This window comes from Nomascus leucogenys, chromosome 2, assembly GCF_006542625.1.
Source record: "Nomascus leucogenys isolate Asia chromosome 2, Asia_NLE_v1, whole genome shotgun sequence".
NCBI classification, from domain to species: domain Eukaryota; kingdom Metazoa; phylum Chordata; class Mammalia; order Primates; family Hylobatidae; genus Nomascus; species Nomascus leucogenys.
The window spans coordinates 20,875,925-20,997,820 of NC_044382.1; the positions used below are offsets into that span (position 1 = coordinate 20,875,925).

At 40.8% G+C, this 121,896-nt stretch overlaps 1 protein-coding gene and 1 non-coding gene across 5 annotated transcripts; one reads left to right on the plus strand and one right to left on the minus strand.

The window, feature by feature from the left end:
• Positions 1-46,729: 46,729 nt before the first annotated feature.
• Positions 46,730-120,123, plus strand: CLINT1 (clathrin interactor 1). 4 transcript variants are annotated; one of them, XM_030825808.1, is made up of 12 exons: positions 46,730-46,975; positions 88,255-88,359; positions 88,974-89,070; positions 91,500-91,608; positions 92,567-92,731; positions 95,981-96,158; positions 99,992-100,238; positions 102,379-102,448; positions 111,407-111,481; positions 114,387-114,679; positions 116,837-117,062; positions 118,424-120,123. In XM_030825808.1, exons 1-12 carry the CDS (start codon positions 46,935-46,937, stop codon positions 118,768-118,770), a joined length of 1,953 nt encoding a protein of 650 aa, XP_030681668.1. In that variant the 5' UTR covers positions 46,730-46,934; the 3' UTR covers positions 118,771-120,123. The 4 variants fall into 4 exon arrangements, with proteins under 4 accessions (XP_030681668.1, XP_003268633.1, XP_003268632.1 ...); XM_003268585.4 differs by having other exon boundaries at positions 46,742-46,975; positions 116,858-117,062; XM_003268584.4 differs by having other exon boundaries at positions 46,742-46,975; positions 116,912-117,062.
• On the minus strand, positions 96,588-96,694 carry LOC115831788. The gene has a single exon (XR_004027286.1). It is a non-coding gene; the product is annotated as a U6 spliceosomal RNA (small nuclear RNA).
• Positions 120,124-121,896: the final 1,773 nt, after the last annotated feature.

The following is a 121,896-nucleotide window of genomic DNA, read 5'->3' on the forward strand; positions in this document are numbered from 1 at the left end:
AGAGAAAAGACCAACCCTATAGCAAAATAGATGAGAGATATGAACACAGGTCATAAAAAGGAGAAATGTGAATGACTTTTAAACACATGAAAAAATCAATCTTGCTCATAAGGAGAGAAATGTGGTGTAAAGCCACGATACGATACCATTTCTCATCTACTGGATGGGCAAAAAAATCCAAAAGATTGACAACGTGTTCTGTGATGGTATTCTGAAAGAGATCTTTTCATTTGTCGATGGCAGGAAGGCAAAAGGGTACAATTCTTATAGAAGAGAATTGGGAAGATTTATAAAAGTTTCCTTTGCGGCTGGGCACGGTGGTTCACACCTGTAACCCAGCACTTTGGGAGGGCAGGGTGGCAGATCAATTGTGACCAGGAGTTTGAGACCATCTTGGCCAACATGATGAAACCCCATCTCTACTAAAAATACAAAAATTAGCTGGACACGGTAAAACCCCATCTCTACTAAAAATAAAATAATTAGCTGGGCATGGTGGCACACGCCTGTATTCCCAGCTACTCAGGAGGCTGAGGCACAAGAATCTTGAACCTGGGAGAGACTCTAGCCTGGAGGACAGAGTGAGACTCTGTCTCAAAAAAAAAAAAAAAAGTTTTTTCCTTTGCATTTTCTTTTTGACCCAGAAACTCGAGTGTCTGTCCCAAAAATACACTTACAGAAATATGAAAAGCTGCACATATACTATGCCAAGTATAAGCTGACATTAATAAGAATAGCAAACGACTGGAAACTGAATAAATTTGGCTGAATAAATAATAGTACCTGCCTGCAATGGAGTTGTAAAAATGCTGTGAAGTGATATCTAAGGTATAATAATGAATGAGAAAGCAAAGCAGAGAAAAATATTTTAGTAAGCTACTGTTTAGATGCATATGCACTTGGCCGGGCATGGTGGCTCATGCCCGTAATCCCAGCACTTTGAAAGGCCCAGGTGGGCAGATCACCTGAGGTCAAGAGTTCAAGACTAGCCTGGCCAGCATGGTGAAACCCCATCTCTACTAAAAATACAAAAATTAGCTGAGCATGGTGGCATACGTCTGTAATCCCAGTTACTTCGGAGGCTGAGACAGGAGAATCGCTTGAATCCGGAAGGCGGAAGTTGCAGTGAGCCAAGATCACACCATTGCATTCCAGCCTGGGCAACAAGAGTGAAACTCTGTCTCAAAAAAAAAAAAAAAAAAGACATGTATGCAGATATGTATGCACTTGTATGTATATTACATGAACCTACACACACATATGTATAATATGCTTATGTATATTTGAAACAGAGTTTTACTCATTGAGGAAGGGGGAATGGGTAGAGGGGATAAGGTGAGAAACTAGTCTTCTTAATATAACTTATTTCATAGATTTGACTTTCAACCATATTGTTTAAGTGATTAGCTAATAAAAATAGAAGTACTCCCTTTTATTTAACAAAACTATTAGTTTACAAAAACTAACAGTACTTTGAAAGGAATTATTTTACATGGATTTAGTAGTCTGACTACATATCCCCAGTGGAATATCTCGAAGGAAAGAAAGAACTACAAAAATAATCTTAAACTATTTTCAGCAATTATATTGTTAGTAATAATTTTGCTATTATTATTCTGAAGCTAAATACCACAATCTGGGTATTAGCAGTGCTCATTTCTCATTGTAGGATATGTTATGCTCATTGTAGAATAAAGCAAGTACGTCATTTTTGTTTGTTTTCTGGGGTTTAAAAAATTTTTTTTGTTCTGTCGTCTAGGCTGGAGTTCAATGGCTTGATCATAGCTCACTGCAACCTCCACCTCTCAGGCTCAAATGATTTTCCCATCTCAGCCACCCAAGTAGCTGCCACTACAGGTGTGCAACACCATGCCCAGCTAATTTTTGTATTTTTTGTAGAGATGGAGTCTTGTCATGTTGCCCAGGCTGGTCTCGAACTCCTGAGCTCAAGCGATCCTCCCCGTTTAGGCTCCCAAATTGCTGAGATTACAGGTATGAGCCACTGTGCCCAGCCATAAGCCATTGTTAATGTTAAGAACCAAAATTTTCAGAATAAGAGAAAAAAATACAAATAAAAAATCAAAGAATTAATACCCTGTAATGATAAATTTTGAACTATTACAAACTCTTGCCTTTCCTCTTAAAAATAAAAAGTATTTCCAAGCTCTGTCAATGAAAAAGTCCTAGAAGTAATACTGAACCCAATAGAAATGAGCACTGCTAATACCCAGATTGTGGTATTTAGATACCACAATCATTTCTCCTTAGAGAAATGATTGACTCGGCCAGGTGTGGTGGCTCACGTCTGTAATTCCAACACTTTGGGAGGCTGAGGTGGGTGGATCACCCGAGGTCAGTAGTTTGAGATCAGCTTGGCCAACATGGTGAAACTCCCACTAAAAATACAAAAATTAAGGCTGGGTGCAGTGGCTCACGCCTGTAATCCCAGCACTTTGGGAGGCCGAGGCAGGAGGATTACCTGAGGTCAGGAGTTCGAGACCAGCCTGGGCAACATGGTGAAACCCCGTCTCTACTAAAAATGCAAAACTTAGCTAGGTGTGGTGGCGGGTGCCTGTAATTCCAGCTACTTGGGAGACGAGGCAGGAGAATTGCTTGAACCTGGGAGGCAGAAGTTGCAGTGAGCAGAGGTTGCAGTGAGCCAAGATGGTGCCACTGCACTCCAGCCTGGGCAACAAAGTGAGATTCCATCTCAAAAAACAAAAACAAAAATTAGCCAGGTGTGGTGATGTGCACCTGTAGTCCCAGCTACTCAGGAGGCTGAGGCAGGAGAATCCCTTGAACCCAGGAGGCGGAGATTGCAGTGAGCCGAGATTGCACCATTGCACCATTGCACTCCAGCCTACAGGAAAGAGCAAGAATCTGTCACAAGAAAAAAAAAAAAGAAATGATTGACTAATGTTGGGGCCTGCCCAAAATGAAGATGAGCCTGGATATCATGTTGTAATAAAAAGCAAGGAAGCCACATATATGTATGTGTATATATATATATATGTATGTATATATATACATACATATATATATATATACACATATATATATAGATACACATATATATATATATATATATTTTTTTTGAGACAGAGTTTCACTCTTGTTGCCCAGGCTGGAGTGCAATGGTGAGATCTTGGCTCACTGAAACCTCCACCTCCCAGATTCAAGTGATTCTCCCGCCTCAGCCTCCTAAGTAGCTGGGATTACAGGCATGTGCCACCAAGCCCAGCTAATTTTGTATTTTTACTAGAGAAGGGGTTTCTCCATGTTGGTCAGGCTGGTCTCGAACTCCCGACCTCAGGTGATCCGCCCGCCTCAGCCTCCCAAAATGCTGGGATTACAGGCGTGAGCCACCCGCCCGGCCTAAGGAAGCAATATTAAAGAAGACTGTGTTTTATCAGAAGGACTCAGCAGCTATGGTGAAAAAGCTCCCAAGGCCAAAACTGGGATAATGTGAATATCCAAAAGAACAATAACTAATTGATTGAAACAGGTCAAAAGTATTAAATGTCATGAGTTCATTAAAAAAAAAAAAAAACTACTCACTTTTGAAAGATACTTGGGAACCACTCATTATTTTGAATACCTGTAAATAAAGAGACGGAATCAAGTATTTATCCTTGTTCTCAGAATTTCTAAATAATTGATGAGGGAAAAAAAATCATCTTTAGAAAAGAATTCCAGTTAAAAGAAATGAAAAGGAATGATAGAGCATGACCGGCCGGGCATAGTGGCTGATGCCAGCAGTCCCAGCACTTTGGGAGGCTGAAGCAGGCCAATCTCTTGAGCCCAGGAGTTTGAGACCAGCCTGGCCAACATGGCAAAACCTCATCTCTATCAAAAATACAAAAAATTAGCCAGGCACCATGGCATGTGCCTGTAGTCCCAGCTACTCTAGAGGCTTAGGTGAGAGAATCGCTTGAGCCCAGAAGGCGGAGGTTGCAGTGAGCCGAGATCACGCCACTGCACTCCAGCTGGGTGACAGAGTGAGACCCTGTCTCAAAAAATGTAAATAATAATAATAATAATAATAGAATTAGAACCTGACTACTTTTGCAAACTCCAAATGAGATAATGGATCTAGGAAACAATGATCAATGGCAGCTAATATTACCATAGAAAGAGACATCCCACACTATGTGCCTCCTAATGGGGATTCCATCACCACCTGTACTAGTTTCTAGGGCTGCTGTAACACAGTGCCACAGACTGGGTGGCTTAAACAACAGAAATTCATTTTCTCCAGTTCTGGAGGCTAAAAGTCCAAGATGAAGGCATTGCCAGGGTGGATTTCTTCTGAGGCCTCTGCCCTTGGTTTACAGATGGTCATCTTCTCTCTGTGTCTTCATGTGGCCTTCCCTTTGTAACTGTCTGTGTCCAGATTTCCTCTTCTGAAAAGGACACCAGTCATATGGGAGTAGGGCCTATCCTAATGACTACATTTTAATCAAATTACCTCTTTAAAAACCTTATCTTCAAATACAGTCACAGTCCAAGGTACTGGGGGATAGAACCTCAACATATGAATTTTGCAGGGGTACAATTCGGCCCATAACACCATCCACAAAATAGTCTTGTCAAAAACTAGAATGTGAGGCCAGGTGCAGTGGATCATGCCTGTAATCCCAAGACTTTGGGAGGCCGAGGTGGGCAGATCATGAGGTCAGGAGTTCGAGACAAGCCTGGCCAACATGGCGAAATCCTGTCTCTACTAAAAATACAAAAGTTAGCCAGGTGTGGTGGTGGGTACCTGTAATACCAGCTACTTAGGAGGCTGAGGCAGGAGAATCACTTGAACCCAGGAGGTGGAGGTTGCAATGAGCCAAGATCGTGCCATTGCACTCCAGCCTGGAGGAAAAGAGCAAGCCTCCGTCTCAAAAAAAAAATAAAATAAGAAACTAGAATGTGAGGCCGGGCACGGTGGCTCATGCCTGTAATCCTAGCACTTTGGGAGGCTGAGGTGGGCAGATCGCCTGAGGTCAGGAGTTCAAGACCAGTATAGCCAACATGGTGAAACCCTGTCTCTACTAAAAATACAAAAATTAGCCAGGCATAATGGCGGGCACTGGTATTCCAGCTGCTCGGGAGACTGAGGTGGGAGAATCACTTGAACTGGGGAGGTGGAGGTTGCAGTGAGCCAAGATTGCACCACAGCACTCTAGCCTGGATAACAGAATGAGACTCCGTCAAAACAAACAAACAAACAAAACCAAGAATGTGAATCAAATCAAGTATTCAGAACTAAATACCAGTTTACAGAGAATATAGAGGGGGGAAAAACATGTTAAACAACACAAAGGGAATGCAATCAGCAAAATTCAGAATTTGGAAAACTCTTGCTAACAATTGACCTTTTTCTATAAAAAGTAAATTGCAAGGACAAAAAAAAAAAGGGCCAGGCATGGTGGCTCACGCCTGTAATCCCAGCACTTTGGGAGGCTGAGGCAGGTGGATCACTTGAGGCCAGGAATTCTACACCAGCCTGGCCAACATGGTGAAACCCTATCTCTACTAAAAATACAAAAATTAGCTGGACTTGGTCATGCATGCCTGTAATCCCAGCTACTCTGGAGGCTGAGACAAGAAAATCACTTGAACCCAGGAGGTGGAGGTTGCGGTGAGCCAAGATGGCACCACTGCACTCCAGCCTAGGTGATGAGGTGAAACTGTAACAACAACAACAGAAAAAGATAGAAAGAAAAAAGAAAAGAAAAGAGAGATCAGAGGGTGCCCGTAGATCACCAGAGACTTAAGAACTATATAAACCAAATGCTAGATGTGGGCCTTGTATGAATCCCAGTTAAAACAAATACCTTTTTTTTTTTTTTTTTTTGACAGAGTTTCACTCTTGTTGCCCAGGCTGGAGTGCAATGGCACGATCTCAGCTGACCACAACCTCCTCCTCCCAGGTTCAAGCGATTCTCCTGCCTCAGCCTCCCAAGTAGCTGGGATTACAGGCATGCGCCACTACGCCCAGCTAAGTGTTTTTTTGTTTTGTTTTGTTTTGTTTTGTTTTGAGACGGAGTTTTGCTCTTGTTGCCCAGGCTGGAGTGCAATGGTGCGATCTCGGCTCACTGCAACCTCTGCCTCCCGGGTTCAAGCGATTCTCCTGCCTCAGGCTCCCAAGTAGCTGGGATTACAGGCAAGCGCCACCATGCCCGGATAATTCTTTTTTTGTATTTTTAGTAGAGATGGGGTTTCTCCATATTGGTCAGGCTGGTCTCAAACTCCCGACCTCAGGTGATCCACCTGCCTCAGCCTCCCAAAGTGCTAGGATTACAGGCATGAGCAACTGCACTCGGCAACACAAGTACTTTTTGAAAAGATACACTCTGAGGCAATTGAGAAATCTGAGCATTAACTGATTCTGGATTGTTTTACAATACTAAGGAATTATTGTTATTTTTAGATTGATAATGGCATTGCAGTTATGTTTTTTAAACCAGTCGTCATCTTTTAGAGATATACATTGACATATTTACGTGGATGATTCGATGTCAGGAATATATTTCAAAGTAATCCAGTAGGGAAGGAGACAGAGGGAGTATAGGTGAAATAAAAGCAGCAATGAGTTAGTGGTTACGTCTGGGTGATGGGTACCTCAGGGTCTGTTATACCATTCTCTCTACTTTTATGTTTATGTAAAGTTTTCCATAATAAAATGTTTATAAATGAATTAATGAATAAATGAACAGACAGATAAATGAGTGATTATGTCATGCATCCCTTTGGGCAAAGGCAAAACCACCGAGATGAAAATAGGGAAGACTAATGTACTAAAGGAGCAAAATTAGCAATAAGGCATGGCTAAGAAGTAATAGAAGTTACCCTTTGTAGAGAACCAGCAAGGTTCTCTAGGGCGGGCCCTAGGCAACATTATCCGTCTATATATATAGTTAAAAATCTCTATTGCATTTCATTTTTATAACATTCCTGGAGCAGGGGAAAAATGGGTCATCCACATTTTACATATAGGGAATCTAAGACTCAGATGCCTAAAACCACAAGCTGATGAGGACCTGAGATAGACCAGCACCCAGGATTTTGGTCTATAACATGTATGTCCTTTCGTTTACCCCTTTCTGCCCAAAAATGAATGAAATAATGGCAGATCCTTGAGTCAAGAGAGAGCTTCAATCTGGAAAAAACCCTTTAGTTTTCTTTCTTTGTTTTAGGAGCTTACTTTGTCTTGTCTTCTATTAGTGCTTTATTTATTTATTTATTTATTTGAGACGGGGTCTCATTTTATCACCCAGATTGGAGTGTAGTAGTCTGATCTCCACTCACTGCAACCTCTGCCTCCCAGGCTCAAGAGATCCTCCCACCTCAGCCTCCCAACGAGTAGCTGGGTCCACAGGTGTGAGCCTCTCGACTCACTGCAACCTCCACCTCCCAGATTCAAGTGATTCTCGTGCCTCAGCCTCCCGAATAGCTGGGATAATAGGCATGCACCACTGCAACTGGCTAACCTTTTTGGGTATAATTTGTAGAAACCAGGTTTCGCCATATTGCCCAGACTCGTCTTGAACTCCTGAGTTCAAGCTATCTGCCCACCTCAACCTCCCAAAGTCCTGGGATTACAGGTGTGAGCCTCGCTGGTGCTCTTTATTTTTGAAAGACAAAAAACAAAAACAAAAAACTAACAAACAAAAAAACCCCACTTAAGAATGACCCTCATCCAACAGAAGTGCTTATAATCACATTTATTCTGCAGGTTTGTTTTTATAGCAATGAATACCAAACCTTCTCTATCCTCATGATGACAAATTTTGAGTTATGACACTGACATGAAAATGTGAAGGAAGCACAGAGCGGGAAAATATGTGTGCATCCTTATCTTCCGCTGTGAGTTTCTAGATGCTTCTCTACGTAAAATGAAACTACTCAGACATGATTCACATGCACATGGTATCTCAAATAGAATATCAATCATTTTCATTTGGAGAGTATGCTTTGGTTCTGTTTTTTATTTTCACTATGCTCTTTTTAATAATACAGGGAAGTAGCTCCATTTTAGAAAGATTTCCATCAAAACAGATAAAAATGAAAGGTTCAGCTCAGGAAACTCAAGCTCAGCTCTCCTGCAATATTCTACAACCAGGCATTACTCAAACTACTAGAATGTCAGCATTTCTATCCCTCCAGATTTTTACCTTCCTCATGAATATTAGGAAAAGAGTTTGCCCCTTCCAGAATCATCTTGACACTGCCCCTTCAAGGTGCTTATTCTCTGGCCACTCCTCCCTCTGCAAAGGTGGTATGGACGGGTCTGAGGAGTGGGGCCTCTGATTTCCCTTTATCAATCTGTGTGGAGGGGTACAAAAGAGTTTCGGCCAGAAGCAGTGGCTCATGCCTATAATCCCAGCACTTTGGGAGGTCGAGGTGGGTGGCATGCACATGTAGTCCCAGCTACTTAGGAGGCTGAGGTGGGAGGATCCCTTAAGCCCAGGAGTTCTAGGCTGTGGTGAGCTGTGACTGTACCCCTGAAATCCAGCCTGGGCAACAGAGTGAGACCCTGTCTCAAAAAAAAAAAAAAAAAAAAAGATCTGGCATCTCATTCTTGAAAAGACTATAAAGTTCCCTTTAAAGTTATTTCCAAACTGGGTGCAGTGGCTCATGCCTGTAATCCCAACACTTTGGGAGGCTGAGAAGGCAAATCACTTGAGGTCAGGAGTTCAAGACCAGCCTGGCTAATATGATGAAACCCCGTCTCTACTAAAAATATGAAAATAGCTGGGCATGGTGGCGCAAACCTGTAACCCCAGCTACACCAGAGGCTGAGACAGGAGAATTGCTTGAACCCAGGAGGCGGAGGTTGCAGTGAGCCGAGATTGCGCCACTGCACTCCAGCCTGGGTGACAGAGTGAGACTCCATCTCAAAAATAGTAGTAATAATAATAAATTAAAAATAAATAAATGAATAAAAAATAAAGTTATTTCCAAAAGAGGTTATATACAAAGACAGAAAGACTGACAGAACTGGAAGATGTTGATGTTTAGCTTTAAGGCTGTATCTAATCCCTGAGCTACAGTGTTCAGAGTATGCAATTTGTACACTGTGTAAATACCCTGCAAATAGCACAGTTTTATTTATTTCTTGTATCTTTTTGTGTTGCAAAGTATTAATTTGCTATATGTATGTTTTTTTTTTTTTGAGACAGAGTCTTGCTCTGTCACCAGGCTGGAGTGCAGTGGCATGATGTTGGCTCACTGCAACCTCTGCCTCCTGGGTTCAAGCGATTCTCCTGCCTCAGCCTCCTGAGTAGCTGGGACTACAGGCACGCGCCACCATGCCCAGATAATTTTTGTATTTTTAGTAGAGACGGGGTTTCACCATGTTGGCCAGTATGGTATCGATCTCTTGACCTCGTGATCCGCCCACCTCGGCCTTCCAAAGTGTTAGGATTACAGGCGTGAGCCACTGAGCCTGGCCTACGTAAATGTTTTTAAAGCATACCGCAATATTTTGAAGTCTTATTTTGTAATTTCCTTATTTTTTCTTACAAGTAGCCTCAAAAAATGGAAGTGGCCCTGGCTTCTCTCAATATCTGAAAGGCCTTGAGGAAGATACCTGAAGATAGCTCAATATCTGAAATACCTTCCTGAAGAGGAAGAATAGGAGAAGGTGTTGTGGTTAACAGCTGCAACAACACTTAGCACACGCTGAGCACTTTTCTGTGCCAGGCACTGGTAAGTGTCCTAACTTAACTCACATTTATTAGCACATTTAACATGCAGTAATTCATTAAATCCTCAAGACAATCCTGTTTAGGCAGGAGAATAGGGTCTGGAGGCAGGGCACCTAAGGCCTATTCGAGCTGAATTCCTAGAACTGAATCAGAAGGAAAACGCCACCTTTCTAGTCTCAAGTAACAAAAGGATCAGAGTCTACTCCTTTTGCACTGCCTTGCAGATGAAAAATTGAAAGTACCTCTGACTGGTCCCCTCCTGCAACCAATCAGACTGGTTGCAGGCCTAGTCTTCATTTGCTTAGGGGTGTAACTTTGTAACTTCAATTCAGCCTCTGATTGGTCACCTTCCACAAACAATCAGACTGCTCACAGGCCAGTACTTCATTTACATTGGTGTAAACCAAGTAACCAGTGGGAAACCTCTAGAGGGTATTTAAACCCCAGAAAATTCTGTAACCAGTGTTCTTGAGCTGCTTGCTCATTCCCACTCAGTGGAGTGTACTTTCATTTCAATAAATCTGTGTTTCCATTGCTTCATTCTTTCATTGTTTTGTTTGTGCATTTTGTTCAATTCTTTGTTCAAAATGCCAAGAACCTGGATGACGACTTGTAGTCAAGACCCTCCACTGGTAACACTATGAAGAAGGTATTATCTCCAATTTACAGATAAGGAAACTGGAAACTGAGGCACAGCTAGTAAGTAGCTGTGTATCACATTTTACTGAGAGGTTGTTGAAGGAAGCTAAGGGGAATTGCAGACTGTGGGGAAATACTTTAAAACTATATAGAAAGTATAACTTTACAGGGAAAGCACCTAAAAGTTTAAACCTTTCATAAAGGGAGTTTCCTTTTGGGAGCCCTAAGATCTTAACCTTATTTCTTGATCCTTATAGTCTTTTATTTATTTTTTCTTTTCTTTTCTTTTTTTTTTTTTTGAGACGGAGTTTCACTTTTGTTGCCTAGGCTGGAGTGCAATGGCGTGATCTCGGCTCACTGCAACCTCCTCCTCCTAGGTTCAAGCGATTCTCCTGCCTCAGCCTCCCGAGTAGCTAGGATTAGAGGCACGCGCCACCCATGCCCAGCTAATTTTATATTTTTAGTAGAGACAGGGTTTCTTCATGTTGGTCAGGCTGGTCTCCAACTCTCGACCTCAAGTGATTCACCCACCTTGGCCTCCCAAAGGGCTGGGATTACAGGCAGGAGCCACTGCGCCCAGCAATCCTCATATTCTTATATGAGAGCACTGCCTTCCCCTCTGCAAAATTCCACCCTTCTTCACAAGGGATTTTCTTGCCCCAGGCCAGCCCTCTTCCTCCACCAGGTGAAATGTGTTCCCCACAGGGGAAAAATATCCAAGTGTGAGTTAGTCTAGAATAACACTGAGAAAATTGGCAGGGGGAATTGTTGGTACTCCAGGTGTCTGCTCATCTTTGGTGTCTCTCTAACATGGTAGGTGACAGTTAAAGATCTTTATTCTATCATGGCCTGTCAATATTTGTTGGGTCATATTTGCATCTCCCAAATATTAACATTGATTGTCAGAGGCAGTTTCGTCTTAACCAACCCACAAGGATGTCAAGAAAGGTCCTTAAATACTTCATAATTTGCAAATGTATCTTCTTCAACAATGGAGTAGGTGCTATGGACTACTATGGTTAGTTTATTTGATTCATTGTCCTCTTCCCCTCAAATTAGGATTCCCTTGGGCAGACCATCTTCCTCCCCATGACTGCCTGGGATGGGAGGAGAGGTGGTCTTCCAGCTCCACCACAATGTGAATAAGGTCATCTGAGATTTTGTTTTTTTTTAACATACTTTCTCTACATTGTAACTGACCAATAAAAGAAAGACTATGGTTAATATTCTTCCTGGTCACGTTCTATCCCAGCACCAAAACTATTTATAGAGGGTTCCCTGAGGGCCTGGTTGTTATTAAACCCTGTATAAATACTTTCTTTGAGCCAAGTATCAGGCTCTGGTCCTTACCCAGGTAAGAAGTGGAAAATCTCATGTTAATGTTTTATTGTGGTAAACATTACTTGGGGCTAGCCCCAGTGAAAGGAATCAATCTGGCATTATAAACAATTCAAAGGCAATTTTTAGAATGAAAGCAAGCAATTGTCTATGAATCCTTTACAATGCCCAGAATAACAAGTTAAGTGTTCCAAACCACTTTTACACCTACTACATTGCTTCAATCTCACAATAACCCAGAAAGGTCATTAGACTTGGCATCATTACCTACATTAAATAGACCAGGAAATTGAGACTGGGAGAGTTTCAGTGATTACACAAGGTTACCCAGCTAATTAATCACACAGCAAAGCTTGCTTGTGACATCTTAGTCCAACTCTTGCCAAACCATTGATGTTTGCCTTCTTTATATCTGTAAAGCATTTTACAATTATTCCTTCTAATGCATAGTTCTATTGACAACTTTTTAAATTCCTTTAATCCCCACAACCACCCTATAGGCAAGTATTATTATTATTGTTTTTTTTTGTTTTTTTTTTTTTGAGAGGGAGTCTTGCTCTTGTTGCCCAGGCTGGAGTGCAATGTCACGATCTCGGCTCACTGCAACCTCTGCCTCCCGGGTTCAAGCGATTCTCCTGTCTCAGCCTCCCAAGTAGCTGAGATTACAGGTGCATGCCACCATGCCCGGCTAATTTTTGTATTTTTAGTAGAGACAGGGTTTTATCATATTGGTCAGGCTGGTCTTGAACTCCCGACCTCAGGTGATCCTCCCACCTCGGCCTCCCAAAGTGCTGGGATTACAGGTGTGAGCCACTGTGCCCAGCCAAGTATTCTTATTATCCCCATGTTATAAATTAGGAATGTTTACAAAGTTATGTACCCACACACCCTTATCTAATCACACTTGGAGTGCCCTTCTGGCATCTTAGGGTGTTCATTGTTGCATTAATCAAGATTACAAATTTGAGATCCTGGAATGATCTCTGAAACAAATGTGCTCGAAGGGAAAGGAGCAAAGGTTCTTGATATAAACCAGGAGCCAGCAAAAATTCTAGTCATTATTAATATTAGGAATAACTCCTGAGAGTTAACATCAATTAATTTTTAACCAAGTACCAAAATAATTCATTGGAAAAAGAATAGTCTACTCAACAAATGGTGCAGGAACAACTAGTTATCTACATGCAAAAGAATGGAGTTGGGTCCCTACTTCATAGCATATACAAATATTAGTTCAAAATGGATCAAAGAACTGAATATAAGAACCAAAACTACAAAACTCTTAAAAGAAATGTAGGGCTGGGCACAGTGGTTCACGCCTGTAATCCTAGTGTGTCCGGAATTGGTGGGTTCTTGGTCTCACTGACTTCAAGAATGAAGCCGCAGACCCTAGCAGTGAGTGTTACAGATCTTATGGCAGCGCATCTGGAGTTGTTCATTCCTCCTGGTGGGTTCATGGTCTCGCTAGCCTCAGGAGTGAAGCTGCAGACCTTCACAGTGAGTGTTACAGCTCATAAAGGCAGTGCGGACCCAAAGAGTGAGCAGCAGCGATATTTATTGCAAAGAGCAAAAGAACAAAGCTTCCACAGAGTGAAAGGGGACCCTGGTGGGTTGCCGCTGCTGGCTTGGGCAGGCTGCTTTTATTCCCTTATCTGGCCCCACTCACGTCCTGCTGATTGGTCTGTTTTACAGAGAGCTGATTGGTCCATTTTGACAGGGTGCTTATTGGTGCATTTACAATCCCTGAGCTAGACACAGAGTGCTGATTGGTGCATTTACAATCCTCCAGCTAGACATAAATATTCTCCAAGACCCCACCTGACTCAGGAGCCCAGCTGGCTTCACCTAGTGGATCCCGTGCTGGGGCCGCAGGCAGAGCTGCCTGCCAGTCCCGTGCCACGCGCCTGCACAACTCAGCCCATGGGCAGTCGATGGGACCGGGCACCTCGGAGCAGGGGGCAGCACCCTTCGGGGAGGCTCAGGCCATGCAGGAGCCCACCGTGGGGGAGCTCAGACATGGCAGGCCGCAGGTCCCGAGTCCTTCCCCACAAGGAGGTGGCTGAGGCCCAGTGAGAATTCGAGTGTGGCGCGGGCAGGCCGGCAGTGCTGGGGGACCTGGCACCCCCTCCACAGCTGCTGGCCTGGTTGCTAAGCCCCTCACTGCCTAGGGCCAGCTGGCCACTCCGAGTGTGGGGCCTGCCGAGCCCATGCCCACCTGGAACTTTTGCTGGCCTGCAAGCTCCACGTGCAGCCCCGGTTCCTGCCCGCGCCTCTCCCTCCACACCTCCCCACAAGCAGAGGGAGATGCCCCCGGCCTTGGCCAGCCCAGAGAGGGGCTGCCACAGTGCAGTGGTGGGCTGAAGGGCTCCTCGAGCATGGCCAAAGTGGATGCTGAGGCCAAGGAGGCGCCTGAGAGCAAGCGAAGACTGCTAACATGTTGTCTCCTCTCAATCACCCCTCTAAACAGGACACCCCAACTACTGTTGGGAATTTGGCTGATGACCACTCTAGCTACTTCCTGCTAGATAGGGGCAAAGAAGGGGCCCTGCAGTTGTAGTGTCCTCAAGAGGGGAACTCTTTAGGCCAGTGGAAGGGCCAGCGGATCGGTCCAGGGGTCATTGGTAGAAGTTGTTAGTTGAACTCATTTGAGGTTCCATTTGTAAGACCATCTGTAGCTTGATGGCCTCAATTCTACAGGAAACAAATTTAACAAGGAGATTAAAAATACAGGGTCCAAAGGTGAGTAACAGCAAGATGGCTGCCACGGGACCTAGAAAGGGGAGAAGCCATGTTGCCCAACTCCAGAGGTTGGTATAAGAATTTGAAAGGCGTTGTCTGATTTCAGAAGCCTTTTCCTGTAAATGCTGAGCAGCATCTTGCACTATCCCTGACTGGTTAGCGTAAAAACAACACTCTTCCCCTAAGAAGGTACAGAGTCCTCCTTTCTCAGCAGTGAGAAGGTCTAGGCCTTTGTTGTTTTGGAGAGTCACTGCTGCCAAAGAGTCTATTTGGGATTGTAGAGCAAGGATAGATTTTGTTACTTCTTGAAAACTGTCTGAAAAATCATTTGAGAGTGTGTGGTAGTAGGATAATGAAGTAGATAAACTGGCTATTCCAGTTCCTGTAACAGTAGCCATTCCCACCCCTATACGTAGGGGTATTAGTTGTATGGCTCTGTGTTGACGGACTTGAGCTTTGAGGGGTACTGATAAGGTCTGATTTCCTGGGGCAATGTTAATGTTGGTACTTAGAAATACTAAGATACAGGTACCTGTCCAGTTAGTGGGGAGGCAGATATAGGTCAATGTTCCACATAAGAAGAATATGCCTTGGCTGGGTAGACAGAAATTTACCCTGGCTTTTAAAGGAATAGGGTATACTGTTTTTTTCTTTACTACTTCCATCGCTCTTTCATTCTCTTTGACTTCTTCTTTGTCTTTTCCTCTCTTTCTGACTCTCTCTTTGACTTTCTGTGTCTGTCTCTCTCTCTGACTCCATCTTTGTCTCTCTCTTTCTGACTCCCTCTTTGTCTGCCTCTTCCTCTCTTTCTCCTTCTTTCTTTGGCTTTTTGTCTCTCTGTTCCTGTCTCTCTGTCTCTTACTCTCTGTCTCCTTCTTTGACATCCTGTCTCTTTCTCTCTTTCCTTTCTGCTGCCTCTGCCAGCTGCTTATGCTGCTGTTCTCCCATCTCCTTCCCATTTTGATGGCTTTGGCAGTGTAAGGCTGCCACCTCCTTGGGTTTTTGCATTGCATGCAATAACTCCATAATTTCCTTGTATTTAATGGGGGTTCTCCCAGAGGTTAGGAACTCCCTTTCTTTCCATATTGCAGCATGGGCATGTAGGATTAGATAAGCATACTTGCTATCTGTATATGCATTTATTCTTTTTCCCTTTCCCAGTTCTAAGGCTCGGGTAAGTGCCACTAGTTCTGCTAACTGGGCGCTGGTCCCTGGGGGAAGAGGCTTACTTTCAAGTATGGTTACATCACTAACTATGGCATAACCTGCCCTTTGTATCCCATTCACCACAAATGAGCTTTCATTGGTATATAGGTTAAGGTCGGGATTAGCGAAGGGGAGTTCTAAGAGATCATCTTGGCAGCATAAGTCTGGACTATAATTTGTTGGCAGTCATGCTCGATTGGTTCCCCATCTTCTGGGAGAAAAGTGGCAGGGTTGAAGGCCACACACGTACATATTTGAAGCACTGGTCCCTCAAGGAGTAGTGCCTGGTATCTAAGTAGGTGGTTGTCTGATAGCCATAAACTTCCTTTGGCACCTAGTATGCCATTTACATCATGAGTAGTCCAGACAGTGACTTCCTTTCCCTGTATTATCTTGATAGCCTGTGACACTAAGACAGCCACCACCACAACTACCCATAAACAGTGAGGCCAGCCTTTTGCTACTACATCACTTTCCTTACTTAGATATGCCACTGGTTGTGGGGTTGTCCCACGAGTCTGAGTAAGGACTCCAAGAGCTATCCCTGCTCTCTCTGTGATGTATAAAGAAAAGTTTTCTCCTGTGGGAAGGCTTAAATCTGGAACTAGTATTAGGGCCTGCTTTAAGGTTTTGAAGGCTGTTTCTGCCCCTGGTTCCCATTCTACTAGATGAGTATTTGCCCTCTGGGTTTCCTTGATTAGAGTATAAAGGTGCCTGGCTATCTCACTGTATCCAGGGATCCATAATCAGCAAAAGCCAGTGATTCCAAGGAACCCCCACAACTGTGTTAATGTCTTAGGGCAAGAACAAGCCAGTATAGGCTGTATTTGTTCCTTGCTGAGAGCCCTGGTCACTCTGGCTATGATTAGGCCTAGATATTTGACCTGCTGTGGGCAAAGCTGGGCCTTTGACCTAGACACCTTGTACCCTTGATTAGTGAGAAAGTTCAAGAGATCTAGAGTACCCTGCTGGTACGAGGCTTCTGAACTGGTAGCCAAAAGTAAATCATCCACATACTGAAGGACCGGAGTGCCTGGACTTGAGAAGTGGCCTAGATCTTGGGCCAGTGCCTGACCAAACAGGTGAGGGCTATCCCTAAACCTTGGGGCAAGACCGTCCAAGTAAGTTGGGAGGTGTTATCTGTGGGATCCTCAAAGGCAAATAGAAACTGGGAGTCAGAGTGCATGGGGAATATAGAAGAAGGCATCCTTGAGGTCTGGAACTGTGAACCATTCTTCTTCCTCTGGTATTTGAGAGAGCAGGGTATAGGGGTTGGGTACAACTGGATATAGAGAAATTACTGCCTCACTGATGAGTCTAAGATCTTGCACTAGTCTCCACTGACTGTTCGGTTTTTGTACTCCTAGAATTGGGGTGTTGCAGGGACTGCTGCATTTCCTTACTAAGCCTTGAGCTTTTAAATGTTTAACAATATCCTGTAATCCTTTATGAGCTTCAGGTCTTAAGGGATATTGCCTTTGATAAGGAAAAGTGGTGGGATCTTTTAGCCTGATTTGGACTGGGTGGCATTTTTTGCCCTTTCAAATTGTCCTTCCAATGCCCAGACTTCAGGGTTGATTCCCTCTTCAAGTAGGGGACAACAAATGAGTATTGTTCCCCACATTCATGTAGATAATAGCTCCAGCCTTGGCTAATATATCTCTCCCTAATAAGGGTGTGGGACTTTCAGGCATAACAAGTAACGCGTGTGAAAAGAGCAAAGTCTCCCAATTACAACTGAGGAGGTGGGAGAAATGCCTGGTTATAGGCTGTCCCAGGATTCCTCAGATGGTAACGGACCCTGAGGACAGTCATCCAGGACAGGAGATTAATACTGAGAAAGCCACACCAGTGTCAAGGAGGAAGTCAATTTCCTGGCCTTCAATGGTTAAACGTACCTGGGGCTCACTGAGGGTGATGACATGAGCTGGCACTTGCCCAGGCACCCTCAATCCTGTTGTTGGATCATCTGGTTGGGGGCTTCTGACCCAGAGAACCTTTGTCCTCTAGGGCAGTGCACCTTCCAGTGATTGCCTTGGCATAGTGGACATGGATGAAAGGGCAGCTTGTTTCTCATTGGATGATCTTTTTTTAAGTGTCCTTGCAAACCACACTGGTAACAAGCCCTACGGGGTGATTGGCCTGCTCCATTTTCTGTCCCCTCTGAACCACCAAGGTTTGTTTTTCTATGGGCCATGACTAAGGCTGTGGCCTTTCTCTGATCTCACTTTTCCTTTTGGGCCTGTTCCTCTTGGTCCCTATTATAGAACACTGAGGTTGTCAGGTTTAATAATGCCTCCAAATTTTGTTCAGGGCCCAGGGCTTGCTTTTGGAGATTTCTCCTGATATCTGTGACTGATTGGGTAATAAACTTGTCTTTTAGAATCAATTGACCCTTGAGTGATTCAGGTGACTGGGGAGTATGTTTTCTTAAGACCTCCCATAGCCGCTCAAGGAAGGCAGAAGGATTTTCTTCCTTTCTCTGAGTTATGGTGGACATCATTGAATAATTCATGGGCTTTTCCCTAATTCTCCTTAGTCCTTCTAGAACACAGGTCAAAAGATGTTTATGACTCCAGTCCCCGTGATCTGAGTCAAGGTCCCAGTGGGGATCCATACTGGGGATGGCTTGCTGACTGGTACGGAATTTATCCCTTTCTTCAGCTGTCATTCTATCATTTACTTGACTAAGACACCAGGTATCTCCAAACTCTTGGGCTGCAGCTAAAGCTGCATTCTTTTCATTAAAGGCCAGGGTTTGATCTACCAGTAGCATGACATCTGTCTAAGCAAGGTAAAAGGTTTGCCCTAGACCCTGTAGGACGTCTATGTACCTATCAGGATCATCTGAAAACTTCCCCAGGTCTGCCTTGATCTTCTTTAAATCAGAGAGGGAGAAGGGGACATGTACCCAGGTTGGGCCAAATTCCTTTTCCCCAACAACTTGAAGGGGACATAACCAAAAGCCTGGGGGTTTTTGTGGTCCTTTGGAGATTTCTTTGCTTATTTCTTTCTGGGCAGGAGGGATTAGAGGAGGATTATCATTAGTACGAAGGGGGGCTATAGGAAGGCTAGGATAAGGGGGTAAGCTGAGAGGTCCTCCTGTGGGATGTAAATTGCAAGCTTTGCGTAGTTGTGTATTCTCCCTCAATGAAAAGAAATCTTGGACATAAGGTATTTCACTCCATTTGCCTTCCCTCTTACAGAAAAGGTCAAGCTGCAGGATATTATTGTAATTTGTATTTCCCTCAGGTGGCCATTTTTCCCCATCAGAGAGAATATCGAGGCCAGGCCATAGTGCAGAAAAAAAATGAGCTGCCTCTTTTTCAGGGTTTGCAGGTCAAATTGGTCCCAATGGCTTAGGATGCATTTCAAGGGTGAGCCTGTTGATGCCTGAGTGTTTCCCATCTGAAAGACAAAAACCACCTGTGGTTTTGTTTTGTTTTGTTTCTCCCCCTTCCCAAGAACCCACAATGGTCCCTGGCCCCTGCTGATCGGAATAGTTGCACTCACTGACACAGCAGCAGAAACACTAGTTTTCCTCCCAGACCACAAGGAGGACTGAGGAAGGTTGGATTTAGTGGCCCTTACCGACGCATTCACGAAAACCTGCACCCTTGCCTGTCTTCCTAGACCACAAAGAGGACCAAGAAAAATCAGATTTAGTGGCCCTTACTGACACATTCTTGAAAACCTGTTAGAGTCCTAAGCATTCTCCTGTTAGTATTGGGAACTTACCTGTGTCCTATAAAGATGTTATGCCCCAAAAATGAAGTGGAGAGCCATACCCTGAGGGAGGGAAGGGATCTCCAGAGTTGGAAGAGTGATGCCTTTTGCCCTCAATTATAGGAATAGGAAGGATACAATTTCTGAGGCTCCCCATATCCTAGCTTCAGGAATAGCTTTTGTTAGGCCTGCTTGTCTGAGGAGGGGTCCTAAAATTCCAGATATTACCCCCTACAATGGGGCTTTGGGCAAAAATTATGTCTTTCTTATTGGTGAGCCCAGGTGCCTAAAGAAGGTAACAGAGTCCTGGAGTTTATATTAGAAATCATTCTTAGAGGAGAAACTAGAAAAGCACCAGAGACAGGGAGCGATTTTTAGAAGTGGGACTAGCCTCGGAGAAGAGAGGTGAGAGGAAGTTTGTCTGGCAGGCATTAGGACCCAGAGGGCAAGGATCAGGATAGATAGGATAGACGGGCGAGTCTCACTTGGGCGACATGCCTTTGAGAGTTCCACTCATGGCCGCAGGGTCAACCAGCTTGTTGTCAGGACCCCGGAGCTGAATGGCTTTCCTCTCTGTTGACCCTCAGCTCAGCCCAGAAGTACAGAAAAAGCGGAAGCTGGTTCCAGGCAAACGAACGCTCCCAACTCTGAAGAGTCGGGGGTTTTTAGAGAGAGCCCTTTCGCAGAAAGCCTGACACTCGTGTCTTTAGTCCAGCAGCCACACTAGTTGCTTTTAACTGGCCAACAGGTGCCTGGCATTTAGTCCCTGAATTCTAAGGAAAAATAGGACAGAATAGCAAGTGAAAGGGGTCCGATGCTACTCACTGCTTGGCGATAGGCGACAGTCTCACTCCTTAGCCATAGGCAATGCTCTCACCGCTTGGCGATAGGTGATAGCCCCATCTGGGTCACCAAAATGTGTCTGGAATTGGTGGATTCTTGGTCTTACTGACTTCAAGAATGAAGCCGCGGGCCCTGGCGATGAGTGTTACAGCTCTTAAGGTGGCACATCTGGAGTGGTTCATTCCTCCTGTCCGGAGTTGTTCATTCCTCCCAGTGGGTTCATGGTCTCACTGGCCTCAGGAGTGAAGCTGCAGACCTTCGCGGTGAGTGCTACAGCTCATAAAGGCAGTGCAGACCCAAAGAGTGAGCAGCAGCCAGATTTATTGCAAAGAGCAAAAGAACAAAGCTTCCACAGTATGGAAAGGGACCCGGGTGGGTTGCCACTGCTGGCTCGGGCAGCCTGCTTTTATTCCCTTATCTGGCCCAACCAACATCCTGTTGATTGTTCCATTTTACAGAGAGCTGATTGGTCCATTTTACAGAGAGCTGATTGGTCCGTCTTGATAGGGTGCTGATTGGTGCATTTACAATCCCTGAGCTAGACATAGATCACTGATTGGTGCATTTACAGACCTTTAGCTAGGCAAAGAGTGCTGATTGGTGCGTTTACAAACCTTGAGCTAGACACAGAGCACTGATTGGTGCATTTACAAACCTTGAGCTAGACACAGAGTGCTGATTGGTGCATTTACAATCCTCCAGCTAGACATAAAAGTTCTCCAAGACCCCACCTGACTCAGGAGCCCAGCTGGCTTCACCTAGTGGATCCCACACCGGGGCCGCGGGTGGAGCTACCCGCCAGTCCTATGCCATGCATCTGCACTCCCCAGCCCTTGGGCAGTCGATGGGATTGGGTGCCATGGAGCGGGGGCTGCACCTGTTGGGGAGGCTCAGGCTGCATGAGAGCCCATTGCAGGGGGGTCTCAGGCATGGCGGGCTGCAGGTCGCAAGCCCTGCCCAGCAGAGAGGTGGCTGAGGCCCAGTGAGAATTCGAGCATGGCACAGGTGGGCCGGCAGTGCTGGGGGACCTGGTGCCCCCTCACAGCTGCTGGCCCAGGTGCTAAGCCCCTCACTGCCTGGGGCCAGCCGGCCTCTCTGAGTATGGGGCCCACTGAGCACACGCCCACCTGGAACATGCGCTGGCCCGCGAGCACACCCACACCTCTTCCTCCACACCTCCCCGCAAGCAGAGGGAGCTGGCTCCAGCCTTGGCCAGCCCAGAGAGGGGCTCCCACAGTGCAGTGGTGGGCTGAAGGGCTCCTCAAGCATGGCCAGAGTGGACGCCAAGGCCGAGGAGGCACTGAGAGTGAGCAAAGGCTGCTAACACGTTGTTACCTCTCACTAGCACTTTGAGAGACCAAGGCAGACAGATTGCCTGAGCTCAGGAGTTCGAGACCAGCCTGGGAAACACGGTGAAACCCTGTCTCTACTAAAACACACAGAAAAATAGCCAGGTGTGGCGGTGTGTGTGTGTAATTCCAGCTACTCGGGAGGCTGAGGCAGGAAAATTGCTTAAACCTGGGAGGTGGAGGTTGCAGTGTGCAGAGATTGCACCACTGCACTCCAGCCTGGGTGACAAAGCAAGACTGTGTCTCCAAAAAAAAAAAAAACAAAAAAAAAAACAAATGTAGGGGTAAATCTTCAGGACCTCAGATTAGGCCATAGTTTTATTCATTCATTCATTCATTCATTCATTCATTTACATAGAGATGGGAACAGGCACTGTGGCTCGTGCCTGTAATCCTAGCACTTTGGGAGTCCAAGGCAGGCGGATTACCTGAGCTCAGGAGTTCGAGACCAGCCTCGCTAAAGTAGTGAAATGCCATCTTTACTAAAAATACAAAAATTTGCTGGGTGTGGTGGTGTGCATCTGTAGTTCCAGCTACTTGGGAAGCTGAGGCAGAAGAATTGCTTGAACTCGAGAGGCGGAGGTTGCAGCTAGCTGATATCTCATCACTGCACTCCAGCCTGGGCAAAAGAGCAGGACTCTGTCTCATAAATAAATAAATAAATAAATAAATAAATAAGGCAGAGCATGCAATGGCTCATGCCTGTAATCCCTACACTTTGGGAGGCAGAGATGGGCGGATCACTTGAGATTGGGAGTTCAAGACCAACCTGACCAACATGGAGAAACCCCGTCTCTACTAAAAATATACAATTAGCTGGGCGTGGTGGCAGACGCCTGTAATCCTAGCTACTCGGGAGGCTGAGGCAGGAGAATCACTCGAACCTGGGAGGCAGAGATTGTGGTGAGCTGAGATCACACCATTGCACTCCAGCCTAGGCAACAAAAGCAAAAAAAACAACAACAAAAAAATGTACAAATGGCAAATAAGCATATAACAAGATATTCAACATCACTAACCATCAGGGAAACATAAATCAAAACAACAATGAGATACTACTTCATACCCACCAATAAAAAAGACAGATGATAGTAAGTTCTCTTTTCTCTTTTTCTTTTTTTTTTTAACCTCACGATGCAACAGTAGATAATACGTTGTAACCAGGATGTGGAGAAATTAAAACCCTCATACATTGCTGGGAAGAATGTAAAATGGTAATGCCACTTTGTAAATCAGTCTGGCAGCTACTCAAAAACTTAAATATAGACTCCAGAGGCTGAGGTAGGAGGATTGCTTGAACCCAGAAGTTCAAGGCCAGCCTGGACAACATAGCAAACGCTTGTCTCTAAAAAACAAACAAGCAAAAAGACAGAGTTACCATGTGACCTATCAGTTCCATTTGTAGGTATATACTCAACAGAATTGAAAACATTTCTGCAGAAAAATTTGTACACAAGTGTTCAGAGCAGCATTATTCATAGTAGCCAAAAAGTAGAACCAAAAAATATATCAATGGCTGCATGGGCTGGGCGTGGTGGCTCGTGCCTATAATCCCAGCACTTTGGAGGCTGAAGCAAGAGGATTGCTTGAGGTCAGGAGTTCAAGACCAGCTTAGGCAACATAGCCAGAATATTTTTTAGAGACTTTGTTTCTAAAACAAAAATTTTTTAATTAGCCAGGTGTGGTGGTGGTGTTGGCCTGTAGTCCTAGGAGTACTGGGAAGTTGAGGTGGGAGGATCGCTTGAGTCCAGGATTTTGAAGCTGCAAATGAGCTATGATTGCCCCACTGCACTCCAGCCTGGGTGACAGAGCTAGACCCTGTCTCTAAAAAAAATTTTTTAATGAAATAAAATAAAAACTGATGCATGGGACTGGGCACAGTGGTTCATGCCTATAATCCCAACACTTTGGGAGGTCAAGGTGGGTGGATCACTTGAGATCTGGAGTTTGAGACCAGGCTGGGCAACATGGTAAAACCCTATCTCTACTAAAAATACCAAAAAAAAAAAAAAAAAAAATTAACTGGGCACAATGGCAGAGGTCTGTAGTCCCAGCTACTTGGGAGGCTGAGGCAGGAGAATTGCTTGAACCCAGGAGGTAGAGGCTGCAGTGAGCCGAGACTGCACCACTGCACTGCAGCCTGCGTGATGGAGTGAGACTCCATCTCAAAAAAAAAAAAAAAAAAAGATTCATGGGCTGGGCACGGTGGCTCACGCCTGTAATCCCAGCACTTTGGGAGGCCGAGGTGGGTGGATCACGAGGTCAGGAGATCGAGACCATCCTGGCTAACACGGTGAAACCCCATCTCTACTAAAAATACAAAGAATTAGCCAGGCGCAGTGGCAGGCGCCTGTAGTCCCAGCTGCTGAGGAGGCTAAGGCAGGAGAATGGTGTGAACCCGGGAGGCGGAGCTTGCAGTGAGCCAAGATGGCGCCACTGCACTCCAGCCTGGGCGACAAAGGGAGACTCCATCTCAAAAAAAAAAAAAAAAAAAAGATTCACGGATTAAACAAAGTATGGATATCATACAATGCAATAATAATCATACATAAAAGAGAAATGAAGCACTGATATACGCTACAGCATGGATGAATTTTGGAAACATCACTTTTAGTGAAAGAAGCCAGACACAAAATACTACATATTGTATAATTCCGTTTATATAAACTGTCCAGAATAGGCAAATCTATAGACATAGAAAGTATACTAATGGTTGCTAGGTGTTGGGGGGAAAGAGGGAAGGGAGGTAACTGCTAATGGATACTGGTTTTGAAGGGATGGTCATGAGGATTGCTTGAGGTCAGGAGTCCAAGACCAGCCTAGTCAACATTTTCTGGGTGTGGTGCTGTGCATCTGTTCTGAAATTAGATAATGAAATGGTTTCATACCTTGTGAACATACTAAAAAAATCACTGAATTGTCATAAGAGTGAATTTTATCATATGTGAATTATATTTCATTTTTATAAAAGTAACTTCTGGCTTCCCACAGGTGCTACATTAAGGAAAACAAATCACTAATTCAGGGCACCTAAGCTCATCACCAGGGACCCAAGTAAGGAAATAACAATGCTCAGCAAATCATCAGGGAGACCAGATTGGTTCTTGAAACTCTAGAAGCATTCTAATAGCATCCATGCCAATCTCTAGTGAGTATGCATTTATACTTTATACAATGACTAGCCCCAAAGTGACACTGTGGCTGAAATCTAGCTTCAGGACCAACCGACTCTCTTCCTCACTAATCTTCCTACTTTAGTCTTTCAGGCATTTCCTCTGTAGCATCAGAAAGAAGAAAGGTCGAGTTTATGATTCATTCACAGATAAGTGTACTTAATTCTGCATATTTTACTACTTTACTGAGCACTTGGGAAGTGCTAGACATTTGCTAGACACTAGGGAATCAGCTGTAATCAGGATGGCCATGCCTTTGCCTTCAAGGAGCTTATATTCTTATATGAAAGACAGATAAAAACTATAGTAGGCTGGGCATGGTGGCTCATGCCTGTAATCCCAGCACTTTGGGAGGTTGAGGCAGGTGGGTCGTTTGAGTCCAGGAGTTCAAGACCAGCCTAGGCAACATGGCAAAACCCAGTCTCTACAAAAAAATACAGAAAATTAGCCAGGCATGGTGGCGCGTGCCTGTAGCCCCAGTTCCTCAGGAGGTTGAGGTGGGAGGATCACTTAACCCTGGGAGTTGAAGGTTGCATAAGGCCCAGCCAGGTATTTGTTTTTCAAAGTCATTAGGTTTTGGGGTGGTCTCTTTCACAATAGATAACTGAAACAGGAAGTAATGGCTTCACAAGTGCCTCCACATCCTTGATAATACCCTTAACCCTAACCCCGCCTACATAAATAGTTCCTTCCCATCATTCTGTTTAATAAAACCCTTTTGAGTTCTGTTTTCTGCTGTGGCCCTGCTCAATATAAGCAAATTAATAAATTCATTAAATAATCACAGATATTTGTTGGTACCATGATGAAAATACATAGGCTACTGTGACAGGGAATGACAGAGAAAACCAACCTCAGGCAGAGTAGCTAGGGAAGACCTTTCTGACTCACTCTGCTTGAGCCAGTTTACATCTACAGCAAAGAGGCGGCTGGAAACACAGTGCTAGAGTGGGCAAGGTGGTGGCAATCTCACTGGAGGAACCCGCTTCTGATGTAAGTCACTCTTTTTCTTTCTGATGTCTCTGCCATTGGCCACTGAACTAGGGTCTGCGACTGCTTTCGGATCTCTGGGTGTATTATTCATTTCATTATTTCTATTAGGCAAAGTATTTGAAGCAGAAGAAAAACAAACAATGGGAATGACTCCTTCCCTGGATGCCTGCCTTCCATCTCCCAATACACCTAAAAGAGCAGTTTTGACAGGTCTGAGCCATATTGACCAAGAAGAAATAGAACTGAAAAACAGGAGAGATGTTAAAAGGCATTTCTACAGAAGGTATAAAAACACAGGTTTGCCTCAACTATAAACACTTTGAAATCAAAGCAACTTATTTTTATCAATCCAATTGGCAAGCATTCCAAAGAGTGATGGCATCCAGTGCTCGTGAGGATGTGACAAAACAGACTGTTCGATGTGTTGCTTGGTGAGAGTCAGAACTGCCCTATAACTTCTTCGATATTCAGTCTGCCAATATCCAATTAAATAAACACAAATCCTCCTCTATTTAGAATAGATTGAGAATCTATTCTAAATACCATATGTAAAGATAAATGTAGAACCATCCCTTTTTGTTTTTGAGATGGAGTCTCATTCTGTCGCCCAGGCTGGAGTGCGGTGGCGCGATCTCGGCTCACTGCAACCTCCACCTCCCAGGTTCAAGCAATTCTCCTTCCTGTCTCCCGAAGTAGCTGGGATTACAGGCATGTGGCACCACACTCAGATAATTTTTGTATTTTTAGTAGAGACGGGGTTTCACCATGTTGCCCAGGCTGGTCTTGAACTCCTGACCTCAGGCAATCCACCCATCTCGGCCTCCCAAAGTGCTGGGATTACAGGCGTGAGCCATTGTGACTGGCCAAGAAATATTTATTTTACTGCAACATTATTTACCATAGCAAAGCCAAAAATAGAAATAATCTGACTTGGCCAGGCAAGGGGACACATACCTGTAATCCCAGCACTTTGGGAGGCCTAGGTGGGCAGATCACTTGAGCCCAGAAATTCGAGACCAACATAGCAAGACTCCATCTCTATTTTTTTTATTTTTGATAAATAAATACATGATCTAAGGCCGGGCACAGTCACTCACACCTGTAATCCCAGCACTTTGGGAGGCCGAGGCATGTGGATCACTTGAGGTCAGGAGTTTGAGACCAGCTTGGCCAACATGGTGAAACCCCGTCTCCACGAAAAATACAAAAGTTAGCTGGGTGAGGTGGTGCACGCCTGTAGTCCCAGCTACTCGGGAGGCTGAGGCAGGAGAATCGCCTGAACTGTGGAGGCAGAGGTTGCAGTGAGCCTAGATTGTACCACTGCAATCCAGCCCAGCGACAGAGCGAGACTCTGTCTCAAAAAAGAAATAAAAATAAAAATAAATAAATAAATAAATACATGATCTGACTATCCATCAATAGGAAAATGGTTCAATAAATTATGGTACATTCATATTAAGGTATTCCACCATTATTGAGATATGAGAAAAAGAATGAGTTACATCTATATTTATCAAACTGGAGGCATATCCATGATAAACTACTGAGTATTTTTTAAAGCAAGCACTTTAGCATGATCCCAAAACAAAATTTACATTTGCGCATGTATTATTGTTTATATCTGTCTGGGCATGGATGGAGTGTGAAAAAAAATACTGAGATTTTAACAAAATTACCATATTAAATTTTTCTTTATACAGCTTTGGATTGTTTTGCTTGTTAAAATGAATGTATATTACTTTTATTTATTTGTTTATTTTTGAGACAGGCTTCCACTGTGTTGTTCAGGCTGGTCTCAAACTCCCAGGCTCAAGAAATCCTCCTGCCTCAGCCCCCCGAATAGCTAAGACTGTGGGCTCATGCCACTATACCTGGCTCTACTTTGACTTTTTTTTTTTTTTTTTTGAGATGAAATCTCAGTCTGTCACCCAGGCTGGAATGCAGTGGCATGATCTCAGCTCACTGCAACCTCCATCTCCCAGGTTCAAATGATTCTCCTGCCTTAGCCTCCCAAGTAGCTGGGACTACAGGTGCATGCCACCATGCCCGGCTAATTTTTTGTATTTTTAGTAGAGAAAGGGTTTCACCATGTTGACTAGGCTGGTCTTGAACTCCTGATCTCAGGTGATCCGCCCACCTAGGCCTCCCCAAGTGCTGGGATTACAGGCGAGAGCCACTGCACCCAGCCTACTTTTAATTCTCTTGTTCTCACTGCTCCATCTACCTCAGGAAAATGTGGTAATTTTTTTTTTTTTTTTTTTTTTTTTACCTTGGATTAGTTTTTCCTGTTCTAGAATTGTACATAACCAGAGCCATAACTTTTTGTGTCCGGCTTCTTTTGCTCACTTTTTTTTTTTGAGATGGAGTGTGGCTCTTGTTGCCCAGGCTGGAGTGCACTGGCTCGATCTCAGCTCATTGCTACCTCCACCTCCCGGATTCAAGTGATTCTCCTGCCTCAGCCTCCCAAGTAGCTGGGATTACAGGCGCCTGCCACCACACCTGGCTAATTTTTGGTTTTAGTTTGTTTGTTTGTTTTTTGTTGTTGTTGTCATTTTGAGACAGAGTCTTGCTCTGTCACCAAGGCTGGAGTGCAGTGGCGCAATCTCAGCTCACTGCAACCTCTGCCTCCCAGGTTCAAGCAATTCTCATGCCTCAGCCTCCTGAGTAGCTGGCGTTCCAGGTGCGCGTGCCACAATGCCCAGCTAATTTTTGTATTTTTGCAGAGACGGGGTTTCACCAGGTTGACCAGGCTGGTCTCATGCTCCTGACCTCAAGTGATCCACCCACCTCAGCCCCCAAAGTGCTAGGACTACACAGCCACCATGCTCAGCTTCTTTGCTCACTTTTGTCTGTGAGATTCATCCAGGTTGTTGTATGTATCAGTCATTCATTCCTTTTTGTTGGTGAGTCATAGTCTATTCCAATAATATTCCACAATTTGCTTATCCATACCCTGTTGAAAAACATTTGGGTCATTTCTAGTTTTTGGCTATTGTGAAAAAAGCTGCTATGGAACATTCTTACGTGAGAATTTTGATATAGCTTTTTATTTCTCTTGGATAAATACCTACGGGTTGAATTGCTGCATCAAAGGGTAGATAGATGAGGACATATGACCATATTTTACTTTTGTAATTAAAAAAACTAATAAAAACATTTCAAAGAAAAAATTTGAAGAAATGGAATAAATCTGTATTAAAAATGATACTACTACTACTTGCTATCTTACTGTCCACTCCCTCCCCTCCCCATAGGTGTTTGAATCTGTCAGATGTTGGATTTCAATCAGTGACCCACCGCTTTTCAGGATGAATCATCAAAAACGGGGAAATTCTAATAAACCTTCCCAAGAGGAACTAGGTTTGAATACCACCCACCAGAGGCCATAAGATGCAAGTGATCATCCTGGAGAACTGCCAGCACACAGGAAAATCAGTTTCCATGGGCAGACACCACTTGCAAACAAAGCAAAGTGAAAGTCATGACACTTGTATTCTCTAATAACAGGGTGTCACCAGAATAGATACGTAGCATTAAAAAGAAGAAAAGAGTATGTTCTGAAATTAGTCAAATTAACACAGCAAAGAATGAGAATATCAAGAAGTAACCTCACTGCAGGGAGGGCTTGTAAACGAATTATGAACCAAACCTTGGTGACTTCCAAATCTAAACAGAAAGTCTAAAGTGCCACAAAAATTCGGTCAATACCCTGAAGACTGATTGTCAGGAAGGATTGGCTAGAATATAAATATGATGTAAAAGAAGAATGTACAGAAGTCCCCTCTTATTCACAGTTTTGCTTTCCACACTTTCAGTTACCCACGCTCAACTGCACTCTGAAAATATTAAATGGGAAATTCCAGAAAGAAAGAATACTACATTTTAAATTGCTCAATGTTCTGAGCAGCCGTTCTGAGTAGCATGATGAAATCTCATGCCATCCAGCTCCGTCTCACCTGGAATGTGAATCCTTCCTTTGGACAGTGGATCCACTCTACCACTGCCCATTAGTCATGGAGAGTTTCTGCTCCTGACATCCAACCATGGATATTGTCATGGCTGGATGATCCAGGATCATCTGAAACAGATGCTTCTCCTTATGATGAATCATCAGAAGGTCAATACTAGCCTAATACTACACCACAAGGCCTATGACATTCACCTAACTTCATTTCATCAAGTAGGCATTGTATTATCTCACATCATCACAAGGAGGGTGAGTATGGTACAACAGGATCTTTTTCTTAATTTTTTTTTTTTTTTTTAGAGACAAGGTCTCGGTATGTTTCCCAGACTGGTCTCAACCTCCTGGGCTCAAGTAATCCTGGGCATTGTCCTCCTAAAGTGCTGGGATTACAGACATGAGCCACCATACCCAGCCAACAATAGGATATTTTGGCAGACAGAGAGAAAGAGAGACTACATTTACATAACTTTTATTACAGTATATTGTTATAATTGTTCTCTTTTATTATTTAAACTTTTTGAGACAGGGTCTCATTCTGTCACCCAGGCTAAAGTGCAGTGGCACAGTCTTGGCTCACTGTAACCTCTGCCTTCCAGTCTTAATCTATTCTCCCACCTCAGCCTCCCAAGTAGCTGGGACTACAGGAATGTGCCACCATGCCAGGCTAATGTTTTTGTATTTTTTTGTAGAGACGGGGTTTCACCACATTGCCCAGGCTGGTCTCAAACTCCTGGGCTCAAGCCATCTTCCTGCCTCGACCTTCCCAAGTGCTGGGATTACAGGCATGAGCCTCCACATACAGCCAATTGTTCTATTTATTATTATTGTTGTCAATCTCTTACTGCATGTATTAGTCCATTTTCTTTTTTCTTTTTTGAGATGGAATTTTGCTCTTGTTGCCCAGGCTGGAGTGCAATGGCGCGATCTCGGCTCACCACAACCTCCACTTCCCAGGTTCAAGCGATTCTCCTGCCTCAGCCTCCCAAGTAGTTGGGATTACAGGCATGTGCCACCATGCCCATCTAATTTTGTATTTTTAGTAGAGACAGGGTTTCTCCATGTTGATCAGGCTGGTCTCGAACTCCCTACTGCAGGTGATCTGCCCGCCTCAGCCTCCCAAAGTGCTGGGATTACAGGCGTGAGCTACTGTGCCCAGCCAAGTCCATTTTCATACTATGAAGAAGTGCCCGAGACTGGGTATTTATAAAGAAAAAGACATGTTTTTCGAGACAGAGTCTTGCTTTGTCACCCAGGCTGGAGTACAGTGGCATGATCTTGGCTCACCACAACCTCCGCCTCCCAGGTTCAAGGTATTCTCATGCCTCAGCCTCCCAAGCAGCTGGGCTTATGGGTACCCACCACAACACCTGGATATTTTTTGTATTTTTAGTAGAGATGGGGTTTCACCATGTTGGTCAGGCTGGTCTTGAGCTCCTGATCTCAAGTGATCTGTCCACCTCAGCCTCCCAAGGTGCTGGGATTACAGGTGTGAGCCACTGTGCCTGGCCTGAAAAAGAGGTTTAATGGACTTACAGTTCCACATGGCTGAGAGGCCTCACAATCATGGTGGAAGGCAAAGGAGGAGCAAAGGCATGTCTTACATGGCAGCAGGCAAGGGAGTGTGTGCAGGGGAACTGCCCTTTATAAAACCATCAGATCTCCTGAAACTTATTCACTATCACAAGAACAGCATGGGAAAAACCCACCCCCATGATTCAATTACCTCCCACTGGGTCCCTCTGACAACACATGGGGATTGTGGGAGCTACAATTCAAGAAGAGATTTGGGTAGGGACATAGCCAAACCATATCACTGTGTTTAATTTATAAATTAAACTTTATCATAGGTATGTATGTATAGGAAAAAACATAGTATATAGAGGGTTTGGTACTATCTGCAGTTTCAGGCATCTCTTGGAATATATCCTCTCAGGATGGAGGGAATACTGTACTGCCACACTGTCAATGACAAATTTTAGTGGTAACTGCTAAGCCTACGGCCACCACCACCCCTTTTTCTGGGAACTGGCCTTGAGTCCCAATCCACAAGGGGTCACAGTATCAGGTATAGACAACTGGTAAATCAAGTTTGAATTCCAAGTGCCATGGGGAGCCAAGGAAGTATTTTGTGCAGATAGTAATGTGCTCGAATTTGTGATTCAAAAGGCTTTTGGAGTCCAGGTGCGGTGGCTCACGCCTGTAATCCCAGCACTTTGGGAGGCTGAGGTGGGGAGATCACTTGAGGTCACGAGTTCGAGACTGGCCTGGCCAACATGGCGAAACCCCATTTCTACTAAAAATACAAAAATTAGCCAGGCGTGGTTGTGGGTGCCTGTAATCCCAGCTACTTGGGAGGCTGAGACAGGAGAACTGCTTGAACCCGGGAGGCGGAGGTTTCAGTGAGCCAATTGCATGGCTGCACTCCAGCCTGGGCAACAAAGTGAGACTCTGTCTCAAAAAATAAAATAAAATAAACGATTTTTGGAGAGACAAATACAGGTATTTGCAATAGTTCAGATATCTAGAAAGATGATTGTGGTTGACACTGGCAGCAAAGGAGAAAAGTAAGCCCTAGAGACCCCACCCTGCCAATATTTAGAAGCTGGGAGAGAAAAAATGAAAGTTTTTCAAGGAGCCTGAAATACAAGAAGAACCAGAAGATTCTGGGGCCATGAAAGCTAAAAAAGGAGGTTTGAGAAGGAAGAAGTGATCAACTGTAGCTTAGGAAGTAATGAAGAGGAGCCTGTTTGTGAAGAGGGCAGCCTTCTGTTACAGGGAGCAGAGAAATGGGGATATAGCTGGGAGAAGATAAAGGGACACGGAAGTGACTATAGCATGTCTGTAGCTTCCTGTTGCACCTAAAATAATCTAAGAAGGCTGTGTCCTTAACTTGACATACAATTCCCTCCATGTTGTGACCCCTTATGTTAGTCAGCGTCCCAGCAGGAAACACTGGCATTCTCAGGAGTGTAGCCACAGACCCCGTAGTGAGGAGACAGTTTACTGCAGTGCCAGCAGGGTGAGGAAGGCAACAGCATTTGGGGAAGCATTCAGGAGTTCGCATCACAGTGAAGACATTGCCACCCAAAGCCTGAAGACAGAAGGGAAGGAAGCTCAGAAGGGGAGCTGCCTGACACCAGCAGTGGCCACAGAGGGCCCAATGCCAGAAGCATGTGACAAAGCAGGTGTGCAGGGGAAGAAGTACCATGACTTCTCTTTCTTCCATCTTTGGATCCCCTCACAAAATTGGCAGAAGCCTCTGGAAGCCAGAAGCCATGAGAATGCAGGTCATGGAGCTCTTAGAGGTCAGAAGGGCATGGGGCAGGACAGAAGATAGAGAATGGATTGCACAAATAACCAGCAGGTCCACGCGCACCTCCCAGGCTCATCTCTGCCCATCTCCCCACCCCCAGCCTCAGGGGCCTTCTTTCAGGTTCCAGAACATACCAAGCTACATCCTCCCCAAGGCCTTGGTGCAGGCTGGTTTGTCTATCTGGAACATTCTTTACCTCATCAACTCAAAATTATCCTTCCACTCTCATCTTAAATGTCACTTTCTCAGATGGGCCTTTCCTGGGCCACGCCCCTCCCCAATCTAGATAAAATATCACTGTTATAGTCTCTCATAGTACCTTGTTCTTTTCTTCCATGGCATTCATCATGGTTTGCGGTGATAGATTTAGCATGGCATTATTTGTTTGATATCCATCTCCTCTATTAGACTGTAAACTCCATGAGAACAGGAATTATGTCTGTTTTTCACAGTACAATTCTTAGCAATGGGCAAGTGCCCAAACATATATATTTATTGAAATACTTAATGAACCTGCTCTAATACTCTCTCCCACATTGCTGAGATCTCCGGATACAAACAGTTTAGCAGTAATGGATCTTTCTTAGTCCCTGTTACACTCCAGGTGCTATGCTAGAAATTTATGTTGTCTCATTCACTCCTCACAACAATCCAATGAGACAGGGACTCTTATTGGCCCCATTTTTCCAGTGAGGGAGCTGAGACCTGAAAGGTTAAGTTATTTGGCCAAGGTCACACAGCTCTGTGGTAGAGCCTGGGTTTGAATCAAAGTCCTGCTGACACCAAAGCTAGTGTTCTGAACTCCTCCCCACACACTGCACTGCCTCCTTAAATATCTTGCTGTGGTTTGGGTTGGCTTATATGTCTATCTTCCATATTAGACTATGTGGGGACCCACGTGGCCCCCCAGAGTTGATATAAAGATTATTTTAAGCTGAAGACATTTGAGATTCAACAGATGCAGAAAGAAGCCTTCTTGGAGCTTCTCTTGTCTGACTCAAGGCAGAAACTCTATGCACATTGCACATATACACATATACACATATAAACGAATTCTTCCTTGCTAATTGGTTGTTTGTCTGAGTAGTGAAGACTGCCATAAATTCCTTTTCTGGGGCAGCTTCTACCTCTATGAGGCAGACCAAGAGTAAATCTACCAGAAAGCCCTTCTCTGGGAAGTTTCATGGCCCTAAAGGAGACAGAAAGACTATTCATATCTATATAGAAAAACATGGCCGGACGTGGCGGTTCATGCCTATAATCCCAGCACTTTGAGAGGCTGAGGCAGGAGGATTGCTTGAGCCCAGGAGTTCAAGACCAGCCTGGGCAACATAGTGAGAGCTGAGCATAGTGAGAACTCATCTCTACAAATATATATATATATATATATATTTCCCTCTACATATGTATTTTATATATATATATATGTCTCTACAAAAAAATATATACTTGTGCTTAAAGAAAAACATGATCACAAACTTTCTTATCTCCCATTTGTTCCCCAAAAAAAACTTTTTGTCTTCCCTGGGGAAACCTACTTGTTCTTCCCATAGGAATCTTTTCTCCCTGCTCCTCTTCCCCTACTAAATTAGGTATCTAAGCTTCACATTCTAACCACCCCTTTGAGTTACTCGAGTTACTTATCACTTAGCACTCCCTCTTGTATGCACATTGTACACATAAACAAATTCTTTCCTGGTAATCTGTTGTTTGTCAGTTAAATTCACAGGCCCCGTATACAAACGTCAGAAGGTAGAGAAAAGTTTTTCCTCCCTGCAACTATAAGTTCCTTGAGTAACAAGTGTTAGTTACCTCTTTAACCCCCATGAACATTGCAAGTGCTCAATAAATGTTAAATATTGACTCTTTCCCACCAACAGAGTATGGCTATGCTGACTGACCTCCCCACCCTGTTAGGTAACATGGGGTACCTTAAAATGGCGCCGTACCTTAAGATGGGGCCGGTTCCGGGTTCTTCTCCCCTCCTTGACTGGGCACTGTCTGAACCCGCCAAAGGAGGGCCAATCAGAAAGAAACATCTTTCGCCTTCCCTTGGGCCCGCCCCAGCCCAATCCACGTAGGCCCAAGGGATATAAAACCCAGCACACCAGCAGCCCTCTCTCTCTTCTCTTCCTTCTCCTTGCATGGTGCCGCTCGATACCTCCAATAAAGATCTCTTGACAGCGACCGGTGTAGTTTGGTCTCCGCCCGGCCCCTTTCATTGGTGCCGTGACTCGGGTCAGGACTCCCCACCCCCCTCGGTGGGACCCCGATCCCTTTCGGGCTCAGTCCAGACCCCAGCCGGTCTTCACTCATTCTCCTGTTCGCCAAGCTGTTCGCCCAACACCGGCCTCATCTTGGTAAGTCTTTCCCTCCGGGGTCTACCTCTCTAGGCAGGCAAGAGACCCCACGAAGCGCCTCGCCTCAAGCCCCTAAGGCCACGGTAGACCCCAAATAGCAAAACTGGCCCACATATCCCCTAGACAACCAAAGCAAGTGGCCCACTTATGGGTCTCTCGATCCTAACATTCTCCAGGATCTCTACAATTATTGCAAGCAAACAGGAAAATGGGTAGAGATCCCATATACCCATGGCTTCTTTCTCCTACGGGATAGACCTAACCTTTGTCTCCCTCGCAAACTGCAGCAGCTCCTTGCCGCTCTTAAAGCGCCAACCTCTCCCTCTGCCCCTGACTTCGACCCAGCCGACGAACCCCCCCATACCACCACCCTCCGTCGCACCCTCCGGCCGCCACCCAACCGGAAGTCGCCCAGCATCCCACTGCCCCCCCCATGCCCTCAACCGCCTATCCCATCAGCCCCGGCCTTCAGACCCCCAACACTTGCTCAAAGTCACCCCTCCCCTCCTTGTCCCCCTTAGAGAGGTGGCAGGAGCTGAAGGTATTGTCCGAGTCCACGTCCCCTTTTCTATGGCTGACTTATCACAAATAGAAAAACGCCTAGGCTCCTACACTTCCAATTCTGCTTTATATATCAAAGAATTCCAGTACCTCATCCAAGCTTATAGCCTTACCTTCCATGACATCTATATGATTCTCTCTAACACCCTCCTCCCCGAGGAGTGTAGGCGAGTCTAGGAACAAGCTCGAACTTATGCAGATGAGGTTCATCAAACAACCCCAGCCCTACTGCTGGGAGCACAGGCAGTACCTGAGCATGAACTCAATTGGGATTATAACACCCAAAATGGAGTATCAGCCCGAGACCATTTCGCTACTTGCATCATAGCCAGTCTATGGAGGGCAGCTCAAAAGGCAGTTAACTTTGAAAAACTTCATGAAGTCATACAGGATAAAAATGAAAACCCGTCCGCTTTTCTAGACCGCCTTACACAGGCACTCCAACAATACACCAACATAGATCCCAAAACCCCAGACGGTAGGCAACTCCTCATGTCCCATTTCTTTGCACAAAGTTTTCCCGACATCAGACAAAAACTAAAGAAGTTAGACAGAGGCCCCTTCACCCTTCAACCCGAGATCCTGGCAACGGCATTCAGAGTTTACCACAACTGGGATGAGAAGGCCAGGAGACAAAAGTGCCAAATGCTGGCACAAGTGCTCCAAGCCTCTCCCCAGTCCACCTCAGGCAGCAAATCAACATCTGTCAATCCACAACGGCAGCCCCCTGGGCCCTGTTTTAAATGTGGTAAAGAAGGACATTGGGTTTGAGAATGTCCAAATCCCAGGCCCCCAGTTGGCCCTGCCCAAAGTGCCACCAGCCTGGTCACTGGGCTGTGGACTCTCCCGGTCCCTGAAGGGGGCCGAGCCGGCCCTCAGCCCAACTCCAGACCTTCTAGGAATAGCCATTGAGGACTGACGGGGCCTTGGGACTCCTCCCCCGACACATGTCATCACTTCACAGAAGCCCAGGGTCTCTTTAACAGTGGATGGACGTCCCATCACCTTTACCTCCATCACCTTCAACCCAATCACCCTCCCGCAATCCACCTCACTCCTTGCCTTGGTGGCGAGTTCCATAGATTCGCTCCCAGCCAGCGTCCTTAAAAACCCACACCACTTTCCCAGCCAACCCCAATATCCTCTCCCCGTCTCCAGCCTGAAAGGATTACAACCAATTTTTTTAGACCTCTTAAGAAAAGGGTTCCTCAGGCCAACCCATTCTCCATTTAACACCCCTAAAAAACCCAATGGTATGTTCCGCCTCGTCCAAGACCTCAGCTCTTACCCTCTATTCCTCCTAGTACCACACAATTCTCAGTCATAGATCTTAAAGATGCCTTTTTCACCATTCCCCTCTCAACTCAGTCACAAGACCTGTTCGCCTTCACTTGGACTAACCCAGACACTAAACAGTCACAACAGCTCAAGTGGACAGTGCTTCCCCAAGGGTTCAGAGATAGCCCCCATATCTTTGGTCAAACTCTTGCCTCAGACCTACAAAAATCACACTTTCCCCAGTCCACCCTCCTACAATACGTTCACAAACTGACACCACCTCTCTTCTCAACCTCCTTGCTGACCAAGGCTACCGAGTATCCCCCCAAAAGGTCCAGCTATCCCTCACTCAAGTCACCTATCTAGGAGTCCTCCTTGCCCATGACTCAAAGGCCATCACCCTAGACCGAAAGTGCTTCATTAGAAGTCTTCCCATCCCAAAAACCAAACAAGAGATACTCTCCTTCTTAGGACTAGCAGGCTACTTTAGAACTTGGATCCCCAACTACTCTTTATTAGCAAAGCCCCTATATGATCTCTCCCGAGGTACCCCATCGGAGCCTGTAGAGGCCACAGTCAAGCAGCCCTTCCTGTCACTCCAACAGGCACTACTCAAAGCCCCAGCCCTACATCTTCCAGACTTAAACTTTCATTCTATATGTACATGAGCACAATGGCTTGGCTCTTGGAGTCCTAGGTCAGATGCATGGACCCACCTTTGCGGCAGTTGCATACCTATCCAAACAATTCTGAGAGTGAACTTGGCCCACAGGGAACTGAGTTTTCTCCTTTCCCTCCTCACTCGTCCAGCCTGGGTTTCCTCCCTTCTCTCGCTCAAAAAATCCTGGTACCAGGTAACCCATGACCCTCGGCCTTACAGAGGCCCGACAGTTCTTTCGTGTCGGTGACGACAGGCTCGAAGGTTCTGACTCGAAACGCGGCCATCGGCTAATAGGGGACGCCCTGTTCAGCCATCCCCGTATACATATACCCCTTCTTCTCTCACTATGGGAGGCTCTGCATTCCTGCCAGCCGACTAGACCCCACCGTGCGAGGGTGGGCCCCCTGCCTTCGGGCCCTGGCTGCAGCCTATCTACTACTTCAAGAGTCAAAGAAATTAACATTTAGGGCAGCTGTTGTCATTACCTCCCCCCATCAACTCAAGGAACTCTTGACCTATAAAAGTCTACAAACCCTTCCCCCTTGCCGCGTACTGTCTCTCCTAGTTTCCTTCCTGCACAATTCTGCTGTAACTTTCCAAACATGTTCACCCCTCAATCCCACCACCCTCCTGCCTGTCTCTCCTTAAACATGAACCCACAAACCCCTCTAAAGCCAGGCACGCCCATACCCTGCAACCCTCTCAAAGTTCGCATTTCTAAAATGCCCTCCCTTCCTACTATTCCTAAGGCATAAGCTGCCGCCCTCATGCCTGCTCCGAGCCCGCTCTTCTGGCTCTCCACCTCTTACATCTTCTTCTACGGACCCTCCTCCGCCAACAGGCCCCCTTCACAACCCTACTATCTGTTCACCCTCAAAGAAACCTACAACGCTAACCGGAGGTCACACACCAATGTCATCAGTTACACCCGATGCTCCATCGACGCATCCTCAGTAAACCTTCCCCTCCTTAAACTCACCGTAATAAATAGCGGTTAGGACCCTTATTTCCACATGTTCCACTTTGCCATTTGCTTTCCACACCAACAATCCCACAGCGCCTGTAAAGCTGAATGGCCCCAAAACTATGGGTGTCCCTGAACCAGCTGTGTTATGAATTAAATCACCAAAAAAAACCAGACAGACCCCATTCATATATTATGTCACCAAAACAATGCATCATTTCAAGCAATTCCGACCCAGCCAACGCAATCTGGGGCCAGGCAGCCACAGGGAGAATATACCCAAGCAACACCTGGTCTTATCCAGCACAAACTATAACCATCACCCGTACCCTAAAAACTGACTCCCAACAGGCTCTAGCCGAAATTAGCACAACACCTCTCAGGTCCCTACTTCCGATTGTTTCTTATGTGCAAACATCAACAAACCCCCTCTTGCTGTGGTTCCACTATCTAGCTCCATAAACACAAGCAACTCCTCCCCCCCCACCACTGGCTTTGTAATCTCCCATGTCCCCCTCCCTGCCAACCTCAGCGTCCCTATTCCTACCTGTAACAACACCAGCTACCACCCCCCATCGCCCCACAATGTAACATGCAAACAAACTGTCACCCCCCCCCCCAACTTTCCAGCTCCAGACGGCCTTTTAACGGCTATTAATTCCTCTATCCCTGGCCCCTGCATACCCACCACACTAGTCCCTCAACTCACATTGCTCTCCTTCTCTGAAGGCCTTCAAGCCTATCAGTTTGATCACCCTAAACCCAAATCTCCTGAGGACCGTCGGAAAAAAAGAGCAATCTTCCTACCTATCATGCTTGGCATCTCTCTAACAACCTCTCTCATAGGTACAGGACTAGGAGCCACCTCTTTAGGATACAGCGTATCCCAATTTTCAGATTTCCAAACCCAGATGCAGACGGCCATTGAGGAAACGGCTCAGACTCTAGCCGCCCTCCAACGACAAATCACATCTCTAGCTGGTGTCACCCTTCAAAACCGCCGCGCCATCGACCTACTCACAGCCGAAAAAGGCGGTATTTGCATCTTCTTACAAGGGAACTGTTGTTATTACATTAATGAGTCCCAAGTAATCGAAACTAGCATTAAAACCTACATCAGATAAAACGTAAACTAATGAATGCTGGCACTACTCCCTCCCTTTGGGAAACGCTCAAAACCCCCCCTTAGCTTGGCTCCTTCCCTTTTTAGGCCCCCTAATGGGTATCCTCGCTTTCTGTGCACTACTCCCCTGCCTCATTAAGTTTCTCTTCCATATCTAACCAAACATTTAACCAGCTTCTCCTCAGAAACTACCAACTTTTAGCCACCAGCGAGGACAGGACAGATTCCACAGACGGGCTCACAACCTGCTAACCCAAGCCAGTCATGACAACCGCCAACCGATTCCACAAATTTCTCAACGATCTCCACACCGACAGCTGGCTCATTGCCAACCCATCCCTGCCCCTCAACTGGCTCACGGCACTGGAGGATCTATACCTACAAGGAACATTACCCCATGCACAACCCTGACAGTTCTCCCTGTGCCCCCTCCCCACAGCGCCCCCACTCAGCAGGAAGCAGCCAGATGAACCACGATGCCCATTTTCCCCCATTTAAGAAAACAAAAAGAGAGAATGTTAGGTAACATGGGGTACCTTAAAATGGCGCCGTACCTTAAGATGGGGCCGGTTCCGGTTTCTTCTCCCCTCCTTGACCGGGCCCTGTCTGAACCTGCCAAAGGAGGGCCAATCAGAAAGAAGCATCTCTCACCTTCCCTTGGGCCCGCCCCTAGCCCAATCCACGTAGGCCCAAGGGATATAAAACCCAGCACACCAGCAGCCCTCTCTCTCTTCTCTTCCTTCTCCTTGCATGGTGCCGCTTGATACCTCCAATAAAGATCTCTTGACTGCGACCGGTGTAGTTTGGTCTCCGCCCGGCCCCTTTCACACCCCACCCAAGTCTTTAGCCACACACATTCTGTTTACTAAAGAGCAGTGGTCTGTGCATCCGTCTCTTTTGAGCTCCATTTTAGTAAGCTCTTTCTCTACAGCACAGTTATTTTCTTACTTATATATTTTTTAAATATTGTTTTTTCTTTTTTCTTTTATTTTTATTTTTTATTTTTGATTTGAGACACAGTCTCGCTGTGTTGCCCAGGCTGGAGTGCAGTGGCGTGATCTCAGCTCACTGCAACCTCCGCCTCCCCGGTTCTCGCCATTCTCCTACCTCAGTGTCCTGAGGTAGCTGGGACTACAGGCACCCGCCACCATGCCTGGATAATTTTTTTATATTTTTAGTAGAGACGGGGTTTTACCGTGTTAGCCAGGATGGTCTCGATCTCCTGACCTCGTGATCCACCTGCCTCGGCCTCCCAAAGTGCTGGGATTACGTGTGTGAACCACCGCGCCCGGGCCTAGAGCACAATTCTTTTGATGAACTGATAGAGTTCAGGTTCTGTTGGAGCTTCAGTATGAACTCTGGACACGTAAGAGCTTTCTGACCTTGTCCAGAAGGACCCTGCCTCAAAAACCAGCCAGCCCATCCTTTCTGACATCTACCCCACTCACCCCTGACTCTGACTTGACCATGCAGGATAAATTTCCACAGTCACAAGTGGCCTCGTTGCTTCACTGATGGCACTTTCCTGTGAGTGGCATTTTCAGAGGCCTAGACTCTAGGAACAGTACATCCACTCCAGGCTCACTTGTTTCGGGAGACAGAAGACAGAGCATCCCAGGAGGCAGGGAAATGATTCTAAGAGCATTTCTGCCTCTATCTCTCCTCCTGCTGGAGCTTGCCCATTCTCACAGAAGGAATGCAAGTATGTTAGCCCTTTAGAGCACCTATCAAGCTTTCTGAATAGGCCCACCTGAGCTCCACTGACAGCCCTGAAAGGGGATTGAATGTCAGCCAAGAAGAGCCCAACTGTTGGCAGAACAGGAAGGAAGGCATGCCCCACCATCAGTCTACCTGCTGCAGAATGCCAGCAGCGCCACAGCAGCCTCAGACCACTTAACTCCTTCCCTCTGCATTGCTTCCTTTTCTTTTATGCTGTTCCCTATTACAGTTTTTTTCTTTTGTTCTTTCTCTTTTTCTTTTCTTTTTTTTTTTTTTTTGAGACAGAGTCTTACTCTGTTGCTTAGGCTGGAGTGCAACGGCACAATCTCGCCTCACTGCAACCTCCACCTCCCGGGTTCAAGTGATTCTCGTGCCGCAGTCTCCCCAGTAGCTGGGACTACAGGCATGCGCCACCATGCCCCGCTAATTTTTATATTTTTAGTAGAGACAGGGTTTCACCATGTTGCTCAGGCTGGTCTCGAACTCTTGACCTCAGGCGATCTACCCGCCTCAGCCTCCCAAAGTGCTGGAATTACAGGTGTGAGGCACCGCACCGGGCCTCCCCTATGATAGTCTCTGTTTTGCTCTTCCCAACCCAGCTACTTTTGTGGAATTCCAAGAGCTGGGAAGGACCTGTGTCATCTAGCCCAGGGCATCACAAACCCCAGCAAAATCACTTAGAAGGTTTTTTCAAAGTACAAGTCCCAGACCCCATCTTACATTTAACAGTTGTAAACAACTCTTGCTTTTGTCTGCCAGGGCATGATTCTCTTCAGAGTTCCTTCAGAGAATTCTTTCTTCTTTCCCCACTCCATGTGGTTCTACTAGGGCTACAAATTCTGTAAGGCAGGCCTCTCTAGAGGTGATAGGACCCAAGATAGGCACATGGTCCAAACTGGGCCAATCAGAGTTATCTTTTGAGGTGTCAGAGTCAGTGGATGAAAGACCAAAGTGCCTCTTCTCTCTTGGATGCCTAATAGAAAATGTGGTTACAGCTGGGTGCGGTGGCTTATGCCTGTAATCCCAGCACTTTGGGAGGCCGAGGCAGGTGGACCATCTGAGGTCAGGAGTTCAAGACCAGCCTGGCCAACATGGTGAAACCCTGTCTCTACTAAAAATACAAAAAAAAAATTGGCCAGGAGCAGTGGCTCACACCTGTAATCCCAGCACTTTGGGAGGCCAAGGTGGGCGGATCACCTGAGGTCAGGAGTTCGAGAACAGCCTGACCAACATGGTGAAACACTGTCTCTACTAAAGATACAAAAAACTAGCTGGGCTTGGTGGCAGACGCCTGTAATCCCAGCTACTCGGGAGGCTGAGACAGGAGAATCACTTGAACCCAAGAGGCAGAGGTTGCAGTGAGCCGAGATTGCACCACTTCACTCCAGCCTGGGTGACAGAGCGAGACTCCATCTCAAAAAAAAAAAAAAGAAACCAATATTCTGACCTCTGGAGATGAGCAGTCAGGTGTGATGAAAAACAAGACTCGTGAGTCCAAATACTGAAACCAAGGTGCAAATGTTCACCTGCTGTGTCAGTTTGGGTACTACAGGAAACAGAAGCCAAGATGGAATTAGAAGTATAAGATATATTAGGGGAAATGACTATGAAGGAAAAAGGGAAGCGAGAGCAAGAGCAGGTGGGGAGGGTCTGAGACCACAAGGAAGTTCTGACACCTGTCAAGGAAGAGAAGGAAGGAAGGAAGATTGGGTAGGAAGAGCGTCTGATTGCAGCAAGGCTTTCAGGAAATCTGGGCCAAGTCAATGGGAATCCCAGGTCAATGATTGCCCAGTGAAGGAGTCCGGCACTGGGCAGAAATGGCCTGGCTCCAGCACACCTTTCTCAGTCATTGCTGGGAATAGCCCTACAGAGAGTATGCCCTTGGCATAAATGATCCCAGAGGAAGACAGCAGGAAGCTGTCAGTCAACCACACTCCTTGCAACTGGTTCTCTTGAAAGTAGGTCTGGATGGTGCTTTTCCATGGCTGCCATACCCATGTACCATGAATTAAACTCCGCCAAGGAAACTCTAGGGAGGTGACCACATGAGATAAGCAGTCAGTGTCCATTGTCTACACTGCTTCTCACAACACACATCATTAACATAACTGAGTATATATGTGCATATATATATTTTTTGAGATGAGTTTCATATGTGATCTCAGCTCACTGCAACCTCCACCTCCCGGGTTCAAGTGATTCTCCTGCCTCAGCCCCCTGAGTAGCTGGGATTACAGGCATGCACCCCCATGCCCAGCTAATTTTGTATTTTTAGTAGAGACAGGGTTTCTTCATGTTGGTCAGGCTGGTCTCAAACTCCCGACCTCAGGTGATCCACCCACCTTGGCCTCCCAAAGTGCTGGGATTACAGGCGTGAGCCACCACATCCGGCCTTTTTTTTTTTTTTTTTTCCTTCAAAACATGTGTTGCTTTGGCCTTATTAAAAGTGTCTGCTCATTTAGTAAAAAATATATGTTTTCCTGAAGAGGAGTGGGTGGAGCATTTTCTCATTTATTTTTCTACCATGAACATATTTGAATTACCACAAAGAAGTTACTATGGAAACTGCTCTCGAACTTGCAAGATAAAAGGTAAAAATGGAACACTTTGTTGACATGCAAATAGTCTCTGGAGATCACTTTTTAACAAAGTCTCCTGGTCTGATTTTTCTGAGTACTTTAAAGGGTCTCTTGAATTAGAAGTGGACAGGCAGATTTTTTGGCGTTCCATTCCAGATGACTCCAGCTGACTGTGCAAATGTCACAGGTGACAACTCTAGGATGGGTCTAGACATACGCAAGCTTGGTTTTGGAATGAGGAAAGAGGCTGACAGTGCCCTGCTGTGAACACCCAAACAGGCCCAGGGGAGGGAAGGTGGTTGTTTTTGGGCCAGGCCCGTTCTGCAGGTGTACTCTGGACTCACTTGTTTGAAAGTTAACTTGCTGAGCTCTTATTTATGCAAAGTAGTTTCTCTTTCTTATCTCCTCTGGCCACATTCCATCTCTGGGATCTTGAGCTGGATAGTCTTTTCAACAAAAAAACACAAACTTCTTATTTGAAAGCCCTATTCCTCTACCCATCTCTGCTCATCTTTACCTGTCTCTCCCCACCCACCTCTCCAACTCACTTCCTATCAGGCCAAGTACTCCTACCATTACAAAGCTTTGAGATAACTTTGGATTTCTGCTTGTTGTACTTTTCTGCCTGTCAGTTCCTTCAACCTTGCTTCTTTCTCTTGGGGCCTCAATCCTAAAGCCTTACTGAAACTTTTTTCAAAGCTGCTTTCGGTAATTAAGTGAATACAACTTGGAGAGGGTTTCCTGTAGTCTCAGCTACTTGAGAGACTGAGGTGGGAGGATTGCTTGAGCCCAGGAGTTTCAGATCAGCTGGGGCAACAGAGTGAGACCTCCAACTCAAAGAAAAAAAAAAAAAAAAAAGAGGTGGTTTCACTTGAGGGACCCAGGTCAGAGGTTGTTTATTTGGGATTATTGTTACCTAGCTTCATGACTAGCAGCTATCAATTTCACTTCTTTGTGAATTGGAGTCTTTATGTGATCCTTTGAAGGGATCCTCCCATTTCAGCCTCCCAAGTAGCTGGCCTCACAGGTGTGTGCCCCAACGCCTGGCTATTTTTTTTTTTTTTTTGTAAAGATGAGGGGGAGGGTCTCACTTTGTTGCCCAGGCTGGTCTCAAACTCCTGGGCTCAAGTGATCCTCCTGCCTTGGCCTCCCAGCCTCCCAAAATGCTGGGATAACAGGCGTGAGCCACTGCCTGGCCTGTAATGAGCTATTGTAGAACCTAAGATTGGCCTTTTAAGACGTCTTTTCCGGCTTTTGCAGTTTCTGAAAAATGGATGGCCCCACCCAGACCAGCCACTCCTCTGCTGGCCCTCCATCCAGAAGCCGATTCAGCAAAGGAGAACCATTTTCCACACTCCTCTGATTGCATCCCTAACAAATCAGCAGCACCCATGCCCTAAACCTCTGCCCACCAAACTATCTTTGAAAAACTCTAGCTTCCAAATGTTCAGGAAGATTGATTTGAGTAATAACTCTGTCTCTCAAGTGGCGTGGCCAGCCTCATGTCAAACTCTTCACTGCAACGACTTGGTCGCAGTGAACTGACTTTATCTGTAAAGTGAGCAGAAAGAACCCGCTAAACAATTACACTATATGCCATTATCTTAAATGTTTCCTTGATTACTGTATGTTTCTTCCAATTACCTTTAAATTCCAAGAGAGCTGGGTCTTTAACTGTATTCCCCACTTCTGGAACATACAAGATGCTCAATAAATATTTGTAGGATGAAAAGAACTGTAAAATTTCAGCAGATGGATCAAATGAAACTTAAGATTGCTTGTAGCTTTAACGTGAGCATTGATAAAAATGAGTAAGTAGAGAAGGAAGCGATGACAACCATTGCAACAAAGCAATGGAAGCAATGTGCATATTTATCCTTAAAAAACACAAACCTGTCATATATATGTGTATGTGTGCGTGTATATATAATGTTGGCTTTTTAGTTTCCCGTGGAGTGTGAACCGAGTTTCTGAGGTTTATAGTAAAGCATTTAACGAGGATTTCAGGTAGTTGTCTAAATATAAAACATTGTATCATAGAATTAGAGCGGAAGAGGATTTAGAATACAAGTTCTTCAATTTTACAGGGGTGGAAACTAAGGCCTAGAGATCTAAGTGGACTTGGGCATTGGGAAATAAATACAGCGATGTGTCTGTCGATGAGGAATACATATGCCAATCATACTTCTGTATAATCATTACTAATAACAGCAATACTGCCTTACATTTGAAAAGTGTTTGAGTGTGACTAGATCCTGCACCAGTGGTTCTGAAACTTGAGCGTGATCAGAATCACCTAGAGGATTTGTAAAAGCACAGATCGCTGGGCCCCACCTCCAAAATTTCTGGCTCGGTAGGTATGGTGCCGGGGACTGGGAAAGCTTAAGAGAAACCAACCCAACTCCTCTCAGCTCTCGCAACTGAACCGGCCCCGCTCGACACTCAGGGAAAACTACAAGTCCCGGCGTGCACCGCGCGCAGCGGCGGACAGTCGGGCACTTCCGCTCCACGCAGCGCCTCTGCTGCCGCGTCTCGACGTGTCACCGGCGGCGTCGCTGCTGTGGCAAAGGAAGCTGCTGACTGGGGGAGTTCGAGGCGGCGGGCGGCGGTGACCCCGGCCTGGAACTGCCCCGGTACGGAAGTGTTCCGGGGTCCGTGGGGAGCAGGAGAGGGAGGCGGCGGCCCGTCCCCCGCGGGGCACGATGTTGAACATGTGGAAGGTGCGCGAGCTGGTGGACAAAGCGTGAGTATCGGGGGGCAGTTGTGGCCGAGGCCCACGTGGGGGAGGGGGTAAGGGGAGACGGAGCTGGCCTTGGGCTAGGGGTTGCCCACGTCACGCCCCCCGGCTCTGCCAGCCCCATCATGGCGGCGGCCCGCTCCTTCCCGGCCCCGGGCCTCATCCCCGCTGGCGAGGCTGGGGAGGGACCCTCCCTCGTTTTAAAAAACATCCTCTTGGCCACCCTTCTCTCCTTTCCAGGCCTTCCTATCCCTTCCCCTATTCCAACCCCTGGGTGCCGACGCTTTGGTCATAAGGGGCGGGTTGTTTGGCGCTGGGTCACTGCCCTGGCCGGAGGACTGTCTTGCTCTCAGGCTGTGGGCTTTGCCTCCTGGGGAGCAGGGAAGGTTTGGGGGTTGGGGGCACAATGCACTGGTTCCCTGTGTCCCTCACGGTGTAGTACGGAGAGACCTTAGACCTGGTTGGGGTGTGTCTTTTACCTTCCTTGCCTCCTCTTAATTCCTAATGAACCTGAAGTGTTGGAGTGGGTGGTAGTAGTGTAACAAGTGGCTATTGTGGTCAGCCTGAAGTTACTCAAGAAGAGACTCATCCTTTGCTTTTCTAACACTAGTGAAAGTAGATCACTATATAACTTCTTGCGATTTTTCTTCTGTTTCTTTTTCCACTACACATCATTTTTGGTGTGCTACTTGTTCCATTCGATTAAATTAAGAGGTCATTAAGAAATTTCCTCTTAAGAAAAAAACAACCCTGGTTTATATCCTGTTGATCTGCTTTTAAAAGCAGGTAAAACGACCAGTACGTAGTTGATTTCCTTTAAGACTGAAATAACTTTAGTCTCTTACTTGCACAAGGAAAACCTTAACTTTTAAAATGAGTATATCAGATATAACAGTGGTTAAGTAAGGTCTTCTAGGCCAGCAGGAAATAAAGTTTAAGAATTTAAGCAGTCCTCTTCCTTTGGGTTTTAATGATTATGCAATAAGTGTGGTGAGAAAAACAGTTGATTTGTGCCACCTACCTAACCTAAAATCAGGAAGTATAGATAGCAAACTGTTTTCTTGACACCAGGAAACAAAGTAATTTCCAGTGCCTTGTCTGATACATCAGATGGAACTTAGAGCTTGACCATATTTTTATGTTTTCTATGCTACCAAGAAGGCAACAGAGTGCCTAAGGAGCACAGGTTTCAGAACCTGCAAAGCTGGGTTCAAGCTTTGTAACCTTGGGGAAGTTACTTATCCTCACAGTGCCCTAGTTTTCTCTGGTGCAAAATGAAAATGCAACGACACCTACCTTAGAATGTTGTTGTGAGGCTTGTGGGTTAAGGGATTGTATTGCATATAAAGCCCTTAACATAATATGTTTAGTGTACTTTTGAAACTAGCAAATGTTTTGCATTTAGAGTGAAATAAACCTCTTCAGCTTCAAGTTTGCAAAGTGATTTGCTTTAATAATTTTCCTTTATAACAACTCATTTGGCTATTAAGGCTTCGGCTATTTATTTTGGACTATTTAGCTATTTATATTTTTTTTTATTTTTAGCTATTTATATATTCTTTGCTTTTGCTTACTGTAGATGAAATAAACTCATAGTTCTTTTCCAGATCTAGGTTCATTGGCATTTTTTTAGTATATTGTGTAAAGATTAGGATATCAACTTAAATAGTTTCTTAAAGGCCAAAAGAAGACTAAAAGCTACCTTTTTTTTTTTTTTTTTTTTTTTTGACGGGGTCTTATTCTTTTGTGTGATCATAACTCACTGCACCCTCCAACTCCTGGGCCCAGGTGATCCTCCCGCTTCAGCCTCCCAAGTGGCCAGGACTACAGGCGTGCACCACCGTGCCTGGCACTGCCTCTTTATTTCTAAGTCAGAGGTCAGCAGAATAAAACCATTAAGAAACACCTTGTTCTCTTAGAGGACTAAATTTGTGGTACTCAAAAATTTGAAGGGGCTGTACATTGTTCATAAGACAGAAATCGAGGCAATATTCCTACTATTGTTGTACCTTTCATATGTGCTTAATCATACTTGTTACTAATCTTCACGTGCTTTAGGTTAAATTTGCCATGTAAGTAGTTATCTAAAGGAAAAGCTATTGTTGAAAAATATTATCTATCTTTTTACTACCCAATTTAGGATGTAGACTTGAACCAAATTATTCAAGAACATAGAAGAATGTTGTCACCAAAGACTTTTTAAGGCTTTTGTGGGTGTCTGACACATATTAAGATTAGAACATGAGGTTAATTTACTGATGAGTACTCGGGATTTTAATTTTCATCTTTCACTGGCAAGAAGAGAAGAAATTCTTCCCCCCAAATGTAAGCATCGTACAGAACCGTGGATCTGTTAGACTGTGCACCTTATAATGCCATAATAGACGTGCAGCATATCCATAGAATGGCTGGTCTGATTATCAGAGGTATAAAATGATGAAGGAACTTGGAAATGAAGAAACAGTGACGTGATTAAGGGCTATTCAGATAGATGGATCAATAGAATGAGGGCTTATATGAGAGAAAGGTTAGGGGGTTTAACTATCTGGTTCATATAATGGCATTACCTTTTTAATTAGCTGTATGTATGATTTGAGGCAGAATCACATGAATCTCCAGACTTTGGGTTCCTTATCTGTAAAATGAGGGGACCTGGCTAGAGTAAGACTTTTTCCACCTTTGATGGCTATTGGAGAAATGCGTTTCCATCAAGGAAAAATAGTTGGAACTAGTTTCTACAATAGCAGACAAATTTTGGAGCCATTATCCTCTGTAGACAATTTAGGCTGAAAAGGGAAATTTTCTTAGAAATGGTAATCAATAAATGTTATACTTAAATATTTTATGCAATAAGACCATGACTCAGGAAGACTAGGACTTTTAGTGTATATTGATACCCAGTGAGGTTTTACTTCAGAAAAAGAAATGTACTCTTTGAAAAATGTGTTTCCTGTAGCCACTCTTAGATTCAGTATGGTAGCGGCTCTTAAGTATAATGATGTATTTCTTTTTTTTTTTTTTTTTTTTTTTTTTTTTGAGATGGGGTTTCGCTTTTGTTCCCGGGGCTGAAGTGCAGTGGCGAGATCTCGGCTCACTGCAACCTCCACCTCGGGGGTTCAAGTGATTCTCCTGCCTCAGCCTCCCTAGCAGCTGGTATTACAGGTGCCTGCCACCACACCCGGCTAATCTGTGTATTTTTAGTAGAGACGGGGTTTCGCCATGTTGGCCAGGCTGGTCTCGAACTCCTGACCTCAGGTGATCCACTCATCTCAGCCACTCAAAGTGATAATGATGTATTTCAAACACTGGCTTTTGAGACCTCGAAGACTTTTTCTGGAAGTGGGGGTATATTTTCCACAATCGCTGCACCTCCTGGTGGCGGTAGAGGGATTTGTTTTTGCAGAACATTGTGGAACTGAGGGAAGCAGATAAAGCCATAGGCCTGCCAGAGCTTGGAATGCCAGTATCTTCCCACTCATCAAGTTGCATAAAAGGCGATGTGGCAGGAAAGGATAAGTGGCACCATTCCCACCAACTAGGAGCACTAGCTTAACCGTTGTCATCCTATGACCTATCTTTACTTGTGGTGTAATAAAATTGGACATGTTTATATTTTGTCATCCTATACATGGTAAAATTGAAAGTTGCTGCAGTTCTATTTTCTCTCCAGATTTGAGGAATGTAATGAAGGTGACATGGTAGTGGTAGATCAAAACTGCTACTTATTTGTTCAAGCTCAGTGAATCCTTCTCTTTCTTCGCAAGGAGTAATATTAGTGGTAAATCTATTTCATCACTGGCCTGCCCCCCGCTTTTTTTTTTCGGAGGCAGTCTCACTCTATCCCTCAGGCTGAAGTGCAGTGGCGTGATTTTGGCCCACTGCAATCTCCACCTCCCGGGTTCAAATGATTCTCCTGCCTCAGCCTCCTGAGTAGCTGGGATTACAGGCATATACTTTCATGCCTGGCTAATTTTTGTATTTTTAATAGAGATGAGGTTTTGCCATGTTGGCCAGGCTGGTCTCAAACTTGTGACCTCAGGTGATCCACCCATCTCGGCCTCCCAAAGTGCTGGGATTACAGGCATGAGCCACCTTGCCCAGCCTCAGTGGCCCTTTTTATGATAGTGATTCAAATAGCTCTGGCTAAGATCCTAAGGCAACAGCTATGGGTAGTCCATTTTAAGTTATTCTCCTAAGCATAGCTTGCATTTTCCCTCATAAGTTGATTTTTATTGATGTATATTTGCTTGGTTTTAGTTCCTAAATGTTTAGATAATGTAATAGAGCTGTAGAAACTGTTGTTCTAGTCTCCTGATTCCAGAGGGAGAAACTTTTGCTTTTAGAAAGAATAGTACAGTCATTTATTTTAACAGGCAATACATTTGTTATTTATTGGATTAGTAGTCTAGTTTCTTTTTATTTTTTATTTTTGAGACAGGGTCACACTCAGTTGTCCAGGCTGGAGTACAGTGACGCAAACATGCACACTGCAGCTGACCACAGCTGCGCCTCCATGCTTGGCTAATTTAAAAAAATTTTTTTGTAGAGAAGGGTTCTTGCTATGTTGCCCAGGCTGGTCTTGAACTCCTGGGCTCAGGCAGTCTGCCTGCCTCAGCATCCTGAAGCGCAGGGATTACAGGCGGGAGCCATTGCGCCTGGTCTAGTACTCTATTTTCTGAACTTGAAACATACAATACCTGCCTTCAAGAACCTTGCCACTACAAATATGCTACAACTTGAATGGATTATTTTTCTTTTCTTTTCTTTCAGTCTTCAGATATCATCCCCTTTATTTTCTTTATCTTACCTGTAAATGTCTGTTCAGTTTGCTTCTTGGAATTTGAAAGCAGAGATAGTAAGATAGTTGTCAGCTTTCTAGTCTTCCCATGTCAACTTTTCTTTGAACCAATTATAAGTAATTGTTATTGCTGAAACAATGAATTAATTATTCTCCTCCTTTTCTAGTAACTGGACACAAATAGATATTAGGAATTTAATTCCAAAGAAAGATGAGTTTGGTTTATCTCTGCTAGCATTTCTTAGGGGTAATTTTCTGTAGTTTAATCTATTTAGTACTACTGTCAGGGTGCTTTTAAAAAGCACTTAACTGCCTCTTATGTTTTCTTGCACACTTTAGTATTAGTTTACAAGCAGTTTTTCTTTTTTTTCCTTTTTTTTTCTTTTTTTTTTTTTTTTTTTGAGACAGTCTCGCCCTTGTTGCCCAGGCTGGAGTGCGATGGTGCGATATCGGCTCACTGCAACCTCTGCCTCCTGGGTTCAAGCAATTCTCTTGCCTCAGCCTTCTGAGTAGCTGGGATTACAGGCACGTGCCACCATGCCCAGCTAATTTTTGTAATTTTAGTAGAGACGAGATTTCGTCATGTTTGCCAGGCTGGTCTTGAACTCTTGTCCTCAGGTGATCTGCCTGCCTCATCCTCCCAAAGTGCTGGGATTACAGGTGTGAGCCACCGTGCCCGGCCTACAAGGCAGTTTTTCATCTGTTTACTGATATGTCCATTGGAAGTACGTAGCCTTTTTTATTTTGAGTGCCATTTGCTAGTACTCCAAGGTTTCACAATATGGCTCCACGGTTGAATCTTTTTCTGGACTTTTTTTTTTTTTACTTGAGATGGAGTCTTGCTCTGTCGCCCAGGCTGGAGTGCCATGGTGTGATCTCAACTCACTGCGACTGGCCTCTGCCTCCCGGGTTCCAGCAATTCTCCTGCCTTAGCCTCCCGAGTAGCTGGGATTACAGGCATGCGCCACCACGCCCAGCTAATTTTTGTAGAGACGTGGTTTCATCGTGTTGGCCAGGCTGATCTCGAACTCCTGACTTCATGTGATCCGCCTGCCTTGGCCTCCCAAAGGGCTAGGATTACAGGCATGAGCCATCGCCTCTGGCCTTTTGTATTCTTATATTATTTTCCTACTTGTTTCCAATGTTTGTTTTAGTGAAGATCACTTCACAGATTCAAAGTACATTTTTAGTACTTTTGAAGGTTCTTATATACAGTTAACATTTTAGTCTCAGCTACCTTTGGTGACAACATATTTTACTGTTTACTCTTCTGTGTTTTTCAGGTTAACACTTCATGTGAGCTTTCCTTGTTTAGCTTAATTATGTGTGTTTGTCCATCTATGTATTTTTATAAAAATTTGCTAGTCAAATATGCTTTGCCACTATTCTTAGGTGCCTCCAGATGGTGTTTAATAAATCTAGGAATAGCTAGTGGTTCAGAGGTGAGAACTGGATTGAGATCTTAGGTCTACTACTAGAAACGGTGATCTTATGTGTTAGAATGGTATCTTTATTTTTCTGTAAAATGGAGATGATATTTTATAGGATTATGAGGATTAAATGTGAAACAGTATAGTACTTGACATACAGTAAACTCTTGAAACATCTATTACTATTATTACTGTTACACACAAAACAGTATAACACTAGAAAAATCAAAGGAATACAGTGTTTGTGAAAATAAAGATATCATTGTCAGACTAGGTTATTTATAAGTATGTAGGAACTGTATCTTCATCCATGAAATCATTATTTTCAGTGAGTACTCTCTCTTAAGACTCAGTTTAGCCTACATATAGGACAGCTCATTTAAATACCTCTGTTGTTTGTGCCTTGTATTATTTTTGCTAAATCATAAATGGCTTCTATTTGAATATTGCAAAGCATGTTGCAGAAGTACCCTTTCAAAAGACATGTTGAGGAATAAAGTCTTTGGAAAGACATATTGCGAGTTCCATCTGCCAATTCTTAATATTTTGTTCAGCTTGTTTTGTGTATTCTCAAAATTTTAAAGTAACTGCTAATGTAAAACATTTCTAAAACATAAAAAGATTTATAAATGCAAATTGAAGCAGACAATTTATTCTTAAGAGACTGAACAATATCAAGAAAAAGAATCCTCTAAAATATGTGATACCAAATTCATGGTGTTTGACAATGGACGAACAGTATATACAAGGAAAGCACACTGGAGAAAGGGCTTTCTGGTTATTCAGTCCCTCTTCCAAATTGGCAAGAAATTATTTGGCTTACCAGGGCTCTTTTGCCTGAAAATTAAGTACAGGTAAAGAAACATAATATATTCCTATGTTTGAGCCAATTTATAGCTATTTATTACTTGTGGATAGATTTAGCTAACGAATTATTAAATGTGAGTGATTTTGTTAATGTGCAACAGTGCACATGAATGATTTGTACTTCATTTAAGAAGAGTCTAGTTAGCCAATTTTAGAATATTTCATTTCTGGTTTTTTTTTTTTTTTTTTTTTTGAGACAGGGTCTTGCTCTGTCACCCAGGCTGGAGTGTAATGGTGCCATCTTGGCTTCAGCCTCCCAGGTTTAAGCGATCCTCCCAAGTAGCTTAAGCGATCCTCCCAAGTAGCTGGGATGACAGACACATGTCACAACGCCCAGCTAATTTTTGTATTTTTGGTAGAAATGGAGTTTTGCCGCATTTCCCAGTCTGGTCTTGAACTCCTGAGCTCAAGCAATCTACCCACCGTGGCCTCCCAAAATGCTGGAATTGCAGGTGTGAGCCACTGTGCCTGGCCTAGAATATTTGTTTTGACATGAATTTTATTTAGCTTCTCAATTCTTAGGACAGTATTTAAGTTCTAGATAACTTTAATATAAATAATCTTTTATAATTTTGCAAACACCATTATGTGGTAAACGTACATGCATGCTTTTTCAACAACTATTGAATGAAATGTTTCATTCAAGAGTTCTCATTCAAATAGCCTATATTTTTATAGTAGAAAAAAGACATGCATTGAACATTCAATTTTGGGTTTTTTGTTTGTTTGTTTGTTTGCCATTTGTTTTCATGCATTTTTAGTAAATCATTAAAGAACAGTGCAAGGCCAGGTGCTGTGGCTCACACCTGTAATCCCAACACTTTGGAAGGCCGAGAAGGGAAGATCTCTTGAGCCCAGGAGTTCAAGACTAGCCTGGGCAACACAGGCTTTGTCTCTACAAAAAATTAGCTGGACATGGTGGTGCATGCCTATAGTCCCAGCTACATGGGAGGCTGAAATGGGAGGATCACTTGAACCCAGGAGTTGAAAGCTGCAGTGAGCTGTGATTGTGCCACTGCACTCTAGCCTGGGCAACAGAGTGAAACTTTGTCTCTAAAAAAAATTTTTTTAATATTAAAAAAAAACAATGCAAATAGGCATACTGAGCCTTTTTCTATTAATTTTTCTCATACTAATTTTTCATTTGTCACTTTTTAAAGTGACTTAGGTTCTACGGTTGAAACTACATGTCTTAATTTGTAGTTAAACTCCCATGGTTAAATAATACTTTTGTTTGTTTGTTTGTTTTTGAGACAGGGTCTCACTTGTACCCAGGCTGGAGTGCAGTGGCACGCACGATCTTGACTCACTGCAGCCTTGACCTCCTGAGCTCAATCCATCCTCCCACCTTAGTCCCCCAAGTAAGTGGGACTACAGGTGCTTACCACCATGCCCGGCTAATTTTTTGTAGAGATAGGGTTTTGCTATGCTCCCCAGGCTGGGCTCAAACTCCTGAGCTCAGGCAATCCGCCTGCCTCAAGCCTCCCAAAGTGCTAGGATTATAGGCGTGAGCCACTGCACCCAGCCAGTAATATCCTTAGTTTGATGTATTTGGCTTATAAGTTCGGTACTGAATGGGACTTTGAAGGATGTCCTATTTCTCACGAAGCATGTAAAGTGTTTAGCCCTATCATCTGCTGTCCAGTCAGCAGCGAGAGGGATTCTTTAAAAATACTAAGTCAAATGGGTTCAGAACTCTCCAGTGGCTTCTCATCTCATTTCTTACTGGCCTGTACGGATCTGGCTCTTTGCTGCCCTCCTCTGATCTCTTCTCCCACCACTGTCCCTCGCTTTCTCTGTTCTGTTCGGTGGACCTCCTATATTACACAGTATGCACTCACACTCATCACTATTTTTTTCTGTGCTTGCCTTCCTCTGTTACACATATTCATCTGCTGCCTTGATATGCAAGTTCCTTGAGGGCAGGAACTTCATTTTGTCTACTGCTGTATTACTAACTCTTAGAACAATTATGACACATAGTAGGCACTCAAATATTTTTGAATGAATACATTAAATTTAGTAAGTTGATATTTATTACAGAGGATATCCTTTAAATCCAGATATTTCTAATAATAAAAGCTAATAGTTATCGAGCATTTGCCATGTGCCAAGAACAAAGGTGACAACATTGTTATGTTCAATTTTCTGATGAGGAAATTGGGCACAGAATGCTAAGAGTGTGCCACAGATAACACATCTAGAAGATAGTCTAGATTTAAATCTAGATGATATACTTTCAGAATATATATTTAGCAGTTTATGCTAATCTTTTACAAGACATCATGTAAACAAAAAAATTGTTATACCGGCATACCTCAGAGATATTATGGGTTTAGTTCCAAACCACTGCAATAAAGTGAATATTGGAATAAAGCAAGTCATACAAATTTTTAGTTTCCCAGTTCATATAGAAGTTATGTTTCCACTATGTGGTAGTCTATTAAATGCACAATGGTATTATATTTTAAAAAGTACATACCTTAATTTAAAAATATTTTATTGCTAAAAAATACAGCCATCTGAGCTTTCAGCAGATAATTGTCATTCTGCTGGTGGAAAATCTTGCCTCCATGTTGATGGCTGCTGACTTATCGGGGTTGTGGCATTGCTGAAGTTTGGGGTGGCTATGGCAATTTCTTAAAATAACAATGAAGTTTTCTGCATCATAGATTCTTCCTTTCACAGATGATTTCTCTGTAGCATGCAATGCTGCTTGATAGCATTTTACCTAAAGTAGAGCTTCTTTTATAATTGGAGTCAGGCTGGGCGCGGTGGCTCACACTTGTAAACCCAGCACTTTGGGAGGCCAAGGTGGGCAAATCACTTGAGGTCAGGAGTTCGAGACCAGCCTGGCCAACATGGCAAAAATCCTGTCTCTACTAAAAATACAAAAATGAAGGCAGGCGCAGTCGCTCACGCCTGTAATCCCAGCACTTTGGGAGGCTGAGGTGGGTGGATCACTTGAAGTTAGGAGTTTGAGACCAACCTGGCCAACGTGGTGAAACCCTGTCTCTACTAAAAATACAAAAATTAGCTGGGCGTCGTGGTGGGCGCCTGTGATCCCTGCTACTCAGGAGGTTGAGGCAGGAGAATCACTTGAACCCCGGAGGCAGAGGTTGCAGTGAGCCAAGATTGCATCACTGCACTCCAGCCTGGGCAACAGAGCGAGACTGCATCTCAAAAACAAAATTAGCCGGCATTCTGGCACACCCCTGTAGTCCCAGCTACTTGGGAGGTTGAGGCACGAGAATCACTTGAACCCAGGAGGCAGAGGTTGCAGTGAGCCGAAATAGCGCCACTGCACTCCATCCTGGGGAGCAGAGTGAGACTCCATCTAAAAAAAAAAAATTGGAGTCAGTCCTCTTAAAACTGTGCTACTGCTTTATCAGCTAAGTTGCCCACTCCAGCCTGGGCAACAGAGCGAGACTGCCTCTCAATTAAAAAAAAAAAAAATTCTTAGGCCGGATGCAGTGGCTCATGCCTGTAATCCCAGCGCTTTGTGAGGGAGAGGTGGGTGGATTGCTTGAGCCTAGGGGTTCAAGACCAGTCTGGCCAATGTGGTGAAACCCCATCTCTACTAAAGATACAAAAATTAGCCAGGGGTAGTGGCGGGCCCCTGTAGTCCCAGCTACCCGGTAGGCTGAGGCAGAATTGCTTGAATTTGGAAAGTGGAGGTTTCAGTGAGCTAAGATCGTGCCACTCCAGCCTGGGTGACAGAGCGAGACTCCATCTCAAAAAAAAAATATTTTTTTTGGCCAGGTGCAGTGGCTCACACCTGTATCCCAGTACTTTGGGAGTTCAAGGCACATGGATCACTTGAGCCCAGGAGTCGAAGACCAACCTGGGCAATATGGTGAAACCCCATCTCTGGTAAAAATACAAAAATTAGCCAGGTGTGGTCTCAAGTACCTGTAGTCTCAGCTACTCAAGAGGCTGAGGTAGGAGGATTACTTGAGCTCAGGAGCTCAAGGCTGCAGTGAACAGTGATGGTGCCACTGTACTCCGGCCTGGGCGATGGAGGGAGACAGCGTCTCAAGAAAAACAAAAAAAATCTTTGTTGTCATTTTAACAATGTTCTTCACTGGCAGTAGAGTCCGTCTGAAGAAACCACTTATTTTGCTCATCCAGAAGAAGCAACTCATCATTCAAGCTTTATCATGAGATTGCAGCAATTCAGTCACATCTTCAGGCTCCACTTCTAATTCTAGTTTTCTTGCTGTTTTCACCACATCTGCAGTGACTTCTGTCACTGAAGTCTTGAACCCCTCAAAGTGATCCGTGAGGTTTGGAATCAACTTCCAGATTCCTGTAAATGTTGATATTTTGACCATGAATCACAATTTTTTTTGAGACGGAGTCTTGCTCTGTCGCCCAGGCTGGAGTGTAGTGGCCCGATCTCGGCTCACTGCAAGCTCTGCCTCCTGGGTTCACGCCATTCTCCTGCCTCAGCCTCCCAAGTAGCTGGGACTACAGGCGCCCACCACCACACCCGGCTAATTTTTAATTTTTAAGTTTTCTGTAGAGACGAGGTCTTGCTATGTTGCTGAGACTAGCCTTGAACTCCTGAGCTTAAGCAGTCCTCCTGCCTTGGCCTCCCAAAGTGCTAGGATTACAGGTGTGAACTGTGCCCAGCCACTAATGTTCTTAATGGCAAAACTAGTATGGTGAATTCCAGAAGGTTTTCAATTTACTTTTCCCAGGTCCATCAGAGGAATCACTAGCTAGGGAGTTACAGCCTTATGGAATGTATTTTCTTAAATAATAAGACTTGAAAGTCAGAATGACTTCTTGATCCATGGGCTACAAAATGAACATCGTGTTAGCAGACGTGAAAACACTCATCTCTTGTACGTCTCCATCAGAGCTCCTTGGTGACTCCTTGTCCATGTGAAATAATATTTTGAAAAGAATATTTTCTTCTGAGCAGTAGATCTCAACAATGGGCTTAAAATAATCAGTAAACTATGCTGTAAACAGATGCGCCATCATTCAGGCTTTGTTGTTCCATTTCTATAGCACAAGCATAGTAGATTTAGCATAATTCTTAAGGGCCCCAGGATTTTCATAATGTCCAGTGAGCATGGGCTCACAGCTGCGTTAGCCCATAACAAGAGATTCAGCCTGTCCTTTGAAACTTTGAAGCCAGGCACTGACCTCTCTAGCTATGAAAGTCCTAGATGGCATCTTCCACTGGAAGACCGTTTCATCTCCATTGAAAATCTGTTTAGTGTAACCACCTTCATTAGATGATCTTAGCTAGACCTTCTGGATAACTTGCCGTAGCTTCTACATCAGCACTTGCTGTTTCACCTTAAATTTTTCTCTTATGGAGGCGGCTTCTTTTCTTGAACCTCATAAACCTCTGCTAGCTTCAGCTTCTCTTTTGCAGCTTCCTCACCTCTCTCAGCCGTCATAGAACTGTATAGAGTTAGGGCCTTGCTCTGGATTAGGCTTTGGCTTAAGCGAATGTTGTGGCTAGTTTGATACTCTATTCAAACCACTCAGACTTTCTCCATATCAGCAGTGAAGCTCTGTTTCACTTACCATTCTTGTGTTCACTAGAGTAGCACTTTAAATTTCCTTCAAGAACATTTCCTTTGCATTTACAACCTAACTTTTTGGAACAAGAGGCATAGCTTTTAGCCTGTCTCAGCTTTCAACATACCTTCCTAAGCTTAATCATTTCCAGCTTTTGATTGAAAGTAGGAGATGTGCAGCTTTTCCTTTCACTTGAACACTTAGAGGTCATTGTAGGGTTATTAATTGACCTAACATCAATATTGTGTCTAAGGGAATAGAGATGCCAGAGGAGAGGGAGAGCGGCAGGAATGGGCAGTCAGTGGAGCAGTCAGGACACATTCAACATATTATCAGTTAGCAGCACGGTTCATGCTATCCCCAAACAATTACAGTAGTAACATCAAAGATCACTGATCACAGACTGCTATAACAGAAAGAATAATGAAAAAGTTGGAAATATTCTAAGAATTACTAAAATGCGGCCGGGCGTGGTGACTCACGCCTGTAATCCCAGCACTTTGGGAGGCCGAGGCGGGCAGATCACGAGGTCAGGAGATTGAGACCATCCTGGCTAACACGGTGAAACCCCATCTCTACTAAAAATACAAAAAAAAAAAAATTAGCCAGGCGTGGTGGTGGGCGCCTGTGGTCCCAGCTACTTGGGAGGCTGAGGCAGGAGAATGGCGTGAACCTGGGAGGCAGAGCTTGCAGTGAGCCAAGATTGTGCCACTGCACTCCAGCCTGGGCGACAGAGTAAGACTCCATCTCAAAAAAAAAAAAAAATTACTAAAATGCTTAATGCAAGGTTGCCACAAACCTTAAATAGGCGTGAAGCACAGTAAAGCAAAGCACAGTAAAATTAGGTATGTCCATATTTCACTATCAGAAAGGTGAATTAGTAGTATATACCTCACACAAATTAAAAATTACTTGGGAAAAATTTATAGTACTTAATTTTTATTTTTTTTTTATTATTATTATTTTGAGATGGAGGCTTACTCTGCCGCCCAAGCTGGAGTGCAGTGGCACGATCTCGGCTCACTGCAACCTCCAACTCCCAGGTTCAAGTGATTCTCATGCCTCAGCCTCCCAAGTAGCTGGGATTACAAGCGTGTGCCACCACGCCAGGCTATTTTTTGTATTTTTAGTAGAGACAGAGTTTCACCATGTTGGCCAGGCTGGTCTTGAACTCCTGACCTCAAGTCATTCGCCTGCCTTGGCCTCCCAAAGTGCTGGGATTACAGGCGTGAGCCACCGCACCCAGACTACAGTACTTAAGATTCTGAACCAAATTCAGTTAGAGTGTGTTCTGTTTTCCACATACGCACCTATCATAGAAGGAATTTTTTCTGACCTCTTGGAATATTCTGAATAATGTCTGTAAGGTTGGTGATCCTTAATGAGAGAGAAGCAAATAGATGTTTCCATAGGTGAAAAAGAAAATCTTCACTGTTATTATAAAGGTGTTCTCCGTAAGCAGTTGTAAAAAATATTTTTACATTTGTTGAGCTGTATTATGTGCTTCAGAATCAGTGGTCCTCTGCGACCAGCTTTTAAAAATTTTATAATCCTGTGATCCTTGTGGTCAGTTCGACATGCCTCAGTGTGTGCTATGTCGTATGAATCGGATTTATGCACAACTTTTTCCAGTTTTTCTTGTGTTCAGAGTGGATAATTTGGAATAATGTTCTTTAATCGCTTGTGTACCATCTAAGTACTGTATTTCTGGCATAGGGTGTAAACATCTAGACGTTATACAGTAACTCAGAATACATTATTGATATCCTTACTAATCTTGGCTGACCTTGTAAGGGTCCTTCACTGAGTGCTTATTAAATAGCAACCACGAGCCCTGTAGAGTACTATAAGACATGTGACAGATCGTAGGGTTCCAGTAGTCAGCTTACAGTTCTGTAAGGCATATGCACGTGAAAACTGCATGAAAAAGAAATAGAAAATGACACAAGATGATATATCAGTGAGTACTTTTTTAGAAGCTAGTTCTGTCATAAACGAAAGAAGGTCCATATTATACCCTAATCAAATAGTGCAGATTAAATAATTTGAAATATAAATGTTTCTTTTTTGAGAACTTGAGGGGGAAATATATTATAAAGATCTTCAAAATTTCAGTAGACAGGTTCCAGAAACAGTTTTCCTTCATGTCAGAAAAGTCAAGTCTAGTTTTTGAGATTGGATAATACATCTAAGTTTAATTACTGGTGAAAAATGAAAAAAACTGTAGCCTACTTAATTTAAACAGAATATCAAGTATTTGAGTTCACAAAGAGATGGTATCACTCTTACCACTGTTGAGATATAGGATTTTTCATTTTATCATTCTGTTAAGGTTTTTTAGAGTTAGATACTTTTGATTAGCATCTGATATTTGGCAATACATATGAATTTAATCAAGCAGAAGCAAAATCTATAGATAATATAATCAGACTGTACAATATCAAGCCTGTGTCTGCAAAGACATAATTTTCACATATTGTGCCAGTGCAGGATGTCTCATATTATCATTTTCGTAGAAGGATTTTATGACTTTTTTTAAGACTAACTGATTTTACTACCTTTTTTAGATGTTGTCCTGAGGAACAAGATAATACATTTCATAAAATTACCTTAATAGAGTGTTTTAAATGGAGCACCACCTATTTAAAAAGATAACTGGTTGTGAGTGTGCCACAGTTGATCAAATTTGAGTTTTAGTTTTGTTTTTAAATGAAGAGTGGGAAGGGTAAGTGGAGGAAGGACATGAGTCAAGATACTTCCTGTACTTCTACTGTATAAAATGAGGATAAGGTCTACCTTCCAGGTCTGTTAAGAGAATTAAATAAGCTAATATGTTGTGAAAACATTTACCATTGTGTTGTCAGTAAATTATTGTTCTTTACTTTTGTTTTATTTCCTTAGTTTTGTCATTGCGAGGCATGTTCTGAAGTTTTAAAAAGTTTAAAATCTAGATGAACAAAGGCCATTTTTAGGTTCCAATTAATAGGAATTAAGTTGTGAAATAAATTTTTATAAAATTTAAACCCCTTTAACAGTAAAATTTTAACTCTGAAAATTATTTTAGTGGCTATGTTATCATACCTGTGAAAACTAGAATTGGGATCTGAAATACAGATAAAACCCTTAGGCTCTACTCATTTTTGAGTACCTTGGATATTTGATCTTCTTGTGAAACCAGTCTAACATATGATACCTCTGGCAAGAAAAACACCTCACTGTCCTTTCTTTTATAAAACAAAATCGATTAACTTTAAAGAGCAAATAAGCTGTGCAAGTGGCCTTAAGCAACTGCCAGCAATAGGAAAGAATATTTCACAGTTAAACTTACATACAAAACAATGTGAGTCTGAAGTTGCTGTAAGTACAGAATAGGAGTGTTTTGCTTGTTAAATAGAAATAGTATTTCTATACTTTGTTTCTGTAAATGGACCCTAGGTGCTTAAGCTTTTAAAATTTATTGGAAATTGCATTTGAGGAACTTGAATAGATAATGTGTACCACAAGATACGCAGTTGGATTTGTAATGGCTAGTATTTGCAAAGCAACTTTCAAATAAATATTTTATGGTAAATATTTAACAAAGTTTTTCTAATGAGTGGGGTGGATATTCTAGTGATTTAGAGTTATAAATAGTCTGTTACCATCATATCCAATTATAACATTTTGCTAGTGTTTATTAACTTCTGTCATTAACTAGAACAATTATAAGAACTTTTTAAAAGTGTCCTGGAGTCTCTCTCTGTCACCCTGGCTAGAGTGCAGTGGCAGATCTCGGCTCACTGCAAGCTCCACCTCCCGGGTTCACGCCATTCTCCTGCCTCAGTCCCTGGAGGGTATTTTTGCGTATTGTTAAGTAAAATGACTTAAGATTTTTTACTCATAAGTACTTAAGACTGCTTGACATACTAACATGGCTTTGGGATATTGTTGGTAGTGGGTGTCCCAAAAGAATAAGAATAAAGTTTGCGTAACTTACACAATAGTGATTGTTCCTTTTACTGTAACTTAACTATAAAATAAGATTTTAATTATCAACATTAGGTAAAAGTATGTGTTTTAACTCTAGTAAAATTTCCTTTACATTAAAATTTACGTCTGTATGTAAAAGCTTATAATGTTCATGCTGCATTTTAACTCTTCAGTGAGTTAGTGGAAGAATGGTTGCACTTGAGAGCTACTTATTGGCTAGTTCAGCTCTGAAATAAATGTTCTTCAAATTGTAAAATCAAGAAAATGACAGCTCAGCTGGACATGCTAGCTCGTCCCTGTAATCCTAGCACTTTTGGAGGCTGAGGAGGGAGGATTTGTTGAGCCCAGAAGTTTGAAACTAGCCAGGGCCATATAATAAGACCCTGTCTCTACAAAAAATAAAAAATTAGCGAGGCTCACAGATTATGTAATGATGCACGCCTGTAGTCCCAGCTACTCAGGAGGCTGAGGCAGGAGAATTGCTTGAGCTCCGCAAGTGGAGGCTTCAGTGAGCCCGATTGTGCCACTGCACTCCACCTGGACAACAGAACAAGACACACACAAAAAACCGGAAAAAAAAAATGATGGCTCAGAATGAAAAGAAAATCCCAACCAATCCTTTTCTTTTTCTTTTTCTTTTCTTTTTTTTTTTTTTCTGAGACTGAGTCTCACTCTGTCACCCAGGCTGCAGTGTAGTGGTACATCTTGGCTCACTGCAACCTCTGCCTCCCCGGGTTCAAGCAATTCTTCTGCCTCAGCCTCCCGAGTGGCTGGGACTACAGGCGTGCACTGCCATGCCCAGCTAATTTTTGTGTTTTTAGTAGAGATGGGGTTTCACCGTGTTGGCCAGGCTGGTCTCAAACTCCTGACCTCAGGTGGTCTGCCCACCTCGGCCTCCCAAAGTGCTGGGATTATAGGTGTGAGCCACCGTGCCTGACCTTTTTCTTTTCTTTTTTAAACACAGGCTCTTGCTCTGTCACCCAGGCTGGATTACAGTGGCACCATCATGGCTCACTGCTGCCTCAACCTCCCGGCATCAAGCAGTCCTCCCACCCTAGACTCCCATGTAGCTGGAACTACAGGCATATGCCACCATGCTGGCTAATTAGTTTTTGTATTTTTTTGTAGAGACAGGGTTTTGCCGTGCTGCCCAGGCTTGGTCTTAAACTCCTGAGCTCAAGCAATCTGCCTGCCTTGGCCTTCCAAAGTGCTGGGATTGCATGTGTGAACCACTGCACCTGACTACAACCAATCCTTTTCATGAAGTTTGACTTTGTTCCAAGTGTATGTTACTTATTGAGGCATATTAAAAAAAAAAAGAAAAAATATATACACTTTTTTTTTTTTTTTTAAGAGATGGGGTCTTGCTGTGTTGCTCGGGCTGTTCTCGAACTCCAAACTCCTGGGCTCAAGCAATCCACTTATCTCAGCCTCCCAAAGTGGTAGGATTACAAGTGTGAGCCACCATGCCAGCCAAAAATAGATTTTTTATTGAGATAAACGACACATAAAATTAACAATGAGTAGTAAAAAGAATACATGTATACCTTTCATCCATATTCATCCATTTTTAAGATTTTGCCATCTTTGCTTGTCATTCTCCCTCCCCCACCCCCATCTTTTTCTGTTTACACAAACGCACACACATACACACACACACACACTTAACTTCCCTCATCCATTTGAAAGTAGGTTATATACATCATGCCCCCTTTGCTTCAATGTTTCAGTGTGCATTTCCTGAGAATAAGGATGATTCTCTTAGATAACCACAGTATATTTTTAAAAAATTCAGAAAATTTGACACTGAAACAATAGTTTTACCTCTTCCATATTCAGTTTTGTCAGTTGTCCCATTCCAGGATTTCATTTATTTAATTGTCATGATTCTCTAGTCTCTTTTAATGAAGAGTTTCTTAACCTTTCTTTGTCTTTGACGACAGGCATTTTGGAAACTACAAGCCAGTTTTTTGTTTTTTTTTAAATAGACTATTCCTCAGTTCTTCTTCTTTTTCTTTTCTTTCTTTTTTTTTTTTTTTTCTTTTTGAGACAGTCTCACTCTGTTGCCCAGGCTGGGGTGCAGTGGCACAATCTCTGCTCACTGCAACCTCTGCCTTGTGGGTTCAAGCTATTCTCCTGCCTCAACCTCCTGAGTAGCTGGGACTATAGGCCCATCATGCCCAGCTAATTTTTTTTGTATTTTTAGTAGAAACAGGGTTTCACCACGTTGCCCAGCCTGGTCTCGAACTGCTGAGCTCAGGCAGTCTGCCTGCCTTGGCCTCCCGAAGTGCTAGGATGGAGCCATGGTGCCTGAACTCCTCTTTTTTCTTTTGAGCACCCTTAACTTCTGGTACAAAGATGTTTTAGGCTTGTCCTGAAACTTTGACTGCTTCGGCCCTGGCATCAGCCGTTTCTCTGAGGATTCTTGGTTTTGGTTCCACTTAGTGGTAAAGCATATTTTTAAAATAGAGATTATACAGTTGATTTTATGTATAGATAGATAGATAGATAGATAGACAGATAGATAGATAGATAGATTGATTTATTTTTGTTGTAATTAGGAGATTACTAGAACTTCTTGGTATGCAGGATCACCTGTATCCAGAGTTGGCACATGGGACAAAGTTCTGGGTTTTTTTTTTTTTTTTTAAGACTGAGTCTTGCTCTGTCACCCAGGCTGGAGTGCAGTGCACGATCTCGGCTCACTGCAACCTCCACCTCCCAGGTTCAAGCGATTCTTATGCCTCAGCCTCTCGAGTAGCTGGGATTACAGGTGCCTGCCTGCCACCACGCCGAGCTAATTTTTGTATTTTTAGTAGTGATGCGGTTTCACCATGTTGGCCAAGATGGTCCCAAACTCCTGGCTTCAGGTGATCCACTGACCCTGGCCTCCCAAAATGCTGGGATTACAGGCGTAAGCCACTGCACCTGGCCTGGGACAAAGTTCTTTGGAAGTGTGGTAATGATACTTTTCTTTTGAGTAAAGCTTAAGGTTTTGTTTTCTTTTTTTGATTGTTTTGTTTTGAGGCAGGGTCTCCCTTTGTCACCAAGGCTGGAGTGCAATGGCACGATCATGGCCCACTACAGCCTTGACCTCCTAGGCTCAGGTGATCCTCCCACCTCAGCCTCCCTAGTACCTGGGACTACAGGCATACACCACCACATCTGGCCAATTTTTGTACTTTTTGTAGAGAGATGGGGTTTCGCCATGTTGCCCAGGAAAATCTCGAACTCCTGGGCTTAAGCAATCTGCCCACCTCCCAAAGTGCTGGGATTATAGGCATGAGCCAGCACACCTGGTCTGTTTTCATATTATTAAATCTAAAGAGAGTAAGATTTGTAAGAGCACTACATTTCTGTTCTATTTTCACTGCTTCTAGCAATGCTATTTGGTTTTTTAAAATTAGTTAACTGTGAACAGACAAAAAGCATATGCTGCACAAGAGTATGTATTGTAGATAATGGTTGTGATTATGGCAATAACATGCTCCCATAGAATATATTCTTCCTAACAATATTTCTTGTTACAGCCTTTCACCTGTAATTCATGGTTCTGTTATATTGCAACTGCTTTTGGCTTTTGAATTGTTTATACCAGCAACTGATTACTGAGTAATTTAAGAGTCTCAATTATGGCAGCACTATTCTAATTAAACGTTGGCACTTTATTTTGAAAATAGAGGTGTAAACTATTCACGTTTGCAAAATTTGTAGAAAAAAGTATTGAGAATTTGTAGATAATCTTAAGATGTACATATTAAGCATGTACTTAGGCTGGCTTTACTCACAGAGTAAATATATAATTCATTTGAAATACGAAATCCTTGACTTAGGCTGGATGCTGTGGCTCACGCCTGTAATCCCAGCACTTTGGGAGGCCGAGGCAGGCGGATCACTTGAGGTCAGGAGTTTGAGACCAGCCTGGCCAACGTGGCAAAACCGAAACTCTACTAAAAATACAAAAATTAGTTGGCGTGGTGGCAGGTGCCTGCAATCCCAGCTATTAGGGAGACTGAGGCAAGAGAATTACTTGAACCTGGGAGGCAGAGGTTGCAGTGAGCTGAGATCGTGCCACTGCACTCCAGCCCCTGGGCAACAGAGCAAGACTCCATCTAAAAAAAAAAAAAAAAAAAAAAAACCTTGACTTAAATTGTATTACATTGGCCATTTTTTAAAGGTGGCATTTTTCCAGCAATTAAGAAAAAATGTATCTAAAGCTGAAAATCACGTAATTTTAAGTAGAACAAATATAAGTTCTTAATTTGAACATTAAGAGTAAAAGACCTTGGCTGGGCACAGTGGCTTACGCGATGGCTGGGATTACAGGGTGCCTATAATCCCAGCACTTTGGGAGGCCGAGGCCGGTGGATCATGAGGTCAAGAGATTGAGACCATCCTGGCCAACATGGTGAAACCCCGTCTGTACTAAAAACACAAAAGTTAGCAGGGCATGGTGGCACGTGTCTGTAGTCCCAGCTACTCGGGAGGCTGAGGCAGGAGAATCTCTTGAACCTGGGAGGCGGAGGTTGCAGTGAGCCAAGATCACGCCACTGTGCTCCAGCCTGGGGACAGAGTGAGACTCCGTCTCAAAAAAAAAAAAAAGTAAAAGAGCTTGAGAAATTTGCTGGCAAGACAACACTGATTTTGAATTTAATGTAAGTAGTATCTTTGTAGCCTTTGGATTTTATAAGGAGTAATTTGAAAATAACAACACATAATTGGCATTTCCTTTAGACCGATTGCATTTCTTAAGTATGAGTTTTTAGAATACATGATGATAAACATCTTTTAGTTAATGAGTTACAGTATGTGTGTGTGTATGTGTATATATATACATATATTCCAACCTTCCTTTCCTTCCTTCTTTGGACAGGGCCTCACTCTGCCATCCAGGCTGTAGTGCAGTGGCACAACCTAGTCCACTGCGGTCTTGACCTCAACCTCCCATGTAGCTGAGACCACAGGTGTGGGCCTCCATGGCTGGCTAATTTTTTTATTCTTTGTAGAGGCAGGGTCTCTCCATATTGCCCAGGATGGTCTTAAACTCCTGGGCTCAAGCAGTCCTCCTGCCTCAGCCTCCCAGAGTGCTGGGATTATAGCTTCCAGTATATTCTTAATGCTTACATAATCTCTGATAAAGAAGACTCAAATTATAGGTATGTATCTCATGTCAGATACTCATATCCCAAGGGGAATAAAGTGTTATAATCAGAAGTAACAGGAAGCCACACGATAACCTGGCTTTTTAATATAATGAGTATTTATTGATCATCTGCAACTCTTGTAGGTACTTGAAAATACAACTGTAAACAAGTTTTGATAGAGAGATGTAAATAAAAAGAACAAGTAAACAAAATAATTATACGTTCTGTGTTACGAAGAAAAGAGGCTGCAGTTAAGAACGATGAGTGGGATTATTCTAGATAGAGTGGCCAGAGGAGGCCTTTCTGAGGATGTGGCACCTACATTAAGACTGAAAAGTAGAGTGAAGAAAGTCAAGGAAAGTGTTCCAGGAGAAGATATTTTAGAATGAGCAAGGTCCTGGATAAAGAAAGAGCTGGTGAGAAAGTGGCAGTGCAGTGTGGCAAGAACATGGAAGAAGAGGGGTAGCTTCAGAGGTTTGTAAGCCACTGTGTGGAGTTTGGGTTTATTCTAAGGGTCAGAAGCAGCTGATGAGGAATTTTGATAAGGGAGTGAAATGACACCACTATCCTCAGGGCCATGTAACTTACTCTTGGTGCTGAGTTGGATAGTGGATTGGAAGGGAGAACAAGAGTAGAAGGTGATAGTGGCTGAAATCATGATTATAAATAGCAATTAACAGCATGGTCTCTGGACCTTCATCTATGGAATCAGACTGCCTGGGTTCATGTTTTGACAGTTAATGGTTGTGTGACCTCTAGTGAGATGCTTAACCTCTTTGTGCCTCAGTTTTCTCATCTGTAAAATGAGGATAATAATAGTAGCTGCCTCATAGAGTTGTTAGGAGGATTAAATGAATTGTCAGTGGCTTAGGACAATGCCTGGCCCATTAGAGTTATGTGTATTAAAAACCAATAACCAAACAAATATGGCTGTATTGTGGAAGAGAGTGTGAAGTATGAGAAAAAGTGTCCTATACAAGCAGTCTTGGCTTTGTACAGTTCTTCTGTGGTAATAGATTGTGCAAAAAAAGGAGAGGGTTCCAGTATGTACAAGTTTCAGTTAACCTGCCAGAAAAGTGAAAATTGTCTATATAAAAGAATTGCTACATCTATAGAAATGAAATTCATGATGGCGGCCAAATCCATAGTTTACACTCAGCATGGGTAGGAGAAGTTTTCATGTTTTTGAAGTATGTTTTTTAACCTTAGATTTTATTTAGTTCTTCAAATCTTTCTGTGGGACACAGAAATCTTGTGCCAAGTTATCTTAGCTTTTTAAGTCTTGGCAAGGGGTCAGTGAGTTAATTTCAGAGGATATGGTAAATTAATAAATCTTTCTAGTCATGCCCCCAAAAGACCTGGCTTTGTGTGTTTGTTGAGTATAGGGTGTTTATTTTAGTTCCCTTGTTCATATCTTGATCTCAGCTCCCCTTTCTTCCTTTCCACCTCTCCCTTCTCTGTTCCCAAGATACCATGGAGTTCACTTACATATTCATTAGTCAGTTTTTCACAAACCATCTTATGTCAGACATTCATTGTTAGGCACCGAGAGGAAAATAAAACTGCATAAGATACAGTGTAGTTAGTTCTGGTTGTATGAGGTATCTATGTTTTATAAAGTCACCTTAAGCAGAACCATTGCTCCTAGGGGAAAACACAGGGGTAGGTTCCTTTGAGCCTCTGGTGACAGCATTTTCTTTAGCCAGTCAATACATCACTTTGTTTTTTATGTGTGTTTTTATTTAAAGACATCTTTTTTAATATATAAAAAAATTGCTGACTTATTAACATTGAACTCACTGCCAACAGCACTATAACTTATGCCTGAACAAAGCTTATCTTACACGCATTTTTTTTCTGTAAGGCATATCACAATATTCCTGAGCTTAGGAGCACTACATAGCACTTGAACACTATGCTCAGGGCCATTTTAAACAGCGAAATTGCCAACATAAAGCATAAAAATGTGAAATATGTTGCACCAAATAGATTATAGAAAGGACACTTGTTTATGGTTTGAGAACGGAAACAAGAAGGCAAAGTGTCACCTTGTTTGACCTCAGATGGAAATGTGTGCTCTGGACAACTCAGGTTTTTTGCTCTTCTGTTTATGTTCATGAACATGAAAGCACTGTGAATACAGATTTTGAGGTTACATTTTAGTGAGTAGGCAAATTTGCATATATGGAGTCCATAAATAAAGAGGATCAACTCTATTTGCTTTTTTAAAACTGACAATATATTAAGGTAATTAAAATAAATTCATACATAGCCATTGTACAGGCAGAATATAATACATAAGAGTTTAAAATGTAATGTTGGATTTGATCAAAGGAAGGGGGAAATTATGGGTTGGAAAGAACACGAAGGCTTTATTTTTGCATCTTTGTTGAAAACTAGGTTTGAAAAGAGGTGGGGATTCTGGAAGCACATAGAGTCACTGAGATAAGAAAGTAAAGGGCATATTGTTAATGCAGTAATGCTAATCAGCTAGTAAAGCAGTTTAATTATCCCATAAAGGAAATGAAACAGCGGGAATGAGAGAAAAGGCTAGATAAGTAAGTTGAGGCCTGATCATGCAGGTTCTGATTACCAGTTCAATTAGGACTTTTTTTATAGTCCTAAATAAGCTATTTAAGAATTTTTGTCCCTTTGTTCTGTTACTCAGAACAGAGTAACTGCTGTCACCAAGACTGATCCAGGAACTGGAGGTTTTTTTTTTTAAATCGCTCTGTTGCCCAGGCTGGAGTGCAGTGGCGCAGTGGCGCAGTCTCAGCTTACTGCAACCTCTGCCTCCCAGTTCAAGCAATTCTCCTACCTCAGCCTCCTGAGTAGCTGGGGCTACAGGTGCACACTACCATGCCTGGCTAATTTTTTTTTTTGTATTTTAGTAGAGACGGGGTTTCACAAGGTTGCCCAGGCTGGTCTCGAACTCCTAAACTTAGCTCAGGCAATTCGCTTGCCTGGGCCTCCCAAAGTGCTAGGATTACAGGTGTGAGCCTCCGTGCCTGGCCAGAACTGGAGCTCTTTAAGAGAGCAAGATTATTTTGTGTCCCCAGGTGTATGGAATCCAGAGGGGGAGATGGGTAAATAAACAAACATGCCTGTTACAATACACTGTTTTTGTTTTTGAGGCAGGGTCTCACTCTGTCACCCAGGCTGAAGTGCAGTGGCATGATCACGGCCCACTGCAGCCTTGACCTCCTTGTGTTCAAGTGATCCTCCCACCTCAGCCTCCTGAGTAGCTGGGACTGCAGGTGTACACCACCTTGCCTGGATAGTTTTTGTATTTTTTTGTAGATGCGAGGATTCACCATGTTGCCCAGGCTGGTTCGGAACTCCTGAGGCTCAAGTGATCCACATCAGCCTCCCAAAGTGCTGGGATTGCAGGTGTGAGCTGCCACACTGGTCTAATACACTGGTTTTAGTTGTAATTCTAGGTAGTAGAAAGCAAAGGGTGCTATGAAAAGTGTGTACTCAGACTCCCAACTGTTTTGGGAGTTAAGGAAGGTTTCTTGGAGGAAGTGGCATTCAAGCTAAGACCTGATGATCAGATGGAGTTAGCTGGAGAGCAGGGACAGAGAGAACAGACTGTGCAAAAGGCCTGTTCTTCAGGTGAGAATGACACATGAATGGGACTGAAGAAGTAAACTGGTATCTCACATGAAGGACCTTTTATATCTTGTTAAGGATTTTGGACTTCCTCCTTTTTTTTTTTTTTTTTTTTTTTTTTTGAGACAGAGTTTCTCTCTGTCACCCAGGCTGGAGTGCAATGGCACGATCTCGGCTCATGGCAGCCTCCACCCCCCAGGTTCAAGCTATTGTCCTGCCTCAGCTTCCCGAGTAGCTGGGATTACAGGCATGTGCCACCACGCCCGGCTAATTTTTGTATTTTTAGTAGAGACAAGGTTTCACCGTGTTGGCCAGGCTGGTCTCGATTTCCTGACCTCAAGTGATCTGCCTGCCTTGGCCTGCCCCAGTGCTGGAATTACAGGAGTGAGCCACCGCGTCTGGCCTGGACTTCTGCTTAAAGGCAATAAGGAAGCCTTTACTAGATTTAAAATAGGAGCTCAATTTCAATTAGTAAGGATTTGTATTTCATCAAGAGCTCTCTTTGGCCCTAGTCTGGTAGATGAGTCAAAGCAGAGAGACTAGTTACAAAGCTGTTCCCAATAATCCAGGTGAAAAATAGTGGTGACCCTGGATTAAGGTAGTATTGGTGTGGGTAGGGAGAAGTGGACAGTCATATTTGAGAGGTACCTAGGGAATAAAACTGCAAAGACCTGGGAGTAGATTGGATATTCAGTGGGAGGAAGGGACAGAAGTAATTCAGTGGGAGGAAGGGAGAGAAGTAATCTCTCAAGTGATGCTCAAGCCATAACCTTGGATGGTACTGTCCACTGATACAGTAGAAGGAAAATGTTTGAGGGAAAGTGGTAATGAATTTGTAGTGCACTAACATTGCCAACACTAAATATTAGAAAGATTAATGTGGTCATGGTTTAGAAGATGAATGAAAAGAAGATACCTCAGAAGTGGAGGGAGAGTTAAATGGCTTTTGTAGGAATCTCAGCTAGAAGTGTCTGTATTCTTAGTGCAGAACTAACAGGTGTGGGAAAGTAATGAGAAGTAGACACCAAGCAAATAGTTCCCCAAAGATGGTATCAAATATCCCAGTGACAGCTTGCAGCCTGCTCAGCTTTATGATATGCTCCTGAGATCATGTTTCAGAACAAAAAGTAGTGAAACTACCTTTATGTTACTTCTCAATATACATAGAAAGTAATATTGTTTAAAAAGCAGCTCTGGCTGGGCGCGGTGGCTCAAGCCTATAATCCCAGCACTTTGGGAGGCTGAGGTGGGCAGATGACTTGAGGTCAAGAGTTCAAGACCATCCTGGCCAACATGGCAAAACCCCATTTCTACTAAAAATACAAAAATTAGTGTGACAGCACGTGCCTGTAACCCCAGCTACTCTGGAGGCTGAGGTACAAGAGTCGCTTGAATTTGGGAGGTGGAGACTGCAGTGAGCCGAGATCCTACCGCTGCACTCCAGCTTGGAGGACAGTGCGAGACTCTGTCTTAAAAAAAAAAGTGGCCTGGTGCAGTGGCTCATGCCTGTAATCTCAGCACTTCGGGAGGCCGAGGCGGGCAGGAGCGGATCACGAGGTCAGGAGATCGAGACCATCCTGGGCAACATGGTGCAACCCCGTCTCTACTACAAATACAAAAATTAGCTGGGCATGGTGATGTACGCCTGTAGTCCCAGCTACTCGGGAGACTGAGACAGGAATCGCTTGAACCTGGGAGGTGGAGGTTGCAGTGAGCTGAGATTATGCCACTGCACTCCAGCCTGGCGACAGAGCAAGACTGTCTTCAAAAAAAAAAAAAAGAAAAAAGGATATTTTCACTCTTGGGACTTGATAAAGCTAGTTTCTTTTGATTATCTCCTATATCCTATACATATTTAATTGGCCCCTATGAACAATGTTACCTCTTTATGAGGGGACCCAAAGAAGTAGCTGCTGGTGTGAGAGTGAGAAATCATCCATCTTTTTTATTGTGCTTTTTGTTGTTTCTTTGTCCTGCTATGTGTTATAAGTAAGGCCGGGCGCGGTGGCTCACGCCTGTAATCCCAGCACTTAGGGAGGCCGAGGCCAGATCCCTGAGGTCAAGAGTTTGAGACCAGCCTGGCCAACATGGTGAAACCTCGTCTCTACTAAAAATACAAAAAAAAATTAGCTGGGCAGGGTGGCATGCGCCTGTAGCCCCAGCTACTCGCGGAGGCTGAGGCAGGAGAATTGCTTGAGCCCGGGAGGCGGAGGTTGCGGTGAGCCAAGATCCTGTCACCGCACTCCAGCCTCCAGCCTGGGCAGCAGAGGGAGACTCCATCTCAAAAAAAAAAAAAAAAAAAATTAAAACACGAAGAAAAAAGAAAGCTGTTTAACATAAGGTTATTAAATGAGGGTTATTAAGAAATTAAAACTTAAAGCTAAAAACAGGTAAGAATTTTGAAAGGATTACAATAAAGTTTAAACTTTTTGTTTGTTTGTTTGTTTTTGAGACAGGGTCTTGTTCTGTCGTCTAGTCTGGAGTGTAGTGGCACTACCATGTCTCACTGCAGCCTCAACCTCCCAGGCCCAAGCAGTCTTTCCACCTCAGCCCCACCCTCCACCCTCACCTCCAGTAGCTGGGACTACAGGTGTGTCCTACCACGCCTGGCTAATTTTTAAAAATCTTTTGTAGAGATGGAGGTCTCACTCTGTTGCCCAGGCTTAAATGTGTTTATATATATATATATAGAGAGAGAGAGAGAGAGAGAGGGGAGGGAGAGAGAGAGACAGAGAGAGTGTGTGTGTAGAGACAAGGTCTGTCTATGTTGCCCAGGCAGGTCTTGGACACCTGGGCTCAAGCAGTCGCCCCACCTTGGCCTCCCAAAGTGCTGGGATTACAGCCGTGAACCATCTTGCCAGCCCTTAGGTATTTTGTTTAAACCCAACAAAAACCCATGGTTTTGAAGTACAGTATTTTTAAAAAGCAATGCGAAGCATTTACTCTTAATGAAAAGAATAAAGCAGATGACGTTGAAAATAAGCAAGGTAGGAAACTAAGATTAACAGTAAAAAACAAGAGTTTTAAAAAATGAAATTTAAGGCAAAATAAGAGGCTGAAAGCTAGCTAACAAGAATATAAAAACTTAAAAATAAAAGACTAGAGGAAAACTTATTCATTAGGTAAAAAATAAGAAATAACAGATACCAAAAACAAGAATGGCAAGATGAAAGTATAAACTAAAAATATTTTTGGAAGTTTGAAGAAAAGGACGACTGGTCGCAGTGGCTCATGCCTGTAATCCCAGCACTTTGGAAGGCAGAGGTGGGTGGATCACTTGAGCCCAGGAGTTCAAGACCATCCTAGGCAACATGGCGAAACCCCATCTCTACAAAAAATACAAAAACTAACTGGTGTGGTGGCATGCACCTGTAGTCCCAGCTACTTGGAAGGCTGATATGAGAGGATCGCTTGAGCCTGGGAGGTCGAGACTGTAGTCAGGCATCATCGCACCACTGCACTCCAGCCTGGGTGACAGAGCAAGACCCTGTCTCTAAAGAAAGAAGAAAAGGGCAATTTTTTAGAATAGCATATACCAAAATGAGTTTCTTGGGATACTAACAAGATGTTCCAGGAAAAGGATAAGTTGTCATAAAAGTTTTAGAAATGTTTAATATTGGCGGGGCATGGTGGCTCACGCCTGTAATCTCAGCACTTTGGGAGGCTGAGGCCGGCAGATCGCTTGAGTCTAGGAGTTTGAGACCAGACTAGGCAACATGACGAAACCCTGTCTCTACTAAAAATACAAAAACAAACAAACAAAAAAAATAGCTGGGTGTGGTGGTGTGCACCTGTAGTCCCAGATACCTGGGAGGCTGAGGTGGCAGAATCTCCTGAGCCCAGGGAGGTTGAGGCTGCAGTGAGCTGAAAAATCACACCACTGCACTCTAGCCTGGGCAATCGGAATGAAACTGTGTCTCAAAAAAATAGTGTAATATCTCTCTTGGAGACTCAGAATGCACCATTAAAATAATAGTCTCTGAGAAGTGTTACACGAATAAAGTTGCCTTTGTTTAAACATTTTCCAGACCTTCCCTGGAACCCTTTTTTGACATAGCACCTATTGTATCTTCCAGGCAGAGTATTTTTCACAAAACATCATTTAGACTACTGTTTTAAAAAAATTAAAAATGAAAATCTTGGAAGTTTTAAAGAAACATGATAAGAGAAATCAGCTGGAAACAGAAATAGTTTGAGTTGAGGCTGTCATTCCCAGTCTTTCCTGTTGAGGGCACAGTGTTCCACAGCTAGCCTAGGGGCAGAGAGCAACTTGACACCCTTACCTTCTGGCCCTTCCTCCACCCAAAGCTGTCTTTTTAGTGGTTTTGTTTTCTTTTGTTTTTTGAGGCGGAGTCTTGCTGCCATGCCCAGGTTGGAGTGCAATGGTGTGATCTCCACTCACTGCAACCTCCGCTTCCCGGGTTCAACCAATTCTTCGGCCTCAGCCCCCTGAGTAGCTGGGACTACAGGAACACGCCACTATGCCCAGCTAATTTTTTTTTTTTTTTTTTTTTAAGTAAAGATGGAGTTTCACCATATTGGCCAGGCTGGTCTCGAACTCCTGATCTCAAGTGATCCGCCCGCCTCGGCCACCCAAAGTGCTGGGATTACAGGTGTGAGCCACTATGCCCTGCCCTTTTTAGTTTTTATCTGTGCAGGTGGTGCACTGATAGAATACAGACTGCTGAGTCAGGGGAGTTAGGGGTGATCCCCAGCAAAATTAAATCAGCCCAGGGATACTTCCTTAGCAATTTGAGAGAAGTTTTACTACAAGTGCTATTTTAGTTTTATTTTAAAAAGTCAGTTTTAAAGTTGTATAAATAAAAAATATTTTTAAATTTTTAAACAAATGCTCCCCCTTCAACCCACTCTAGTTATTACCACTCAAACACAGCTGTTTTCATATGGTTTTTTTGGTTCTTCCAGGCTTTGCTCACGTGTACATGTGTTTTTATATAGTTGTTAGTGTTCATATACTTCTGTGTTATGAGGCCTCTTCTTCTATGGCGATGGAAGGAAAGGAATTTTCTAGTGGTGACTGCCTCTGCCTGCTCTGTTGCTTACATTGTTCCAAGCATCATTGCTGCCACATTTTGGAAGCTATTTTTCATCCTACTTCCCTTAACGTCACAATTTGTTTTTCACTTTTGCCAGCCACAAAACAGCCCCTCCTGCAGTCTTACTGCTGCTGGAGTGCCTCTCTGGAAAATAAAAACACCATTGTGGGACTAGCCTGTCTTGAGACAGTTTTTCTGTAAGCCTGTCATCTGCCCAGGTCATAATAGCAGCAGCACCTCTGCTAGAGAGGGAGTAGAAGGGCTTCCATATACAGCATAATAAATAATAACAGAAAACTAAATGCTTTACACATGTCATTTCATTTAATCTCCATTATGATAATAATGCATAGGTACCTTTCAGATGAGGAAGCAGAGTCACACAGTGGTTGATGTGTCCAGGGATCAGGTAGTATATGCCAGAGACAAAATTCAGGCCCTAAAAATCTCTAAAAAATTATTGATCAACTAATATACAATATTACTTTGCATTTGCCACAAAATAGCCATGAAAGATGAAGCAGTTTATGAAAAATACGTAAGTGTGCAATATTTTCCTTTAGTGTGGCCTTGTCTTTTGGAACAGTTTCTGGGGTCTAGGTTCATTTTAATATCTGAAAATGGGCAAAATCTGAAAATTTGGTATTGGTAACCACTGAAGTTGTAAGGAGGGGGAAATAGTTTTCATAGTTTCTTCCTTCCACAGGTCATAATTTAGTTATGGACATCAGGATGTTTTTCTTGGCTTATCGCATTCGTGTAGTTTTCTTTGCACATCTGTTACATAAATTACTAAACTATTTCCTTGAAAAGTTGCCAGTTTAAGTCATGTTTAATAGCGATCAAGAGTTGTTGCTTTTGGGGAAGAAGAATTAAATGACAGACTTTAAGGGGTAGAAATCCCACCACTATCCTGGTTTAAATATTATTTTTTGTTTTGGATCAATCCCTATATTTTTTGAGGCATTAAAATAATTATGTGGTTTTGGGTGTTTCCCAAAAGACTTTATGTTGGACTATAAACATTTAATGACCTTTTATATAAAATGAGTTATTTTAGTCCTTGCTTCTATAAGTTCCTATCTTTTCAATTATCCTCTTATGTAGACATTTTAGTCTGACAAATTGTCGTTTGAAACTAAACTTGGAGTGTTGACTTCTTTAGTGATTATTCATATTAGGTAATCTTTTCTGACCTCGAATTTTTTGTAAAATAATTATTTTCCGTGGCTTGCTTTTGGAAAAAAATTTTAAGATTTATTCTACTAGTTATATTTTAGGACAAACATATTGGTTGTTAGAAATCTCAGAAATTTTAGATGTGAGTCTGGTTAATTTTGCCCCATCCAAACTATTAATTGAATCAATACTGGAAATTTTCTTCGAATGTTAGGTAAACTCTTCTGTAAGCAAGGTACCATGTGTTTCCTAAATGTACAGTTTGCAGTTGTCAGGATTTGGAAACTGGTTTTTAAGCTTGAAATTTTTAGATAAAGACTATTTATAATACTGATAATCTGTACTGGATATTTTTAGAGATTAGAAGGGAAAGTATGGTATAAATAGGTTAATGTCAGCTACTCATCAAATTGCTCAGATTAAATTTCTCGCGTTACATTTCCTGCTATGAAACCATTCTTTGTGAAATACAATAAGTTTTTGATAGATTTTTCTGTACAAAGTGTTGACTTTTTAAAACATCTGGAAGGTTTGACACAGGAAATTTATAATTTTGTTATGATCTCACATGCATGTATGGAAACATGTCACTTGGCTAAACCGGTCCCTGACATCCACCTCACAGCTTAGCTTTGTTCTCCAGCTTTGAGGCTGTGGGACCAAATTATTTCTGTATTAAAAGAAAAAATGACTCAAAGCCAGCCTCTCGTGCTGGTAGTTAATGTGATAGAGTCTGAGAAAATGATAATTCATGGACAGAAAATAAATACTTTACATATATTTAGAGAGGAACACATCAATGTTGGCAATAGCTTGGATTGATGACACAGTCAAATCTATGTGGAATCAGTAAATTTATGAGAAGTGTTCTGCTATGTAAAAGTTTCTTACCTGAGAAATAAGACTTTGGTGACGATGTGTATTCATTACCCGGTGGTGAGGATAAGCACAAGATCTTTAATTTATGGATGAATGTGGGAGATTGTTAACAGTCTGTACAGACATTTCCATTTTCATAATTTTGAAGATACACACAAGGGTCCTTAATCTTCCAAGAATGTTAGGAGTTCTTACAGCTTTTTGAATTTTCCTACTTGCAGAGTATTGTTTGGTGTTTCACTTGCTCCCCCTTCCTCCTCTCCCTTCCTCAAACTGAAAAACACTTACATATAAAACAGTTCCATAATATTTATCTATTTTATCTATAAGTAGTACAATACAGTCTAAAAATTTGAATTAAGGTTACAAGAATATTGAGCCGTATCAATCAGCAATGTTCAGTAGTATTAAAACACCAAGAGTGATTACAATTCTGTGGTTCATTTCTCTGCCTTCATGATAATACTGGACTCAACGATTATTGAAATTGAAGGCCAGCATTAGTCAGAATGAAACAAAGAATTTGGAAGTAGAATTGATGTGACAGTAGGATTGGTTTAAAAAAAGAATACAGTCCTTAATTTTCTGACAACTTAAAACAATTATAATTTTAAAAATAGTTATACCAGTTTCTATGGTCTTACATCATGTCAGGAGGAAACAATTGGAAGGGGTGTTTTTTAACATTAAGACAGCATTTTCTGTAATTTTAATCTCATATGAACAGGCAGCTAGAGTTTGGACTCAGGCAGTTTGCCATGTTTTAAAGATAATTTAGGTCCTCAGTTATAGTAACTAACTTGACCTTTCTTTGAGTATCCAGAATTATTTTAAATAGATTTAAAAAGTACTATGGGGCTCCTCTCCTCCTTCAAAGCCTGGTAGTAAGCTGCTTTTTTACTCATTTGATCATAATTTTTTTTTGACTGAGAAAGCTAAAAGATGGGGTATAATATTTTTGTGCAAATTCCTGATGGTTATTTTTAAAAGCAAAGTTTTGTGTTTCAGCGTTTAGGAATTTAGAGTTCCCTCTTGAAAAGTAAAGAGGAAAACAGAAGATGCATAATCCAGCATAGTCATTTGTGTACAGAGTTGAAGCCATAAATAATATGTATCCCATATACATATGATATCATTGGATTGAATAGGTTATATGTTTTAAGTATTTAATAACTAGGTTACTCTTTTCTGAAAACTTGTTATTGCAGAATGGGTAAGAGAGCTTCAGATTTTAGATGTCTCTGATTTCAGTTTTTCCCTAATCAAACTGGTATTTTCTTTACTTTTAAGAGTACATGTTTAAGAGGAGAGACATCGGTTTCCTCCCTTTCAATTAGATGGTTTGTATTTAATATTTACTAAAACCAAAGAAAATGTAATTTCCATGACTGAGAATGTATCTTTTTAAATATTAATTTGGCATATAGCTCTTCTGTAGCATAATTTGTGATGCTACATTTGATGTCATCTTAGACCAGATTATATTCTATGATTTTAGGACAGTGTGACATAATAGAAAATGGGCTTTGGAATTAAAAGACCTAATAGTTTTTAAATTTGCCATTTACTAGTTGTGGGATTTGGAGTGAGTTTCTTTAGAGGAAGCGTCCAGGATTGTGATATTTGTTTCTTCTGTGCTTTTCTAAACTTTATTTTATTGGAATTCTTGCAATATGGGGGAGTACTATGGTTTATTATTGCTTTAACAGTATGGCTATTTTATAACATGTTCACTATAGCAAAATTATCTCTTCTACTGTGCTATGTTGTCACTCGTGTTAAGACTTTTTCATTGCATTGTATTTCATTTTCATTTTCAGATCAATGAGAGACTTTTTTTTTTGATGGGTGGTGAATATCCCACCATGTGGACGAATCAGTTTTTCCACCTCCCCACATCATTTCTATAGAGCCCCAGATATTCCGTTAACAATGAAAGTAATCTACCTGTTGAATTTAGGAATAGTAGACTTCTTGGCCATTGACAGTACATTTGATACTGTTCACAGGACTGTAATGAGATATAACTTGGTATTAAAATATGAGTATTGAGCCTATAAAATGTTCAGCTTGCAAACAAGGGTAATGTGGTGGAGGCTATCCCCTGATAAAAAATGAATATCACAAGATTCATTATCTAGCTTCTAGAGTTATTCTTAAAACTATTTCTCTAATGTTATGGATGGAAACATAAAAAGAAAGAGCAAATGTTTCTGGTTTAAGACTTTTGTTACCTGAGGAAACTGTCTTCTACAGCAGTGGTCTAACCTTTTTGGCACCAGGGATCGGTTTTGTGGAAGACAATTTTTCCACAGACCAGGGGTTGGGGAGGATAGTTTCTGGGTGAAACTGTTCCATCTCAGACCGTCAGGCATTATTAGATTCTCATAAGGAGCACACAACCTAGGTCCCTCACATGCACAGTTCACAACAGGGTTCACGCTCCTATGAGAATCTAAGGCCACCACTGATCTGACAGGAGGCAGAGCTCAGGCAGTGATGCTCGCTCGCCGCTGCTCACGTCCTGCTGTGCAGCCCCATTCCCAACAGGCCGGTCCGCAACTCTGGGGGTTGGATACCCCTATTCTACAATGTTAATTTTATGGGTGTTTTATGGTTAAAAAAATATTAAGATTTATACTTAATAAGAGCGTAACCGTTCTACAACACTTAATTTATAAAAGTATCTTTTCTGAAACCTTTGTGGCATTGAGGATAAAAGGTGACTTTTAAATACAGGTTTTGATGTCAAGAATTATTCATCCCTAATACAGTTTTTAAAAATCATATTAATTCCAAAATTGGGTACTTAAATTGTTCTCTGTGGTTTTGCATACATAGCACTTGGTGTACATATTTTAGTCTGTATGTATATATTTTAGTTACTGTTTGCTGCACTTATTAACCTGATAAGATATTGGAAGTGCAGATAATATTCATGTGGTCTACCATGATGTTTACTTGCCTATAAATAGTTAAAATGTAGCTAATGATGATACAGTACTTGTATTTTTAATGGCCTTTAGTAGTTTAACCTTGGTTACAATATAATACTTTGAAAAAATTTGGAAAATACAGGAAAGTATTAATATAAAGAAAAAAACCATTATTTAAAACTGTTGCTTGGAACTAAGTTATGTTTATTTCTGTCTCCAGATGTTTCTGTCTTTTAAATTATCTTAGTATGGGTGTGTGTATGCATGTATACATCAAAACACATTTAGATGTCTCAAATAAAAGATTGCCTGATCTCAGGATGAGTGAAATCTTGACAATAAGCTTAAAACAAAGAGAAACCGTATAAAAAATATAGATTCATTTGACTTCAGCTTTTTTAAAAGGAATAAAATTTAAAAGGCAAACTGGGAAAAATACTTCTCAATCTGTTTCAGTTTCCTCCTTATTCCTTTGTTAGCAGTTAGTAACACATTATACCTATACTTTACCTTTTCTCTTGGTATATAGTTTTGTTTTAGCAAAGCATATTCTTGAACTTTTAAGAGGAAAAAATACCAATAAGGACTGCTCAAGTTTTTTCTTGTTAATTATTTTACTGATGATTCTTAATGTAGATAAGAAGTATTGGCTATCGGTAAGTAAAAGCCTCATTTTAGCTTTTAACCAATTCTACCTCTAAAAACTGGACTGAAACTTACCAAGTAAAATAATTTGATATTACCTGAATATCAAGTAGTCAAATAAGCAGAAAATGGAGAATAAAGAGGAGGGCTACAATGAACACTAGTAATTTATAAACTGAATAGTTGACCCTTAACTAACTGAATATTGGCTGTGTTTACATAGCTCTAGAAGCATGTGTTAGTCCATTTTCATGCTGCTGATAAAGGCATACCCAAGACTGGGAAGAAAAAGAGGTTTAATTGGACTTACAGTTCCACATGGCTGGGGAGGCCCCAGAATCATGGCGGGAGGTGAAAGGCACTTTTTCCATGGCAGCAGCAAGAGAAAATGAGGAAGAGGCAAAAGCAGAAACCCCTGATAAGACCATCAGATCTTGGGAGGGATAGCATTAGATATACCTAATGTAAATGACGAGCTAACAGGTGCAGCACACCAACATGGCACGTGTATACACCTGCACGTTGTGCACATGTACCCTAGAACTTAAAGTATAAAAAAAAAAAAAAAAGACCATCAGATCTCATGAGACTTACTCACTACCACGAGAACAGTATGAGGGAAACCACCCTCATGATTCAAATTATCTCCCACCAGGTCCCTCCCAACACGTGGGAATTATGAGAGTACAATTCAAGATGAGATTTGGGTGGGGACACAGAGCCAAACCATATCAAATCATGTGTGCAAAACTTGAGGACGGTAACTTCTCGCAGTTGGCACTAAAGATCTAGTGAGTCAGTGTTGCTGAGTTGTGCAGAGTTAAGTTGCTGGAGCGTTCTGAGAAGCAGGTGTGAAAACGAGTAAAAGCACTGTGGAAACAACAAACAGTTTCATCAATATAAACAATAATGATTGTGTCTGTGGATTTTATTCTTGTATTCTTCGTTCTTTGGTGATTCCTTCCATCTTTCATTCCCTCTCTTAACTTTCTTTTTGGCCTAATATTAGAGTCCCTTAAGATTTGGTATTGTTAGCCAGTTATACTGCTGAACTACCCAGTAGTTGTAACTGTTAAATTTAAACAGTGTGATCCTAATAATTACCTATCTTTATCAGGACAGAGAAACCTACTCTTCAGGTTACTCATTTTCAAGACTCTTGTTTTAAGCAAAGAGAAAGTTAATATGTTGAGTAAGCCTAGGTAGAACACATGTGAGAAGGGCTCATTTTGTACTTTCTGGTGACTATTAGATTGTTCTCAAAATTACAGATACTATTTAAACTAGTGAAGAAATGTAAAAATTACAGCAACATTTTTTTTCCTGGTTTATATTCTCTTATGAAACAGCAGCATTTCTTAAAGTTATTTTTCTTCTTTTACTTTCCCTCCATTATTACATTCTCATGTCTCTTTATGTTTGCAGAAATTAAATACAGATAAAAATCTGTAAATAAAAGGTAGTTATTGATGGCGACAGCAGAAATGTTAAAAATCATTAGATATTTTGTGAGTCAAGTTTTCTTTTGATATTACTGTCAGACTCGTTTAAAATAATATACAGAAAAATTTTTTGGTGTTATCAAAGTATTCTTGGTTACTTTCTTAAGTGTTATAATGATAATTACATGAAAGGAAATGTAAGTAGAAAAGCCTGTATCCAAAGACTTTCAGCCTTCAACAGAAGGTCATAATAATGGTTGCCTGTACCTTAAGAAAACAGCAACTAAGTGTAAAGAGATAACTTTTTAAAATTTCAAGTTAGGAATCTCAATTTAGGATTGGTGAAAGTCCATAAGTCACTTGTTTGACTGTAGTGTTAGTTTAAATGGTATGAAATTTATTGGGGAGGGGCAGTGTCTTTTTCTGTAATTTTGTTTGCAGATCAAATTCTAGACCTTTGTCTGGATTGTTGTGTGTGTTTAAGAAACCATTGAGAGTGCCCCCTCTAGCGTCTGTGATACACTCTTAAAACATTTGTGTCAGAAGTTTTCAGAATTAAACTAGCCGTTTTTTCCTTTCAAATCTGGACATAATTTTTATTTTTATTTTTAGCACGGAGGGATTGTTTTCCTTTTTAAACAAGGTCACTGGAATTATGGGTAGGGCATAGATTGAGGGCAGTAGAAAACATGAGAAAGGAACGATCAAAATGCCATTTCTACCTTTTTAGAAATAGTTATTTTTAAATGACCTGGAATAAGGCCAAACCATACAGTGTTGTTTTTAGTTTACATTTGTTTCTGAATTAATTGAAGCTTAAAATACTTTGTCTTGGAATTCTTTGTGCCATCAAATCTCATCTTGAGGGAGTTCTTTGCAGTTTCTGAAAGCAACAGCTTCATTGGAAAATAGCTTTTTTGTGAGGAGGGGAATGGGAGACAGGGTCTTGTTCTCTGTAGCGTCAACCTCCTGGGCTTATGCAGTCCTCCCACGTCAGCGTCCTGAGAAGCTGGGACCACAGGTACACGCTACCACGCCTGGCAAATTTTTGTATTTTTTGTAGTGACGGAGTTTTGCCATGTTGGCCAGGCTGGTGTCGAACTTGTAGGCTCAAGCAATCCACCTGCCTCGTCCTCCCAAAGTGCTGGGGATTATGGGTAGGAGCCACTGCACCTGGCCTGGAAAATAACTTTTAATAGATCTGGATTCTTTGTGAAAGCATTCTGTTATTTTTTTGTTTTATGTTTGCCATATCCTTCTGTGGATATACTTAATAACTATATTGTGAGTATGTTCTGATGGCTCCCATTGTTTTTCAACCAAAGAAATGAGGAGATTCTTAGATTATTGGCTCTCTGCCACCTCTCCCTCTAAACACAGCACTCACACAGGCCTTCAGCTAAGAATCTTGTGAAGGGTTAGGGAAACAGAACCTTTCTTATTTGACCCATGAGCCTTTGTCACTTGAACAAGGAAAGCAGTGTTCTGAAAGCTACAGCATTTATGAAGGCTCTGGTAAAAATATTTCATGTACATGGACTGGAGATTAACTTCTTTCATCTTTTTCTCCAACAAATTAAACAATGCAAAGAGATTTCAAGTGCATTCTTGGTAATGAAATGCTTGGGTGAATTATAATCCTAATTGCTATTGTTCATTTTCACAGCTGCATTTTGACACTTTTAACTGCCTAAGCCAAGCATTCTTCAGCCACCAGGATAAACAAAAGCATTCTGAAATTCATCATTTTGTGGCATCTTAAATTGTGAATCTGTTATTGGCTGCCTTAGTTTTATTTTGGTTCCATGGTTGATAAAATTAGGAAAATTATTCTACATTTTTACATAAAACTGTTGTAATAGAACCATTACTGGATTTTAACAAAAATGTATTCCTTAGTGGTCTTAACATTTTTAAGGGGGGGTGGGCAGTGGAGATTGTGGATTTATTTTAGTCCTGGGGAAGGAATTTATATTTATTTCATCACATTAACTGATATCTTAGGAGGCAGCTTTCTCCAGGATTTGAAAGAAAATAATAGTATTTTGCTTTTCTTCCATAGTAGAACAGTGTTCTGAATTTAAATCTGAAAGCCAGATTGATTCAGTTTTTTGGCAAGTCACATTTATATGCATAATTGTTCCTTTAAAATTTGACCCAAACCTGTTTGTTGGTCTGTTCTTTAAACATGAAGAAATTGAAGTGTTTGTAATAAATTTGAAATTTATATTTAAGAGATTTGAGTGCCAATTTCAACCAAACCTTCCTTATTTTAAAAATAGAACTTTTTGATGACTGAAAAACCATATAGCAAAAGTGGGGTATATGTATGTAATAGTTACCAAATTCTGATTTTTCACTATTTCTAAGACTTAATGTTAAGTGGAAGAATTGAATTACCATATTCACAGATACCTGTTATAACAATTGTTTGGTAATAATTGGAGCTTTCGATGTCAAATGAATACTACTCTAGGATGTCAGATTTTTGCAGTATTTCTTTATTCTCAAAGTGTCTTTGGATTCTTAAATTCGTATAAGCCTGAGAAATTCCATTTTAACCAAATATTTTGCCATCTCATGTCTTAATCTGATTTTTTCCAAAGTGAATTCTTTCATATAAAAATATTACATAATGTTTTGAAATATTCCTAATAGATGGTTATTTTATATATATTTCCTTTTGTTTTTTGGAGACAGGGTCTTGCTCTGTTGCCCAGGCTGGAGTACAGTTGGGCGATCATGGCTTCCTGAAGCCTTGACCTACTGGGATCAAGCAGTCTTCCCACCTCAGCCTCCCCAGTAGCTGGGACTACAGGTGCATGCCAACATGTCTGGCTAATTTTTATTTATTTATTTATTTTTTTTGGAGACCAGGTCTCACTGTGTTGCCCAGGCTGGTGTTGGTTATTATATTTAATAGTAATAATAGCTAACATATATTGAGTACTTTCTATATATCAGACACTGTGCTAAATAAACACCATTTGCTGTGCTAGCCTTTGAGGTAGTATTCTTATTTATTGGTTGAGGAAACTGAGATGAAGATAATTAACATAATTTTGTCAAAGGTCACATAGTAAGTGATTGGAATCAGATCTTTCTGACTCCTGAGGCCCATGTTCTTGATTATTGCCGAAGACCTAAGGGAAAGTTAAGTGTCCATCATACAATCTCCTGATGGAATATTATGCAGCCAGTAAAAGTGAGGGTTACAGTGAATATATGACATAGAAGTGCATATGATAGAGTAAAGGAAAAAAGTCTCAAGGATTACAGTTCAATGTTTATAGTCGTTCTAAACATCTGTAGATATCTTTGATTTATTCTTTTTTAAAAATGTGATATAGATACTGTTCAGCTGTTAAATAATTTTGCCTAATTTATAGAATTTCTATAAGCAGGAAACATAAGCCTGCATTGCATGTAAACCAGATCTGGTCAAGAAACTGACAACTTAGTTTTATAATAGACTCCAGCATGTTCAGTTTTTTTTTTTTTTTTTAATTTGACCCTCAGCCATTTTTTACTGGACTTACGCCAGCTCTAATGTAATCTCTCATCTGTATTCTTGAAGGCTAATGGAATAGTAAAATCTGCTTAAAGATAACTTAAGTGTGTTACATAGTGTCCTTGGGGTAGCTTGTGCACAAAAGATGTTTTCTCTCCCATCCTGTAGAGGTAGCTCATTAGGACACCCAGTAGTGTCATTATTAAGTTTTCATGTGTTTCTCAGTTTTAATGCTAATCTTTGTGCGTGTGTGCGTGCATTTTTTTTCTCTACAGCACCAATGTGGTTATGAATTATTCAGAGATCGAGTCTAAGGTTCGAGAGGCAACGAACGATGATCCTTGGGGACCTTCTGGGCAACTCATGGGAGAGATTGCCAAGTAAGTGATAATTTGACTCAGCAGTGCAGAAAAAAATCAAAGTGTCTTAACACAGAAATGTGAAATTTGCTTTCAGATTTAAACTACTTGGCTGCCAAAATATAAATTTTGCATAATCATTCAGATAGTAATGTAGAAAGTTTCAGATACTAATGTGGAAAGTTTTATGCAATCCATTCCCCTTAAAAATTTGGCTCAAAAAAGAAACCCACAATGTGTCTTTTTCAATGAAGTTTTGAGATATGCTGTAGCTCACCATGTAAAATTTTGACAAATGCATGTAAAATAACTTGAAGTGAAAGTTACAGAAAATTTTTTCTGTGAACATCTGGGCCATTGTACCAGTGAACGAAGAGCTTGCAAAGTATATTAATTAATTTAATTAATTATTAATTACAAAGTATTGATTAATTAGTGGGGTTTACATATGTGCCAGGTAGTGTATAAAACATAGGGAAAACATTTTCAAGGAAGTACATATCTTCTAAATTTTTTGAATTAAGTTTATTAATTTGTAAAAACTCTTCGGGGAAACACCAAATTAGAACAAGTCTGCCATCTACTGTCAAAATTAATATATTGCAGACTCTTAAAGAAAATGATTCTTTTTTCAGGGCTACATTTATGTATGAACAGTTTCCAGAACTTATGAACATGCTTTGGTCACGAATGTTAAAAGACAACAAAAAGAATTGGAGAAGAGTTTATAAGGTATGGACACAAGTCTGCTTTAATTACTTGACATGCTGAAAACATGCTGGAAATTTAAGGTATATATACATAGGTGATTTTGAAGTATATTAAATCCTAGAATAGAATAATCGAAAACACATGAAAGAAGTAGATGTGTTATTTGTGTTCTGTTTTCTAGTCATCATGAACAATTGTTCTGAATGAGAAATTCTTAATAATACTTCTAAATGTTGATTATTTCTTAAAATTTTTCCTACTAAAATGTTTGTGCATATCAAAAATAATGAATCTATAGTAGAGTAGTGTGCATGTTTAGTGTATGAGCAGTTAAGATGAATACCACAGTCTGATATGGTTTGTCAGCGACATAGAAATTTACCTAATTTATGATAGTATTCTCACAGTATTGTTTATCAAAAATGTTCAAAATATAATTCTAACTTTAAATTTATGAATATGAACTTTTTATCAGATTCCTTTTGTTCTGATCTCATATAATGCAGAATTCTATAATAATATAGTCATCTATGCTTCTATAACCTACCATATTTTCTTGCTTCTTCAGAATGTTTTTCTTTGCTATCCAAAATGACATAGTTTGGCTTTTAAGATTGAAAATCTATGTGTTAGTGTCATTTTTTTAATGTTATTTCTTTCTGAAAACATTCAGTGTCATTCCCTCAGGTTGTATGGTAGGTGTGATGAAATAATTGAAATTTCTGTAAATTAAATTTCCTTTTGGTTTTTTGGTTTTTTAAAAATTCTTGGGTAAACTCCTTTTTTAAAGTCATATATACCACATAAGGACATTTTAGTCAATGATGGTCTGCTTATATGACAGTGGTCCCAGTGGAATATAATACTCTATTTTTTCTGTACCTTTTCTATGTTTAGATACAAAAATACTCAGCATTGTGTTATAGCTGCCTATAGTAGTCATTACAGTAACAATGCTGCACAGGCTTGTAGCCAAGAAGCAATAGGTTGTCCCATAGATTGTCAGTGTGTAGCAGGCCATACCATCTAGGTTTGTGTAAGTACACTCTATGATATTAATACAATGACGAAATCGCCTAATGGCACATTACGCAGAACATATCCCCATCGTTAAGTGACACATGGCTGTAAATTACTGGTAGAAGGAGGTTTTGTGTCCCTCAGTTTCACCAACCTAACTAGATTTTTTTTGTTTTTGCTGCCCCCTACTCTCCGCCTAACTAGATTTTCATATACCTGATCAAGTGAAGTTTGTTCCAAGCATTGTTAAGTTCAAAAGGTACAATTTATTATATAGTATTTTCACAAAGTTTTGTAGGAGTAACTACTGTCTAATTCCAGAACATTTTTATCACCCTGTAAAGAAACCCTATACCCATTAGCAGTCATTCTAAATTTACATTTTAACAAAATTTAATTTGGGAGTGGGGGTTGGTTGTTGTTTGTTTGTTTTTGAGACAGTCTGGCTTTGTCACCCAAGCCAGAATGCGGTGGCGTGCCCTTGGCTCACTGCAGTCTTGACTTCCTGGGCTCAAGAGATCCTCCTGCCTCAACCTCCTAAGTAGCCAGGACTACAGGTGTGCGCCACAATACCCAGCTATTTTTTTTGTGTGTGTTTGAAGATGTCTCTCTGTTTTGCAAAATTTTCTACCTTCAGGTTTTTTTAATTATTATTTTTTGGTAACAATCTGTTTTTTTTTTTTTTTTTTTTTTTTTTGAGACAGAGTTTCTCTGTCGCCGAGGCTGGAATGCAGTGGTGTGGGCTCAGCTCACTGCAACCTTCACCTGGGTTCGAGTGTTTCTTGTGCCTCAGCCACCTCAGTAGCTGGGATTACAGGCATGGGCCACCATGCCCAGCTAATTTTTGTATTTTTAGTAGAGACGAGGTTTCACCATGTTGCCCAGTCTGGTCTCAAATTCGTGACCTCAAGTGATCCGCCCACCTTGGCCTCCCAGGAAGTGCTGGGGTTACAGGCATGAGCCACTGAGACTGGCCACAGCCTTTTAAAACAAAAGCCACATAATTAACCTCAAAATTAAATTTTATCTGGGGAAAATACTATAGTATTGTTTAATTACCAAATAATTTCTGGCAATTCAGTTCCATAATGCTCAGATGAAAAGTAAAAACTGAGTCAGCTTTCTGAAACCTTATTGTCTATTTATATGATACATTCTGATATTTTGAACATCAGAGTTATTCTTTTAAGTCTTTGACACATAGTATCCAGTAGATGATTTATAATTATTTATTATGCTTAATATAAGAGGAACTTCAAATTGATTATGTAAGTTCTAGATTATGTGTTTAAAGTCTAATGTAAAGAAACCTCACCACCAGCATGAAGATTCTTTATTTGCTAATGTTAGAATTATTTGTTTTTAACCATTTACCAAAGCTCTACTGGAATTTATTTCATTAAATCATTTATTGCTTTGTATTTTTACAGTCGTTGCTGCTCCTAGCGTACCTCATAAGGAATGGATCAGAGCGTGTTGTTACAAGTGCCAGAGAACACATTTATGATTTACGATCCCTGGAAAATTACCACTTTGTAGGTGAGCAATAGAAAAACCTTATAAGCAAATTAAAACAGTAGTTGGAGTTGTCAGTCACCTGAACCAGCTTAGAAGCTTCTCTGCTCTAATTAGAATGTGACTGTTGCTGGTTGTGTGACGAGTGCAGAATCCAAGACGTGGGGCCCTAGAGTATTAATTAGTGAAGACAAGAACTTGCAGAAAAGACTGGCTAATAACAACAGAACCAACACAACATGAGTGTTCGGGTTTATATTAAAATATGCACTGGAGACTGGTCCCCTGTGGTGTCCATAAAGGAATAGCTTTAATCATATGGGAAGAAAAGGTTAGAGCTCCAAAACACACACATCTGTTTGAAGCTGGGTTTTTTTTTCCCTCCCACCAAATAATATTTACTGTGCAAAGGCAGCAAGGCCACAGTGTGTTTTGAATGTGAAAGAGGCTATTGAATGAAGCACATTTCATTTTGTAGCATACCCCAGTTGTAAGCACTTTAAAAATTCAGTTTTTGAGCTACGCTAAAACTTCATAATTAGTGTCTCAGACTTGTACTGGAGAAACCAAGACATTTGTATGCTTTTCAGTTGTTAACATGCTAAAGTGGTTCTTCTTTTGATTTGTTTTCTTAAAATATGATAGAAAAACACAATAGCACTTACGGATATTTCTATTTTGTGTGGTCATCATCAGTAATCCTTTTTAGTGAATCTTTAATTGACCTTGCATAGTACCATTATCTGTGGTCCTTTTTAGTTCATCTTTACATGCTGTATAAGCCAAAATTCCATTTTAGAACATAGAATTTGCTGAAGAGGAAATGACAAAGTTAAATAGCACAACTTGCCTCTTTCTGTTGTTTTTTAAATATTGAAGTTAGTTTCTTATGTTGAAGTTTTTGTGTCTTTTTTTATCTTAAAGAGCTTGATACATATTAAGTGAATTCTTAGGTTTTGCTTATCTCTTACCATCCTCATAGATGAGCATGGCAAGGATCAGGGTATAAATATTCGACAGAAGGTGAAGGAATTGGTTGAATTTGCCCAGGATGACGACAGGCTTCGTGAAGAGCGAAAGAAAGCAAAGAAGAACAAAGACAAGTATGTTGGGGTTTCCTCAGACAGTGTTGGAGGATTCAGATACAGTGAGTATCAAAGACAAGCTGACACCTAAGCATCAGCTTAGCTTCTTGAGTATATTTTAAGAGTCAGTGAAATACCAAAGACCAAAATGCTAATTTTCTTTTCTAGGAATACATAGAATACTAAAATACACGCAGTACTAATTTTGGCTTCTACTATCACATGAATCTTCCTATTTTTAACTTGTGGGTTCGGCAATAGGATTTTAACCATTAATGGCTAATTATATGACTGCATACTTTGAGGTGTCATCCAGAGATTAAAACAGATGTATGCCCTTCCCTCTTAGGATTGCCATTTTAAAAAGAAGGAGGAAGAAAGTTTCTATAACTCAGAGTTTAGAGTATAAAAATATAAAGTTTGATCAGGAAATTCATCTTTCTAATTTGAAACCAATTTAGCTGTATTTTTGGCCCAAACCAGATAAGCTTCCTGGCAGTCATTCCAGCCTCAGTCTCTCTTTCTTTATTTAAGCATTGCATAATTTGACATATAAAAGAAGACACGATACTTTCAGTTTTTCATCTAGGCCTATCGCTTTGTTTATTCTTCCCAATACACTTAAAAGCAGCTAAAACATTCATCTTTCATGTTTGTTTTTAATGTAATAATATAGTTTCTCTAAAATAGGGCATAGGTGCTTGAAGCAGATACACAAAATAAGAACTGTCTTTCACTGCATGTCCCTTTGGACTTGTTCTGTCTTCTGTGAGCTCCGACAATCTCGTGGTCATTTTGCGTATATGCAGACTAGCCAGTGCTGTGTATCTTAGCAGCTGTTCACTGAGGCTCTCCAGCTCCCCCCACCCATATATGTTTATGTTTGGATTATATTGAGCTCTCATATCTCCTTCAGTGGAACCACGTAAAAATCTTAACATATAAAATATCCTTACTCATTTGTTCCTCTGCTTTCCCGCTCTCAAAGAAAAAATACTGCATTTAGTTAGCTATTTAAGGATGTTTCTAACAGCAGAAGAATTCCATTTTTTATATTGAAGCATCATATACAAGTCAGTTTTTTCTTTTTCTTTTTTAATAGGGCTAACTCATAGGCAGTGCAACCAGACAGAGTTGGCCTCAAGTCAGTTTTTGAATTGGGCAAAAATATTTCTCCTAAAGCATATAAATAATGTTTTGGAGTTTCTATTTGGGGAAGTCCAAAGTTTTTGGATTATTTACCCAAGTAGTAACTTTATTCTTTAGCTTTTCCAAAGTAGTTATAGCAACTTAATGTGTTTTTAATAGAAATTGCTATTTGAAACTTATTTCCGCACTATTCTTGCTTGTATCTTTCTTTTTGCCAGCAAGATATATAATTATATCAGCTAAACTTAGAAAATTGAATACGTTTTCAAACTCAGTCACAATGCACTAACTGCAGCATCTGTATTAAAGAGTTGAATATCCTGTGTGTTTGCATCACATTCTTTTGCTAAGTTATTGTTCATGGTTTATGTTATTCAGACTTAACTAATCACTACCAGCAGTTTTGTGTTTTTTCTTTTTCTTTCTCTCTTTTTTTTTTTTTTTTTTTTTGAGAAGTCTTGCTCTGTCATCCAGGCTGGAGTGCAGTGGTGCCATCTCAGCTCACTGCAACCTCCGCCTCCCAGGTTCAAGTGATTCTTCTGCCTCATCCTCCCAAGAAGCTGGGACCACAGGCGTGAGCCACCATGCCTCGCCAATTTTTGTATTTTTAGGGTTTCGCCATGTTGGCCAGGCTGGTCTTGAACTCCTGACCTCAAGTGATCCACCCACCTTGGCCTCCCAAAGTGCTGGGATTATAGGCATGAGCCACCGCGCCTGGCCAGTTTTGTGTTTTTTCATAATGTCTTGCCAATATCCAGTATCTTTAGCAGTAATTCAGTATGATGTTCACCATGCCATGCTAATCAGTTTGGTTTTCATCCACTTCCATTTTTCGTGTAAACTTGTTTCTTTCCGAAGTCTAGTTCATCACATTGTTGTTGAAATGTACATACACATTGTTGGAAAATCACTTATTTTTTTAAAAACCATCCTGGTTTAAATTTTGTCTAGAAAACTTCATTTTGTCATGTTTTCTTTAAGTTGATGGTCACTTCCAGATTCAGTAAATATGTTAAAATCCTTAAACACTTAACAGAAAATTTCAGCCTTGCAATTTTAGCAGGCAATTCAGCAAAATGGTTTTGTTCAATCTCCAAAGGCTATGTATCCTTTTAGATCCTATAAACAAAAGTTCAAAACAAAAGCTCCGTTAGCCACTTTTCAGTTATTTTGTTGTTTCTCATTGTCCTTTTCCTTTTCTTCCAACCTGCCTTAATTTTTAATGTTTTCTTTTTTAAAAATACCTCACGTGCTCTCTGTACCTTCTACCATTGCTTCTTAAGTTGGATTTGGACATGGAAATGGAAGGGTTTCATTTTGTGTCCGTAATTCCTATGTCTCCTTCGGGTCCCTAGGGGCAAGGACTAAAACAAATCTTGACATTTTGGGTTTTTTGTTTACTGCCATGATCTATTCTCTGCATTCCCAAATTCACACAGAGGCTCTACGTTTCGCCAGTCTTGGCATAATGTTTGGAATGGGTGTTTGAATTGGTTGACGCTGTTCTGAACTACTGTTTGAGCATACTTCCTGATTCTAGTGTGTGTAGTTTTTGGTAGTTAGAGTAATCCTTTCTTTGTACAGTAATTACGGAATGCTTTCCAATCCCCGGAAAATTCATTGAATTATTTTTTTAGTTTGATACTGAGGAGTGACAGTTATTGAGACTTTTTAGCTTATTGGGACAGTAGCATTCAGAGTAGAGTTCCTTCAGTTTGTATTTTTTAAGATACTGTTGCTATCCAATGCTTCTCTGAAAATTGGGAAACCATTAAGGGACAGGAATAAAATATAACATATTAAGTGTCTTTTGTGAAAACAAAAAGATTTTCATTTCTCTTTTGCTTATATAGCTTGTGTTGGTTTTGTGTTTTCCACTACTCCTTTCAGTAGCCTTTAAAAACTTCCTGATATGCTGTGCTATGCATTAAGGTTGTGTAAGTATTCATAAACAAAAGCTTTTGAATCTGCATTCCTGCCACTTAATGACTGGCATTACATGCTATGCCTTGCTGTAATTGTGTTGATTCAGCACTGTGGGAGCTTTCTGTTTCCTTTGAAAATGATTTTATTATGAGGAAAAGCCTGAGAAATAAGGACTTGTAGATACCTTTTGAATTTAATGTCCTTAGAATTGCTTCTTTTTTTAATGCTCTATCTAGGTGAAAGATATGATCCTGAGCCCAAATCAAAATGGGATGAGGAGTGGGATAAAAACAAGAGTGCTTTTCCATTCAGTGATAAATTAGGTGAGCTGAGTGATAAAATTGGAAGCACAATTGATGACACCATCAGCAAGTTCCGGAGGAAAGATAGAGAAGACTCTCCAGAAAGATGCAGGTATTTTAACACTTTGTTTCCTGGGTCTCTTAGAAAGAGCCCTGAATTTATGCCACTGGGTTTTTGGTTTTTTGTTGGTTTTGTTTGGGGTATTAACATTATCTGAAATTGGGCCTTTTTTTTTTTTTTTTTTTTAAATAGACTTCATTTGTTTTTAGAGCAATTTAAGCTCACAGAAAAATTGTGCATTAAGTACAGAGTTGCCATTTACCCATTTCCCCTTCATAACAGGTTCTGTGAACATCTTGTATTACCATGGTGCATTTGTTAACAATTGAAAAGCCAATATTGATACACTTATTAACTAAAGTCTGTAGTTTACATTGGGGTTTCCTATATTGTACACTTCTATGGGTTTCGACAAATGCATAATATTCCTCATTACTGTATCATATAGAATAGTTTCACTGCCCTAAATATGCCCTGTGCAGAAATGTGGAACAAGTCTTAAATGTGCAAGTCATCCTTGCACAGGGGGCATGCTAATCTTCCCTGTATTGTTCTGTTTTTAGTACATGTGCTGCCGAAGCAAGCACTGTGCAACTATTTTTAAGATACTAGGTTATACACTACTTGCAATTAGTATTGACATACTTTCCATGTTGCCTCTGTCTACTTATTTTTGAAGTTGATCCTGTGCATTTTTATTCAAGCTAGTAATCTTTCCTTAGATTTTTTTCCCCAGTAAAAACTTGTATAGATTATTTTGCATTTGGACCTTAGGTGATCCAGGGACCTAAGATACTGAGGGATAATGAAGTTTATATATTAAGTTTAATTAAACATAAGTCAAAGGATTTGAAATTTAATGCTTCCTTGACATTTCATTATGATTCTGTGCCAGCATGTACCAGAAAAACAATCCAAATGGATTTTGAACCAGTTTTTGAGAACAGCTATATTTTTATAAACTGCATTTTCTGATGGTAAGACGTTAGTATTTAGTTTTACATAGAACAATACTTTGAGCTTTGCAGCAGTCACTTTTGTTCTTACTTACCAATATTATTATAAACCAATTTTTCTAGACAATGTAAAGGGTAATGCATGTAAGCACTTAATTTACAGAGCAAATTTTACTTTGTAAATTTGACCTTTATCATTTGTGCCTCACAATATCTCTACTAGAGTAGAGTAAGAATTTTGCCTTTATTGTTTATAAGTAAAACCTAAAACCCAATCACACTGTGTGGACTTGCGTAAATAACACAGTTAGTGATGGAACCAAGCCTTCAAGTGAGTTCTCGTAACTAAATACCATCTCTTTTTCTTACCCTGCGCCAAAAATCCTAATAGTTCAGAATTAGGGATCATTAAAAAGAGGTCCAAACAAAAATACAGTCTAATTAGTGTATTTTAAGGATGTTTTCATATCTTTTAAATCCCTGGAATGCCTGTTCAGGAAATACCAACAGAATAATGGCCATAATTTCAATAATGTTTTCCAAACCAAGCCAAAACTTACACAGGCCACAAAAACATGAATGAGGGAAACAGCTCCATATATTTGAAATGGGCACCATTTCCCTCCCAGTGTTTAGTATTTATAATTATCATATGCATCCTTTTTCAGTAATAAAAAAGCTAGATATATACTTGTAAAATAGATTTATTCAAAGTGCTAAAAATAAGTTCTGGCTCTTCAAAGATCACGTTCCAGTTTTTCAAACAGTCTTGAAAAAGAGACATTTCAGGGCAGGCTCAGTTCCACCACTAACTGTGTTACTTTAGGCAGATCCACACAGTCTGGTTGGGTCTTAGGTTTTACTTATAAACAATAAGGCCATGTAGGCTGGTTAGATACCTGTGTGTGTTCTGTATTGTTACTTTCTCTCCTTTGCCCTTCTATCCTTAGTTTTTCTTTTCTTTGTCTCTCTACTCTTCTTTTATTTCTGTTTCTCCCATGATTTTTATTTTTTATGTTGTCTGTAAGACAGGATCTCCTAGAGTTTCTAAATCTTTAAAGAGTATTTAGGTTTAAAAGAGTGAAAATGCAGTGAACGTGATTTATAGTGATAATGATAGGGCACACCAGGAACTTTTTATCTTAAAGTATTTGTGAGAGAAGAGTAGATTTTTTGACAGAGTTGCATGTGACCTCAGTCTCAATGGCATGTTACCTGAATTTCATACTTATTAGTTCACTATTACATTCAGGAATTCTTGAACATTGATCAGATATGGAGCTTCCATTTCATCGTGTGCTAGTCAGATTTATATTTTCAACTTGTAAATAAATTATTTTGCGCTGAAATAAAATTAGACACCAAAAAAGTAAGAAATTTCGGTTTTACTTGTAGGACTAATGGGAATCTTCAGGTCATTTGTTGTTGAGAAATTAGTAAGGGCTTTTGAATGCATATCAGAACTTGTAGGTTCCTTAAAATGTCTATATATAAAAATAAATTTAACCCCTTTGCTCTGTGTGGGAAGTCATTCTTTTTGATCTTTGATTTATACAAGTTCCAGGTTGGTTTATATTTAAGTACAAGTTGCTGTAGTTCAGTCTGAGGTAAATTGCATCAGCAGTAGTCATAGTTTAAAGGAGAATTTTAAACATTATATTCTGGAATATTTATAAATTAAACCACCTACTCTAAAATTAAGTAATACAGGTAATGGAACATGTTTCAAGTAATATTTCTTTCTCTCTCTCTCTCTCTGTCTCCTACTTACATCAGAAAAAAACCCAATGACGGGCCGGGCGCGGTGGCTCACGCTTGTAATCCCAGCACTTTGGGAGGCCGAGGCGGGCGGATCACGAGGTCAGGAGATCGAGACCACGGTGAAACCCCGTCTCTACTAAAAATACAAAAAATTAGCCGGGCGTGGTGGCGGGCGCCTGTAGTCCCAGCCACTCGGAGAGGCTGAGGCAGGAGAATGGCGTGAACCCGGGAGGCGGAGCTTGCAGTGAGCCGAGATTGCGCCACTGCACTCCAGCCTGGGCGACAGAGCGAGACTCCATCTCAAAAAAAAAAAAGAAAAAGAAAAAAACCCAAAAACTTGTTACTAGAGAACAGACTAGGGCTGATATTTTCATTCCTAGCATATGAAAAACCCAGGTTTTTACTCTTTAGTTTTTAAAATCTTTTGCACTATTAAAGAAAAAGGAAAGAAAAAATTGTTGAATGTGGCTGAAGGAGAATTATCTTTAAAATATTTTAAATATAGTTGTTTTCTAGAAAGCATTTTCTATAGTTATATAAAAGTTTCATCTCCTGATACTATAGTAAAATAGCACAGTTGTAAAGTGCATTCCCTTACATTTTCATGCATTTACAGATGAGAGTTTAATTATTTGAATTAAGATGTATGTTTTTTTAGCATCCATTGAACTTTTAATATTTTATTATGTACACACATTAGTCTTTGAGAGTTGATGCAGAATTGTGTTATAAAAGTGGAACTATAGCTATTTGCACACAATCTGTGTCAAGAAAATAATCATCAAATGCAAGTGTTTGAACTCTCAGGGTCTTATCGTGGATTCTGATATCAAATCCTGCTATTTTATTTTTAAATTAAGCTTAAATCTGTAATAAACAAAAATGAGTTATTTTGACATTTTTTATTTATACACATTTATGTAAATACTTTTTTGTAGCAGTATTTTAGACTTATATAGGATATTCTCTGTGTTTCCACTTCCCCTCCCCAGCGCACACATATCATTATTCAGACAGCTTAGATAACATTCTGTTGATCCCTGTCAAGTAGTCAAAGTATGAAATTTTGGAGTTACTGCATTTGAAATTCTTTAGCTCAAATCACTGAGGGACCCATTTTAAAATAATCCCGTCTTATTATTTTGCTTCATTTTTAATATCTTTTAGCGACAGCGATGAGGAAAAGAAAGCGAGAAGAGGCAGATCTCCCAAAGGTGAATTCAAAGATGAAGAGGAGACTGTGACGACAAAGCATATTCATATCACACAGGCCACAGAGACCACCACAACCAGACACAAGCGCACAGCAAATCCTTCCAAAACCATTGATCTTGGAGCAGCAGCACATTACACAGGGGACAAAGCAAGTCCAGATCAGAATGCTTCAACCCACACACCTCAGTCTTCAGTTAAGGTGGGAATGGCAGTAGTTTACACATTATACATGGTTTTATTTTTATAAACCGCTCTTAGAATTCCTGCATTAGTAGGCTTGGGCATTTCTAGGCAATCATATTAATTATAGATCATCTGGCATGTATTACCCAGAGACATTAATAATAAGAAATCTCTTTGAGGGGAGAAACCTGTCCAATTGCTGAATGATTGGGTACTTTCTGTGAAAGTAGAAATGACACTTTTGGTTCATTTGGGGAAGGTTGTGAATCAGAATGTAGTGCATCTGTTCCCTTCTAGACAATACTGGTTACCAACCACAAGTAGATTCACTAAAGAAAACATCGGAAGTATTTGAAAGTTTTAAGAAATGACAAACGAGGGCGTTAAGAAGAGATATATAGGGGCAAGTTATCTCATTTAATGTAGAAACATTGCCTATAAAGGGAGGCGTGTTTGCCTCACAGTCATTATTGATCAGTATCAGAAGAAGCACTGCCGCTTTTACCATCTTCACTTGTTTTTATTTACCATAGACATGAAATCCGCCAGTACCTGGCCAAACCCTAGTCTTTTCAACAGAAATCTGCCAAATAGGGAGATTTGCCTCAAAAGACTAAATTATTGTTTTTGTCACTTTCCCCGACTACTGTCTCCCCAGTTTGTGTCTTTGCAAGAGAAATAGCTAAAAGCTGGGAAAAACAGTTTTCTAATGTATCCAGCAGATTGTAGGTGACTCTGAAAATAAAACCAGGCCTGCTTAGTTGCAATAACAAATACCATGTCAGCTTTTGCCAAATATCTGTATAATTTTTTTAATAATAGATTGAGACTTTTATCACATATCTTAAAGGATTTTAAATAACAGTTTGTCGTATGGCCTGAATATATGACAATCTGCAATAAATATTTTATATTTGTAGTACAAGCTTTTTCTTTTTCTTTTTTTTTTTTTTTGGAGACCGAGTTTTACTCTTGTTGCCCAGGCTTGAGTGCAATGGCGTGATCTTGGCTCACCGCAACCTCCGCTTCCCAGGTTCAAGCGATTCTCCTGCCTCAGCCTCCCGAGTAGCTGAGATTACAGGCATTCACCACCATGCCCGGCTAATTTTTTTGTATTTTTAGTAGAGACGGGGCTTTCTCCATGTTGGTCAGGCTGGTCTCGAACTCCCGACCTCAAGTGATCCACCTCCTTCGGCCTCCCAAAGTGTTGGGATTACAGGCGTGAGCCACCACGCCCGGCAATACAAGCTTTTTCTTTTTTGTTTTCATTTACCCTCCTCCCCTCAAAAAAAATGTCTAGAAGGTTGAAATTCTTAGAAAGTTACCCAACTCATTTGGATCTCTTTTTAAAGGTGTTTTGGAATCACAGTACATAGTATTTTAGTCTTCAAAGTTCAAATCAACATGCCTAGGATCTTAGTGTTTCCCCATTGCCTAATTGAGTTCTAATTTAGCATGTATATATCGAACATATTGGACATAGGTATTTAGGTATCAGGGTGCTTAGCTCTGTGGAGAAGATAAAAATAGTATTACAGGTATAGGCCTCAGTTTAGTTTGGGAACTAAATATGAAACATATCAGAATATATCAAATAACATAGAATTATACTAACTTGCGTGATATACAAACAATAAGTATTGCTAAGGTTCATAAAAATTTAGAGCTGTTTAGGATCTTGACCTCTAATCCAGTGGATCTCAAGCCGTGGAATTATCTAGGGAGCTTTCTTGTAAGACTTTAACAGGCCAAGGTCTTGGCCTTTTTATACCTGGGCAATTATGACTCAGTATATTGTACGGGACTGGTACATATGCTAGGGTTTTTTGTTTTTTTTTTAATGAACTGATACTTAGCATTAAGATTTGAGTGGGATCTGGCAATTACATTTTCCAGAGTGAAATGCAGTCAGAAAAGTGAGGTAGGAAAAAAAGTGTCAATGTTAAGAGACTTTTACACTGCTGGGAATGGAGGTACTTAAAAGTGCTTGCTGCCTCTCCATAAGGATTCAAGGTCAGTACCCTTTTTCCAGAAAACCCTACCCTTATTAAGCTAATTACAGGTATGTATGTCTAAGTTGAGAATTAGAGATGGATAGAGCTGATTTTTAGAAAAGCAAACATTTCTAAGCTCCTGAGTTATGTGTGTGTTTTCAGACTTCAGTGCCTAGCAGCAAGTCATCTGGTGACCTTGTTGATCTGTTTGATGGCACCAGCCAGTCAACAGGTAAGCTTCTACATTGGCCTTTTTTTTTTTTTTTTTTTTTTTTGGTAACCTTGGTTTGAGAGTCATTTTTTAAAATGCCAAATAAAAGATAGATTGAAAAATAAAATTACTTATTTGCATTGGGTTCATTTTTTATGTGAAATTAGTGAGTCTTGAGCATTATTTGGAATCATTGTGTTATTTTTGCTTATCTTTTTGTATGTACACCCATTTCTCTATCCCTATTTTATACCTTTTTCTGACCCACCCTCAGACTAGCAAAACTTTGTGGTCAGTACTTATTGGTGGTTAATAATAGTATCCTCAAATCATTATCATACTTAGATTATAATGACTCCTCATACCTGATGTACTGTGTCTTCCCTAATTAATAATAAATAGTATTTCAAGGCATCATGTACTTTCAGAAATTTTTCATCATAGATTTTGAAATCTATAGTTTCCATTTTTAATTTTTTAAGATTAACTTGGAGAAACAAAAAATTGCATTTAAACTGTTGCCTTTACTTTATTTATAAACAAAAGGTACTGCTCTGCACATTTTACCGTCTTTCCCTAAATTTTAATTGCGGCTGTCACGTTGGGCATGCCTAGAGATCATTTAACTTTTTATTCTTTTAATTGAACAAATATTCATTGAATCAGACACTGATCTGGGTGCTTTTAAAAAACAGAGTTGTTGTCCTCATGCAAAGGTCAAGTGGAGAAAATAATCATTAATCAGAGTCACAAATAGTTATCTAGTGATAAACAATGGCAAGTGCTTCAGTCAGAGGAATGACATTCTCTGAAAGTATGTAACTATCAAACATATTTAAAGAGGGCGGCTGGGCGTGGTAGCTGACCCCTGTAATCCCAGCACTTTGGGAGGCCGAGGCAGGTGGATCACCTGAGATGAGGAGTTCGAGACCAGCCTGGCCAACATGGTGAAACCTTGTCTCTACTAAAAATACAAAAATTAGCCGGGCATGGTGGCAGGTGCCTGTAATCCCAGCTACTCGGGAGGCTGAGGCAGGAGAATCGCTTGAAGCCAGGAGGCGGAGGTTGCAGTGAGCGGAGATCGCGCCATTGCACTCCAGCCTGGGTGACAACAGCGAAAAACTCCATCTTGAAAAAAAAAAAAGAGAGGGCTACAGCAAAAGAACTGTTTACCTTGAATTTCTCATAGATGGGATTGATGATTTCTTCACTTTGATTTCCAGTATGTGCTAGATTTTGAGTAATTTCTGATCAGTTGTTTTCAAGAAAATTGATATTTTTAGGGTTGCATTTGATGATTATGGAGTTTTAATAAACTATTGTATGACGTGTCAAAATAGCTTAACAAATACAACTTCTGTTTAAAGACAGTCTTTCCAAGCCTAAGTTCATTTCACATTAAAATGTAGACAGTAAGATGGAGGTATGACTCATGTGCAAAGTAAATGTATTATTCCCAGTTGTGTGTAATGATTTTTCAAAGCCGAATTGCAGCTGTGCGCAGTGGCTGACACCTGTAATCCCAGCACTTTGGGAAGCTGAGGCAGGCAGATCACCTGAGGTCAGGAGTTCGAGACCAGCATGGCCAATATGGTGAAACCTTGTCTCTACTAAAACTACAAAAATTAGCTTGGCGTGGTGATGGGCACCTGTAATCTCCGCTACTCAGGAGACTAAGGCAGGAGAATCGCTTGAACCCAGGAGGTGGAGTTTGCAGTGAGCTGAGATCATGCCACTACACTCCAGCTGGGGTGATTCTTTTTTGACTCTCTCAAAAAAAAAAAAAAAACTTTAACATTTAAATGTAAGTCTGTGATGGAAATTACTTTTCATTGATAGTTTAGTATAATTAATATAATATAAAGCCCTCTGTTATTTCCTCCTTTACCTACTATGTTAAAATTCTTGGACTAGGCATGAACTTTATTCAACCAATTCTCTTGCCTAAGCTTCTCGAGTAGCTGGGATTACAGTCACCTGCCACCATGCCTGGCTAATTTTTGTATATTTAGTAGAGACAGAGTTTCCCTGTTTTGGCCAGGCTGGTCTCGAACTCCTGACCTCAGGTGATCTGCCTGCCTCGGCCTCCCGAAGTGCTGCGATTACAGGAGTGAGCCACTGCACCCGGCCCACACATCTGGTTTGACCTACTTTCTTTTCTTTCTTTTTTTTTTTTTTTTTTTGAGACAGAGTTTTGCCCTTGTCACCCAGGCTAGAGTGCAGTACACAATCTTGGCTCACTGCAACCTCTACCTCCCAGGTTCAAGCAATTCTCCTGCCTCAGTCTCCCGAGTAGCTGGAATTTCAGGCATGTGCCACCACGCCCAGCTGATTTTTGTATTTTTAGTAGAGACAGGGTTTGTCCATGTTGGCCGGCTTGGCTCAAACTCCTGACCTCAGGTGATCCACCTGTTCTGGCCTCCCAAAGTACTGGGATTACAGGCGTGAGCCACCACGCCCGGCCGGCCTACTTTCTGAAATTCTTCAATTCCCTTTCCCTTTTTTCTGTAACTGCAAACTGTTCCTAAAATTATTCTTTAAACTTGGACTGTAATGCCCAAGGTTACAGACAGCTACATTAGTTGTGTAACAACTTATGTGATGTATTTTTATGTGTTTAAGATTTGAACTGTAGAATTAACTGGTAGTTAGCATGTAGTCATATAATACAGATATAGTGTCACAGAATATCAACTATTTTGGACTTCCTGGCATGAAATATTTAAAGGGCCCCTTTCATGCGTCTGTGGAAAGTTTTAATGGAGCAATCAGAGAAGAATTAACTAGGAAGGTCAGATGGGTGGATGTAACTTCTCCTCCGTGACATCAAGATTGCTTTGAACAGAGAGAATTATTAAATACCAACATGCTTCCTTTACTTGACAAGGAACCTTTGAGTGGTTTGTCTTCTCCAGTGCAAACAGTAGTTTGACTAATTAAATAGAAGTAGCAACTGATATTAGTATAGTAACTGAGAAAGTTTGAATGAAATCTAGAAGGTTTCTTGCCTTAAAGTTTATTTTATCTTAATTAAAAGCAACTAATAGAGATTGATATTAGAAGGACTTTTTAAAATTAAAGCTATCTCCTATTTGAAACTGTATGTTTAACCAGTTTGTGCAGCTCCCTCTTCAATCAGTACATAAATTTAGTTACTCCCAATCTCTATTTAAATATTTTAATAATATCTTTTAAATTGAATTCAGCAGTGAAAGGAAATTGGACATTAAATCTTTAGCACTTACACATGAGAAGGTATAAGAATCCACCATATTAACATTGCTATTTGGTATGTCATTTGGGTGTCATTTACCAGATGTGCCCATATTTATAAAATAGTACCATCATGCAAGCAATGTGGGCACAAACTGTAAAGCTAAGCAGATATGGCATCTGTACCAGTCACGAGCTAAATATATCCTCTGAGAAAATGTTCAGATTTTCGTGTGTGTGTGATTACATGTTCTTAGCATTCTCAAAAGTATATATGGTAAAATCATTGTAGAATATCTTACCAAGTTTAAAAGTATATATGTAAAACCTAACTATCAAGATTTACTTGAGACTATCTTATATCTTAATAAATGTCCCATTGTGGTGATATTCTTTTAAAACCTGTACTTACATGGTGTTTCAATTACTTTTACATAAAGTACATTTCTAAGTAAACATTTTAAGAAATGAAAAATAATTTAAAGTACAGTCATGGACTGCACAGTATGTGACCATGGTCCCATATACAATACTATATTTCTACCGTACCTTTCTTAGGTTTAGATATACAAACACTTTCTATTGTGTTACAGTTGCCTACAGTATCCAGTATAGTGACATGATGTACAGATTTGAAGTCAAAGAGTAATAGGCTATACCTTATAGCCTAGGTATGTAGTAGGCTAACTAGGTTTGTGTAAGTACACTCTATGATGTTTGCATAATGACAAAATTGCCTAACGCCCCAATGCATTCTGTCATTGAGAAATGTGTGACTATATTTAGAAAATAAGCCAATTAGAAATAGAATGCCAAAAACTGTCCCATTTCTTTTTTTAGTTTATCTCATCTCTTTAAAAAGAAGTCCAACTTGTCTCCTTTGTCCCTTTGTAATTAAGAAATTTAGGTCTTGATTAACATACTGTTACACTAGATATTTCTAGTACAATAAATGAGGTTGAAGAGAAAATTCAGCATAATCAATACAGATAGAACTTAAATGACTTGCAACATATTTTGAATTTTTTAAGTTAAAAAGAAACATTTAAAAGGATTAAGGTATATCAAATCCAAAATGTGTATTACATTTACATTTGAACCTGCTGCTTTGTACCCAGTAATCACTAGTTAGTTGAAGACATTTACATGAACACGTAAATACTCACCTTGTTCCATTCTTATTACATTAACTTATCATTTGAGTAGGGGTTGTCTCTAGTTTTAAACTAAGTTTCCTGAAAATAAAATTTTTTCAGTGTATTCTCTTTTTCACTGATTATTAAAAGTAATGCATGCTCAATTTGGTGGAAAACAAGTGATTTACCATAATTTAGACACATAAAGTATTAATCCGGTGAATATCTTTTTAAAATACATTTTCTACATATTCCATTAATGTAGTTTTTTAAGCATTTATTATGTGGCAAATCTTTTTCAGGCTTTTAGATATGACTTTTCATTTGTTTGGGTTTTTCTGGGTTTTAGTCATTTATTTATATATTTTGATAAACTGCTTTTCACCTAAGATCTCATGACCATTTTCTTCTTTTTTTTTTTTTTTTGAGATGGAGTCTTGCTCTGTCGCCCAGGCTGGAGTGCAGTGGCGCGATCTCGGCTCATTGCAAGCTCCGCCTTCTGGGTTCACGCCATTCTCCTGCCTCAGCCTCCCGAGTAGCTGGGACTACAGGCACCTGCCACCATGCCCGGCTGATTTTTTTTGTTTTGTATTTTTAGTAGAGACAGGGTTTCACTGTGTTAGGCAGGATGGTCTCGATCTCCTGACCTCGTGATCTGCCCGCGTTGGCCTCCCAAAGTGCTGGGATTACAGGCGTGAGCCACTGTGCCCAGCCCTCATGACCATTTTCTTATGATAGTTGGTATTCTTTTATAATACTTTTCATTGCTTTATAATCTTACATTGGGTGGCTATATTATAATTTAGCCAGTTAATCCCTTGTTTTCTAGACATTAGTTTTTTTTATTTTTTCCAAAATTTTGTAGTACAATAGCACCTTTTAAAGCTTTTTCAGTTTGGTAAAGAGAAAATAATATTTCATTTTATTTTGCATTGATGATTGAGTTTGAACACTTCATATTTTTATAGGCCAGTTGTTACTATCTATTCATGTTCTTTATTAGGAGTATTCATCCTTATTGATATTCTAAAACTTGCGTATTATAGATAATAATTCTTTGTTATGTATTTACATTTTTTTTGCACTTTGCCATTGCTTTAATGTTGTATAAGAATTCTTCATGCAAAAGTTTGTCTTAATGTAATCTAGATTAAATTTTTTTGTCAAAGAAAATTTCCATTTGTCATTTAAGTACTGTCTAGTTTAGCTGTATTTTCTTGTTCACAGTATTGCTTTGGGAAATACATGGTCCCAGCTGGTGACTGTAAATAACCTCCTTGCTGCCCTGAAAAGGCAGATGGAAATGGTTCATTTATAATGACAGTTCTCATGTGGGAATCTTGAAGGATAGCACTTGTTGTGAAAATTAGCAGTCTTCCACATGCAGCAATTTTTGGTATACTCTTATTTTTATATCCCTTTAGAATATAAATTTAGATAGAAGTTATCTGGGAAAATGCTTAAGTATAGAAAATGAATGTGGAATTTGGTATGCATATCATACATATAGATATGGATAGTCCTAGGAGAGAGAAACATTTTCTAAATAAAGAGATTTTTAATTTTTGAGACAGTTTTCAAAGTTGAAGATCACATTTCTTAAAGTACCAGTAAAAGCATAGTATGTGGCACTTTAAAAGATTAGAGAGAAAAAACATTTTCAGAGAAAGGCAACTTCTATTTGTAAAATAGTTACATGCATCTTTCCAATTTTTGCTCCCAATATTCTTAAGCTACTCATGTTGAAATCAAAATCCCTGTAATGTAGATGGAGAGGAATACTATTTGCTATAGATAAGTTATGAACATCATATAATTTCTGTTTTGGTGATAGAAGGTAGGTAATTATCTGAAATACTAAATACAGGATATGTCAGAAATAAAATTTCTTGCCAGTTTGAAGTTGTGATCTACAGCTTTTATCCTCAACATGTATTTTCTTTGTAGCCTAGACTGAATAAGATTTGAAAATCCCTAACCCCGCCAGGGGCGGTGGCTGACGCCTGTAATCCCAGCACTTTGGGAGGCTGAGGCAGGTAGATCACTTGAGGTCGGGAGTTCGAGACCAGCCTGGCCAACATGGCAAAACCCCGTCTCTACTAAAAATAAAAAAATTAGCTGGGCGTGGTGGCGGGCACCTGTAATCCCAGCGACTTGGGAGGCAGAAGGTGGAGGTTGCAGTGAGCTGAGAGTGCACCATTGCACCTCTAGCCTGAGTGACGAGTGGAACTCTGTCTCAAAAACAAAGAAAAAAAGAAAAGAAAATCCCTAACTCCTAACTCGTTTGGTATAATAAGTTATATATTGATGTTTATTCACTGCTTAAGTGAAGCAAATTAAAATAATCTTTAATTTTTAAATCCGTTAATATTAATTGATTAACTGTCATTCTGTTACCCAACAGTATACTTGACCAATGTTTTTAACATAAAGGAACTTTACAGAAAACAAACTTATGAATATTAAGCAGCAGCTGTTTGAAGCATTCATTTACTTGCTAGATTTTATTAATATGTGTGCTTGTTTAAATGGTTTAAACATATATAACTCATTGAACTTCTGTGTTCCTTGTCACATTTTATCATGATGTATGTACCTTTAAGGAAGAGAAAACCAGATCACTGTGATACTCTCTTTTAGATGAAGTAAAAATTAGACTAAGCTGTAGTGTAGATAGAATTGAAGCACCTTCACTTTGGTTGGCATTCGTCAACTGGTGAGTGAGGAGATATATATATATGAGTATGTGCATCTGTGGTGAAGAAATGAGGAATTAGTTATGCCTGCTGCTAGTCGACTATAGTAAGTGTGCATTAAAAAGAAATACCAAGTGCACACATATCAGAAACTGATTTGTTCCTTTTATTACTGTTGGCCATATATTAAGAAGGGGAGATGGTTCTAGTTTAATTAACCCAGTTGAGTGTAGCAGATGGGGCAGAATGTCTTGCAGCGATAAGACAATTCAGAAATGGCACCAGATGTTGGAAGCTGTCCCTGGTGGTGTTTTGAGTGCAGCCCAGATGTTCCAGTCCCACCTGGCTAGTTTCTAAGCACTGCGGGCTAAGCAGCTGTGATGTAACACATATAATGTTCACATAACACTAAAAGCACCATCATTGAACTGCTGTAGACTTCTAAGGTTGTGACTATTAAGAGGTGAAATCTTTAAGGACAGACAAAAATAAGGACAACTATTTAAAGTGTCGGATATTGGTCTATTTCACCAAAGTTGAGAAAAAAAGGAATATTACAACTTGAAATAATGTTATAATTGAAATTATAGGTAAAAGTAAATATTCTTACCCATGTATTTACAAATAAAATTTTATGTCAGAACGTAATGTTACGCACACAGAGATTGATCTGCAGACTTATAATTTGGGTCTTACCCTTTTAAAAACACCTATCTAGAAGTAGCAAAAAAGCTATTTTTTTTCCATGCATTAAAAATACAAAATACAAGTATTTACTCTTTTGTGGAGTAAACACTACGGGGGAAAACGTCCACCAAAACTATTGTATTGATATTTCTCCCTCTCTCTGCTTAAAATAATTGTTTTGTTTTGTTGTTTGTTGTTTTTTTGAGACAGCGTCTCACTGTGTCGCCCAATCTGGAGCACAGAAATCTTGGCTCACTGCAACCTCTGCCTCCTGGGCTCAAGCAGTCCTCCCATCTCAGCCTCCTGAGTAGCTGGGGCTACTGCCGCGCACCACCATGCTCAGTTTAATATTTTAAGGTTTTGTAGAGACGAGGTCTCACTATATTGCCCAGGCTGATCTCTCAACTCCTGGGTTCAAGCGATCCTGCTGCCTCATCCTTCCAAAGTGCTGGGATTTACAGGCATGAGCCACCACACCAGACTCTAAAATGATTTTATAGAAGTGGACTTCATCTTTTCCCTTTTTATTTTTAAAAATTACAAACGTACAGAAAATTTGCCCGATTTTCTTTCTCTCTCTCTCTCTCGTTCTTTTTGTTTGTTGTGTACTGTTTGTTCATCTGTATCATTTGAGAGGAAGTTGCAGTCATGACATTTTGCCCCTAAAATACTTCAGCCTATATCTCTTTACAAGGACATTCTCCTTTATGATCGTGATATAATCATACTTGGGATTTAACATTAAAACAGTATTGTTAATATACAGACCACATTCAGATTTCCCTAGTGTCTCAATTCTGTCATTTCAGGATAGCAATTAAAAAAAAATCCGGGGTCCAATCAAGGATCCTGCATTTTATTTACTTGTCTTGTGAATATCTTATTCCCCAGCAGGATTTTACTCAGGTTTTAGAATCCATTGAAGACTCCTTATAAAGAGCATAATTGGCTAGATAAGTTGTATTCTTTCCACATTATGCTCGTGAAATATTAGTGAGATAATTTTAACCACAGATACAGTGTCATTTATCTTACTAGATACAGGACTGAGGAAGGGAAAAGAGTCTATGGTAGCTCATAGGGAACATAGTGACATGAAAATCTAGGTCAACAGACTAGCTTTAGCTTTTATGAGGCATCTGGGCCTCTAATAGTAGATACTTTTTGTGTGGCACTAAAATGGCCTCCAGAAATTATTTACAATTTTTCTCTAGTTCTAACAATTTTCACTTTTTCTTAACTTCTAGGAGGATCAGCTGATTTATTCGGAGGATTTGCTGACTTTGGCTCAGCTGCTGCATCAGGCAGTTTCCCTTCCCAAGGTATGATTCGATTTGATTGGCCAGAAGTCTAGGGTGGTAAAAAGGTTATTAAAAACAACTCCCATTCCCCCCAAGTCAGCTTCTTTCTGTCGTTTTTCTCCTTGTAGTATTCATAATTCATAATTCCTAAAGAATTTATTCGCAAGGTATTTTATTGGGCAGATGCCTTAAATTTGCCAGATGAATTATTTTGGTCACAGACTACTCAGGTACATCTAAAGAAAATTGCCCGTATTCATAGGTGACTCTTGTTTAGCTTTTTTGAAAGGGAAAGGAGGATGTGAGTATCTCTGTATCATCTCATTTTATTTAATAGCAGCAAGAATATTATAGTTTATGTTTAGTTTAACTTATGATTTTCATGAACGAAAGTTAGGAACATTGGGATCAGGCCAACTATCTTACTAAAATGCATTCCTTTCTTAATTTAGATGCCGTAAAAGCATTTATGTGAAAAATAACTGAACTTCATTTTGACATATCCTAAAATGAGCAGTTGAACCTCAGGCAAAACTTTCTCATTCTTTATTAGAATAGAATTTTAAAACAAACAGCATTCAAACAGAATATGGGCTTAAACATCAAGGATTGAGGTGAAAGGCCTATTTCTTTTTTTAATTAATATTTTTATCTTGTTACCCCTGCCATATGGTAGCTGTTTAACTTTATGAAAGCCTCTGAGCCTTCAACTTTCTAAAACTGGGAACAGTGTTACTTGTCATGGTTCTTTTTGAGGATAGTGTCTATAGAGGTATGTATTAGGTGCAATTGTCGCAGTTACTCTTGCACCAACCTAATAGAATAGGGGCTACATTCATTATTAAGTGTCCTTTTAATTTTTTTTTAAGGTTATGAAGAGGTTGTGGTATTTGTTTTATAAAATCTGGTCAGTCTGAAGTTTGAGAATATTTTTAAAATTTAGCTATGAGAATCTTAAACATGAGGTGAGGCAGGGAGAAAAGATGTAATTTAACTGAGTTAGTGTTGTTACTCATCAAAAGTCACATAATCTATTGCTGTTATATTAAACTGGATTAAAATTTATATTTAATAATATTTGGTTAGGTTTGTGAGGAGTTAGGAAAAAAGATACATAGCTTGTAAAATGGTTTGGGGTTATTTTGACTACTTATTTTTGTAAATTCCAAGTATTTTCCAGAAACTAGAATTGTTGAATAATTTTCTGCTTCATTTTGAAAGTAAGATTATGCCCTCTAAGGGTTTACTTTAGGCAAACCAAAGGGAAGGTAAATGTTACCCTTATTTTACAGCTTCCCTTTCTAATTCTCAAAGTTTTTATGTATATAAAGTTGCCTACTATGCAAATAATTTGAATATGTTAATGTTGCCTAAGAGATACATCTCTTCGTCTGTATGCATGTGATTAATATAACCTGACCACCACTACGCAGGGGGCCAAAACCATTGCAACAATGATTAATCATTTCTGAATAATATAAGCCCCACTAGAAATCTTTTCCTCCCATGTTTAATCATTTCAGATATGAACTTTTCAGGTGGGGCAACACATTTTGCCCCAGTTTCCATTCATATTCTGCATTATAGATCAAGCACGTAGAAAATCAGCATAAAAGTTTACGTTGATCCAGCAGCCTTACTTAGTTTAAATTGTTTAATATCTAGAACTTAACTGTAAAACTCTTAATGCAGTCACTTAAAAAAAAAAGATCAAAGACATGTATTAGTAAAACCCTGAGGTAAAGAAATTAGCCCAATTTTTATATTAAATTGTTAGTAGAACTTGGAGTTTCTAAGTGAATTATTTTCTCTTTCAAGGGTGCTTACATTTTAATATGGTAATAGAAGAATGTAATTTTAAAGACTTCACCTTATTATTATTCTCTTTTGATATTTAGCATAATGAGACATGGTATTGTAGTGGTTGGTCACTTTTTAGGCTAGACAAAATGTATTTCCAAGTTGTAAATGAACATGGAGTGCAAAGAGATGGTGTTAACTTGGAAGGTACACACTTACTATTTGCTTTCAGATGACAGTTTTTATGTAACTCTTTCTTCACATTTTGCTTTTTCAACTTCCATTTATTCATATTTATTTGTTCAATATAAAAATTGATTAGAGGTAAATTGATAAGACTGTAGTGATTAAGAGTATGGATTTTATGCATTCAACCTTAAACTTGCAAAGTGTAATGATAGGGTTTTGCTTGTTTCTGGCTTGGTTGTGTTTTTTAATATTACATGAGTTTTCCTCCTCTCTTTGATTGTAAATAAATGGTCCCAGTTGAAGCAGGCAATGTGCTAAGGTTATAGCCCTTGTATTGTCAGTGGAAGTATGGCCAAATAAGTGAGAAATTCTTCTTTTTTTTTTTTAGATGGAGTCTTGCTCTGTCACCTAGGCTGGAGTACAGTGGCACAATCTCAGCTCACTGCAACCTCCGCCTCCTGGGTTCAAGTGATTCTTGTGCCTGAGCCTCCCAAATAGCTGGGACTACAGGCGTGTGTCACAACACCCAGCTAATTTTTTTGTATTTTTAGTAGAGACAAGGTTTCACCATGCTAGCCAGTATGGTCTCAATCTCCTGACCTTGTGGTCCACCTGCTTCGGCCTCCCAAAGTCCTGGGATTATAGGCATGAGCCACCATGCCTGGCCATTTTTTTTATGATAAATTCAATGTGTCACCTACAGAGTTGCCAAGAGATGGATTTTACTTTATATTTGGGAGGTTTGTTTTTTCTTTGCCACCTCGTTAACTCTCGTGTAATATTCATGAGAAAGAATACTGTCCAGATGGAGATGGTACCTGCAGATGTTAATCTGGGGGGACTCAGATCAGCTCTAATTTGTTTCGGTTCATAGATTGTTATATTTGTTCTGTGCATTTCATGAAGTTTCTTACCCTTAGAGTTATTTCTGTCTTAGTAACAGCAACAAGTGGGAATGGAGACTTTGGTGACTGGAGTGCCTTCAACCAAGCCCCATCAGGCCCTGTTGCTTCCGGTGGCGAGTTCTTTGGCAGTGCCTCACAGCCAGCAGTAGAACTTGTTAGTGGCTCCCAATCAGCTCTAGGCCCACCTCCTGCTGCCTCGAATTCTTCAGACCTGTTTGATCTTATGGGCTCATCCCAGGCAACCATGACATCTTCCCAGAGTATGAATTTCTCTATGATGAGCACTAATACTGTGGGACTTGGTTTGCCTATGTCAAGATCACAGGTAAGTTGTCTGGTTCCCTTGGAATTTGTTATTTATAATCTTTGAGATGCTCTAACTCATCTAATGATAGATTAGTATAAAACAAGAATAAGCAAGTCCTTTTTATGTGTATGAACATGTGTCTGTGTGTGTATATATACGCGTTTGCACATTTCATTTACCTTATACTCTCCCCTAGCGTAGTCATTTGCATTCTGGAAGGCAAGACCTTCTTCCCCATCTTGTAGTCACTGTAAAGCCAAACATGGTGCCTTTGTACAGAGGAGGAACATGGCAAAAATTTATTGTTATAACAAATTGGTATTTGATAGTTTTTTAAAATTGTCTTTAAGAAAAAGAAATAGGCCAGGCGCAGTGGCTCACCACTGTAATCCCAGCACTTTGGGAGGCTGAGGTGGGTGGATCACGAGGTCAGGAGATTGAGACCATCCTGGCTAACACAGTGAAACCCAGTCTCTACTAAAAATACAAAAAGTTAGCCAGGCATGGTGGCGGGCGCCTGTAGTCCCTGCTACTTGGGAGGCTGAGTCAGGAGAATGGCGTGAACCCAGGAGGTGGAGCTTGCAGTGAGCTGAGATCGCGCCACTGCACTCCAGCCTGGGCAACAGAGTGAGACTCTGTCTCAAAAAAAAAAAAAAAAAAAAGGGAAAAGAAAAAGAAATAGAGATATTGTTTCACTCATGGCAAGTATCCACTTAGTAAAATTTCTGGTCATGTCCCTAAAGAAATATCATTCATTGGTTGTAAATAATTATTGCTAATATGGAAAATCATTCTCTCGAATGGTGAATGTTCTTCCCAATTCTGGACCTGCTCTACATTATATAAATGTTTTATAGGCTCATCTTTCAACTTTCATTTTCATAAAGAAAAACAACCAAAATGGGAGCTTCTTAATTCACTATTTAATAGTTAAATCCGAATTACCTAGTACTAGCTTAGAATTCAAACAAGTGCAGGCTTGGAAAGTATGTGTCTGAATGGTACCAGGAACTTGCTATTTTTGACTCAAACGATTGAGAATATGTGTTTATGATGCTAATTACTCATTTTAATGTGTAGATTCTCATCTTTGGGGTATTAGGATGAAGGAAAAGAAGAAAGAAGCAGAAAGGTGACTGCTCTGTATAACAGAAATAAGACCTAATGTATGAGTTAAGCATAAAGTCAGTCTACTTTATTTGCAGTCTTAATTGTAACTGTCGTAATTCTTTGCATTGGTACATTTTTAATTATTCTTCCTCTTCCTGTTCCTTTTTTCTGTCCTTTTCACATTTATCCTCAATAACCACTGGGAACCTCTGCTTCTTTCTCCTGGATTTCTTCTTTCTCCTACATTGGTCCATATACTAATCAGTTCAGTTAGTGTTGCTCACTTTAGGTAGTAAAAGTATACACAGAACAGGGAAATGTCAGTCAGGATATGTGAAATATAAATTGCTTTTTGACGGTTTTGCCTTATATCCTTGTATAATGTGAGACATCATATCCTGAATTCTGTTTTGTTTTGTTGTTTTGAAACAGAGTCTCGCTCTGTCGCCCAGGCTGGATTGCAGTGGCACGATCTCTGCTCACTGCAACCTCCACCTCTTTGGTTCAAAGCGATTCTCCTGCCTTAGCCTCCCAAGTAGCTGGGACTACAGGTGTGTGCCACCATGCCTGGCTAATTTTGTATTTTTAGTAGAGATGGGGTTTCATCCTGTTGGCCAGGCTGGTCTTGAACTTCTGACCTCAACTGATCTGCCCACCTCAGCCTCCCAAAGTGCTGGGATTACAGGCATAGGTCACTGCGCCTGGCCTCTGAATTCTGTTTTGAAAGAATAAATTTCCACTTGTGTATCTCTTTAAAGCTATACTAACCTAAAGTTGGTAGTTCCCCTAGGCATTTGCCAGGGATGGTAGCTTCTAGACTTTGAGTGATGGGAGAATAATTGTTAATGTAGGTAAGTTGTTGGTTTTATCTACCTCAAACCTGATTGGGACTTCAGAGGAACCTCTTTGGGAAGCTACTTCAGAGGAACCTCTTTGGGAAACTAATGATTCAGGGTATTGAAGACATTAGCATAGAACGTTAGTGGTTCTTTTTGTTTCAGAAGTTCATTGTTGTGATTAAATTGCCATCTGATAATTTTTATGGAACAGATGCTTAATTTTTAGAGCAATTTTTCTATTTTCCAGCCTTTGCAAAATGTTAGCACAGTGCTGCAGAAGCCTAATCCTCTCTATAATCAGAATACAGATATGGTCCAGAAATCAGTCAGCAAAACCTTGCCCTCTACTTGGTCTGACCCCAGTGTAAACATCAGCCTAGACAACTTACTACCTGGTATGCAGCCTTCCAAACCCCAGCAGCCATCACTGAATACAATGATTCAGCAACAGAGTAAGTTACCTTAAGATGTCCCACTTCTTTGTGTACTTGCAGTCTTTTGCCTTAATGCCAGGACTACTTCAAACTATAAATAAAAATATATCACATAAATTGTAACAGTTAACGAAATGCCTGTTCACTTAAGATATTTTCACATAATATTTACTGGATATTCCTCCTGGCACATTGAATTACTTTATATTCTATTCTTGGCCTGATAACATTTACTGTATTGTGGAGAGTTTTAAGGACCTGATCACTAAAATAAAAATTTGCTGTACAGATTTTTTTTAAATATAGGCAAATACGATGGACAAACAAAAATCATCTGATTCTGCTGTTGAGGGGTAATTACCGTTAATACATATTTCTTTCTATGTTTTCTTTTTTTTTTTTTTTTTTTGAGATGGAGTCTTGCTCTGTCACCCAGGCTAGAGTGCAGTGGCGCGATCTCAGCTCACTGCAGCCTCCACCTCCCAATTTTAAGCAGTTCCTTGCCTCAGCCTTCCAAGTAGCTGGGACTACAGGCATGCAACGCCACACCTGGCTAATTTTTGTATTTTTAGTAGAGTCAGGGTTTCACCATGTTGTCCAGGCTGGTCTTGAACTCTTGACCTCAGGTGGTCCACTCGCCTCGGCCTCCCAAAGTGCTGGGATTACAGGCGTGAGGCACCGCGCCTAGCCGCTTTCCATCTTTTCTAAGCATATTTTTAATGCTTGGGATCATTCTCTCTATATTGTTTCTTATTCAACATTAAGTTATCATTTTCCCTGTGTTGAATAATATTCTTAGGAAAATGATTATTAGCTCTTGATAGTTATATTAGTGTATGATTTCCCTTGCTAATTATTTCAGTTGTTTCCAGCTATTTGTTATTATAAATCAAGATTTTGTATAAATCGTCATACTTCTGTTTTCTTCTTAATAGAATGTTCTAAAAATAAGTGAAAGGATATAAACTTTTTAAAGATTTTTGTATAAATCTTCATACTTCTGATTTTTTTAATAGAATGTTCTAAAAATAGAATAAGTCAAAGGATATAAACTTTTTTAAGATTTTTGATACACACTAGCTCTTGACAACTTGTTAAGTAGGATTTAACAATAGGTTTTGTAGGAATGTTTTTAAGTTGGCTGTTTTTCCCCAGTCTACTCTTACTGTTTCTGCATCATTGGGGAACCAGAGCCAATAGTCACTGAATATATTTCTCAAGAGGAACCAGTGCAGAGTAATTGATTTCTAATAAAATCACTGTAAAGGAATTTTATTGGGGCTAAAGAAGTATAAATGGTCAAGAAGTTATTAGTTCTCTGTTCTATGAACCTAAGAATTTATTGTGGTAAAGTTCTTCTGTCTGTTTTCTTCTGGTAGATATGCAGCAGCCTATGAATGTGATGACTCAAAGTTTTGGAGCTGTGAACCTCAGTTCTCCATCAAACATGCTTCCTGTCCGGCCCCAAACTAATGCTTTGATAGGGGGACCCATGCCTATGAGCATGCCCAGTGTGATGACTGGCACCATGGGAATGGCCCCTCTTGGAAATACTCCGATGATGAACCAGAGCATGATGGGCATGAACATGAACATAGGGATGTCCGCTGCTGGGATGGGCTTGACAGGCACAATGGGAATGGGCATGCCCAACATAGCCATGACTTCGGGAACTGTGCAACCCAAGCAAGATGCCTTTGCAAATTTCGCCAATTTTAGCAAATAAGAGACTGTAAAAGAAGCAGATTGAATGAAGAATTTTTAGCTGTGCAGATAGGTGATGTTGGGATGGAAAATGCTAATCAACTACCCTTTCTTTTATCAAGTAATTAAAGTAAATCTACATAAAGAACCAAAAAGGCTGTTTTATAAAAATGAAATATCCAGTATTTCAGAGGGCCAGGCAAGAGCACTTCAGATGAGGCAGTCAGAATCATTTTTTTCCAGTGAGGATAGACCACAAATGGGTGGTGAGACCATTGAAAGCCTTTATCAATTGAAGAGCCCATTTAACAGCATAATTTGTGGGAAGACTGGAATAGGGCTGAATAAATGTGTTTGAATCTCTAATTTTATACTTTCTTTTCCTGAGGAACTTGATTTTTCTGTCCCTGGATCGCCTTGTCATAATTGGGTCTGTTCCTTTTACTACCACTCTTGAGTCCATATATGAAATCATTAAAGTTGGATGATCAGTTTTTTATAAAAATATATATTTTTGTCCAAAAAAAAGCATACATATGTGATTATGGCTAAATCAAAGGTAACTGGAATGTATATACTTTTGCTAATGTTCCAGCAACACTGCTATTATACTATCCAAATTTTTATTGTAACAAAACCTCTTTAAGCAATTGGTGATCGCTATGGGACTTTTCCCATGTCTTCTGCTGTAATTATCCTGTGCAGAACTAGGAAAAATTTTTTTTCAGGACTGCTCTATGGTTTCCTTTAAAAGAAAAAAACTTCTGTTTGTTTTTAGCAGTCATTATTTACAATTTGCAGTGATTAACTTGGCAAGGCTTCCTTCCGTGTTTATCCCTGTGGCCATCATTTAAGTCAGGAACAGTCAGAAAAATATTTATTTTATTTTTTTTTGGGTGTCTGCAAAGGTAAAAATCCATTAAAACCTTAAGTTAAATATAAATGTTACAACTCAATGTTTGCTTTCAGATTTTATACAGTATTTGTTTTGTTTTGGTTTTGAGTGTATATAATACAGCATTAGCAATATGGTTCCAATAGAGGAGTTAAATATATATTATTAAAGGAGACCTGTAGCAGTCAAAGGTTTTATTGATTTAATGACAAAGGAAATTAATTAAAATGTTTTTGTTTTTCTGCTGTAATTCTGCATTAAGCTCACATGAAAATCATGATTCTAGAGTTTGGAATGCAAAATTAATTGTTTTACCCTCAAGCTGGGAATATTTTTCAAAATAAATACTATAATATAGATATCAAATTATTACCTCCCCATGTTATGTTGAAAATTTTTTTATTAAATTGATAAAACTTTATTTCCATTATATTCATAATGTTCTGTTATACATAACATTAAAATGTTCATTAAAATCAATGTTGAACTGCTTTTTATTTCATTCTGTTAGACATTTGAGACCATTTGGGGAAAAAATAATTATAATTTGGGCAAAGTAATTTTTATAAATAATTTAAAATTATTTAATGACTTCTCTATTCTTTCCTATCAGACTCTACTGTTAGGAATTAAAAATGAAGCAGCAAAGATATCCTGACCTGCTCCATTCTTGCTAATGTTCCATCTACAACATTTCTAATTAGGCAGAAATTCATGTACTTCAGCTAAGTGGTAATGAAAAGTGATTCATTTGCTGAATAAGAGATGAGAGTGAGTGTAATTAGCTGACTGCGGTTTTTAATCTTTCAACAATTCAGTGTGTTTAACTTAGTTTCAAAGAATAGGAGCTTTCAAGTGTTGTTACTTCAGAGCAATCAAGCCAACCTCTGGTGGCAGCATAGTAGAATATGGTCCTTGATATTTAAAACCTATAACCTTAAGTAAATTTTTTCTTTAAGAAGTATATCTGCACTTTCTCAAATATGTATGGTTCTTAGACGAAGTAAATGTTTATCTGAACCTTTGTGTTTTAATTCTTTTTCTAATCAGATTGACCTCTAAAGCATTTTCTGTATCATGCCCTCCTACATTATATCTTCCTTTTTTTTGAACTTCAACCTATAGTTTCTTATCAGTATTTTTCTTTCAGAGCCCATGAAAGAGAAAAACAACAGTTGTCTCACTGAATGTCTGTCCAGTTTAATGATTTGTCTCCGAAGGGGTTACTAAGTTATACTTGAAGAAAGGCACAAATACCCGCAAATCATTCGGAGTTGGGAAGAAAATACTCTTCCTTTCTTTCATTATTGGGTTTCTTTCAGCCCATCCTGTACCCCTTTCCTTCTTCAACCAAAGTTTTTCTGCTTGTATCAATTTTTTATTCTGCCTAATGGTGTGAGGGGAAAGTTAATACTGTTCCAGCAATTTATGTATGGTGAGTCTACACGGCCACTCCAGATTCATTTTTGTTTCCTTCCCTCTAGGGTTTTGTTTTTTTTTTTCCACTTCTCTGATGTCCTCAAGAACCATATACACTGTTTTTAAATAGTACTTTGGTTAGATGCTTCCTTTTTTTTTTTAATTGCCTGAATGATAACCATAATACTGTTGGTTTGAGGGTAATCACTAGCAAGTTGAGGCCATAGTTATATTTGGAGGGAAGGGTCAGTATTTTTTCTCTCAAATTTATTTATGAAAGAGTTTTTGGCAGATGAATTAAAGAATTTGCCATCTTTCTGAACTTTGCAGTGTCTCATTTTGAAGATAAAGCACGGTGGTGTAGTTTCCTAGCTGAGACATTAGGAAATACAGCTAAATCTATACTAAGCATGGAGCACACCTTATATTAAATGGATTTCTGAGGTAACTGCTGTGTGTTTCAGCTCTCCTGAAGACAGCCCTGACTGCACTGTGGAAAGACCATGTGCTGGGAAGCACATTTCAATTACCCACCATCTGCATGACCTTGAGAATTTACCTGACCTCTCTGGGCCCTCATTTTTTCCAAAATGAACTTAAGTCTTGAAATGTTGGATAATTAAATGAGTGAGGTCCACCAGCACTGGCATATGTGCAGTGCATGTTTTTCTGCCTCCCATTCTTTATGTAAATGCTTACATATCAGCAACTTTCTTTGTGCCAGTCACTGTGCTAAACACTTCACATGTCAATTTACACAGCAAATTCAAAAGTTCATATTCTTGTTTTATTCCTAAAAGCAGAGTATAGTAAAGAAAGCCTGAGAGACTTGTA

Excerpts from the sequence above, each read along its gene's own strand:
- CLINT1 (XM_030825808.1), top strand. The coding sequence starts at position 46,935 with ATGTTGAACATGTGGAAGGTGCGCGAGCTGGTGGACAAAGC. Across the intron at positions 91,609-92,566 it reads GGAAAATTACCACTTTGTAG|ATGAGCATGGCAAGGATCAG; the intron begins GTGAGCAATAGA and ends CCATCCTCATAG. Across the intron at positions 117,063-118,423 it reads TACAATGATTCAGCAACAGA|ATATGCAGCAGCCTATGAAT; the intron begins GTAAGTTACCTT and ends TTCTTCTGGTAG.